Source organism: Patella vulgata, chromosome 3 (genome assembly GCF_932274485.2).
Source record: "Patella vulgata chromosome 3, xgPatVulg1.2, whole genome shotgun sequence".
In the NCBI taxonomy this organism is placed as follows: Eukaryota; Metazoa; Mollusca; class Gastropoda; family Patellidae; genus Patella; species Patella vulgata.
The window spans coordinates 21,987,417-22,114,592 of record NC_065881.2 but is presented as its reverse complement, the minus strand read 5'-3'; the positions used below and the strand labels follow the sequence as shown (position 1 = coordinate 22,114,592).

Below are 127,176 nucleotides of genomic sequence, written 5' to 3'. Positions count from 1 at the left end.
TTTAGAAATTCAACTAGTTTGCAAGGAATTAAACATTCCACAAATGAGATAAGCGACTTTAAGAGTGTACTAAAATGACAAATTACTTACTCCAACAATTTGATGAAAAAATTTACACTATTATACTGCACTTTAATCAAATACATGTATCCATTCAGAAAACATTTGCTTTTGTAGATCACTTGTTTGTTTAGAACTGTCTGTTTCACTGTGTAGGCTGAAATATATTTGCTAGATTTTCATAAATATAAAGCTTCTTGTTTTTATTTTCTACTGAAAACACAAATGAATTTATATCATCTCCTTCAGCAAATAGACATTAGAGTTATCTACATTATGTTTTAAGTTTGTGAATAATAGAATGGGTTGATTACCCATCCTATACACAAATAAATCATACAGCTCAAAAACGCAAACTTGTCAGGAAAGTATTTTAACTTCTTGTAAACAAAGAGACTAACATTTGTTCAGTTTTTGGTTAAATGCAAAATGCATTCAATAAGAATTTTGCTGGCCTGGAAAGTATTGTTTCTTTTCTTGGGTTTCCAACTGCTAACTGTTCCTATATGTTTTTCTGTTATCCCATCAGAACCAACATGAACAATTGTCTTGTCAGGCATTACAGTACACAACAATAGGACATTGTATACAGTACATGGTTTACTAGAATGTTACATGGTATAGTAGAATGTTACATGGTATAGTAGAATGTTACATGGCACAGAAGAATGTTACATGGTTTAGTGGAATGGTACATGGTATAGCAGAATGTTATATGGCACAGTAGAATGTTACATGGTACAGTAGAATGTTACAATGTTTATTTCAATGCTACGTTTTACAGTGGAATGCTACAATTTACAGTGGAATGCTACATTTTACGGTAGAATGTTACATGGTACAAAATAGAATGTAACATGGTATAGTAGTGGCGTATAGTAGAATGTTACATTGTACAGTAAAATGTACATTGTACATTAAAATGTTACATTGTACAGTAGAATGTTACATGGTACAGTAAAGTGTTACAGAGTCAAATGTTACATATTCAGTGGATCATTAAACGATTTAGATAAATGTTTCATGATATAGAATGCTACACACAAAATGTTACATACAAAATTACAACAAAGATAATGCTGTGTTACAAAATGCAGTAAATTATTACATGGTGTGGTAGTATTCATTTGAGAAAGGAATAAAATTTCACTGCAACTAGTCAGACATTAAGCATGTCCAATAAATAACGTAATTTTTACAAAAAAAGTATTCATTTAGTTCAGTTGTCTATAAAATATGAAATTACATTCTTAGCTAAATAAGCCACTTACTTCAGTCAATAACCCCTCATTTCCCTCATCCAAATAACAAACGTTTTACCGATGGCTATACAGCTATTCTTGTAATGCCTACTCTAGCTTCAAAGAATAGTTTATTAAAACTGATTCAGACCTCTGACGCATCACAAAACTAGATAAATTACATTAAAACCGTTTTAAACTGATTATTCTACGTACATAAATCAAGATTTCAAACGTTTTAAAACAATATTTTAACATAAATGTCAGTGTTATGTAAGGTCAATTTTTTCGCGCCTTTATTTAAGAAATAAAATATAAACTTACTCGATCTCAGATCTTGATCAAAATAATCATGGCAACTTAAAACTTACGATAAATCGATATAAAACAACAGCTGTAGGTTACGCTTCGACATTCTGAGTAATACGTGAAGTATTGTCATTTTCAACCAGCTGTCGATCTGTCCTGAATGAATGCAATGTATATGTCATAAAATATACAGCAAGTCTACGATTTATGGATTGAAACACGTGCAAATTGTTATGATCGTCCAGTCCTCTGGAAGATATGAACGCACAAATAAGAGTCTGGATATTTATCAATTGTTGAATTGATTAGGCTATAACGGCTTGTTTCATTTGATAAATTGGTTCAGTGAGTAAGGTGTTGGCGGAAAATGTTCCATGTGATCTTCTGGCTTATTTCTACAAAAATTGTCAGTTTTGCAGGGCAGAGGGCTTGGCAAGGAACAGTGTCTAGTCGTTCGGATGGGACGTACATTCCCCGAACCCTCGACAGGATGCTATTCGACGAAGAGTTGTCGGAAACACCGCTGCCTGGGCAGTATATCACAATAGCACACTGTGTGGCTAATGTTCATTTTCAAGAACCCGACTGGGGCAGAAAACTTGGATGTTAAACCGCATTTCATTTCATTTGATAAATTGCTAATCGGCTCTTTTGAAGACGTGCTTCACAGTTAAAGGGAAATAACTCCATTGAGCTGTTTAACCAGTGTCTTGTCCGTTCTCCGGGTTCATGTTATTAAAATTTATAGGTTATTGTTTTAAATTATTTTTTAAAAATTAGACTAACGTGAAATGATAAATGCATCGAAAGTGAAGAACTAATGTTTAGCAGTTGCTAATTATAAAATTTGAAATGGCGTATTTCAAGAGCACATGATAATAAATCACAATTTCTTGTATATTTTTTTAAAATTATATAAAAACTGAAAAATTATGAAGATTTTTTTTTTTACTTATATATAAGACAATGTTTATGATTCAGTTCTGAAACCGTTATATTGAGTTGACGGTGCATCAACATGGCCACCGCACATATGATTAAATTAGCATCCCTGATTCAACTCCATATTCTCTCTCTTAATCGGTTCAGTTATCAATTGGGTTATTAAAAATATCAGTTAACCAACAAACCCACATCAACAACGATTAAATAAATTTTATTTTGTCTAAATTTATCTCATCTCATAACTTTCTATCATGTGCTTGATTAAAGACAACAGTCTAAACGACGAAACTTGGGTAGGGGAGGCCCTTTCGCACCTTAAAAAGAGGCATTATCACTCGCATGATGTACTAAATTTTTAACAAAGTACTACAGTCCAGAACTTGATTGATATCATATCGGAAATAACCATAAACTTTCCTAACTACCGAAAATCAAAGCAGTGATCTACTTATAAAGTGAAGTATTTCGCATTAACTTTCGTGGCTCGTTGGCTCAGCGAGTAAGGCGCTGGCTCACTAACCAGGAGGTCCGGTGTGTGTTGGCCGCAAAAGTACCCCCGAATTTTCCATTGTGGTTTTCCCTTTCAAGTGGTGCTAAAGGAGGGTTCGGTAAGGAATGGTGTCTAGTTCGGGTGTGAAAAAAATCCTAAGTCCTGAGTACACGTTGACGTGCACGTATAATAAAAGAAATGAAATGGAGTTTAACGTCCTACTGTTCTGCATACGCCATACAGTGTGCTATGAGGGAAATTTTGCCCGGACAGCGGCCCTACGGCCTATTCTTATATCAAATTCCAATTGTCAATGGATCTTTTACGTGCATGCCAATGTGTACAAGGGACCTCGGTTTGTCGTCCTTTCCGAAGACTAGGCAGCTGTCCTTGTCAGGCCCTCTGTCCTGCATCACTGACAAGTGGCGAACCACGCCGTCTGGATGAACTTTCTCGGCAAATGCAGGGATCGAACACCCGACCTCCAGGCGAGGTGCACGCATAAGAATTTGATGAAGAGTATGACACACTCATGGCAGTTTACATGAAATCTCGGGATCGATTTAGGTGTTGTCCATAATAATTTCTCGGTATTTTCCAGTCTTGATTCAATGGTGCAGGACGAAGGGTCAGATAAAGAAAAACGTGGAGTCGTCAGGATGGAACGGAAAAACCGAGAGGCCCGTGTATGCCATTGGCAGTAAGATGAAATTTCTATCAGGACTGGTTTAAAATGCGGTCTGACTGGGCTGCTTGCAGCAAGGGACTCCAATATTAGTTCTAAATTAGTTCTAAAAGAAAATGTTGTACCATAAATAAATATGTTTTAAGTTACGATAGAGTTTAGCAAAAAGGATATTAGATTTTTGCAGCTACGGTAAGGCAAAGGGGGCATGCGCCAGAATATGCCCCTTAATCCGCCCCTGGATTTCATGATAGTGGAAACTGAAATAAGTAAAGACCGCGGTCAATGTCAAAACTTCCGACACGGGGAAAACCTACGAGGTTGGGCAAACGACTTACAAAACCAAGCAACTTGACTCAGTGACAGACATACCTCTCTTCATTGGCCAGGTTGGTGCAGATGTATAGGTTCTCCATTTCATTTCGGTCTAATAACTTGAAAATCGCCATAAAAAAAAATAATAATAATTGCATAATGTTTCGTAACTGACAGAGCGTTTATATATAGAGATGACTCGCTAGACAAACTTGCCTCCGATTTGTATACAATCTGCACAATGAAACTGTATATCTAAGGTCAAAACTTATCCTTTCAGTTACCGTCCAAACGTCTTTAATGACCACTACCCTGCTAGCCAGAAGATGTTGTGGAAGCTCTGTAGAGATAGGACAGACAGGGTTTATAAACAGAGTTATGTTTTGTAATGGGCTTAAACTTCATGATTAGAAGATTACTACATCAAATTCCATTAACAAAAATACCAGAATTGTATATTTCATGTAAATCTGTGGTATGTTCTTGTTCATAGAAAAATAAAGAATTTTGATATCCCTACTCGGAATATATCCTTCTATAGCTTATGAACCATATATATTTGTATAGTAAGGTCATACAGATTCTTCTCTTAAGTTGTCTCGCCACGCAAAATGTCACATCGTCCTAGATTGTTCGGTAAAATTTGTTAACTGAAAACCACAAACAGAAGCTTTGTTTTATGAAATTCGATAATTTCAATACCTCTGTGTATTCTGTATCATTAGCCTATTCATTTTAAAGAGGAAATTTACAAGACCAGAAGTCAAATAAGCATCTACGACCACACTCAATCTTAAACTAACAATCCTTAAAACGTGCCTATTTTTTCAAAACAAATTCTTTTACTGGTAATTAAATGGTTATAAGTGGGTCTATATATTTTTGATGTTAAAATGCTGATGGATTTTATAGCCTAAAATGAAATGAAATGGTATCGAATGAAATGAAATGGTATCGAATTCCAACAGCAGGGGATCTTTTACGTGCACGCAAATGTGTACACGGGACCTCCGTTTTTCGTCCTATCTTAACGACTATACGTTGTCCCTTCCTAGGCCCACTGCCCTGCACCACTGATGAAATTTCTCGACCAATGCAGGGATCGAACACGAGACTTCCAGGTTAGCGAGCCAACGTCTTCACACGCTTAGCCACCATGGCTCCAAGCCTATAGTGTAGTTTCCCTTTTCATACTTTTAAGCGTTACTCATTTCTAAATTTGATTTATTTTACGACAGGGCTGATATTGAGTATTGATAAAACTGTCCACTTAGCTTATCTTTCAGTAATTATAGACTTGCGTCATAATAATATTCTATTTACAGATTGTGTCCTGAAGTGAAAACATGCGTGTCTGCCTCTTTAATAATTGATGAAAGAAATTAATATTATTTTAAAACTTATAACAGCTAAGAATTACTAAAATCAAAACGTGGCTTGTAATACCGATGGAATGAAAAATAACGTTTTGCACAGTGTACGTGCATTGTGTAAGTTGTGTAAACGTGAGATACATGGAATGTTGGTATGCACTGTTACGTAAGCCCGGCAATTAGTCTACAAAATAATTTTTCAATAGATGTTTTAAATTTCAAAGTTATTCGGCGTGATAAATATAACCTCTTCATATATTTATCATTGTTTCCACGTCACTGAGACCGTTACACAACCGTTGTATGAAATGAACTGTACGGTAAGCATGATCTTGCATTTTTACACGTGACGTTTCTCGTGTTTGATAATAAAACCCATTTCCCCTATTATGGAATTACACAAAAAATAGACTCGTCCTAGTAGGAAGTGAAACGTCATGTAATTCGTGCGTATCCAGACGTTTCACTTCAACGACGATTGATTGCAACCGCCTGGATGATGTGGGCTTGTGGAAGCATGGCGGTGTTCCGTGAATAAGGAACGTGCTAACATAGTGTGTTTGTGGTTTAATTATTACTCTTTTTGACACTTATTTTGACTTTGTATTTGCAATGTGCGATGTCGGGATGGAAGATGAAGATCTCTATGAAAGCTTGCCGGAAACTTCAACTATGTCGACACACATGATGGCCGGAGCCGCAGCGGGTGTGATGGAACACTGTGTCATGTACCCAGTTGACTGTGTGAAGGTATAAAACTCTAAACTAAAAGTAGGCCTTGGCTGGTTCTAAATCGATTCCTGCCAAACACCTTTCAAACGAAGGTGTGTCAATCACTGGATGTTGCATTATGATTATATAGCATTAAAAAAAATTGAAATTGAATAAAATTCTATTCATTTATTGAAAATTTATAAGCGGACGAAGTAAACTCTTTTTTAGCCTCCTCAAAAGTGTGGTAGAACTTTTTTTTTTTTTAGCGGCTCTTCACATATTGTGACACAGTTTCTGACCTCCAAAGTTTATGTGTATATATATATATAACATACTGGTTTTATTATAGGCCTACTCATGTACTTGATATGTCCATATTTAATGTACCTGTACTTGATAATATGTCCATATTAAATGTTTAATTCTTAATAGAAATAGAATAGTTTAGTTATGGACCGCGGAACCATTTATATTTTTTTTTGTCAAGAATGGTTTCCAGATGTAAATTGACATGACATATTGAATGATAGTGCCGATACAGAAACCACACTGCCACTAAATTGATTACATTTTCATGGTTTTAACTGTCTGTCAATTAATATAACATTTTGATACGTATCCAGTACCACTGTGTATGTCTATCATAAAGTCATTTATGTCCTGGAGTAGCAATGTTAATATTAACTTATAAAACATACATCCTATGGCCTGTCTTTGTATCCAGTTGAAAGATACACGGTACTATATTATGGTCATCTACAGACTTAATGAATCTTACAAACCTCCACATTTCTTAGATGCTATGGTTGTAAGCTCTGATTCTTAGATTAGTTAGCAAGATCCAAATAAATGTTTCTGTACAATATGCGACATTACCAAGAGATAAACAATGGGCATTATTCGAGAATATTGCAAGTACAAATTATGAAACCAAATACACTTTTAGGAGATATGCTTATTATTATTTTCATTGTAATTTAGAACATTTTGTCACTAAATTCGACAATTCACTTTTAAACTTTCAAGGAATGTGTGCATATGTTTTGAAAAAAAAAATTGATTTACATATGTATTGAAAAACAATGATAAACCTATTTCAAGTGCTTTTAGTTACTAGCATAAATCAATATAGTGTAGAAGCTTAACTTTTTACTTTTTGTTTAAAAACATGTTTAAGAATTTAATCAAATAGTTTTAATATCGTTAGTAAAGTTCACCATGTCCAAATTTTCAGAGTCATTGTTACTGGGAGCCTCAACCTTGGAGTATTTCTTGATTTCAATTGTCAAAATGTCAAGTGTAAGAAGAAACACCCCGTAGCTAGTGGATGGAGTTCCAGGGAACAACTGTTTTGTCTGGTTCCTGGGCTTTAATTCTATGACCTACATATTACACATACCGGTATCTGAAGTTTATTTCATTATGCTGTCCTGTCCTGTATTCTCAAGTCCACGCTACATTTGTGTGTACCCGATCGGTACATGGACAGATATGCATACCTGTCAAATTGCTCTCCAAATTCATTAATTAGCAATAAAGGCTCTATTACCAATCCAATTGATATGTCATTTCTATTAATACATCTAGCAATGTGGAGGGGTCAGTAATCACAAGAAACAGTGGTGCATTTAGATAGTATAACTTTCTAAAAACAAACATCCACATTTGGTGCACATTTTGTTTTAAGATTGCATAACATGTTTTTTTTAACAGTGTGAAATCGGCAGATTATTGGGTGGTGTGATTTATATAATACATGTTGCCTTACATGTACTTCTATAACCATTCTATCAGTCTGAAATGTTAACCAAAATAATAGCTTTGTCTAGAACAAGAAAAAGCGGACATTTTTTCAAGTGTTGAAATTTATTTATACAATTTCTTTCATAAAACAAAATTGAACATTCTCAAGGAATTAATATTATTTCTGACAATAGAAACTTATTTATAGTCAGTAGGGTACATGTGCACATAACAAGAGGGAAACCTGCATACATTACTGCTGGTGGCCTTGATCCAGAAACCTGCTGTAAATGACAAAAAACAGGGTTTCTGTTATCCTTCTTTTGCAAAATCACATTTTTCAAAACCTAATATTGTTCTTTGTCAGGCAGACACTATAAATTAGCTCCAACCTAAACATATGAACAGATTATGTGTACAGGTTACAACCCAGTTAATCATGTTTAGTAAGGTACCTTACTCCTTATCATGTACTCAATATGGGATAGAAGCACTTTATTATCTAATCAAGTGTCCACAAGGGACATAATACAGATCATGCAAAAGAGAGATTGACAGACCAATAATGTTTAAAGGAGCTAAATCGCTAATATTTGGGACCTAGAAATTGATCCAAGTGGGTCGCAACATATATAATAATGTTATCTGATTGTATATAAACTGATTTACATGTACATTCAATTGTTTCCGTTTTGACTCTAATTTCAAATCAGTTATGTCCAGTGAAATACGGCATGAGTCTCAACCGAATAGCAATTTCTAGCGTCTGGTTATTCCAGGCTATTGTGCATGCTCTCCAGATGAGATAGGGCGTCACCGTTTGACATGAGTTGTGGAATATGCCTAGCCTCGTTCTTTCTGGTCACTTGTTACAAATGACGCTGAAACGCACTATGGTACACGATTTGTATTCCAATGGTAAAATGTTTATTTTTTCTTAAAGATTGGATATCGGAAGCCTACCTTTTCCTGTTAAGATCACAACATCAATGTTAGATACTTAATACTTTAATGATATGCATGTATTATATAACAATGTGCACAATAACATGATATGTAATGTGACAAACCTTATGATCTATAGAGCACAATTAAGACCATTGGACCACCCAACCCATGTTCCATTTTGTAGACACATATACCATGTTCTATATTACACAATTTTTAATAGGGACCTAATACTATTGTACACACTTTTAAAGAAATAGCGTATTATAAAGAACATGGGTAATATATTCACTTCAAGTTTTAATACACTAGTCCAATGTTATTGGGTTTCAACATGAACATTGTTTAAAGTAGCTAAGTCTCTAACTCAATATCATCCAAAGTCTTACAGGTTGAAAATAAGAATTATTTTTCAATTCAAATCAACATTGATGTTGTGATCTTACCAGGAAAAGGCAGGCTTCTGATATCCAATATTTAAGACAAAATGAACATTTTACCATTGGTACACGAATCCTGTACCGTAGTGCGTTTTAGCGTCATTTGCAACAAGTGAAAGTGACCAGAAAGAACGAGGCTAGACATATTCAACTGGAGAGCCTGCTCAATAGACTGGAATAACCAGACGCTAGAAATTGCTATAGGGTTGAGACACATGCCGTATTTCGCTGGATACAACTGATTTGAAATTAAGAGTAAAAACAGAAACAATTGAATGTAAATCAGTTTATGTACAATCAGATTACATTATTATATGCGTTGCGACCCATTTGGGTCAATTTCTAGATCCCAGATATTAGCGATTGGGCTCCTTTAAAGTTTCTATGCCCGAAAGTACCACTCTCAAAACATTTAAAGATACATTATGTAAGATTTAGATAAAGAGCTGGCCGTTCTTGCTATAATAGCTCAAAAATAGATTTGCAAAATATATACATGTATATTTTGAAAATTTCATTCAAATTAGTTTGTTCTGAGCCACAGTGGCTTAGTGGGTGAGATGGTGGCTAGCTAACCTTGAGGTCCTGTGTTTGATCCCTGCGTTGGCCGCGGGAGTTCATCAGGTATTTTCGGCGTTGTTCCCCCCTTGTCACAGTGGTGCAGGACAGAGGGCCTGGCAAGGAAAAATGAATAGTCGTTCGGATGCAGCGAAAAACCAAGGTCCTGTGTACACATTGGAGTGCACGTAAAAGATCCCTTGGCAGTTGGAATTTTATTTAAGAGTAGGCCGTAGTGCGACTATCCGGGCAAAAATTCCCTGTATGGCGTATGCCCGTCTTCTTTAGCCCAGTCGGAGTAGAACAGTATGATGTTAAACACCATCATTTCATTTATTCTGAGTGAAGATTGTGACCATCATACTGGTTGTTTTCGAAGCTTAGCCCGGCTTCATCATTTTTAGTTCAAATCATTAAATGGCTGAACAGTTCTAATCTACTTAAAATCAGTCCTATCTGATGACATTAAGACTTGATTATGGTTTTGTCATATCTAATTAATAGTTTAACTCTTGCATAATGCCTTTTTAACTTAAACATTTTGACATTGTCAAACTGGCATCCAAGTATTTGTGTGGTGTGGTGTGGTGCTCCACTTACTAATGTCAAATCTTCCATTAAAATCTTTATATTTTCTAATTCAGACAGTCATTTGTCATTAGTTTAATTGTTTTATTTTGCCATTCATTAGTATGGAAACATTATTTGATGAAACTTGTCTTGTTTATTTTTGTGACTAAACACAGTAAATATCTATACATGCCAAAATCTGACTTGTAGCCTTGCCAAGTGAAATTGTCACAACCCTGTTGAGAAAAAAATCCCAGTAATTACTAACTTTCATGTTCATCATGTACGCAAGATATTCAGATTGTTAATATTAACTTGTTTTTTATTTACCAGAATATTTCACGGTATATGCATACATTCTGTGACAGTTTTTGCCTAGATGTTTCACGGTATATATGTGGCCAGGGCTCATGCTGTCGGTGAATTCCGTTTACTGTGACATCATACGGCATGTAAAATATACAAGCATGCCTGATCAGATATTTTTATTTCAAATTATATTATCACCAATGGTCGGAAACGTAAGTACAAGTGGAAAAGCGACGATTCTCGAGTGAGAAGATGGTTCGCCATTTGCTTTGTATTACTGCCGCCAAAATGCTCTGAAGTGAACGACGAACAGAATTGTAAGCATTTCTTACAAATACAATTGAAATTTATATCATTCTATTGTACACTCAAAACATAAATTTATCGAAACAAAGCTATCCTTGGGTGAGATGTGACTGTAAATACTGAAAATATATTGTGCAATACAGTTTGCAAATAGACTTAAATCACGAAAAAAAATATTTGATCTTAGTAATTCATCTCAAAACTTGGCTAATGTATTATGTAAAGACAGATTTTTTCAGTCGTATATTGTAATTATGTGTAATTGTTTTATGATAGACCTACATGGGAAATAGAATTGTTATATGTTGTCTTTTTTTATCATACATTTTTGGCAGATAAAATATTCCAGTTGGCAGAAAGAAAAAAAATGAATATTTTTGTATATAAAAATTGTCATCCTTTTTGACAGAAAAAATTGAAAGCAGTGTGAGCCCTGTATGTGGTAGTTGTGAACGTGTGAAGAGAACTGGAATTTTGTATAGTGGGCACTACATCCCTGCTTACTTGGTTTATTTCCAATATTCAACCTTGTTATGCCAGTGTTACCAACAGCTGTTCTTGGGACGTCTGAATGCAAACAACTAAATCTTGCTGTAAGAAAACTGGACGCTTGTATTGTGAACACTAGAACGTCACAGCCGGGAAACCGGTCTTTCGAAAACATCATTTACCAGTATATCTCAAATTTTAATATTTTGATATAGATGGATCCCCATTTTGCTAATGCAATCAACCCATCAAATTAAATCAGACATTTTGATTTTTTTCATCTACATGTATATGAAAGAAGCTGTTGTTTTGAGGTGTGTTTTTATCTCTATAGTTCACTAGTTGCTCTTTATTATTTATTTATTGTATATCCTGTTTCGCATCTCCACCATATGAATTACAAATAACAATTTTGCTTTTTACTCTAAAAGTACAAATCATATATCCAGTATTCAGATGATATCTGTGTTCTTTGGTGCAGTATTTTACATAAATATTATTATATGCTGTCTGATTTCAATTGTTAAAGTCGAACATTCCAAAATTGCTATGTGTTATTCATGTATAGCACAGAAACAGTATTGGAAAAAGGAAAAGGATATCATAAAAAAATATAATGCCTTTAATCATAGTTTAATCAGCCAATCATAAAGAACAACTTGTTAAACGTGTCATAACAGGATTCAAATTATTTAAGGATGTATATATTGGGATCATTTTTATATAGGTCTAATGTTTAAATCATCATAAGCCTCAATATTTTGATATTTGAAATTTTATATTTGTAATATTGGCAGTAAATATCTGAATGAAAAGACAAATGTTGATTTGAACAGAGAGCCTATGTATTATAAAACAATCACCTTTTAGCTGTGTGTTCTTCCACCTATTGTAAAATATGATTTTATGTGGCAAGTCATAAGTGCTGTTAAAGAACTAAAATTGTTTATTTAGTTGTTATCTGTTGTCCACTGTTAATCTTTCCTAATATTTAAATACAATAGTTGACAAGTTACAAGATTTGAATTATATGAATAATGCTTCCTTTCCACTAATATTTGGGGAGTATGGTGATGGTTTAATTGTGTGTATAAACAGTTTATAGTTTATGAATTATATGAATAATGCTTCCTTTCCACTGATATTTGGGAAGTAGTATGGTGATGGTTTAATTGTGTGTATAAACAGTTTATAGTTTATGAATTTTTTGTTAACCCCATCCTTTCAAAGAAAGCTGCAGGAGGGCAGGGGATTATTAAATTTGGTCTGTCTTTCCATATGTGACAGTTTTTGGTACACAGTAACTCTGCTTCTGTTTGAGAAAGAATGTTCAAACTTGTTTTATATGTTCATCAAGTGAAAATCTTGACTGAGTTGTGAGCAATTTGTTGATATTTTTAAACATGATAATTCTGCTTGATTCTCATCTAATAAATGTCATCTATGGACTGCGACAGAGGATATTAACCTCACTGTTAGCTTTTTACTTCACAGTAATTTATGCCTTTGACCTTCTTTTTGCATGTTTATTTGTAATGATATACAAATATGTATATTCAGTCAAATTACATAAAAATTTAAATGGGTGGTTGTATATTCTGCATATACCGGTATGTTCAAGTTTCAGAATTTGAAGATTGAAAAAAAAATGACATAAAGCTGTTATAGTTTTGCTGAAAAAAAAAAAAAAAAATAATTGATTGAAAGGTTTTGACAAATGTTTGTATTAGAAATAGGTTATTACTGCTATGCCTTACTGTTGATGTTTTGTCAATAGTACTAATAGTTTACAGTTAAATCTTTCATATAGAAAGTTCTAGTAAAATAACATAGCTATATTATTATGACCTTGTCTGATATAGTGTGTACACAATTATTATATAAATCTCCTCTGACCAGTATTAAAGAGGCTTGACTAGCACATTGTTATAACAGTTGAGCCCTGCAGCATTAAATTACAATTCAAATCCTGGGGCCTGTTTCACGAAATTTTAACTAAGATAAAATCCAAATTTTAGTCATTTGATTGGATATTATTAGATTGATTTTAGTGCTTAGCCAATCAAAATTGAAGTATCTACTAAAATTTGGATTTTATCTTTAGTTAAAATTTCGTGAAACAGGGCCCTGAGCTCCCAGATCTCTGAATTCCCCCCAAAATGTCCCCAAAAAATATACCAGAAGTGTTATCCATATTATCTTCACCAGAAATAAAGGCTTATTTGATAAAATTAGTGCCTGGTGGATGATTTCGATAGGTGCTTTATTGATTATTTTTTTTAGGAAGAATGGTGATAGAAGTTTTTGACAGTTTGTCAAATTAGATGAAGAGTATGTGGAAATATATAGTTTTTCTTTCAACCAAAAATAATATGTTTGTCCCAAATGTCCAAAGTATTGAGTTGACAAGAATATACACTGGAGTGCACGTAAAATTCAGTGAAGAAGTGACTCTAGAAAACTGTATGTTAGTCTAGAAATGATCAGTGTATTGATGAGACGCTAACTCTGTTGGGGGGTTAGATGACTGAATGGTTAGTGTGTGCACGCTGTATCATAAAATCTGTCATTGAGTATGGTCGTCTGTCCAACCTAGCTGGTTTTCTCCGGCTCCTCCGGTTTCCTCCCACTGCTAAAGACCCCTAAGCGCAAGCGAATTATTGAAATAAAATTAAACCATATGTTAGTCCCGAAATGACCTAGTTTGTGTCGAGTGGACATTAAACCCTCTCTCTCTCTCTCTCTCTCTCAACTCTGTTGCTTTCCTTTATAGATGTATGAACCATGTGATAAATATGAAAGAGAGCTGATAACTCAATCTGTATCATAAAATATTGTGATGCCAGGTGAACGAAATAAAAATGAGCCAGCCAATAGGAGCTTACATAACCAGTCATAAACATGCATTAGTTAAATATATTTCTATATATTTCAGGGAGCCACGGTGGCTCAGTGGGTAGGACGTTGGCTCGCTAATCTTCGGATTTTCAGAAGGCCTGGCAAGGGGCAATGTATACATGTAGTTGTTCAGATGAGACGAAAAACCGAGGTCCCGTGTACACATTGACGTGCACATAAAAGATCCCATGACATTTGGAATTCGATATAAGAGTAGGCCGTAGTGCCGCTGTTCGGGCAAAATTTTCCTCATAGCACACTGTATTATGCCTGTCTTCATTAGTCTAGTTCGGAGCAGAACAGTAGGATGTTGAACCCCATTTCATTTCATTTCTATATATTTCAGACAAGAATGCAGAGTCTTGTTCCTAATCCAAAGGCAGATTATCGTAGTTTATATGACGCCCTACATCAAATAGTCCGACATGAAGGAATGAAGAACACACTAAGGGGAATTAACTCTGTTGTATCTGGTGCTGGTCCAGCGCATGCCATGTATTTTGCATGTTATGAAAAATTAAAAAAGACTTTTTCTAGTAATAAACACAGTAACCATCTAGCTCATGGTAAGTCTCTCCAAAATTTTACGTTATTTGTACATTTTTGGCCATAAATGGTAAATATGTTTCTTTTTGCATTACCCCTTTTAACAGGGAGTCAACCATTTTTAGTCTATGTGCCTCAAGAAACATTATAATTTAACATTATTCAACAAAGAATAATTTAACCAATAAAAAATCCCAAAATAAATCTGTGTATCTGATCTTTCACTAGTAACTTGCCTAATAAGAGAAGATGATAGGTGAGACAAATATTTTGGCTATTATTAAATGTAAATTTTAAAATGTTTGTATGCTATTTGTTTAAATATGTTTTTATTTTAGGTGCTGCTGGATGTGTAGCTACTGTTTTACATGATTTAGTTATGAATCCAGCAGATGGTAAGTTTAATTTTATGACAACTTAAAGGAGCTAAATCGCTAACATTTGGGACCTAGAAATTCACAAAAGTGGGTCGCAACGCATATAATATTGTAATATGAATGTATATAAACTGATTTACATTTAATGGTTTCCGTTTTTACTCCAATTTCAAATCAGTTATGTTCGGCGAAATAAGTCAGCAATCTCAATCGAGTGCAAATTTCTAGCGTCTAGTTATTCTAGTCTACATAACTCCATTTGATTTGGTGCAATGTGTCTAGCCTCGTCCCTCGAGTCTCTCAATACAACTGGGGCTGAAGCGCATTATGGTACACGATTCGTGTACCAATGTTAAAAAAATTATTTTATCTTAAATATCGGATATCAGAAGCTCATCTTTTCCCGGTAAGTTTACATCATCAATGTTGATTTAAATTGACCAATAATTCGTGTTTCCTATGTCGAAGATTTTGGAGGATTTTGAGATACGGACTTCGGTCCTTTAAAGGGTAGTGTTACAACAAATAAAATATTTTTAGCCCATTGAATACAATGCTAACCAGGGGTCCTGTATACTAATTTATAGTGAATATAAAAGATCCATTTACAGTTGAAATTCAAGGAGGAGGAGTCGGAAATGTAGCTGTTTTTTTCCTTATTTGTTTACAAAATGAAATGAAATGGGGTTTAACATCCTACTTTTCTGCACCAACTGGGCTAATGAAGACAGGCATGTGCCATAAAGTGTGCATTGAGGGAAATTATTGCCCAGACAGCTGCACGAAATGTAGCTGTTTTTTTTCTTATTTGTTTACAAAATGAAATGAAATGGGGTTTAACATCCTACTTTTCTGCACCAACTGGGCTAATGAAGACAGGCATATGCCATAAAGTGTGCATTGAGGGAAATTATTGCCCAGACAGCTGCACTTACTCTTATTTCGAATTCCAACTGTCAAGGGTTCTTTTACATGCACGTCAATGTGTACACAGGATCCCAGGGTTTTTTTTTTATGCACTGCAGCCCCTTCTCCCCATAAATACAGGTTCTGCTTAATGTGCTTAGTAGGAAACCTGATAATACATTTTATTTATTTGAGCATTCATATAGCTGAAAAAAATTCCATTCTATTATGTACGGTACATAAAACATCATGCAGTGTCATAGCCAAAGTTTGTGCTGCCCTTACAAAAAAAAAAATACAATGCACATCAAACATACTTAAATATACATTATAGGAGATTTGATAATGAGTTGGCAGATCTCACGATAATAGTTAAAAACTATATAATGTAAAGGCAATTTGCTGAAAATTTCATTCAAATTGATCCACTATGAACCGAGAACTAAGCGATTGAAATTTCCGCCTAGCATCGATCATCATTACTAAAGTGAAGGAAAGTTATGCAGTAAATCGGCTCATAATCCACTAAAGATCGCAGACTACTGACTAGCAATGCCATCTAGAGTTGATTATGGTCTGGATAGGTTAATTAATATCTAATTAATAATTTAGATAACATTTCAGGCCTAAAGAAAGACCTGCAATAGACAGATTTAGCTCTTGCATAATGTATGTTTAAACAAAAAGCAAAAATATTCTCACCCTGTCCCCACAGAAAACAACTTTTTTCTGTGCACTAGACAAAAAGTGCTGCCTCCCAAAATGTGGCACCAATTCAACTTACCATAGCTATGTACTACTGATTTCAAGTCATGAAAATCTCATTTTGTTATCCTACTGAATAAATATTGTGGTTTTTGTGTAATTTCTGTTCATCTCTTTTAGCGCTCAACTCACACAATGAATCAATAATCACTACATTTTACTTTCATGTATAGAGAAATTATAAGCTTTATTTATTGGGGTTTACAATGATGATCAGGGTATGGTTATAGCACAAAAAGAGATAAAACCATATACCACATTAAAACAGTACAATATATACTGGCTAATTATAAATATAGTGAAATCCTGCTTAATGACCGCTTCAGTAATAAATATTTTAAAAGAATTACAAGCTGGGTCTTGTTTCACGAAATTTTAACTAAAGATAAAATCCAAATTTTAGTAGATACTTCAATTTTGATTGGCTAAGCACTAAAATCAATCCCAATATTATCCAATCAAATTACTAAAATTTGGATTTTATCTTAGTTAAAATTTTGTGAAACAGGCCACTGGTTTATAATCCCAGGCACATATAAGACAAGAGAGCATAGTCTTTGCATGGACTAGGAGCAAAACCAGCTTAATAGATTTGATAGTCATGGTGAGAGGCTATAGTTAATTACTCCCGTGTTTATCCTGTTTGAAACCAAAAATTTCCTTAAAAAGTAATAACATGTTAAGCTCAAACTGGTTCATTTGCCTCACCTTTACATTCAGACGACAAAGTTAATCTACAGCGCTATATGTACCTTAATGATTTTCAGCATTTCTAAACCAGCTTAGCTTAAACAAGTGAACCAGACACATCCAATCAGGACATTGTTAGATTGTGGGCATCTGTTATAGTTCATACCATTGTACGTCATTCAAGAAAAAGCTGTATGACCATTGCCGTTCAATATCCAGTTTTGAATTCATGTAAAATTAGGCCATACCCTCTTTATGCATAGGTGTTAGTAGCTCAGTGTATAATATTTAGAAGTAGTTATTTAAATTTGTATATTTCTGTTCATTGTATTTCAAGATTGATAATGAATTCTACTTTTTTCTTTTCATATTGTGTGTGATTATAATAGTTGTGAAACAAAGAATGCAGATGTTTGGTAGTCCATATAAAACTTGTTTAGACTGTGCTAGAACTACGGTAAAACAGGAGGGAATAGGTGCTTTCTACCGGAGTTTTACAACACAACTGACCATGAATATCCCGTTTCAGTGTGTTCATTTTATGATTTATGAGTTTACACAAGACATTTTAAATAAAGAAAGACGATACGATCCATCAAGTCATGTGATATCGGGAGGCTTGGCTGGAGCGGTGGCGGCAACAGTAACCATGCCATTAGACGTGTGTAAGACATTATTAAACACACAAGAGCAGTGTGCAAGGACGAGAGTGCCGTATATTAATGGTATGGCTTCAGCTTTTCGGACTGTGTACGAATTTCAGGGTTTTACAGGCTATTTCCGAGGACTTCAGGCCCGTGTAATCTATCAGATACCCTCCACAGCTATTTCCTGGTCGGTGTACGAGTTCTTTAAATATATTATTACCAAGAGAAAGACTGATGATGATCGCTACCTGTCAGTGAATAATTTACCTGTGCATGTGTCTGCTTCACCTAAATGAGTGGATTAATCATGGATTCTGTTCTATTACAATTTGCTGTAACAGTAAGTAATAAATAATGTCATGGAAAAATATATACACCAGAGATAAAGTTGGCATTTTTTTAAAAAGTCCCACTGAAAAGAAGAATCCTATTTATTTCCAACAATTTTTGATATTAACCTCCAAAGTTATCCTCCTTTGTTACACTATCTTGTTAGCAGCTTAGTGGCATCAATTACAATGGCATGGATGGCTTGGGTTCTGGTGAACACATGTTCCATTGCCTGGCAACGTATGTTTCTAACAACTGAACTGAAATCTTAAAATCTGTGTGAAATGGTGGGCAGGGTCTTCAGACAGGAGGGAAGAGGCTTTTTGAAGCTGCCGATTGTCATTTGCATTTTTATACGCCCACATTGAAATTTGGTTGTATATTGTTGTTGCCCCCGTCCGTCCGTCCGTCCTTAATATTCGAATGACTTTAAATTTATACACAGTGTTTAAGGTCATGAGACGAAGAAGCCTATTGATTTCCAACAATTTCTGAAAATTACTGCCAGGGGTATGGCCTTGATCACTTTGAAATATCTTGTTGATGCTCATTAGGCTAAAGTTAATATCTGATTGACTTTAAATTTATACACATTGATTTTCAACTATTTCTGATAATTACTGCCAGAGTTATGGCCCTTGACCTCTTTGAAAAATCGTGTAGAAGCTCTAGAGTTTAAAGTTAATAACTGATTGACTTTAAATTTATACACAGTGTTTAAGGTCATGAAATGAAGAAGCCTGTCAATTTTCAACAATTTCCAATGATTATGGAAATAGATATTAAATGTTTTGTATGCTAAATGTTAGAATAGGGCAGAACTAGAAGCCAAATGGGTTGTTATTTGTAATCAGATTTTAGTGTGTTGTAAATGTTTTCATTTCTGACAAAAAACAAAAAAATATGCGACAACCCTTGTTGACTCCCCAGACAACTTAGCTGCTGTGGGCATACGTTTCGTTGCCAGACAACCTATCTTTTGGTCAATGTGTATTTTTTCAAAGCTTAATCCACGCTAAAATATCAACGATATATATACCCAAGCTTGGGACTTAATCAGATTAAAAGAAGGCCCAGCAAAACATTTTATTTAACATTAATAGGTGTTGTTGGCTTGCATTTTAATGTATATTGTCTGCAGAGGATGTTGAATGTTGCGATATTGTCAATTCATCATATCAGACCAATATTCTTCTTAGAGATCCAACTTTTACAATATTGTAGTCTTCATAAGCATTCAAAGTAACTCGATAAACTCTGATATATGTATATGTGTGCTGTATCGTAAATATCTCCTCTTGAAAATTGAGGTTCTGATCTGCTTTGTTTTAACTTAGTAAGCTTGTGCCTATTCTCTATGTGGATTAGTTTTCTTGCACATTTAAAGAGGCACTGCAGATGTGCATCATTTGATTAATAAAGTAAAGAATTATCGATAATCGCATTGTGTAGCAAGAATGTTTAACATTTCACATAGTCTGGTATTTTATATTCTGGTGTATATATTTTAAGTGTGTTTGCTGCAAGACATACATGTACAGTACCAATGTACATGATTTTCTGCTTGTGCTTCCATTTTGAATTATTGTGGGGAAAGATTGGGAAAAAGGATCCACATTTTCTTAATTAAAAGTCAACTATTTCTTTTTTCGGAAGAAAATTACACAAATGGTCTTTGCAGATGCCCACCCGTGTAGAATGTGGCCCCATTACATGGTTGAAGTAGCAGCCAATTTTTTAAGATTCAGTGTCCATTATAATTCATGGTGACCTTATAAATTCAATGCTGTTACAACAGTGATCAATAAATTTGTTTGAATTGCCTTCATTTTTGGGACAGAAAGATTTACTGTCACAAGATAGACTAGAAGTGTTCAAAAACGTATAGATATATAAACTGTTTAACAGATAAATCTATATATACATGTATATATATATATACAGTGTAAATTCTGATACACATCTGTTGCTTTCACCGTGATAATGTGCATATACATGTATAGCAGTTGTGATCTACATTATAATTTAATCAGTTGGAAATTCTCAGATAAAGATTGCAGTATCGATCTAAACAGATAAATATTATATTACAGTATTATTGTATATTCTGTAGTATTGATCAAATTTATAAAAAGATTAAATAGCAAAACCATCAGGATCCCGTTTCACAAAACACATGTAAGATTAATATATGTACATGTACATATAAATCAAACTTTTTGTCCCTGGCCTTTCGAAGGAAGCAAGGGACTATTAAAATGGGTTCTTCCGTCTGTCTGTCTGTCCGTCACACGTTTTGGGACACAATAACTCTTTCTAATTGAGTTAAAATGTTCAAACTTGGTGTAGGTGTTTATTAGGTCAATGCCTTGATGGAGTTCGAAGATGATCATTTTCTGCTTAGGGTAAACAGAGATAAGCAATTTGATTGGTTTATGCTTTTGGACACGATAACTTTAGTTCTAATTTAGTTCTAATACCTTAAGTAAGTTTGATAATGAACCTTTTCTGCTCAGGGAAAGCAGAGCGATAAGCAGTTTGATTGGTCAAGACTTTCGAACAAGATAACTCTCATTCTATTTCAGTAATTGAGTTAGAATGTTCACACTTAAGTTCTAATTAAGTGAGAGTGAGGACACTTGGTGTATAGCTTTATTCCATCAATACCTTGACTAAGTTCGATAATTAACATTTTCTGCTGAGGGTAAGCAAAGCAATAAGCAATTTGATTGCTTTGATGGAGTTCGATGATGAACATTGTCTGCTTACGGTAAGCAGAGATAAGCAATCTGATTGGTTGATGCTTTGGGGCATGATAACTTTGGTTATAAAGAAGTGAGAGCGATGAAACTCTGAATATTGATTCATTATATTATTACCTTGACTAAGTTCGATGGTGAGAATTTTCTGCTTAGGCTAAGGAGGACGATTAGCAATTTGATTGGTCAAGACTTTGGAACATAACAACTCTACTTTTAATTGAGGTAGAATGTTTAAACTTGATGTAGATGTTCATTAGGTGAATGTCTTGACTGAGTTCAATGATTAACATTTCCCGCTAAAGCTAAGCAGATGCTTTGGGACAAGATAATCTTGATTCTATCTGATAGAGAATGATGAAACTTAGTGTATAGTTGATAATCAGTTTAATTGCTTGATACTTTTGAAAAAAATAAATGTGCGATTAATTAATATGTGTTGGCTTGTTACTCTACCTTTATGAGGGTGGTTGGGTGGACGAATGGTTAATACGTGCGCGTTTGATCATGAGATCTGTCATTGAGTCAAGTGGCGTGGTTTCGATTCCCCACTTGTACGTGACAAGGAGTAGGCTTGCCTGTCCAACCTCATGGGTTTTCTTCGGGTCCTTCCACTACCCAAGACCTCTACATGCAGCGAATTATTGAAATAAAATAAAAACAAAAACATGTGTATTAGTCCGAAAATGACCTAGTATGTGTCAAGTGAACATTAAAGCCCATTTTCCTCTCTCTCTCTGTCTCTCTAGGACATTATTTTCACAACATGGTCCGAGTATCTATTTATCAAGGCCCTAAAGAACTAAAATTTAAATTGATTTGGCCTTATATATAATAGATTACCATTTAATTATTGAGATTTTTATGTGTATTGATACAATTATATATAATTTATTACACTTTATTTATTGAGACTTTTTCTAGAAACTACATTACATCTGCCTACCTGCTTGCTTTGGATTTGGATTGCTGGATTTCTGGATTTATTTGCCTGGTGTTATTAAACAAGTGCTGGTTGGAAGTCGCAGAACTTTTTATTTATCTAAGAGAAGATGGACACTTTTGAAGACTGTGTTCCTGTTTATTATTTTTTATCATTTTCTGAATAAAACCATGATGTTGGAGAGATATATTTTGTTCCTGTTATCTCTGGTAGAACTATTGAAGAAACTTAAATGCCAAGAAATTTCTTACACCTCAAAAGGAAGATTACATAATTATGACTTTGAATGGAAATCCAGTTTGAAATAGTGTGTTTTTGTTTGCTGCGGTGGTTTATCTGCTTAATGACAACTTGTAAAAGCCAAGCTCCATACATCTTAGGATGCTCACAATGCTCTCTTTCAAATCCCATGTATCTGGACTTGTATATAAAGCCCCACAAAATTGTTAGCTAAATATCTGAACTTCCCTCGATTTTCGTTTAGTTGGGATTAACATTTTGAAAAGTATCTTTATAGAAATATTTTATCTGTCCGGAAATTGATTTCAGAAACTGAGAATACTGCAAGTTCTGAATATAGTTAGAATTTTTGAAATGGTTTATTTTTGTTATATCATTCCTAATAAAGATACTCATAAGAACATGAAAGTTAGGAGATTAATCTGTTCATGTACAATGTATGATAAATAAAATTTTATTGTTTGTTCTCTACAAAAACTAAAGATATTTGTACATTTGTGATGAATTGAAGCAACCATTAGAATTGTCCTATTACATGGAAGTGATCTTAAATAGATGTCGGACAAAAAAAATTATCAAAGAAAATTATATATACCAGTTCAATAAGTAAATATACTTCTCTTTCCTGTCTCATTTTTTGAAAGCAAATAGGATGTTAAGACAGTAATTAAATATACATGAAGTTGTATGGAAATAGTCACAACAACCACAAAAATTTAGAGATTGACACTTCACTGAACAAAGATGCCAATCCTACTTTCAATTTTTCTTAATTCCATTTGAGTTTTAGGAAATCCATCACTATATTTCAATCATGAGGAAATGAATTATGTGTCAAAAGTTGAAACATTTACACTTTTCAGATCTGAAAAATATTAAATTGTGAATATATTATTTCTGTTAGCAAAAACAAAAATAACAAAAAGAAAATTACCTAAATGATGTACTGTAAATCAAACAAATGTTATTGTGTTAAATTAATACTGATTAATGTCTTTTATAGTACATCAAGAAATTAATACTGAAGGCCTTTTATGATGCAATAATAAATCAATACTGATGGCCTTCTATGATGCAAAAAGAAATTAACACTGATGGCCTTGTATGATGCAATAAGACATTAATATGATATTTAGGTGTAGGGTTTTCTATAATTTCAAAACTTCATGAGTTCATGTTGAAATATAGTTTACCTTGTGAATTTGTGGATCTTCTCAAGGCAATTAGCTTCAAATTTTGTTACGCTTTGAAATTTAAGAAAAACATTGCTTATATGAAATTATCTATCAGGATTGCAAAGAACTAAAATTCTATTTGTGAATCAATTCAAAATACAAAATTAGTTGTATAAATTTTGATTTTAAATTTTCATAATTTGAACAAATTTGAGGTATTTTATTAATAAAAAAAAACCCCATTAAACAAAATGGTAATATTTAATATATTTCAAACAATAACTTCTTTTTAAGTTCTTACTGAATGTTAGCACTTGTTTTTTGAAGTTGACTTTAATTATATAAACCTATTATAATCATCTTAGGAATACATATTCAATGGGGTGTCAAATTTTATGAATTCATAATAGCTCGTCGTAAACCATTATGAATTTCAATATATTAGATGCCTCTCACCCCCTTCTACCATTATATTATATCTGAATTAATTAACTAATATTATTAATTGCCTTGTAAATTTCCAGTAACTAATTTTATAATCCAATCTTTAAATGTTATCTTTGGTTTAAGTTTCTGGTACCCAAATTTATACAGTTATTTGAGGAGCTAAGGATGTTTGCATGTAGGTTTATAAGCAAACTTTTACTTAAACTTTTGTTAAAACCAATATACAATCAGTGCTTATTTTCATTTTTAAATTTGTTAAACGAATATGTGGTTATTACATGATTATCTATATGGCTGTGAAATGGATTGAGATAATTAATACTGATTATGTAGATGACAGTGCTCAAAGCATTTTGGTAGGTTAATTAATATATCTTTGGAATTTAATACAGAATCCTTCAGAATTTCCACAGAAATTCAAAAATTGTTTATTTATTCTTAATAATCTCAACACTTTAGAAAACAGCTACAGATGTATGTCTCTTATGCTTGTAGAGATTATTTTGGAAAACTCATAAAGTGCATGCAACTGTTGATATTCAAATGTTTGATTTAGTTAAATTTGATCTGTTGGTTATGTGAAATGGTGATCTGTTTTCATTTAAATTAAGTGGAATTATTAGTCAACAAGACCTACTTCTGCTTTATCTGCCAAAATTAAAATTTAGTCAAATAAAGCTTAGCTTACCCCCATCACTGATGGAATGAACACATCAAATCAATACATTTTATTTGGACTGAATTCAAAAAGGCTTTGTTAAGGTATAACTTGATTTTTAATTTTAGTTTTCTTACATAAGGCTCCCAGTTTTATTATTTTAATGCTTTCTAAACATTATTTCTTTTGTGATAAACTTTCCTAACTAAAGTTATAAAGATAACTTGGATCAGACTTATGACATTTCTTCTTGAAAGATAATCAATAAAATTTTACAAACTTGACATTTTCAGGGTACAAATTATTGGAAATCGATTAAGGTTGTTTTTGGTTTTTTTAACCTACCAGATGACTCTGACATATGTACACCACAACTTAGATTACATTTATTTATACATGGTTATGGGTTTTGATTTTAAATGACTTTTTCTTGTAACAGTTTAAAGATATTCCTTTCATTGGATAAGAAAAGACGTAGGGAAATCTTATACTATTTTGGCCGATCGAAATTTGTGCAAGGTAGTCACAGAAATCCGAGACATCCTTGCGTTTCTATCTATTCCACTGAACACGTTTTGAACATAAGTGGTCATATTCAAACAAGAATCTTCTAGACTGATATTTCAATTTATAGTACCAATAATCTCGCTAATATCAATATTCACATCCTTCGATAAACAAAAAACACCCTTGTGAGTCACTTTTTGGTATGTTCGGCTAAAAAGGAAGACCCCCCCCCCCCCCACCCCCACAAATAATCCTGTATGCCTATGTTGATAAGGAATTATAGGTACCGGTATATTCTCACTCTTCAAGAAAAAATACATTCTTAACCAGGAAAACCTTTGTTCTCTTGTACATGTAATATATTAATACAAATTATTTTGGCTTTACTTGGAAATATTCCCTCTTATCTGCGAAAGTAATATTTTTGAATTAATATTGATTTTATGATGTTAGTTAATGTAGTATTTTGAATTTATTTGGTCATTAACTCATGTATGATAGATTCAGATGACTTAAATTTAGATAGCCGGTCCCAGGGTGGTTCTAAAATACATACTCTTACTGGCCAGATAAATTTAAAGGAGCTAAGTCCCTAATATTTGGGACCTAGAAATTGACACAAATGGGTCGCAACGCAAACAATAATGTAATATGAATGTATATAAATTGATTTACATTCAATCGTTTATGGTTTTACTGAATTTCTAATCAGTTAGGTTCAGCGAAATACGCTAGTATTCTCAATCGAATTTCAATCACTGGCATCTAGTTATTCCAGTCTACGCAGATAGTATTTATTGGGCATGCCCTCCAGATAAGAATATAGTGTCACCGTTTGACATGACTTGTGGAATATGCCTAGCCTCGTTATTACAAATAGCACCGAAACGCATTATGGTATACGATTCGTGCACCAATTGTAAAATGTTTATTTTGTCTTAAATATTGGATATCAGAAGGCCATCTTTTCCCGGTAAGATCACAACATCAATGTTGATTTAAACCCACAAATAATTTGTGTTTTCAATGTCGAAGATTTTGGATGATATTGAATTAGAGACTTAGCTACTTTAAACTGTATTATCTACTGAATATTGTTAAGTTACATATAAATTTAGAGACAGAATATGTTTGCCACCAGTTCACTGTTGATGATGGGTAAACAATTAAAAACGATCTTTTTCAATAAGTTTCAGCTACCTCAATAACTGCCATCGTTCAGATAAACAAAAAAAAATTGCACAGATAAAAGTCAATCCAAACCAGTATCCAAATACATTGTGGTTGAATGTTATGAAATTGAGAAGCAGTAAGTAGACTTACCATATGTGAAAATTAGTGGAATTTGGTACCAGGTGTGAAAAAATGGCTAAGCAATGTGACACCCTCTATCAGTGAGTCAAACATATTCTGTCTGATAAAGATTAATTAGTACAATTATTGTTAATTATTATAAAAAATTTAGTTCTTTATTTTGTTTCACTCTAAATCACATTTATTATGATATATTAATCCCCCTACTCCTTCTCAACTTTACCATGTTAAAAACTATGATGTTTTTGTTTTTAAATATAAAATGTTTATTTTGTGTCATCATAAAATTTCAAAAGATGAACTTTTATCTTATATGATGCTTCTGAGCTTGAGTTCTATTTTTTTGGCTAAAGTTCTTGAAAATTGCGATCAAATTATTTTTGTTTGCTGCGTACCTATTGTTACTTTTTTTTATATACCAGAGTTAGTATTATTTTATATACTGTGTAGATAGCTTGTGTTATGTGAATAGACAGACTGTTACATGACGCCCACATTCTGAAGATGATGAAATATTATAAAGAAGCATCGAGATCCTGTAAATTGTCATGTGCTAAGTATGAAGGTTTTCGTTTTGATGAGTCAACTATTCTATGGAGATCCAATCTATTTTCAGTTTAGTTTAATGGAGTTTGTGCAAAGATACATGCTTCAAGAAAACAAGATGGAGATTCAAATAATTCATGGAAGTGCTACTCCTGAAGATCGTAGTTCATGAAACAGAACTGAAATTTTTAATAGGTTTATTAATTTATTTATGTGATGCTGCATGTATTATTTTGTATAAATTGTGATGACAGGAACTGCTTGTTCTTCGAAAACCAAATATTATCTTCTGTTGTATTGAATTTTGATCAGTCAAAGGGACATAATCCGATCGATTCTGGGATAACTGCCATGTGATTATTTTTATGGTGTTCATGGATTGAAAATGATGAAATAAATGGTGTTTCTTCTTCCTGAATTATGGAATCAGCAGATTTCCACGACCATCAAAAGATCTATATGTGTAACAATACTTCAAAAGACTCCCCCACCATCTTGAAACACTTTCCCGCTAACCCCGTGAATTATACTCATAAAATATTTCTTGTACAAAATAAGCACTTCTTCCATACTTTTTTTTTTTTAAAGGATCAACCCGGTGAGATTGTAAAATATTCCTGAAGTTTCTGAATCCTGTTAATTCTCATCCCTCAAGTCAGAAGTAAATTTTCCTTTGTAAAATGATCTTTAAATGAACTGCTTGAAAATATATCTTAATGATTAGGAGATAGGTTATATCTGCCCAGCCTGTTCCTTGTTCCTTTTCCGAGAATAAAATAATAGTTGGGTTAATAGCAGCCCGTTCCTCAATACATTAAAATAATAGTCTGGTTAATAGACTGTATTTGATAATTTAGTTGGTCTTTTGAAGTATTGTTAGTTAAAGGATATCTATGAACGAAAAACTGAACACATCTGAGAGGTAGCTGAAAAGTTGTAAGAGAGCTCTAATGTTTTTCGACCAAGTCACTGCTTATCATAAAACTATACATTAAAACGACAAAGTCTGGATCTCGATAGCTGGTATAGAAAAATGGATTTCAATGTTTGTTGAAATATGTCTCGTCAGATGAAGGACATTTATGAGACACTAATTTTATCTTATTTTATTTTTATGTTATTTCTATAAATTTTATGAAAGAAACCTAAATTGGAGTCAATTTTTACTGCCACATCCAAGAGAGAGACTTTTACGTGGCATGACAATAAACAGATAGAAAATGTTAGGATTCATTTTATTTAATACTGTATTGAGAAAGTCAATGGTACTGGTATTTAAAGATATTTTCTTTCAAATGTAATTTTAATAATTCTTATAAGTGATTCTAATTAGTTACAAAACTTAGCTAGTTGCTTACATATTCCTAAACACCAATGAACCTTTCAGTCATTTTGATGGATTTATGAATAATATTCAGAGCTTTGAGAAATAGTGACAGTGCTTAGTTATGCAAAAAGTGAAATCAAATGAAAAATTTAAAAGGATTAAAAATAAATATGAAAGTATGAATACTGGTAAGTTGAATCCAGCTTAACATACATTGATCTATTAGCCAAATATATGTGCTAATTGTATATGCTGGATATATCAATAAAATGATCGACAATACAGATAACCCTCTCTAATATGGACCACTTAGTTCATTTTTATACACAAGGCACAATTAAAAGAAAGAAGAAAAGAGATTTGCTGATTGCCAAACAATTCTGTTTTAAATTACATTGCGCTGTGTCACTAGTCTTCGTTATTATTGGGTTTATATAATGGACAAATTTCCCTATTAGAGAAGGGTATCTGTTGTTAATGAATATATAAAATACGAATGAAATAATTATATATATGTACCATGCTTTCTCTCATTGTTAGTTGTGATACGAAAGAGTAAACAGGTTGAATTATATTAAACTTTTGTTTGTTATATATAGTAAAGCAGTGTGTGAATGACATATAGACACAAATGTTTGTCCCATGTACACTGAGGGAGGGGTTGGGGGTGACCAAGAAGTATATAGCCTTACACTGCTGAAAGTGTTCTGTACTAGATGCCAATTCAAAATGGTATATATACAGTATATCTGTAATGTACTGTAAAACAGAATATTTAAGGTAAGAATTAATATTAGTTTTATTCAATCTTTTGAAAAATGAATCGACCATTTAGTCAATTTGTAATATAAGGTTTTGAAAATTGAAATAAAACAAGGTATACTATTCAAAAAAAGTAGGGGATATTTGATTTTTAAGTGTTATTAAAGTCACCTAATGAAACTGACGAAGAAACAAATGACAAAATGAAATGAAGTTCACATTCATAGATTTATTCCAAATGATCGTTAGACTAAGTAAGGCACAGACTGACCATTATAAGGGTAAAATGATACCCGGGGTCAAACAGCAAAGTTACCACAGCATCACAACCAAGTCAGTAACGGGTAAATCCTCCTCTGTTTGCCAAACAAGCATTGATCCGACGTGGCATACTCCTAATGAGACATCTAAGGTCATTTTGGTCCAGATTGTCCCATTCCTGTTGCAACGCAGCAGCAAGTTCTTGGACATTGGCAGGACGTTGTTGACGTTGACGTAACCTCTGTCCAAGCATGTCCCAGACATGCTCGATGGGGGAGAGGTCGGGACTCAGTGCTGGCCAAGGTAATGTGGTGATGTTCTGTTGTTGGAGGTAACCTGTAACGATCCTGGCCCTGTGACATCTTGCGTTGTCATCCTGGAAGATGAAACGGCGGCCATGACGTCGTGCGAACGGCACAACATGGACTACGTCTGTCCAAAAAATCAACAGTGAACCTTGACTCATCTGAAAACATCACATTGCTCCAGCGTCGATTATCCCAGTGTTGACGATCCCTACACCAACGACGTCTTGCCTGAATGTGATGATCTCTCAAACAAGGGATCACGCGAGGACGTCGGGCGCGAAGGTGACCCCTATGCAGTCGATTCCAAATCGTCTGGCCACTCACTCTCACACCAGTGTCTGTTTGAAGACGAGCGCTGATCTGATTTGCTGTGATGACACGATTTCTCAAGGCCAAGGTACGGATAAATCGATCCTGGGCTTGAGTTGTCGACCTTGGTCGACCTGAGCGTGGTGTGTCCTGTACAGATTGTGTATCACGGTATCTGGACCATAGCCTGCTTATGACAGACTGAGAAACATTCATTGTCCGCGCCACAACCGCCTGTGTTGTGCCGATCTGTAGCATGCCAAGGGCACGTAACCTTTCATTTTGGGTAAGCCGACGCATTTCAAAATTTGTTTTCTGGTCACTAAAACAATTAAACTGATGTTTCCACCCTGGAATTCAATGCCACAATGACTGTAACATTCAAAGTCAGAGTCGTGCAAATCTTGGGTTGGACCCCCATGATGATCCCAAGCATCACCTGCATTCCATGCGGTAGCTATTGGTGCGTTTGGGCGTCACATGTAACTGGAAATGTTTCTTCTGTTAGGTTCTATAGTGACTTTTTTCGTAGTCATTTGCATATTTTAGTATTATGCCCCCAAAATCAAATATCCCCTACTTTTTTTGAATAGTATAATATATTTCTATGGCTCTTGCACTACTCATGGAACAACAGAAACTCGAGAAGACTCATTCATCAACATATTTTGGAAGGCACAAAGATAGACATTCTTTGTCATTAAAATGAACAACCAAATATTAGTAGTTTTACATGCGAGGTAAACAGTATAAGACATCCCAATTATGCTATTTCAAAATCGATTACAAACACCACCACCCTTTGTCAAAACTATCAAAGTTATACGACTGTAAAGTTATAACTCAGTTCTTGAATGAAAACAAATTGCATGGTTTATAAGATGTGCTCTAAAATTGTATCCAAAAACCAAATTAAAATTTACTTGGCCTTTCTACTAAAAATAGGTTAATGTATGTATTACAAAGTTTCACGGGACATCTTGTAACAGTTACCAGATATGCTCTGGAAACAAAATCAAGGAAGGATACATTTCAATCTCTCAATAATATCGTTCTGAGTGGGATAATGTAGTTTTGCACACTGATGCGCAGTGAATATTTGCTTGGCCGCGACAATCACTGATAAGGATGACATTGATGCGGCTTAATTAGCTAGAAATATTAACTTTTTTCCTGCCACAAATTAAATTCTAAAACATTTTTTGTATACATTGGAAAAATAAATAATGGCATTTGACGTATTTGTAGGTAAAATTTATTTCCGATTTAGTGTAAATGGGTATTAAAATGACTAAAATGCAGCATTCTCTCCGAAGCAGTTATGTCTTATGTAAACAATGCACGCGCCATTCAGCCAATGATTCACACCGCGTGCTGTGAGAGCACGTGTTAAGGCAGTCATTTATGACAGAGATATTATACGAGACTCGTAATTCTCTGTGAAACAGATTGGTAGTTTTGCTGACAACTCATTTGGAGATTAAAGGGAGATAATATGAAGGTGTTGTCTCCCCTTAGACCACAAATTAGACTAGACTTAACATTTTTAAAGTGTTTTCCTTGTATCAAAGTATTTAATTACATGTATATACACAATTAGCTCTTTAATGTTATGTACTATAAATTAGTTAGGCTAGTTAAACATCTATCTGTAAAATATTGATGTCTGTGTAACTTGGGGTCATCATCTGACCTTTTGAAAAATGTAAGTAAACTAGCACTTCCTTTAGCATCTTTATTTTCCTCTTCATCATCATCATCTTCCCTGAAATAATCATTTACATGGCTGTTTATCTCACAGAAAAAATATTAAAGCTTTACATTATCAGAACAGTATCTTATATGCTGTAAGAGGAGTCATAATAGCAGAAACTGCTCAAAGAATCTCTTTAATTTGATCAAGCACTTGCATGACAACTAGAGGATGCTCTCAGTCTGGAACATTCTGAAGTTCAGAATCTGAACTGATATAATTTCAATCTAGGATACAGAATTGAGTTCTGTAACTTAGAAGCATACTAAAAATATTAATATTAAAGAGCTAGCCGTTCTTGGTACAATAGTTCAAAAATAGAATTACGATATTTTCAGCTAAGTTACGAGTGTCTGAAGATGCAGAATATATTATCCATTTAATCTTTAATTTTTAAACCTCGCAGGTGTTCTAATTCATTAAATCTCGAACATCTGATAGTCTAGATATAACTGAGAAACTAAAGAAAATACTGTTTAATATAACTGACCATCTGACTTGTACACCCTCTTTCTCTATTATTAATGCTGCTGTTGACCAACTAAATCTCACAAACTGTGTAAAACCAAACACTTTATCTAAACTACTCGACATAAATTTCTTAGTATTTGGATCTGAAAAGAAAATATTACAATAGAACAAGTTTAATTTTCTAGGCTGTTTTCGTGTCATGTATGTGTCAATGTCTTGCTGACCAATTCAGCTGAATTGCCAATTTAAGTATCAAAATCTAAGACAATTTTTGCACTGTTATGATGGTGAATTTATAAACTTGTAGACATATAAAAGAAATTTGTTATCATGTAATTCCTAGTAACAGCATGTATCGAGGCTAGCTCATTTCGGGACTAACACATTTTATTTCAATAATTTGCTTGCACATAGGCATCAGCTCTTTTTAAGTGATTCTTTGAGATCAATAATATTTTTTGTTTGTGTGACACTATTTTTCACCAATACAGAGTCGTGGCCGATAATAAATTTTACAATACAGCCTCACATATTCGTATTCGACAAAGTCAGTTTGTCACCAAACTATTTGACTATAAATGAGCATACCACTTTATATTACTTACCTGAGGGATAACCTGACCCATAAACTAAACCTTCTGTATCAATATCTTCAGCAAATATCCAATTCTTTACTGAATAATCACGTGCAACCTACAACAACATACAGATACAGTAAACTACGCATTGGATTCGTATAAGTCAGATCTTTGCTCAACTCGAATTGATCCTGCACTTTTTTTCTTATTAAATTTCTGTGCGTAAGTTGGATCTTTGCTCAACTCGGATCAAAATGTGCAGTCCATTTGATCTAATTCCGGCAAAGAGCCCCAAAATGCTTTCCCTTATCATTTTGACTCAAATCAGCCTGTTTGACGCGACACAATAATAGAATTTTCCTGGAAAATTCGAAACTCGCTGTCTGCTGTACGAGACACTTTCTTGGAAAATTTAGGCCATTTTTCAAATTTGGCGACAAAATGGAAGTTATCTACTTGCACCAAAAAGGAAATTATCTACTCGCACATACAAACAAAAGCTTGAAATTTGCCTTTGAATCAATTATTATCCGGCTCTTGCAGTTTATTTCTAATCGAGCTAAGATTGAATTTCGGTCTTCAGCTAACTTGGATCTTGGCTTAACTCCCGATGAAATTGGTCATTCCACTTAGATCCGACTTGTGTGAAGTTTACTGTATTAATCTTTTGAAGGCAGTTAGTAACTGGATAGAGCAATAAACTTTTAACACATACTTACGGAAAAACAGCTACTAATTTATTTGGACAACGTTTTCGAAGAGTATTCTGTGTCATAGCTTATTAACATAAAAATAGTTACAAAGGATATGGAATTGGCATTTTTCCAATGACACATGTCAAATTCACTATGTACCTATGTTTACAATTACACATGATATTAATAAAATAAATGACATCGTTTCTTTAACTAAACAGTTTCAAACATATTTATTAATAATTACCTTTGTCTAATGAAATGCCGAATATAAATTTAAATCAGCGTTTGAAATGTGTACTGCATCCCAAAATTGTCTTCTAAATTCTTACCTTAGCACAGATACTGGCACCACTGACTATAGGATAGGTAGCATCAGCCTTTTTAGCTACTGTGATGGAAATATTGGGAAAAAGATCTTTTAATTTATTCTGGTATTTCATTGGATCACCAACAGTATCTACGTATATCTAAAAAATATATAAAGAAATATGACAGAGATACTGGGAAATTAATAAATACATCATTGTTCAAAAGTTTTAAAAGATAACAATCTTGATAGGTATTTTCGATTTTCCACACAGATTGACATGTTCAGCCTTTTTACCACAACCAATCACACAAGATCTTGTTCAACAGCATATTATGGGACTGTTCACAACTAATAAAATGTATGTTGTATAAATGCCCCAGGATAATAACATTCACTATCCACTTACCTCTTGTACATTGACACCTTTTGCTAAAACTTTTTCTATTAATCCAATAGCACAATCATGTGATAACGCATTCAAATTATACTTGATCCTGTCAATAAAATAATCATAAGTCACGTAAAGGAAATCCCATCAAATAATTGACACCTTGTACATCGACACCTTTTGCAAAAACTTTTTCTATTAATCCAATAGCACAATCATGTGATAACGCATTCAATTTATACTTGATCCTGTCAATAAAATAATCATAAGTCACGTAAAGGAAATCCCATCAAATAATTGACACCTTGTACATCGACACCTTTTGCTAAAACTTTTTCTATTAATCCAATAGCACAATCATGTGATAACGCATTCAAAATATACTTGATCCTGTCAATAAAATAATCATAAGTCACATAAAGTAAATCCCATCAAATAATTCAGGGTTTCACTTTATTTAGGGGATTAAAGAGCTTTAGAAAGCATCTACATCAATACCAGTTAGATATCTCTTATGTGTCTTTGAAACCAACAGTGTAAAGATTGGTGTGAAATACAATAAATAGTGCCTTAGAATTGTGCTACAACTGATCACAGTTCAATCTGATTAAAACACAGATCCTATTTTGTTTTGTTTGTTATAGTTCAAAATTTTGTTTTACTTGTCTTCACTACACTAGGATCTGGAAAGGTTGTTATATATCCCGCATTCTGGATGATGTGAGGGATTAGTCAATGAGACAGTCTTTTACAGAGAGTTTGGGTGTGAGGTGCACGGAACTCGGGGTAAACCACTAGAAATGTCAATGCTGATTGATTAATCAATGTCTGATGTCAGAAGGTCAAAAGCCACTCATACGACACCCGACGCGACCTTCCACTACAACTGATCAGATCTTCAGGTCGTGTAGGCCATCGAAAGTATAAAAAAAAAAAACGAAACGAAATATAGATCTGTATTTTAATCAGATTGATCACAGCTTTATCTATATACATGTGTATAAGCTAATTCATTTTCTGTTTCATTGTCTGATAAACATATTGAATTAATGATGCAGGTTACTATATTAGTTCGAATATTGTGTCCTGCAAATAGACCTAATCAAAATGTTGTTTAGTGTGTGGTTTATCTAAGAACTACAAAAAGACCTGCCCAAAGAATATTGTATGGTTTGTGATTTATCTGAGAACTCCTGCAAAAAGAGCCACTAAAAATCTCCTATTCCTTCCATGCATATATATCTTCTGTTAGAATACTGACTATTGCTGAATACCATACACAGATACAAAACACTTTCTTCTTGGCATTTCATTAAAAAAAACAAAAGAGTTAAGTAAATTTCCAAGTTTTGTCAATTGCATGTTGTATGGTTATTTTACCAACCTTCTAAGCATACTATTTGAGATATATGTTGGTGGGAGTATTTCAACCATCCATCCAACTTTATCACTAGCTTTATGAATCTTCTCAAACATACTATCTCTCTGTTCTTCACTTAATGTCTTTGAATCTAAAATACATGAAACTAGCATCAACAATTTGCCATCTACAATCTATTTTATACATGTATATCGTACCTTATATAAGTTATAAATGATCTATCTGAGAAAGGTTGGAAAACTGACACCAATAATTTGTACGTAAAACACAGCAATGGTTTATATGGAATACAATCCCTAGTTTATTAGACATGCGGTGCAACGTTTTGACAAGTCATCTCTTGTATATGTTTCATCAAAAATCGAAAGCAAATTACCAACTAATGGTAAAAAGTACATTAAGATTTTACAAGCTTTCAAGACACATTGAAGTCTTGTTCACGCGAATATATGAAAAGACAGCTATTATCTTTATTATTATCACCTGCTAATCCCATTTCTTTCAATAAATCACCACTTGTTAGAGGACTGTAACATGTTCCATACACCATAGGACCTTTGATAAGTACAGAAATAAAATATTATCATTTCTTTAAATTCATTAGTTTATTTAAAAACATATTATTTTTGTTTATTACAAATTTTATACACATTTACTAAGGGGAGGTAATAACAATTGGTCAAATTATCTCCCCTTAGACCACGTATGGCACACTGCAACCATTTTCTGGAAATAGAAATATGCACTTAATTGCTTATTATTGCCAGAAATAAAACTAGCTGTTTTGTAGCCTATCATCTAACAATAAGGACAAAAACAAGGATAATACTGTGAAATCTAGGAAAATTTTCCTGCTACATGCTGTTTTTCTTTATAAGTGAATCAGTGTTCAAGAGACAAGTTGTCTTATTTTATAATGCTTAGCGTACACACAGGCTTCTTTCCTGTGGGAGGAACATGAACTCTATGTAATACAGCTGCATATAATTTCAAATAAGTTTCTGGTAGAATGTGGTATTTTGGAGTAGTATAACTATTTTTTTTCAAATTATTTCCCCTACTGGTTTAAAGGCAACTGTAAACCTGAAGAGAATTATACCAACCTAAATAATTTGGGAATATTTGACAGACCTCTTGACATTTTAGACTTTCAGTCATCATCTCCAGTTATATTACATGTATAAGCAAGAATGAATGTTTGATGTTCATCGATTTTTGGATGAACAATGGGACTAAACATAATAAATAATCCTTGTATGCTGCAAAGACTAATCATTTAGCTTTTCATCATTACTACACACAACTCCCAGTTTGATCATTTTGTAATTTAATTTCTGTAACCCTTGCCCTAGGTCATTCTGAAGTCACTGCAGACGTACTGACTCTGTAGATTTCTCCAAATAAACATGGCCAATGTTTCTGACTATCTCCTGGCCGTCATTTGCCATAAAAAGTTATCAGAGTGAACAAGTTTAATATTAATACCTGTGTGCCATCTCCAGATCTCACTGACAGCCACATTTCAAGAATCATTTGATTTCGCACCCATAATGATTAAAATATTATACACACAACACTTTCTTTCCTTTTTTCAACTTCATTGAAAATTATTGCAGATTCATTGCAGTAATTATAGTGGTGTGCAGCTATTTGACGGTATTGGATTATCATTTAATGATATTGGATAATCATTTCCTAATACTTGGTAGTATAATATGTAATATTGGGTAGCACTGTGGTGGGTGAACTCAGAACTGGGATACTGAGTCTGAGACATTGCCAATCATTTTTGAAAGACAATTTCAGTGATTTAGCTCATTGTTATTTATTGAAGCAATCAATCACAAATTATGCTATTTATTTTCTTTTTTTTGTCACATTATTATTAAATATATTCAAACATATCTTAAATACTCTCATGGTCCGAATGAGCTAGGTATTTATCAGCCAGTCCGAATGGAATGAATACATGGAAATTACCTAAAACTGGACCCCTTCCCGCTTCATCGATTCCCAGCCAGCATGGCTTTGACTTTGTACATTCTGGTGCTTCTGATTCTAAAATACATTTTTTTGTCCGATCTGCCTCAAATTTACTTTGATCCATGTTGATTTTATTTATATTTGGCCTATATGTTGATCAACAAATTGTGATATCGTTTCCCGCGGAAAAGAACAGGTGCACTAAAGAACTGTGGAAGGGGGACAACTCCATTTGCAAGATGGCGGCCCCCATCAAAATAATAAAAATAATATTTGTTTATGGACATTTTTGTCAATTTCTGCACATTTGCTTAGGTCAAGTTGAGCTTAATGACCAATTACTAGAAAAACGTAAAGAGGGAATGTGGTTAGTTGAGTTCTATGCTCCTTGGTGTGGACATTGTAAGAAATTGGAACCAATTTATCATCAGGTTTATTTGTCTTTGCGAAATTCTGGAATTATAGTTGGTAAAATAGACAGTACACGTTATTCAAGTGTAGCATCAGAATTTGATGTTCGAGGATTTCCTACAATAAAATTTATTAATGGAGAAAAAGTTTACACACACAGGGGAGATCGATCAAAGGAAGACATCATAGATTTTGCAACAAAAGCAAAAGGTCCAAGTGTTCGAAAGATAACAAGCAGTGGCAGATTTTCTGAAGCTAAGACAAAGCATGCTTCATCAGTTTTCTTTATGTTTGTCGGAGACGATGATGCCAATAATGACTTATTTAAAAAATACAGTTCTTTAGCTGAAAAAAACATAATAGATGGCTACTTTTATTCTGGATCCATGAATGCCTTACCTTCTAATATCAAGGCAACAGTCAACCCAACAGTTCTTGTATTTAAAGACAATTCTGAATTTGAGTTCAAGGAATCAAATCCAGGAGTGGTAACTTATGAAGAACTTGAAAAATGGTTTAATCAAGAGCGATTCCCTGCATTTCCAAAAGTTATGGGAGGTGGCTTGAATGAAATGGCCAATTCTGGGAAATATTTGGTTTTAACAATAATAAACTCTGAAGATAAATCATTACATGACCAGTGTGAAAAGTTGAAAAATGTTGTCAGGGAAGTTGCAAGAAATAAAAGAGAAAAATTTCACAATTCATTCCAATTTCTCTGGATGCCGGATGAAGAAACAGCAAATAGTATAACAATGTCATTTTTAGTGGTACCCACAGTAGTTGTACTGGAAACATCATCCCATCTATTTTACTTATGGGATAAAAATAGTACACAACTCACAGTTAGTTCCCTTGAAAAGTTTTTAGATGAAATCGTGGAGGAAAAAATAATAGCGTATGGGGGTTCAGGCTATTTACAGAAATTAAAGAGAATAGGATTTGATTTTGTGACAACAGTTTTAAGTATATGGCAGGCATCTAGATGGTTATTTTTGCTCATGTTTGGATTACCCACTGTAATCATAAGTATAGTTTGTTACAGTTTATGCTGCATGGAAACTTTAGATGACGGAGCAACTTCTGAAGATGATGAAGAATATGATGAGGATATGATCGAACCAAATGAATATGTGGAGGATGATAGCCCAAGACCAGTTGCCCATGAGAAAAGTGAATAAATGATTGATCGGAGTAAATGATGTGAATTTTCAGAAGTGGTGAACTTTTTATATTCCAGTTCCTTATTTATAAACTATTCAAATTAACACTGTCTCTTGACCAAAAGTGCGTGTTACTGTGTTGTATCTCTTTCTAATTTTATTTTGATGTTCTTTTTGATGTACTGTTTAATATATACGAAGTTCAAAATTGTTATATATGATATTTGACAAAATAAGCAGTCCCCTGCTGGTTTCTCATGGAACTCCCCCATGCTGCTCATAATAATTTGTTTGCCTGATTTTTCTGGTAGGTCCCTTGTAAAGGTAAAGTTTACTGTATGTGTGATGTAATAGGAAAGTAATATCCACATCATTTTGTTAATTCATATTTGAATCACTCCCTGCAATTTGGGTGCAGCAAAATGCAATTTAAAAAAAGCCCTTTGGATTTTGTTTTGTTTGATTTCACTGTATTCAGCATCTTCCTTTTGAACAATATTTTAAGCTCCTGGGTGCTTAATACATTAAATATGTAGATAAGATTAAATATATTGTTTGGTTAAACAAGCATTATGCAAGCGCTAAATCTGCCTATTGCAGGTCTTTCTTTAGGCCTGGAATGTTTTCTAAAGTATTAATTAGACATTAATTAACTGATCCAGGCCTTAATCAACTCTCGATGGCATCAGATTTCTCCGACATTAAATAGATTCAGCGATACTTTGATTTAATCAAATATGGAGGACCGAGACTTAGCTTCGATCAACCAGTACGGTGGTTGAAATTATTGCACACGTCTGTCAAACCTTCAAAGGCTAATATCTTCGCTTGCAATAGAGTAATTTGAATGAAATTTTCAAATTATTCATTTTACATCATCTACTTTCGAACTATCATAGCAAGAATGGCTAGTTCTTTATCTAGATCTTATATAATGTATCTTTAAGCAAGGCATTAAATATATTTTTTGGTTAAGCTTTAGCATTTCATTTTATAAACCATTTATAATTGACATAATTTTTAAAAATAGTCCATACAAATTTCTACGCATTAATCAATATAAAGTTGACACCTTTTGTCCCAATACCTCAGTCTAGGGATTCATTTACCCCTATAATTACCCATGTCATTGTAATTTTTTAATATTATATTTTTATTAATTTGTTATAATTGTTGTTATATATTTCTGAATGGTGTGAATGTCATTAAATTTTTATGCTTATTACTAGTTCTATATGAGGTAAGACTAAGAGGAATACCTTGACTAAGCTTATAGATGTCCAAGAATATTTAAGTCATCACATACTGATTATACTGTGTACTATTATATTTTTATTCTCTGTGAGTTGTAGGTAAAATATTTGTATTCCACTACACTGTGGGATGTATATTAGATTTGTTAATTTACACCTTTAAATATTGTATATCACAGGGTGTGGTTTATGTGTGTAACATGTTTATTGGAGTACAGATAGTGCACATAAGAATATGGGTGCATACTGACCCTGATTGTTAAAAAGATAAGGAACTTGTATTTACATTATTAACTAACTTGTCATCCATACCCCTTGTGCAGATTAGCCTATAAGTCAAGGTAATTTAGCCTTTTGTGAGGGAATATTTGTGATTGTAGGAAAATGGCTTGTCAGGACTTGGTTCCCTGAATTCAGTAGATATATACAGGACTCAATTCCATAGAATTTAATTACTAGTAAGTTGTTGTATCAGTTTGTATCATTAGTTAATCAATTATTATCAACTTTTAATAAGTTAATATTATCAATAGTTGTGGTATGATGATTAATGCACAAATAGTAGATCATTCCTATAACATTTTTCACATTAATTAGTTTAGCCCATCTTCAAGGTAATAATTGACAAAAAAACTAACTAGTGTTTTTGCCATCTAGGCCGACCCTTGCATTAAATGTTCTTCAAAAAAAAATTTGATATTTAAGTGGTTTATTTTCTATATTCATGTATGTCTTATTTTGTGTTTTGTAGAGTTGTTAGGCTTTATTGCCTACTAGATGAAATATTATAATTCCATTTCTTGGTGATGAATGTTTAAAGATATGAATACCAGTACATAATATAATATAGATCCGACTTTAGATATTTTTTATGAAACATCCAAATTGTAGATTTTCTCACCCATTTTTGCAATGCAGTTTTTGAACAAAATAATCACTTTAATTTTTTGTATGAAAGTATTGTGTGCTATATTATATTTCGAAAAAAGTTTACTGGTATTGTAATTTTTTTGCTATAAAAAATTTCTGATCTATCTTTTATTAATTTAGCATGAAATGCCCCGTGTCTCTCAAGACACGATCATCTATTCTGAATATCCACCATTGTAGTCCCCATGTGAATATGTCTATACCACAGCAAATTTGTGGAAATCTTTATGGACAAGCTCAAATCCACGAGACGGTGTTAATCAAGTGTGATTAAGACGGCTGTCACAACTTACATACGTTGATAATTACATTTGGGGGCGGCCTCTTTCATCTTTGTGCAATGCGTCGTAAAACATCATAACATGATGAAATGGTCTTCCGAACATACAGCTTATATATCTGATGTTCTTGTAATGGTGCCACTATGTCATAATTGTCGAATTTCCGGTGAAAATAGTGGGGTTTGTTTTCTTCACGAATGATGGAAGAAATAAATCAAATTTTCTTCACAAATCATGCACAATACAAGATCGACAACAAGGGTTCCAATCCCTGCAGACATGAAATCAATGGACAAAAATGTATCGTATATTATTTGATGAGTAGGCCTAGGTACGGAATTTCAGAGGTTATATTCACTTGATTGGGCAGGCATAAGAGATCAAATGGCAAATAATTTTTACGATGATTTTGACATTTTTTTTCTTTAAAAAAAGTATTCAAACAAATAATTAAGATCGGCCAAATGAGATAACCAGAATTCTTTCTGTTCAATCCTTTTATAAAACATCGTTATGATGCTGACAATTAGCAATCAACCAGAAAATTTCATTTCCTTTTCTAGCTACAGCTTTTCCTGTTTATTCGGAACATTTTATAAGGAATCCTATTAACCACGTACAAGAAACATTCATAAGTCATGTAGCAGAGCACACAATAACCTTCGTTCAAAAACTATATGGGAATTTATACTGCAAATAAATTTTATGCGTAACTGGAACAAATATTTCTGTTGGTGGTAGCCCAATATTAGCCGGTCCGTATGTTTTTTGTTTTTTTTTTAATTTCATACGTTAACGGTGTAAAGTAATTAACGAGGATATTGCGATCGGATTTATATAGAAAATAGCTATTTGAACACACATGCAGGTTTCATTTAGAAAGGTAAAACTATATTTTATGATTCAGTGTCGTTTTCATGTAGAATTTATGGGGGCAGCATAATCTTTACGGTGCTTAGGGCATCTAAAGGTATTTAATCTGACCCTGCTTGTTCAAAACAAACAATGAAACAGAGAACCTTTGGGGACAGAAAGTGCAATATTCCCGTGATACAACCGAGGGAATAAAGACACATGAAAAACAGATAAAACGTCAATATTTTCTTTCACTTTTCAACTTTATTCGACAAAACGACCGCTCCATTAGCGACTCCCTTTGAAGTGTGGGACACGTCACCTTTGATTATAACTGTTATTCTAACTGATCTACCAGGGATGTAGCCGAAATTACAATAAGTTCCGCTTTATCCCACTAATTGACAACATTAGGAACAGGCGGGATATTACCAATGGTTTTATAACGGTAAATTGGCTTTGAGATGGTACGACCCTTTCCGTGAACTTAAAGGGACAGTTCGTTCATGAGAGGTAGTAGGGGATTAATTTTCGTCACCTCCCATGGTTCAAGCAAAACCTGCCTGAGTACGAAATTTGAGTGTATGCAAGACTAGAGCACACAAATATAGTTGAATATAGTCAAGGAAATGCCGTTAGTTGGTCAGACATGCAGCCTTTTAACGCCTATATATTAAAAAAATTTCTCAGTTCACCCGATTCACACACACTTTAACGAGAAATTAGTTCGGCAACTACAAAATACTTTTCGATCTACAAGTGTTTGAATAGAATTTTGCACAGAAAATAAGTAGACGTCTCGTTTACATTTATTTTCTCGATGACAATGATAATTTGTCTCTTTACGGATCAAATGCAAAATTCGTGTTTATATAGGCTAAAATAAATTTCTAGGCGGAATGTCTTAAACTTTGTGAAGAGTCATAATTGTTAATTAAACTTAATTAAAGTAATAATAAAAGACTGTAAAACGGATTGCATTAAAACCTATTATCATGATGTCGGAGTGAGATAATGTATTGTGCCGCTCCTTTTAGTTTTACAGTTGTAGTTGTACGGATGAAAAGATCGTCTCCAGAATATGTTTTGGGGATTAATCGGACTTAAATATTTCCAAATAGGCAATTTTCTTCTACCAAATACTGATTCAAATTCATAGCTTTAAAATGAGGGGGGATGCACTAAAATTAATGGAGGATTAAAGGGGAGAAGACGCACTCAAACTAATGGGGAAAACCAAAAAAAAAAAAAAAAATCACATACATAAAATTAAAAGGGGGCTTTAAAAATGTTCAACTATTAAGTAACTCCTTACTGCATGTAACAAAACTAACAAAGTAAAATACAAACAAGAAAGATGGTATAAATAATTTATTTGTTTATAATTATTATATTCATATGAAATTCCATTATTCACAAATGGAAATAAATTCGATTTTTAAAGACAAAATAACGCTGCGTGCCTTTTTATATGTACAGCAGTAATTCAATATGTAAAGAAAATTCCTTTACTACAACGAAAAAAATAGTTTGTCAATGAATCTAAGAATAATATTTTGTTTAGGGATATAAAAACATTTTAAATGGCGGTTATGTTTAAATCGCTTTCTGTGAGGTCGGTAACTCTTGAATAACTATTGCCAATCACAGTGACTGGGATACAACCTTTACAAGTTTGCCTTTGTAAGCTTTATGTCAATAGAAATGTGTGAAAAGGAATTTGCAGTCTAGATTTGTCAAGTTAGGGTCAGCGAATATAGAAGGCCTTCAACCAAATCCTCCATCGCCTTTCCTGGCCACCAAGGCTGCATTGTTTGTCTATGGCCACAACTGACCAATCGCATTGATCTTAGCCCAGATTGACCCCATGACGTCACGAGGTTAGGAAGAAAATCAAGATGGCTCTCGCAAAGAAAAATTGAAACATCCCTTACGGTAATGTGGTTGATTTGAGACTGTTATCGGATACACACGATTGACCAAGCGAAGAATACTTACGTTAAACTATTTGAATGAATTAGTAGTGCTAGTTTTATGTGAAGAACAACGTGCTTTTGTGGAGATATAGCACGGGAAATCGACTACAAAGCGATAGAAAAAAAGGAACTTCTGCAAAATTTGTCAGTGAGTCTGGCTTCACTGTGTGTATGGTACGCTATCAGCTCGAATTAGCACTTGAAGTGGAAACATTCACGCCGAATTTTAGAGTCGTCTCAAGTGCATTTGTGTTTATGATTTATTTTTAAAAATTTGGAGTATGAAATTTATATCCAGGAAAGAACTGAACTGAACAAGTTGTGTTTAGGCGATTTCTGAGTTCATTTCTTTGGCATTTCTGACACAAACTTGACAAACCTCATTCAATTGTTATTTTTTGAGACCGGTGTTTATGTTTACAACATTATATCCTACACTGATGTAAATGAAAGTATTTGTTTTATGATATATTACTTAAGTGTTTGTCGAGAAGCATATGACAAAAATTGTGTTAAAATCAACGATTAATTGGGATTGAGCACTGAGGACATACATAGACCAACACCAGATTCACATTGGTCCAATTTTTGCCAATGTCAGTAGAATTATGATCTTGAAGAAATGTGCCAGGATATTTTATTTATTTATAAATCTGTGAAGTTGAAAAGGCCATGGAGTAGCAGTAAAAGAAATGTAAAAACTAAGGCATCATGTTGCCCTATCGTTTTATTCTAACTTCCATTGTCCTAGCGATCCTGTTCGAAATATCAGAATCATGTGTGCCAAACTGTATTTGTACGATGCTTGGCTCAAAAGGGAAACAGAAAAAGGGACGAAAGGTGGATTGCTCGAAACCAGCAGCCCCATTCAAATCCCTAAGTCACATCAACTTTCCATTGGATACTGTTTTCTTGTAAGTATAACACACACTTAAAAGTGGTGTATGAAATGAATAGAATTTTATATATTCAGATTTTATGATTACATCTGTTTAATTCATACATGTAGACATCTCTTATTTTTTTATGGGAGATAGAAAAGATAAAGCATTTCATAGAATATTTAGAATTTGTCATACATACATGTAGGTAACAATGAATGTTATGGTTGGTGATTGCCTGTCCACTATTTCCAACTCTCTAATAGTAGTATAATAACTGATATTTGATGTTTATCATCTTGCTGTTAGTTGAGTGTCATCATGTGTAAAGTTGTGATTGTATTCATCTTGATCAACAAAATGAGTCTTAAAATATTACGCAAGTGATGAGATCAAAACATTTTACTCTATATTCTTGCAATAGTCTAGCATCTCAAAGCACAACCTCTTTAAATATGTGCCAAGACCTCTCTAAATATAAGAAAGTGTGAAAGAAATAAAAAGGAGATACAAAAACATCATAGGAACTTCTCATGTTGCGTACCTGTTTATTAAATGATGGTATTCTTAAATGGAATAGTGTATCTAATAGAGCACATGGTTCACTTAATCATCACAGTATATAAACTCTCATGTGTCCAATTAGCCTTATAGTAAATACACTGTGTGGGTTTATGTACATTATTGTAAGTGAAAAGAACTAAGGGTTCTACTTCGTTATTTTACCAATTAGGACTCTATCAGTTCTAAATGAGTACATGTATATGGCTTGATGAAGACATCTTATTATACACTTTACACATCAAACGAATAACACTGAAAAGATAAATATAGGCCTACAAATTAATTAGCCCAACTGAGGAATGATTAATATGAATTGCCTTCAAAATAGAAAACAATGAAAAGAAGAACGCACACCTGGATTCATTGATGAAATGCATGTTATAAATGAACATTATGGGTAAGGGCATAGGCGTACGGGGAAATTTTTGGCGGGGGGGCGGTGGTGGTTGGTGCCCAAAAAATGTAGTTAGGTTCTTAGTATGTTACATAATAATAATAAATTCGCTGTTAAATTGGACACATTCAAGAACGCAATATTTTTTTATACAACTTTTACAAAGTACAATTGTGTGCCCAAATTTTCCCAGCATTTGGTGCCCAAAATGGGGGGCCCCCAGCTGGTACGCCTATGGGTTAGGGTTGATCTGAAAGCTATTTTATGTTTTTACATGTAATACAACCAGCACACAATACAGCGTAGTAAATTTTCTTTATAATACCAGCACACCTAACAGTTAAGTTTTCATTAAAATTACCATATAATGTATAAATATATACTAACAAAAAATGTATAAACTAATTGCTTAATTAAATACACATTTACATGTAGGTTGTATATCCAGAGAGTACACTTACTTCAAATACATTGATAATACACATCTGCAATATGATATACTATAATATATAAACCTGACTAGCTGAATAGTGCATACTGATGATGGCTGTATTGTTTATAATTTAACCAGAGTGAACAAAATATACCCTGTGATATAGTACAGAAGACATTATTACTTATACTACTAATTACGTTTTTGGGGGGTCATTTATATTTTGAAAGACAGGATTATTGAGTGGATTGGTACAGTAGTAGTAGTAGTAGTTCTTGGTGTTTAACGTCTGCTTCCACATAAGTGATATCGCAGACAAGACATAGGAGAGCCGAATTTAGCTGATTCCTGTTTTTAGAATATGATTTTGCAATCTTTCCATTTGGCATTAGGCCATGGATTTGGTTTAGTGGGAAGTTCTTCCCTTTATTTAATATAAAACATATCGTTTGATGGATGATTTCGTCTGCTTCTGGATTGGTAGATGTCATCGTTTGGGGTTAGTGTTTAGGTGCCAGGCCCGTCTTGTCGTGGCCTCCCCTTACTCCACGATCCCACTCTTTGGGCTTGGTGTTAGTTTTTATTTGCAGAATAGTGTTTAGGTGCCGAGTTCGTCTGATCGTAACTCCCCCTTACTCCACTATCCTGCTAGTTTGGTAGATGTCATCTTTGAGGGGTTTGTGTTTAGGTGCCAGGCCCGTCTTATCGTGACCTCCCCTTACTCCACTATCCCACTCTGTAGGTTTGGTGTCTGTTTTTGGCGGAATAGTGTTTAGATGCCGAGTCCGTCTGGTCGTGACTCCCCCTTACTCCACTATCCTGCCAGTGTGGTATAAATCCCCTATGTAGTTTAGTGTTTAGATGCCGAGCCCGTCTAGCCGTGACCCCCTCTTACTTCACTATTCTACTTAGTCCAACTGTGTCCATTAGGGCGTGGATTTGTTCGAAGATTTGCAGTTTCAAATCTGGTCGCGGGAAGAGTAGATTCTTAGTGTTGAATGGTATGTTGTTAGTCTCCATTGTTCTCACTAGGTCCATTCTCTCCTCCTTGTATACCTCGCAGTCTACCAGGACATGGTTGGTGGTACATTCTTCTCCGCATTCACAGATGATGACTTGGTGTTTGTAGTCTCGCAGCCGCTCTTTCACCCTTAGCTTCGATATAAGTCTACATATATCTCTTCTAGGGTGATTGAGTGTTGTCTTTGTATAGATCTTGTCATCCAGCCGGAATCTGTATGTGTCAAGTTCAACGAGATTTAATTCCCAGATTGAATTGACCTGTCTTTTGACCATACTGTAGATTTCCGTGGTGCTGTAGTCTATGGTGCGGAGTGGTGCTGTGTCCTTGAGACCTTCATTGGCTAGTCGATCTGCCTGCTCGTTTCCTCTAATGTTGACATGTGATGGAATCCACACGAGTTCTAATTTGCTTCCCTTCTCTAAAACCCTCTGGTACAGCTGCCTGATTTCCAAAATGACTTCTGGTCTTGAGTCCGAGTTGTCATTTTGGATTGAAATCAGACTGCTCAGAGAGTCGCTTGGAATGACGAACTTACTAGTCTTTTGATGGGAAATCCATGATATAGCGTCACGAATGGCCACAAGTTCTGCAGTGTACACCGAACAGTTATTGGGCAGTTTCCTGCTTATTCCCTGTTCCCCGTTTGGCAGGTATATTCCAAACGAGCTGGTGCCCCTTTCAGGATTGCGTGAGCCATCCGTGTACACATGTTCCCAGTCATCAGACGGCCAGTTGTCTTCCAGGTGTTCTAGAGAAAAAGCACGTGCTGCAGTGGGGTTGTTTTTCTTGTCGGTTTTCTGTAGTAGATCTAGATTAACCGGCGGTATAGGGAGCGTCCAAGGGGCGATCGCTGGGGGGTCGTGTTCATTTATCACGAGCTCCCCCAGTCGCAGTTCCTTGATTGTTTCCCTGATACCCTGGCCGAAGCTTTTCTTTCTAGGATCTCTCACATATCTTGTTTTTTGTAGACTGACAAAGGTTGGGGATCTTTCGCCCAGTTGCGAGATCTTAGCCCAGTACCTTGTCGCTAGTTCTTTTCTTCTCAGGGATAGGGGCAACTCCCCGACTTCCTGCAGTAGTGCCTCTCTCCCAGTCCCTTGCCCTACGCCAGTCGCAATACACAGAGCTTTGTATTGGATGGTGTCAAGCTTCCTTAAGAGTAATGGCGCGCAGTTCATGAAGGCCAGAGAGCCGTAGTCTAATACAGATCGTATTAGAGCACGATACACCATCATTAGTGTTACTCTGTTGGACCCCCAAGTACTGCCCGTTATTTTTCTCATTAAGTTTAGGATTTTGGTGCATCTATCTACAGTCTCGTCGATGTGCGGTTTCCAGGTCAGCCTTCGGTCTAAGATTACGCCAAGGAACTTGGTTTGGTCTTTAAACTCGATGGTTTTCCCGTTCATAGACAGAGTCATTCTGCTTATCCCTCTATCCCTGCTTACAAGCATGCCGACTGTTTTCTTCTCCGAGACCTTGAATCCCCAATCGTTTGCCCATGCCATGAATTTATCTAAGGCCTTCTGCATGTTCTTTTGTAGTTCACAGAAGTTCCTTCCTTTCCTCCATATGGTACTGTCATCAGCAAATTTAGCTAACTCAGTTTTGGCGTCGAGGTAGGAAGATTTCTGTATGTCGTTGATCATGATATTGAAGAGAGTGGGACTGATAACCGACCCCTGAGGCGTGCCATTTTCTAATGTTTGCTCGGCACTCAGGAATCTGCCAACATTCACCTGTATCCTTCTATCGCTCAGAAAGCTTTTGATCCACCGAAACATTATGCCCGTTATACCAATACGTCCTAACTTGAATAGCAGCCCGTCTAGCCAGACTAAATCGAAAGCCTTAGTTAAATCTACGAACACGACACATAACAGGTTCCCAGAGAGGAGTGCCTGCGACATGACTTGCTGCAGTCTTACCAAGTGGTCCATTGTTGAACGCCCTTTCCTGAACCCGCTTTGATTTTCGTCGATCAGTCGGTTGCTTTCCAGATAGAACTGTAGTCGTATGTTAACCATTGTTTCCAAGGTTTTGCACAGTGTGGATGTCAAACTTACTGGTCGATAGGACTCTGCCTTTGTTTTCTCTTTACCTGGTTTTGGAAGAGGGATGACGTTGGCTTTCCGCCATTCTTTAGGTACCTCTCCTGCCAGCCAGGATGTGTTGAAGAAGTTTAGTAGTATCCTTTTGGCATTTCTAGGCAGATGTTTGAGCATTGAGTATTTTACTTTGTCCTCGCCAGCCGCACTATCCTTCTTGAGGGAAAGAGCCTTATTTAACTCCTCCTCAGAGAAGGGTAGATTGATTGGTTTAGCCCCTTCATTAGGTTCAATTTCTAATGAAGGGTGCTGTGAGTAAAAGATTTCCTTTCTCTTCAGGAACTCTGGTGATTGGTTTTCGTCCCTGCTTGCGTCAGCGAAGGCTTTTGCAAGTAGATCTGCCTTTTCATTGCCGTTGGTAGCGTACTCATCTCCATTCTTTAGGTTTGGTATGTTGAATGATCTGCGCTTCCCGTTCATGGCGTTTAGCTTCTTCCAGACGGCACCTGTTTGCGTGTTTTGATTCAACGCATTACAGAATGTCATCCAGTGCCCACTTTGTGCCTTCCGGATGGTGTCTCTAGCAGCGTATTTCAACTTCAGGTAGTTTTGGTGGTTGACTTCATTGTAGTGACGTTTCCGTAGGCGTAGTGCCTTCTTTCTATCGTTAACCGCCTTCTGACATTCTGGTGACCACCAAGGTTTTCTAATCCTTGATTGCCCTCCAGAAGTCTTGGGAATGGAGTCGTCTGCGGCACCTATAATAGCACTCGTGATGTTGGCTGCGTACACGTCGATGTTGGCATCGATGATGTCTTCTTCTTTCCACCCAAGGCAGCCTACACGGAAGTTAGCCCAATCAGCTTCTTTTATTTTCCAATTGGGTTTCCCGTTAAAGACTTCCCTGGTTGTTTCACATTGGATGTAGAGTTCTATCAGTAGATGGTCGCTGCCAAGTGTTTCATCTTCGTGTACTTGCCAGTCGCAGCGGTTTGCCATACCAAGCGTACAGAGCGTGAGATCCAGGTGTGAAGGTGGGGCATTTCCTCCAACAAAAGTAGGGCTCTCGTCGTTTAGTACGCATAGGTCGTTCCCTTCGATTATTGAGCACAGGCTAGTCCCCCGACAGTCATTCCTCGGTGACCCCCACAGAGCGTGTTTTGCGTTGAAATCCCCGCAAAACACCGATTCGCCCTGTGGAAGCTGGTCGAGAAGTGACTGGAAGTCTACTGATTTTATCGTGACTATTGGGGGTGCATAGACATTCACTATTGTCAATTTTTTATTATTGCTCAATGTGATGGCTATGCCCATTGCTTCTAGAGGGCCCGCTACGTCCAGCGTAACAGAAGTATAATTTAAGTTATCACTGACGTAGATGGCAAGTCCGCCGCCACGAGTCATGCTGCCCGGTCTGTCCCTTCTCTGACAAGTGTATCCGGGTAGGTAGATGTCTTTCTTAGTTGGTAGTAGCTTGGTTTCCTGGAGACATATTACATCTTTGGGGTTGTGGGTGATGTATTTTCTCAGCTCAGCACATCTGGGGGCCAGTCCGTTAACGTTAAGTTGAAGAACCTTTACCTGGCCCGCCATGATGACTGTCCGTACAGTGGCCTTGTGTATGTATTTAAAATGCAACCATATATAGGTAACAGTTGAAATTATAATTGACTATCATTACATGTACATGTATAAGATTTCCCATGGTTTATTACTTTAGTAATGCACATCAAACTATTGGTAAATCAATATCCATATAAACCTTCATGATGATTATGGTGGATTATACATTTCCTGTGGTATATGAGAGGTGTATTATTTACAAATGTGAAATATGTTTGATAATTAATATATACTGTGATATCAGTATTTCAGACATGTTATTACATGTATATGTAGCTATATTGTATGAAATATGGTAAGCTTTGATGCAGTACACCACAATCCATAAATTAACTTGCAGGTCTCTGATTTCCCCCATGCAAGCTACATGTGTATATCAAGTACAGTTTTAGACTAGATAAAAAGCATAGTGCACCATGCTGGTTGAAATATAAAGGAACATTTACATGACAATTAAGATATTTCTTTATGGTAAGAAAAAATTTTAGTAGCCGACCGACATCCAAAAGATAGTGAAAGAAGATGTATTTTGAAGTTTTAAAGAGACACAATATTGTTACATCTACGATTTCATTTTTTATTTCACAAAAATCATGTCACACTCACACTCCATAAATTAATTTTTGAATTTGTATGATTCAATCAGTTAAAAAGTAGATGGGGAAGATGCATTTCTGTACTACAGTGCTCCATCATTGGGAAGATTACATGTAAGCACAGGGTGTTTGACCTCAGTAGGGAACTGGTCTGGTCTGTACGAATTTTGCGTTGTAGGCTTTTATAGCATACCACTTGCAAGCAGACATCACTTTTTGTACGCCCACATTGAATTGTGGTCGGATATTGTCGTCACCCGCGTCGATTGGTCCGTCAGACCGGTCAGCCGGCGTCCACAATTGCTTGGGGATACCTCTAGAGGCAAAAGTTAATATCTGGTTGACTTTTTAAAAATCTATACCATGAGACAACGAATCCTATTGATTTTCAACGATTTCCGATATTTACTGCCAGAGTTATGGCCCTTGACCCTTTGCAATATTTTTAGATTTAAATGTATACACAGTGTTTATGGTTATGAAATGAAAAGCCTGTTGATTTTCAATGATTTTTGATAATTATTGCCAGAGTTATGGCCCTTGATCACTTTAAAATATCTTGTGGTCGCTCTATCCGATTGACATTAGATTTATACACAGTCTTTAAGATCACGAGTCGAAGGCACCTATATATTTTCAAGGATTTCCAATAATTACTGCCAGAGTTGTGGCCTTTGATTACTTAAAAAAAATCTTGCAGATGCTCTAAAGGCTAAAGTGGTCATTCGATTGACTTCAGATTGATACAAATGCTTGAGACAAACAAGTATATTGATTTTCAATGATTTTTGATAACTTGAACTGCCTAATCCATGATATTAATTGTTTTTTATACTAAACATTAGCATGGGATAGAACTAGAAGCCAAACAAATTCTAATGATTTTCTGATAATTACTTAATGAGTTGTTACTCTTAATAAGATTTAAGTGTATTATAAATGTTTCATTACTGACAAAAGAAGAAATATGTCACAACTCTTTTTCATTGCCTGGCAACCTATCTTAAAAGTGTGAATTTTTAGGGTCACTTCTTTTTTGTTAATTTAGGTAAATGCTAGGCGCATTGTACACATCTATGTATTATCCCCTGATCATCATGATGCTGGGGCCATATAATGATATAAATGTAATATGTAAATAAGCTGGAAAAACACAACAAATAAGCTTTATTGTGAACAAATAAAAATCCATTCTTTGGATAAATAAAACCATCCCCATCCCAATTTAGATCCTTCTTTAAAAAAACAAAATAGTTCAAACAAACTATTATGAACAGGCAATTATTATTAAGAAATTTACTAAATATTATTGATTGAATCAAGGTAATTTGTTTGGATTTTTCTAATCCAACTTTACTTTAAAATTTTGATATACATGTACTGACTGTTCGCAAAGATTATACTCGACAACTTATTTCTTGTATTATGAACAGGCAATTATTATTAAGAAATTTACTAAATATTATTGTTTGAATCAAGGTAATTTGTTTGGATTTTTCTAATCCAGCTTTACTTTGAAATATTGATATACTGCTCGCAAAGATTATACTCAACAACTTATTTCTTGTATACTTCAATTTTATGAATCACCTGGGTTTTAAGATATAAAAGTTTGGCAAACGCCCAACCATGTCAAAATTCACCTGAGCTGTAGAATAATGGCACAATATGATAAATTATCTCAGTCGATTTTTTAAAAAAATAAATATTTTTATCATCTGTTTGTTATCTGGATTTTATCAAGAAAAAGTTATGCTACTAATGGGAGTTGAGAGTTTTGTGTGATATGATCATAAATCACAATTGACTAGACCTTAAAGATGCTAAAATGTCTTTGACACTCAAATCAAAATGCATGTTAAGTTATGAATTTGGTTGATTCTGATATGTTACTTAGATTCGTCATGGGGTGAGCCCTATGATTAAATTTTTGTTCTGACAATTTAAGCTTTCATCAGCATATTTGCTGATATTATTTTCTGCTTACTGTGTCGACAGTGGAACACAAAATCAATTTATTACCTTACATCTGTAGATGTGATATTATCATATTTCCAACAAGGACATCCCACAAAACAAGGACATCAACATATAAAAGCTAATAAAATTGACATTTGTAATTTTGACCCAAACCAAATTTTTCTTTGGATTCTTGAATACATGTAATACAATGTACATGAAGAGTATCAGACTTTTGACTGTGTCCAACAATCAGATTAGCCGTATTATATGTACATGTATAGTGAATATCTGGGTTATCTCAGGTAAAGGTATAACTTTAGAAAAAAAAATGGGTGGTACACAGATTCAATAATTAGCCTACTCTTAAATTGGAATCATACATGTACATGTATCTGCATATTTATGAACATGTACATGTACTAATTATTTCAGTATTTTACAATCAAATTAACAAATTTTACTAAGTAGTTAAGACTTGTGATTTTAAAGTACATGATGTATGCAAAAGTACATGTAAGAAAGAAATGTATTATAAAGTTAGGATTTTAAAGTAAAAGTATGGTACATGTAAGAAAGAGATAATTAAATTGTCTAATTTTAAAAAAATGAATGAATTACAATGTGAAATTATGGTACATATGTGGGTTTTGTTTACCAAAGGAAATGGACAATTTAGGAAGTGTCAAATTCTACTTGGTGAAAAAATAAAGTTAGCCCTGGTCTACTTGACTTGAAGTTGACACCAGAAACTGTGTCATTTATGGTACTTGAATGTATTATTTATGGACGTATGATTTATTATAAAAGGCCTTTGACTATGATAGCAAGGTATGAGAAAGAAAAATCTTGGACGACAGTATTTGTCTCTCCTTGTGTCATAGAAAACATAGCACAGCCAGCACAAAGTCACACAATTTTCAGAAAAATGCAAATGACACACAGACACTTTAATGAACATATTCATAGAAACCTTTGTCACTAACAAATAGATTTATTCTTATTTCTGCAAATGAATAAATGCTATTATTTTTGGTAGGCCTATAAGTATACTGAATACTGGTACTCATCAATATCTTAGTTCAGATCTTGTTCAGATAATCTGTCAATCTATTAGTGATAGAAACTGACAGGTGTTGTGCACAAGAGCCGATGTATGTTTACTCTCTCTAGAAGAAGTCAGAACATGAGGCAGATTGATACCCTTTCTTATATTTATTACAAAGTTCACATATATGTAATTAACAATAATAATATTGTATATTTGTTTTCCCATATTCATTTGTTTTACTACGGTACTTCAATGAAATTTGTAAAACTGTTATTTTTTTTTAAGCTTTAGTTCTTGTTATTTTTTTATGTGTTTTCAAGATTTATTTTGCTAGATAAAGAAACATTTGTTCTATTATAGTATCCAATGTTGGTGTTTCTTATGGCCGTTAAAAAACCCAAGTACATTTAAACAGGCATTTGGCAACAAAAACCCAATTCAAATCAACCCAAGAGCTAATATATTTTACCATTTTTAAGAGAAAAAATGCCATTTTTTGTAAATTATGGGTAACAAATTTTTGTCAGTTATTAGAGAACCAGGTCTAGAACACATGGTGTTTTATGTAGGTCGTAAATAAAAAAATGAATGTGTGTGTTTTTTTATTTTGCAGGGGTTTAAATGAGAACGAGATGAATATTTTAAAACAGGGATCATTTAACGAACTATCAAGTCTGGTGAAGCTGTAAGTATCTTTATATAGTGGTGGATGAATTTTTAGGCTATCTGCTTTTAATGAAAGAAGCCTTAATTGTGTTTTGGTGAAGAAAGCCAGAGGCATTTTTTAAGAGAATTTGTTTTGATTTAGTATAAACTACATGTACATGCAGCATTCTTTCAAGATGCGAATTTGAGTATTGATATATAGAAATATTTCAAGGAGATGTAAGTTCCTGATTGATGAATCATTCCAATTGAAACATTTTGCCTGCCAATTTTATAGCATACATTAAGATGCAAAATAAGTACCATACCAAGTATATTATTTACATACATGTATGTACTTATGTTTATACCAATCTTTATATCTGTTAGCCTATCTCATGTTCAGTCTTCAGTCTGAATAACTTTAACGTGATCAGCCTCTGATATGTTATCACATATATCAGTCTGGGCTAGACTCTCTAGAGTCAGAAAAACTAGCCCTTGTTTGGTTTTATGATCTATCAATAGTTCAATCAAGGCAATTTGATTCCTTTCATCATCTAGGGCTTGGCATGAATAAACAGCTACTTACATGTATATAAGAGAGTCAATCTTTTTGTAATTTATTCTGACATTTCTAACCTGGCAATTCCATTCAGAAAAATCTGAAAAAAAGAGAAAGACACTTGAGGCGATTGATAACAAAAAATATATAGAGATTTTGTTACGAAAGGACAATCCAGCTATCTCTTCTTAGTTCAATGTGCTTATGGATCTTTCAGAAAAGTTGTAGATATACTGTATGTAAATATGATTTTTCCAGTCAGAACATTTCAGACTGAATAGGCAATACAGCCTCATGCATTGATCTACAATAAAAGGATACAGTAGCGTAACTAGAGTTTATGTCAGCCAGAGAGATCCATGATTTCTCCCACTAGGATATAAACGTGTACTAGTTGAAGCTCATTACATCTAGAGACAGTTAATTGGAAACTGATGGAGAAAATATATAAATGGTACCATATAATAATACATTGTACCAGTATATAAATGAAATAGTGGTGTGCGATATGAGATGTTTAGGATATTTTTTGTGATATTTGAACAATTATATCACAATATAACTTTATATCATGATTTTTTTTTTCTGAACTTATCTGTTTCTATAAGCAAATAATCAGTTACATGTACTTGATTTCATTGATTACGATACAACTTGGCTTTATTTTATATGCCAAGGTAGGACCATTTTGTCAGAAAAACGCAATGTATGATATATTCATCGAAATGTATAATATACTTGTCAAAATACACATCATACTTTTCACTACCATTATAAAAAATCTCATTACAAATAGCATTTAACTAGGAATGAAAAGAGCATGTATAGTATTGAAAATATTGAAAATAAAGGTCCATAACTATGAATATTTTTTATATCATGTTTTTATCAAAGAGAAACCCTAATATTGCCCAACACTAGACTGGTATACATATGTAAATTATAGATATTTTTATATGAGCAAGACTGTTTTTATTTTGAGAAATTCCAGAAATGTTCATCAAATTACTGGTCAGTTTATTTTCACCTCCTTGACGCTTATTCTTGCTGATGATAGGAAACGCGCTGTCTGAGCTGTAGGGTATAATCAAGTAAAGGATGGACAATCGTCTGATTCAAATGAATAAGTTATTAGAGAAACTGATAAAATCTATTGCTATTAACAAAGAACTATTTGAGATACCTATATAAAGAAAGTTACTCGCGCGTAAAAAGTCCTGCCGTTTAGCACCAGAGAGTAAAGACCCTTTCCCATTGTTATGGAAACATTAGAGATTTGGTTAATATATTTTCTAAAGGTTCTAATATAATAGATATATTTATTTATTTAGGGTATTATATTAAAGGGTTGCGTATTCTGTAACCTTTTTGAAAAAGAATCACACATATTTAACACACATGAAGGTTTTCATAAATGATAGACATCTTTAGGTGTTGGTTGTGAAATTTTTTATCTAGACTGATGTGAAACCTTTACATACATGTACATGTAGCTAGATGATTTTAAGATAACTAGCATTAAACATACATTATGCAAGAGCTAAATCTGCTTATTGCAGGTCTTTCTTTAGGCCTGAAATGTTATCTAAATTATTGATTAGGCATTAATTAACTTTATTTAGTGGATTTGAATACGTTTTGTTGTGGATGAATTAACCGTAAAAATAGATAATCGATATTTTGTTTATTATCGTAACAACGGTAGTAATGATGATCGGGTCTAGGCTAGCCTAAAATTGACTGAAATTTTCAGCATATTCTCGTTTCAATAGCTGTTATAGAGAGAACTGCCTGCTCTTTATTCTTTATCTAATCTTAAAGGATCGAAATCTGTATTCTTTGAAACCTAGAAATGGACACAAATGGGTTGCAACGTGTATAATAATGTAATATGAATGTATATAAACTTATTTACATTTAATCGTTTCTATTTTTACTGTAATTTCAAATCAGTTATGTTTGGCGAAATATGTGAGTCCAAACTGAATGGCAGTCTTTGGCGTCTGGTTATACATGTACCAGTCTACACCAGTAGTATTCTCTTCTGGAATGTGTTTAGCCTCCTTCGTCGAGTCGCTTCATTTACAAATGTTGCTCGAAAGCATTCTAGCTTGCAATTCGTGTGCCAATTTCAAAATTTTCATTGTATCTTTAATATTGGATACCAGAAGCCCACCTTTTCGCGGTGAGATAACAACATCAATGTTGGTTTGAATTGACCAATAAGTCGTGTTTGCTATGTCAAAGTCTGTGGATGATATTGAGTTAAAGATTTGCCTCCTGTAGGAAAATTTGTTTTATAAAGCTGAGTATACATGTATTAAAGTTTCTGTGTAGAATAGATGTGAGGGGCAAATTGATTTTTTTTAATGAGAGAAAAATACATGTAAATAGGGTATAATGTCCACTAGACACAAACTAGGTCATTTCGTAAATAACATGGTACAATTTTTTTCCAATAAATCGTTTGTGTGTAGGGATCTTTGGCAGTGGGAGCGAAACAACACCCGTTGACTTGACAACAGTGCACATATTAGACTACCCGACCACACAATCCCCCTATTTTTAATGACAGTTTAACATGAGTTTCACTGGCAATGTATTATTGACCTTTTATAGGATGTACACTTATGACTGACAATTCTGAAATTCAATAATCTAGAGAAGGATTCTAAATTTTTTCTGTGCCAAGGATCATGTTTTAAGCTAGGCAATTTGTTTCAGACAAGAGTGAATTGCACCATTCCTTTATAGTTGTAATTCTACAGGTTAAAGGTTTAATTGTCCTGATCTTTACTGTGGCATGTTCAATTGACCTTTGACATTATGTGTTTTCCTCTTTGACACTGACCTGTTAGATTAATCCATTAATCTATGCTAATTCTAAATATCAAGGGTCATCACATTCATTTGATCTACGTACCAGTAAATAAAATGGTTGAACACTGATCAGAGTTTAGGGCACCTTTTAGAGGATATAAGATCTTGTAATTAAAATTCATTATCGTAATCATTCAGAATTATGCGCTACACATTGAAGTTCCAAATTCCATATCAGTGCAGCCCTACTATGGTACATGTACTAACCGAGGAGTAAGCTTATAGTTTATTTTTAGCCAAATAGTTTATTAAATAGCCTACACATGTACCTTAATACCAAGCTCTCTATAATTGAAATACTGTAGATACATGAGTTTGTTGTCTGGTTTTCTTATCTAATTCCCTCATGATATTCTCATTTAAAATAAGAAATTGTATTAGAAGTCGAAATGAAGAAAGATAAATTAGTAATATATTGGTATAAGTGTAACTAAAATGAAGCAATATCATTTCTAAACCTAAAAAAAGCTTTCACTTGATAGAAAACATGATGAATCACTTAGAAAATCATTTAAACACTCTAATTATTGTTTTTCATGAATATAAATCTGCCTCATTTCTGTATCCTTTACTCTTCATCATCATCTTCATCATATCATACTATTTATCATCCCCATCATCTATTTTATCATCATCCTTAACTGTCACATTTTATCAGCATTGTCATCCTCTTAATTATCAGCATGGTCCTTGCAAATCTAATTTTCATCCTCCTAATTGTCAATATTATCATCCTTTCCCTATCATCATCATTAGATATCATCATCATCATCAGTAATGATGATATTTATCACTAATAATTGTTATCTTTTATTTATCACCAATAACCACCATCATCCCTTACATTTCTTAATTATCCTTCATCCTTAGCATCGTCAAATTATTTTCATATCCATTATGATCATTGAAAATGTGTCTGGAAGTATTTACATACATATTAAACAATTCGTGCACAAGCTATTAAAGTATTATAATCTGTGATAGCTTAAAGCTAACAAAACCAAATTACCTATCTTATTTCAAGTTTAATCAAAAAAAACTTTCTCATATTCGATATCTAATATGTTCTGTAATAGTTTTATCTGGATGTCACTTTCACTTACAAATAATGACTTGAGGCTGTTTTTTTTATATGTTTAAAAATGGAAATGTTTTTTTGACAAAGGAGAATAATGTAAAAACTATGTAATAAAAGTGATATTTTGATGTGTGACGGTGATAGATATAATAGCTTATATAATTACAAGGAAGAGCCTCAATTAACGAACTTTATTGATTTCCGACACCTTAACTGCTTTCCTAAGAAGATTTTTTTTTTATGTTTTTTTTAACAATTTTACTGCCATGTAAACGACTATGAAATCTATGCTGTGATGGTGTATTGATTTTCAAGGGAGAAAACAACAAACTTCAAAAGGTTTTATTACACCCGATGAATTTACAAGTCTGTCGACTAACATTCAACTTGCACAGACTTAATCGTTGTAAAACCCACAGGGATTTTGATGTGGAAAAATAAAAATGGCTACTTATTGCTCCCATGTTTATGATTGTGGATGTAACTGTACAAAATGAATGAATTTGGTAGGCGGTGTTGAGTTTGATCTTGCGATATTGATATAAATCACACAGTCATGGCTTTTGTTTTCGTAGCATTCTATAGCAAATGCGATGATCAAGAATGACAGTGTGCATTTTGGTTGTAACTTGTCTTAGCAGATCAATTTAGCTGGTTTTGTGATAAAATGTCTCCTCGGAGCATAAATATATCTATCTAGATCAAGTGGGTTTGAATCATTTGGCAACTTTTTTATATGAATCACTATTGTTTTATTGATCAAACCCTTTCGCTTCTATTACCAGTATTATTATTTGCCCATTTATTTTTAGAATTGCTTATCTGTACCTTAATTTATATTCATTCATCCATCCTGCCATTTCTTCTGCCTTAAGTCTTTTTTTCTTTCACTATTATTTTTTTTATTGGTCTGTATTCTTTGTATTTATTCATTAATTGATTTTTCCATCCATTTATATTTATTTTGTATTCATTCATTTATTCATTCTTTCATTCTTAAATCATTGATCAGTATGTAGAGATTTGTCTATAGTATTTATCTACCAATCCATCTATTCTCCCATCAATATTTGGTGTAGAATTGTATCAATTTATTAATCCATCTTTCCATCCATCTATTCGTTTGAAGTAGAAGTCACAAGTATGTGTACTTCTATTTGTAATGTATTTATTCATGATGTTTTATGAAAATAACAAATTGAGGGTTGAGAAGACTAATGAATATAAACTACTGTGTTACAGCTGATTAACTTGTTCTTTCATTCATGAGCCAATTCCTTCTAGGGCTGAATCATATTGTTGACTGAAGTAAAAATAAGACCTGATCACAATAGGTTAATTTGTTTATTGGTAATTTTATTGTTGAAATGCAATGGAAGGTCGCTTTTTTGCATACAGTCTTCTGAAAAATGGAAAACCAAATTGTTACACAGATTGACATTGACATGGTATTCATTCACCCTTACACAGGCATCATTACTTTACCAAGATCTTTGTTAGATACGCTCAAGAAAAGTTTTGATTTGAGAATTGTGTATAAGATCAAAAATATGACAATCCACCACTCTTAAATATATAAGGCTAGTTGAAGAACTTTCTGAACTACATTCACATTTGTAGAAACTAAAATTGGTTTTAAGTCTGAAGGCTCCATACAAATAGACTGGTCAATTCATTCACTAGCCAGTGGTCAAAAGTTACTATGGTTACCCGTTAAATAAATCAAGTAGTTATTTGTTGACCTTCTGGGGTCAAATGATAAACTATGTTCTTATATTCTGTGCTACTGACAGCCCCTGTTTTTATGTCTTATCTGTTGAATGAGTGGGAAATCAATCATTATTTTACTAAGATTGGAGGCAATTTTCATTCTTTGAAAACTGTCTGATATTTTCTTCAATATATATGCTATGAATAACTTCTCAAACTCGGTGAAAATATATTCTTCTGTAATGTAAATGCTTAACTCTCTTGGTGCCATATAGAATCATAATCATATGGTAATCATTTGGATAGAAGTATACGATAAAACTATCATTTTTCAGAATTGATTGATAACCAAACCAGTGATTTTATCTATATTTATTTACTATAAAATTTAAGATGTGGAAATATATTTATGGTCTAAGATACATTCCTTTTTGGATGATTTAAGCTAATGTCGCCAATGATTGATCTGCATTTAAACTACATGTAATTTCATCTAAGTTTATCAGTCTGTATTTTAAATATGCACGACTACTTTAATACACTTAAAGATGCATTATGTAAGATTTAGATAAAGAACTGACAGTTCTCACTTTAATAGTTAAAAAATAGATAATGAAAAGGGAATATATTGAAAATTTCAGTCAAATTACTTCATTCTGATTCTGAGCGAAGTTATGGCCACTTGGAGAAATGAAATGAAATGGGGTTTAACGTCCTACTGTTCTGCTCCTATGCTGGGCTAATGAAGACGGGCATACGCCATACAGTGTGCTATGAGGGAAATTTTGCCTGGGCAGCGGCACTATCGCCTACTCTTATATTGAATTCCAACTGCCAAGGGATCTTTTACGTGAATTCCAATGTATACACGGGACCTCGGTTTTTCGTATCATCCGAAGGACTAGAGAGCTGTCCTTGTCAGGCCCTCCGTCCTGCATCACTGACAAGGGGGAACCACGCCGGAAAATCTGGATGAACTTTCTCGGCGAGTGCAGGGATCGAACACCCGACCTCCAGGCTAGCGAGCAAGCGTCTTACCCACTTAGCCACGTGATCCCCACCACTTGGAGAACAGTGTAGTCTCGATTGTCATTGCTGCCATTGTTACAGTAATAAACAAAGTCTTGAATATCCACTTTTAAATTAAATTATTAACTGAAAATCCTGTTTAAGTCTGAAAATCAAAACATCCTGTGGTCTAAAGAGTTGGTTATGGTCTTGGCATGTGAATAACTCTTTAATTATAATGATTTATCTGAGGCCAAATGAAAGATCTGCATTATTAGGCAGATTTAGCTATAATGCATCTTTAAAAATGTTGTGGTTATCAATCTGAACAACAATCTAATTTAAATATAGATCTATATTGCGTTTCGTTTTTTATACTTTCGATGGCCTACACTACATGTAGATCTAACAAGTTATAGTGGGAGTTCACGTTTATGATGTCAGGTACCAAGCAAGCGACATTTGACCTGATTACGTCAGTCATTTCATTAACCAATTAGCGACTGCCATTTATTTTTTATCTACTTTTGCTTTGTTTTGTTTTCTATTGCCACTAATGTCTACCCACAGTTCGGCGCGAAAAAAGGTGATTGGCTGACCCCTCATTTCAAGCAGAACACAAGTTAAATAACAACACTTCCAGATCCAAGTGTAGTAAAGACAAGTAAAATCGAAATTTTGAACTATAAAAACGAAATGAAATTGGATCTGTGTTTTAATCAGATTGTCTGAACAAGACTCCTGCAAACAAGCAAATTACTGAAATTATTTCTCTCTCTCTCCAATGTGAGAATGAACCTGTCCTCAAAAAGGAAAGGGTATAGGCCTTTATATATAGGGTTGTCTTTTGTCACGGGTAGGCAGGATTACATATCAGTGGGTATAGAGTGAAAGAGAAACCAAAGTCTAATGAACATTAAAGATATTTTGGCAATTTGAATTCAAAGAAGAGTAGTTCAAAATGTTTTCAGGGCACAGGGTATATATGTTGTTGATATCTTAACTTCTACTAAGAGTATTAAAAACTTTGATAGGGATGTAAAAATTAGATAAAACAGAAATGTAAGAAGCTTTTTTTAACATCTTTGAACTCTGGAAATCTACTGTTTTAGTCTATGATAATAAATTAATGTAAGACAAACATCAATAGATTTTAAACATCTTAGATGTGGTATTATCAGGTGGAAGAAAAGATATCTAAAACGTTACAAATTCTTTTTAAACACCCACATTTTTAATTTGGAATATGTCTGGAATTGATCAACATGTCTTAAAAAGGAAACCAATCTAAATTTAGCATTCTTTTTGTGTTGTGAAAATGATAATTGCTAGTTAAAGGGATAGTAAGCCGTTAATAACATTTATCTGGTTTCACATCCCTTTCAGTAATGAATTAAATCAAAAATTGTTTTTGGCCAAGGACTAAATAAATAAAACTAATCGCCCTTGAATGTCTTAGGTTGAAATATGGGATGAGAAAAAAAAATTACAAGGATAAATAAAAGACCTCCAATTGTAACTAAAAACAAACACATCTTATGGATCAGCGTTTTAGCAAGTTCCTGCAACTTTTAACCTCTGTCTATTAATCTTTTGACATCATGTTTGTTTCCAAGACAGTTTTAGCTATACACATGCTTTGTTGGTTTCGTTTTGATTTCTGGGCACTGGCGTAACTGTACAACCACAGGACCATACATGTATATAATTGCTGATTTTTGTTACATCTTGTCTTGAAGAACTACATGTATTATTTATCAATATGTTTATTTATGTAAGTAATATCCAGGTAATATACAGCACAGGTGTATTTCTGGTGTCAATTACATCATATTTTATGTATATCATATTATTAATGACATCGTGTATCGGTTTATATCTGTAAATAAATTCTGTTGGTTATTGAAACAAGCACAGGTGCAGTGCTAATAACAACACTCTTCTGGTGTTGGTGCTCTATCAGAGGTTTTACATCAAAATTCTCTCAATACTTGAAATATTTTGTTTACCTCAGATCAGCAAGATGTTTTTTCAAAATATTATTCCCCTTTGTTAAACATACATTATGCTAGAGCTAAATCTTCCTATTGCACTAATTGCAGGTCTTTCTTTAAGCCTTAAGTGTTATATAAACTATTAATTAGATATTTATTAACATGACAAGAGTATACACAAGTCATGATTCCATCAGATAGATCCAACTTTAAGTAGACTAGAACAGTTCAGCCATATACTGATGTTGAAGCGAGGCTAAGCTTTGAACAACCAGTGCGGTGGTTACAATTAGTGCACACATCTTGTCAAACATTCCTTTTCCTTGCTCAGAATAAAGTTATATGAATGAAATTTTCAATATGTTCATTTTGCATTATCTATTTTTGAACTATTATAGCAAGAACAGCCAGCTCTTTATCTAATCTTACATAATGTACCTTTAAGTAATTTTGTTAGAACTTTAAGCCAGTTTATGGACTGAAAAATGTTGATCCGATCTTTTTGAAATATATATTGGTTGTTTATCTGAATGAAAGGAAGAAACCTGTCGATCTTCAACAATATTCAGTTATAACTTCCAGTGTTATTCCTGGGGATCACAGTGGGTAAGACGCTGGCTCGCAAGCTTGGAGATTGTGTGTTCGATCCCTGCATTATCCGAGAAAGTGCATCCAGAGTTTCCGGCATGGTTCACCTTGTCAGTGATGCAGGACAGGGGGCCTGACCTGTCTAGTCCTTCGGATGATACGAAAAACCGAGGTCCCGTGTATAAATTGGAATGCACGTTAAAGATCCCCTGGCAGTTGGAATTCGATATAAGAGTTGCCTGGGCAAAATTTCCCTCATAGCACACTGTATGGCGTATGCGTATGTCTTCATTAGCCCAGTATAGGAGCAGAACAGTAAGACGTTAAACCCCATTTCATTTCATTTCATTTCATTTCATACTAGTGATTACACCCGCTTCATTTTGGCATGATGTTCGTGCTTTAATAATGATCCTAGTATATGGGTTCTTCTACTTCAACAGCTTTCTTTAAATCTACATTTATCAACTGATTGCCTATGCATTAAATGTACTATTCTGAAAGACTGGTAAAGGTAATTTAGTTAGCCTGGAGCAACCAGACACTTCTAATTTTACTCTCATTAATACCAGTCAGAACTGAACTGAAAGGTAGCTTTGAAGTTGTGTAGATGTAACTACGTTAAGAGACTGGATACCTTTTAATTATGTTTGTAAGTCTTGGAATAAAGATGCCGTCTTTTCTTCAGTCAGAGTGGAATAAGATATAGTTGGTGGCCATTTTGGTACGTCATCAAGCATAGATCAAGAATAACCTTGTCTGATTATAATCAATTACATCTGTAGAAAATGGGTAATGATGCCTTCTTTTGCTCGGCTTAAGTATGGCTTATTGCCATGTTAGTACTTGGAGTAATCGAAGCAAGAGTGAATTACTTTTTATAGTATACACCCACATTTGAAGCCGCTGATCTGCTTTTGAGGGATTTTAAATCCCTTGCAAACTACAGTATGGTAAAAGTTGAATCTCTAAAAAGGAATGTCAGTCCAAAATGTAGAAATATTGAATAAATTAATTGTATGGTGCCCTCAATACAGTGGTTCTAGAAATATTGCATCTGAGATAGATCCTAACTAGTCTGCAATGGTGAACACATGCTATATTATTACCATTTATGATATATAGAAAATATCAAAAATGTGATAAAATTAACGAATGCAAGGCATTTGGTCCTTTCATATACAAACAATTAACTAATTGATAATACCATAATACCGGTGTTGCTCATTTGTATGTAAAACAGTCACTGATTAGCTGATTTATATACAGGAATCGTTTGATTGGCCGATTAATGTATTCTATTGTAGCAGCAGGTATTGGGTATTTGTTATATTTTAAGGTTTGTTTGATGGTCAAAGGTTCATTATTAACATATAAATTACATTTGGTTTTCTTTAGTGACTTGCCATGTTTTCAGGTCTCGGACGTAATGAATGAATCTGGATGCAGAAATTTCTGAAACTGGTTAATTGATGAATTGCCAGTTGAATAAATAAATTAATTAACAAATCAAAAGGAACTGTTGATTGATGAGTAGACGAATTAGCAACTAAGAGGCTGAATTATAACAAAGCCAAAATGAATTCCAGTGTCAGTTTATACTACTGGGCAACCTTCTGTTTAGGAGGGGGGAGGGGGGAAACTATTCCAAAACCTGATAAGGTAGCGTTTTGCCCTTTTGTAGGTAGTCAATATTTATATCATTACGAAATGAAATGAAATGAAATGGGATTTAACGTCCTACTGTTCTCCATACACCATACAGTGTGCTATGAGGGAAATTTTGCCCCGACAGCGGCACTACGTCCTACTGTTATATTGAATACCAACTTCAAGGGATCATTTACATGCACGCTAATGTGTACATGGGACCTCGGTTTTTCATCCCATCCGAACATCTAGACAGCTGTCCTTGTCAGTTCCTTCGTCCTGCATCACTGATATGGTGGAACCACGCAGGAAAATCTGGTTGAACTTTCTCGGCCAATGCAGGGATTGAACACCCGACTCCCAGACTAGCGAGCCAGCGCCTTACCCACTTAGCCACCTTATACCATTACAATGAGCCAAAATTGTAATGATACACAAAGATAGTTTTCTTACAAATATCTTACATTCTATGGAGAAATTAGAAAAGAGCGGAAACCTAAAAATCTTCATGATTTTCAATGATGCAAAATTCATACTCTATTGTTTTGTTTCCAGTTCTATTGGTTTGCATTTTCAATGCTTTTCAAATAATCTAAGCATAATTGTGAGAAAGCTGCATGTACTGTATGTTTCCGTGTATAAATGCAGTCTTCTTGGTCACTGTTGATCAAAGCTACTTTTAAGATTCATTAAAAATGGAACAAACTGAGAATACTAACAGCAAAATACAAAAAGAATTCAACATAATTGTTTCCCTACATGTATAAAATGCTAACTGAAATTTTGTTTTATTACTGGAATTTATACTGAATAAAGTTACTGATGTCCTAAATAATTGCCTCCCTGCTAGTTCTAGTAAGCCTATATTTTTTTCTGTGAATGAGATGCTGTAAGATGTCTGAGTAATGCATGAAAATCATTCATCAATCTGGAATCTGGAGAGCTTGTTGAGTGTATTAGAGAGTAAGTTGTCAATAATTTTGTCAAGTTTGTGTCAGCTACTACGATTTTCTTCATAACGTGACAAATAGTTCTGCTTGAATTGTATAAATTGTATTATGCTAGTGGTAGCATGTGCAACTCGAAATTCTCATTGGCAAAAGTTGTTTTTTGAAGAAAAATTAGAGAGACCACACTTTTGAAAGTGTGAAAATATCAGCAGAAGTGAGTCATAATTTTCTCGTCTTTAGATTAGTTCAACCACAAGACAAGAATGTTAACAAACACCAAACAGACAAAATTTATTATTAAATTTACGATTCATTAGATGAAATCGTAAAAGTATGTAGCCACAAATATTGGATTAATTGTCAGAAGGGGTTTTGTATGTTCTAACGCTAAATGAATTAAATACGAAAGATCTGACTTGAGTGTAATCCAAATTTATTTCCTTCATTTTCTAGATGAGTTTTAAAGCCTCAGGAATCCATTTGTTAAAGCTCACAGCTTCGTGATGTAGCCTTGTTTTATTGGTCTATGACCAAACGGCTTGAATTATTGGATTTTAAATTGAAAATTTTCATTTATAGTTGTTGGCATGTACCACTGACGACAAATTAAACAGTTTCTTTTTTGTCTTGTTAGTTACTACGATGAATTTGAATGTATTTCTTTTCACCAGTTAAATCAGGGTTTATCTCTCTAGCTTATTTAGGAGTAGATTGATGGGATTTATGATAATTACATTTGGATGTCAAAAAAGCCCACTGTGGCTACCTTTGTAATAAACCTGATTTGTTTCTTGTCATCCTTGTCGACTGGTTTCATAATTTGTGATTTATGAAATGTTTTTAAGCTTAAATTTTAGTGAATGATAGAATGTTTATGTTCTCCTAGATTCAACTTGTACAATTTGTCATGAAAATGATGTACTTTCTTTTAATATTATTATTATTCAATGGATTTAGAATGAAAGGTAATCTAACCCAAGTGGTTATCATTATCCATTAATTTAAATCCCAGTAATCTCCCTTTATAAACCATGATTGATTTTCCATTCGATCTAGTTAAGATTTGAAGTATTTGACATTGAGAAGCTCTTCAGAAAAAGAAAGTAGCAAAGTAGATTTGGTACGTAGCGAGACGTATCTCCTAATCTCTTGGATATAGTTTTACTAGCCACTATTAACCAGTTGACATTTACAAATAGACACTGTTATCCAGAATAAATATCAATTTGGAATCTTCTGGCTTCATATAGCACAAACCATTAGAAAGTACCTTGTTTCTTTCCTTCCTGTGATACAAAGTTGAAATCTAAAAACCTTCTTTAGTTTTCCAGCGGGAAGTTCTAGACATTGACATTTATCACAAAAATCTTGAAATATGTTTTTGCTGTTTTTCTAACAATAAACAAAAGGTCATGATATTTTCAGGAGAAATATGTTATTACCGCTTTTTAAGTACAAGAGCTCATTAAGTTGCGAAAAAAAGTGCACTTCACCTCATTGGTTTTCTCAGGGTCCTCTGGTTTCCTTCTCCTGCTGCTAAAGACACCTACATGCAAGGAAATTGTTGATATAAAACTGAACCATATATTATTAGTCCCAAAATGACCTAGGGATTTATTTTACACTCATCTGGACTACCAGATATTGAGCTTCATCAGCATAATTAGGGTTAGGGAGGGTACTGGGGTGTAAACATTTGAAGAAATGTTCTGAAAATCTTCCGATAATATATAGCATACAATACATAAACCTGTGCATGCCATAAAGATTCCTAGAGAAAAAGACAGTAGAGCTGCACTTCCAAAATTCTACTCAGTCAGTGCAACATATATGGCAATAAATATTAGATACTACCGCATATTATTATACCTCTGAGAACTGTGTATAACTGAAAATGGATATTTTGCCAGCAGTTTATAGCAAGTGTTAGTATAAAAATCTAGTGCTGTATATTAGATGATGATCAATGAGTTATATTGTCATATTGATTATATTCTACTGACCTGTTTCCACACCCACAACTTTATAACATTATTTAATAGCGGTATTTATCAAATATTCAGTCTAAGTGTAATGACTGCACGAACTGCACAGTGGATGTCACAGAAACTACCATGGCATTCTAATTGTGGCCAAGAAAAATCCATGGTAAACACAGGGGACAAAACATGGACATTGTAAGGCCAAGTAATTAAAGTTTTCTTTTAGATCGAAGATGCAAATATATGTATCACAAACTCTTTCTTAGTACTGTCATTGTCATTATTATATTTAACTTCTGACACTGACATATAAATACACTGTCATAAACTTGTCAAAGGTGCTGGCAGCTAGTCGAGAGAAAGCTAGAGATTTCTTATTTAGTGCAGTCATTAGGACAACCTTGTTTTAATGACAATTAGTAATTGAACTGGAATATACAGGCCACATTTCTATGGAATACAATTACTGCTTATTACTGAGCGACGATTTGACAAGGGTTCTCTAGTCATCATTACATCGCTCAGTATTAAGCAGTAATTGTATTCCATAGAATTGTGACTTGTATATTAAGACAACCTATCATCAAAAGATGATTCAACAATGAATATTTCTTTGCATAGCATTTCCTTATTGTTCATGTTCTCTATTGATCGTGACAATCATGAGTAGGATTCACTGCTGGAATAGATTTCGCATATTACATATTGAGCTTCCACCACACACCGCCCCGTTCAAAATTTGTATTTCTGTCCTTGTATCATCATTTGAAACATGTTATGTTTGAACTGATTTACAATAGATTTATAACTTTATTTTTTAGGGGAAATCTCTCATTTATTTTAGTGATCGTAATTTTTTAATATGTTTCACAGATATATCTTTCCTTTCCCAATTTTGCGACAAAATTCAAAAGGGATACCATATTTAAAACTTGCTCTTTGGTAGAAGTTGACAAATGATGTTAGGACCAGCATGGATGACTCTACTGCTGGTGGGTTTATTACTTTCTATACATGTATTTCAGCTTATGTTTCATATTATTTAAACCCAACCTTTATCAACATTATCTTAAGAAATTTGGGATTTGTTCCTTTAAATTAGGACTCGAGGCAGAAACATTAAATAAAACCAAGGAATCAATGTGTAAAAGACATTGGACAAAAATGCCAAAATTAAAGTGTAATGCTAGGATTAGTTTTATAAGTATTAAAAATGTCAGGATTACTGGTCTGGTCTGTTTTTATATCCAACCTGTCAATGTGCCACTCCGTATTTCACTCTTATTTGATATGTCCCTACCAGTAGAAAAGAGAATAGGTGATTAAAGGGAGATAGAAACATGCTCTAAGCTTCTCATTGATAAAGTGAGATTTCAAAAAAATAAATTTATTGGAATAGGATGAAGATGATTTTATGCTTTATTAATTCATGATGAAGTCTGGAAAGAATGAGCTAGTAACTGGCATTTTGAACTTTTTGTTGGATATTAATAATATCAATAAAACACAGACAAAAAGACAAATAAGTGCCAGGCACCAGAGGGTTTGTGGCTAACAAAGCCTGAATTTTATTTTTGTCTGACAATGTCTGTGACAGATGCCTTATTATTTCTAGACATGTTAATGACAGTTTTGTTTAAAGTCTATTCTCTCCATGTTCTTCCAATAAACAAATAGTACTTCGCTGGCAGATATACAAAGGATCATCTAAATAAGTAAATATACATGATATGTACACTGTTTAGTGAAACAGAGTTTAGATCATCTAATTTATATCATGGACTAATTGATCTTTAAGTTTATTAACAGGTTAATAAACTAATGGAGGAAAAATTGTCACTGCATCTTTAATGTAACAGTGGCCAATTTTATGTCAATCAAATCCTCTCGGGCAGCCAGTAAATGTCACTCTGGAGATTGTTTTGTCAGCCAAAAAGATTAGTTTATTGAGGTTTTTTATATCCTTAAAAGGTCCAGTGTTAAAATATTGAAATTAAATCCTCAAAAAATCTTTATTATGACATTTTTGGGATGAAGATGAAATTTCTCCTCCATCTTTTATTGTTTTTGGTTCACGGTCGAGGTTGTGGTAAGAAAGAAAAGTATCGAGGGAATTCTCAGAATTGATATTATAAAGTGAAAGTTAAAAAATTAGTTTTCTCAAGAACAAAAAAGGAAACCAGTAGAAATTGGAAAATACTTGAATTTGTGGATTCGTCTTGGTTAAGAAAATATCATCCCAAGAGAATTGAGAAAATTTTAGTTATTGATTTAAACAAGTATGTTGAATTACATTAAATTTCAATATAGAAAAAGAAATATTGTTGACATTTAATTTGATACCATGGTAACCAATCTTGTAGAAATAAAATTAGAGAAACTAAAATGCGATTTTATTAAGTAAGAAAATGTCAAGAGATGAAGGCGATTGTATTATTGAAAATATTTTATTCTCTATTCCCTTTGGGCTGTGGATGTAAGGACTCTATCAAAACTATTCAAAAATGCTAACAATTCTCTGGCTATTTCAATCATCCTTGATGAAGTCTTGTCTGTTTTCAGTGGAATTGTTATAATCCCAGGGCAGGTTTTTAAAGAGTCTTGATGCTGACACTGTTGTCTAGATTTTTATTCTGTGTCAGTACTTGATAACAACTTCAAGTTACAGTACACCGAGCAGTCATTTGTTTAGAATTGTTTAGAAGAAAATCGAGTACCAGTGGGGATAGTGTATTAATTATAAGATTAAAGTAGTTATCCCAGATATATTTTTTTAGTTAATAAACCCACAGTGGTTTATGTTGAGATATATATATATATATATTTTAGTGAATACTGAAGAAACTATGATCACTTTATAGATCTTCGTCTGTTTTATTAAAAAATTGATTTTGGTTTTATATGATTTGACTGTACCATTACAAATCTTCAATAGACATTTTGACTTTCAGTTTATGAGTAATGCAATTCATACGCTTGTGAAAACTAAGTACATGTAGGTCTGAGGCTCTGTGTTAATTTTTAAATAAATACAAACAATCAGCTGTTAACTTTTCATGTAGGGTTGGTGTCATCTGTTCTCACAGAATAATACATCAAAGGACACAAGATAAGAATGGCACAAAATTGTCAACTTTATACATGTAGGGAGGGTCACACAATGGAAGATTGATACTAATTAAAGATGCATGACCCGATTGAGAAGGTTTGCCAATCATTAACATTTTTAGCTGAAAATTTCAGGCCAGGTAAATAGGCCTGGTCTTTACAGTTTGGTTTATTTAAACCCATTTTTGTCAATATAATATAAACTTCTCTGTGAAATCTGGACTTACACCTTTAAGTTTAGTATAAAGAATTGAATAGAGACGTTACTGGTTAAAGGAGTTAAATTCAGCGAGGTTTATGCTTTTCTGTAACACTTGACTGCCAACTCTGTCTTGCCTTTCGTACACGAAGAAGTAAGCAATTATTATTCTTATAGATAGTTACAAACACAGGAGGAGTAGTTCTTTACAATTCTGTTGATAAGTCGCTGTTCTTGATCGTCTTAATGGCAACTAAACATCTTATTAAGAGGCCTTAGTACTGGCTTGTCATTGTTAAAGTGTGCTTATTGAATATAATAGCCTTTTCCACAGTCACATATTTCGCCCACATTTTCAGTATAAATAAACCAATGGTACTGGCTTCTAAAATTGAATTCTAAAGAAATGACATGTCAAGTATTAGACCAGTATGCTTAATCCATTACCAGGCAGCAAATTTCATTTAATGAGGAGTTCACACACTTTTATTGTACTTTTGTATTCACCTTTAATTTTAAAATTACTGATAATGTTAATGCAAACTGTGTGGTATTATAAATTTGCACTGCCATGCTTTTTAATTTTGAAATTTTTATTTAAAAAAAAAAAAATCTGGTGGTTGTTTGATCTTAACCAGCTGTGGCAGTGTTAAACATGAAAATAATTATGATATCAAAATTTGCCATAGAATCAAAAACACATTTCAAATTTACATGTTCTTTAATCTGTTGTAAACCCAATCACCTTGGTTACACAGACAGGAAGTTCTAAAGAATAAGGCAGCCATCTTGGACTCATTTTCTTAAGTTTCCATGGTAACCTTTTATTGTCTGAACAGCTGGTCTTTAACAGGGAAATGAATTTAGTTCTACCATCTTTAACTTAATAAGAAAAATTGGTTAGGCTCAGACTGTACTTGTATTGCATGTAGATCTCGCAGTTTTCTACTAACATCAAATCTCATCAAGGAGAGTTGTAAAATACAGAAAATTTTTATGATTTAATAAGAGATTTACTGCTTTTAGTGTAATAAAAAGGGTTGGTTAGATTCCTAGCGGTGTATTAACTGATGGCACGTAGGTTGTATTAGTACTACTACCATCATATAAAGTTGTAAATGATTATAGTATGATAAACTAAATTCAGGTATTTATGGATAAGATAAAATATTTCTGCTTGAGATATAATCTTAATAATTTAATACTTCTTATTCCTTAATGTAGATAATTCCCTACAATGATATGTGACTTTGTAAAATTTAATATGCTTAAATATTCAGATAGAATGGCAGATATAGACTTTTTAGGCCATACACAACAAAAAATTGTTTTGGTCCAAAATTTATTTGATTATTATCTACAACCAATCGGTCATAAATTAAAATATGGTCATCTAAAAAGTTCACATTACTTTTTGAATTCTATTGATCAAACATCGCATTAAAATCTTTTTTCTCAGTAATCATATGTTGATATCTAAACATGACTCATTTCTAACCATGAACATTGAGGCCAAGATGGTATCTAACCTGCTTCTTTCATTTTAAACTTCTAAATTACTATATCATAAGGTCTGTCATTGAGTCAACAGGCGTGGTTTTGATTCCCCAGTTGTACCTGATGAGGAGTAGAGTTGCCTGTCCAACCGCATATGGGTTTCAGGCCTTCACGTGAATAAATTCCTGGAGAGTCAAAAAAAGCTCTCCTGAAATTGGGAAAAGGGGAAATCGCTCTCCTGAGAAAGCTCTCCCGAATCTCTTGAGGAGAGCTTTGTTAGCATTTGTGATAAAGTCCATAGATTTTAATCCATTTCGAAACCAAACGGCCAGAATTGGGTCAAATAAGGTCCCGGTAAGAAACAGAGTAATTCGAAGCTCCCGTTAACTTTAATATCTGACTTCAACAAGTTCAAGTCGGTAATATTCCTGAATAGACTACTGTCTTCGTTTATTTGATTGATAAACGGATATCATCAGTCGATCGAAATTAGGATTTTTCTACTAAGGCCAAAATAAGCTGATACGACACCATGACATTTCTTCATATTTAAAACACAAATTAATGTTTTGTCTATCACGTTACTTACAATGTTTTTATTCATTCGTTGATGAAAGACAAGCGACACAATGACCACGTGACTCCCATGATTGAAATTGCATTATATAAGATAAAATTCCGCACGACTATGCCATGGCCTTAAATAAAAAGGGCAATATTTTTAAGAATAAATCCCTGTCAGCATGTGTAAAAAATAAAATTAAATAAAACTAAAACACTACTTAAAACTAAATCTTGCAATGCTGGTTTATTGACCTAATTCCAACCAATGCATGTCACGTGTTATCGGGAATCTGAAAGCATTGAAGATCTTGACGGAAATATATATTACTAATATCTGTTTCTTGGGATATCCGGTCTTCTTTTGGGGATTATTCAATGGATATTTAAATTTAACTAACAACGGGTCGGTGAAACCATAAAATGCATTATCCAATTATTATGTTCATATCTACCTAGAATTCGTACGGATCGAGAGTCGAAGGCGACAAGCAAGTAGATTGTCGATATGATATTGACAGTATTTTTCGTTACCAGTATACTGAGTATATTTTTCCTGATTATTTTCTTTGAGGGGAGTCAAATTAGACATTGAGGAGAGCTATAAAAAGCGCACCTCGACTGACATCCAGGCGCATCCAGGAGAGCGAGAGCGATCGCGCTCCTTTTACGTGAAGGCCTGGGGTTTTCTCGGGGTCCTCCGGTTTCCTCCAACTGCTAAAGACCCCTACGCGCAAGTGAATTATTGAAATAAAATTATACCATATGTTAGTCCCAAAATGACCTAGTTTGTGTCAAGTGGACGTTAAACCCCATTTCTAAAAACAAAAAGAAAGAAAAATTGCATCAAGTAGTAATTGTCTTCTAGCAACAGGTACCTATCTCTATCTCTACATCTAATATCTTTTCTCAATACAGGTAGATACATGTACATAGATTACCAACAGTTCAGTGAAACACTTCAATCTGTTTTCAGTGCACATTTATTTGAGTGAATAAATCTGAGTTAGATGAATTGTGTTTGTGTTTTTAGTGGGTTAACATCAATAAAGTATATAAATGTTTGTATAGTTAGATGAAGGATGTTAGAACCCGTAAACCTACCACTTTCTTCTTATATTATATATATAAATACATCTAATGGCCATCTTGCTCCCTGTAAACCACTTTGTTTAAATACTTATCAGTTAATTTCAAGTAGAAAAACTGGCTGCTTTGTCACTTCAGACATAGATAGTTACTTTTCATCTTTGTATGTGTGCAGCCTTTAACTTGATTTTACATGTAGGTAAAATAAAAATGAGAATTTGTTTTTGTATTTACTTGTTGTCTATAAAGATGAATGATGGAGATTAGTATTCTGTCCTTTGGTTGGGAAGTAAACTGTGGTCATACATGTACAAATGGCAACTCATTGAATGATAAAGGTCCTCCAAGCAGCTGGAATTTGGTTGCTGCCTTGGCAATGTTCTCCATCACTGTATTTGTAAACATATAGAGAAAAATAATATTTAGTGTTAAAATTTACTTCAAAAATGTGAAAGATTGTGACATTATTAAATCTATTTCTATTGAATATTAGACAATGTCATGGGGTAACCCTTAAAAACTGGTAAACTATTTCCCTTGTTGTGGTAGTTTTGTTTTAGTTTTCATTTCTTCTCAGTGATCTTAATGTTGATATATAGGAGTGGAATGAATGTGAAAAATTGTTGTCAGAATATTATCAAACAATCAATTATATACTACTATATTATGTTATTCAAGAAATGAATTCTTTTGTTACTATTGTAACAAATATATTGCTTTAATTGTTATTCTCTCTCTTGTCTTAACTATGATTATAAATTCTCTCTTAGTTATAAATATAAATCTTTCACACTATATAGGAAATACAGACCTTGACATCATTATAAATACATTCAGAGATTCCAATATAGATCAAAACTACTGCTAACCATTCTAAATACCCCATAAACAAGCAAAACTGTAAATCTTACAATATGGAATTTGAAATTAGAGTAAGGTAGCGTTGGAAAACATAAAAGTACTGAGTTTAGTGTAAAAATCTTGGTTCTAGATTTGAAAATCTTTCTGTTGAATGTGACAGGGATGAAGATAATTACATTTCCATCAAAATATCTGAAAACAAAGTTATGTCAGCTTATTCTTTGGGTGCCAATTCTGCTTTTGTCATTACATTCAAGAAGAACAAGTTTGAACTATTTTCTGACCTGCTGTAGAGTATTTCTAGTACTGGTATTGTTTTGTAAACCAGGTGATAAAGACATTGGATCTGATAAACAGACAGATGGTAAGGTAATCCCAGTTACTATTTATAGCAGGAATTCCCTCTTCACATCAGTTGTACTGAGATCAAAGGGAGATAACTGAAACGTGATCTGCCACTTTTTATGACAGGAACATAGTGAAAAAATGTGACTTATCTTCAAGAAATATACTATGTAATTAGGTGATAATTAAGTATATACATGTACATCATGTAGCACTAAATGTAGGGTAAAAAACGAATCTTATGTACAATATTTTTTTTTTTGTGATGCTGCACATCAATGTTATTCCCTTTGACAATAAGGATATAATTAGGTTGCCATTTATTTAACGATATATATAAAATGTTGAAGATTTGATTGTTTTGGAATAATAAATGATGAGATAGATATGTTTAGAATAGCAGCCCCAGTTCAATTTAAAGGAATTGGGTTGCCTAGTGCCTTGCATTGATCTTACCCCTACGGTTTAGTTTGAATCTTAAATGCTGTTTACATTACAAATATTAAGCGTGCCAGGAACGGTGTCGAGAACAGAACGTTAGATTTTTTTTGTAGGGTTAAAGTGTCAAACATAATCGTGCCATATTGAGAACCATGCCAATCTTGACCAATGGGCTTGGCACCATCCACAGTATTGGAACAGTTAATTTTCGCAGTGTGAACACTATCCGGTCTCAGAACGGTTCTCTGTACAGATTTCTGTGCATGTGTTAATATTAACTTAAACACATTCCCGTGACTGAAATTAACTTCTCTGTGAACGGTGAAATTTCTTGCATTTTATTGCGGCCTGGAACAGGTTTCGAGTACAGTATGCTTATCGTGGCCAAGTGTCAAAAATGTCAAAAAGTCCTGCTGCCATTACAAGTGATAAGTAATGAAGACATTTGGAGATATTGAAATAGAAGAAATTAAACCAGTAGTGCATAAGTGTTATAAATCTCTTTAATTTCCACTATTTTATCGGTAGTGAAGATAGAGAAATATTACTTTTAATTTGTGCCAGCTGATTATTCTGTTCATGAAGGTGGAATAAGTCAATTATATATAAATATTACTACATGATGATAAAAACACAGGCTTTAAATTCTATCCGGGTAATAAAAGTCAATGATTGATGCGAGAGGAATATGATATTTATGGTTCTGTATGCTAGAAATATTTCCATGAATATAAGATAAGATTTTATTAGACCTAATCATCCATAGAAAGACTTTTTTTGACCTAGATGAAAGGAATGTACATTTTGGTAAATGAATATTATCTTAAAGGATGTATAGCTATAATTAGGTATTATCCATAACATTTGGAATTAAAAAAACAAATTAGGATTCAATGGTGGTTCGTTTCATTCAATATTATTGTTGTTATCTTACTATGAAAATATGAGCTCCTGACAAAAAAAAGAGAAAAACTTTTTGAGTGGACTAACCGAACAGAACCGATTAGAAATTACAATAAAATATTTTAAAATTGAATGTAAATCACTTTAGAATTTAGACCCATTTTCATCTGTTTTAAGGTTTAAAAAAATAGAGCTATATGCCCTTTAATTATTGGAAATATTTTAAGACATCACATTCTTCTTTCTTGTATGGGGAACAAGTTCAATAAAAGTGTGTTTTGTCCTGACTTAGATGATAAAAGTATTTATGACTGGGTCTTAATTTAGAGCTGATATAGAAATAGAATGAAACCATGTAATATTACTAACTAGCTACATTATAGTGAAGGTGAAATTCATTTCCTGTTCATTAGTTTACCAAATTGGCCAACATTGAACAAAGGGCGTGAAAATTACGCAAAATCTTAACATAAATGGCAATGCATTATTTTGGTATGACTACAATCATGATCATTTAGTTGGTCTGACTGAACAGCGTGCTTTTATCTAAACAGAAGTAAAATTATGTATTATTATACGGTTGTGTTTTATTATGGTAAAATGGTGACATTTTCTGCTGAAGAAATATCTCCATAGGTCATTAGGACTAGGAGTCAGATACGAAAAAATCATATCCTTTTCCATAACGCTCTTGAGAATTGAATTGAACTCCTATCCATTAGAACAGATTTTAGAAACTCTATGATGAATTGTCCTTTTAGGTAATGGAGGATGAACATAATTTGAGGAGAGTTACGGTATAGGCAGCATGTCCTATTACAATAGGAAATGTAATCTTTTGAAATTCGCCCTCACACAGTTTCACACTAATACACTGGTGTTTGCTGGTGTTTCCATCAGAACAGGCTTACTGTAAATACTGTATGCATGCTGGGGTCATTGAGGGTGAAAAAGTAATTTGATCTAACCAATCAGGAAACTGGATACATCCTCTGAATCAAACACAAATAGCACAGTGGTTTACAACAATTAGTCATTTTTTAACCCCATGAAACCAAAAATTGATTTATCAAGAGACTGGAGAATAAAAATTTTTGCTTGATTAATTTCTACCAATTTTAAATGATGTCATTCCCTTTGATATATATGTACAATTTCATTTTTTGTTTTATTTTTAATTGATTTGATTTCTTTTGAAATGTCATTGATTAATTTCAGAAAACAACAAAATGCTAATAATAGCTATCAACAATATTTTTTCCATATTTTGCAATTAACAAAAAAAAAAATGATGCTATGGCATTTTGTTGTACTTTAGTAATGAATTTAATTTTAAAGAGACATTATCACTTTTACCAAGGAAGTAAATGTCTTGGGTTTAAAATTTAACTAATTATCGAATCACTAAGCATTGCCTTATTCAGAATGTCACATTTTTCTCTCGCCTTTGAAATATGTCTGAAGTGTAAATGTTCACTTGAAGCATTAGTATCTTAGAAAGAGATGCCTGTAGTAAATTGTCAAATCTAAGAAAACATCCAATTTGTTCATACAACTGATGATTATTTGACATTTTACCCAGAATAATTGGCTGCCTTTTCAAATTTTCCAGTAAGTGGGTAATTCATGTTGCAGTGAAAACTTAGGCAAAAATTTTGAATATCAAATTATTTATACTTATCTTATAGTATCATTTCATATTTTTCAGAAATGTAAGCAGTAACCATATTTCCATACTAGAACCAGGGGCATTTCAAGGTCTTTCAAATCTAAAAAAATTGTAAGTATATGTTTTGTTCTTGTTAAAAATGCATTGTAAGATTTAGATAAAGAGCTAGTCGTTCTTGCTATAATAGTTCAAAAATAGATAACGCAAAATGAACATATTGAAAGTTTCATTCAGATTACTTTATTCTGATTGAAGTTATCACTGTTTGAAGTTCTGAGTGAAATTATCACTGTTTGAAGTTTTGACAAAATGGGGCATAAATGGTTTATGATCATAGAAGTGGTACTTGTTAATCGAGACTAAGCCTCAATCCGCCATTTTAAATTATGTTCATGTTTCAATCCGCTGAAATCTACGCCACCTTTTCTAGTCTAGAGAGTTGATTATAGGCTTGTGATGTGAATAAATGTCTAAATTATAATAGTTTATGTAACATTTGAAGCCAAAATAAAGACCTGCAACAGGCAGATTTAGCTCTTGCATTGTACACGATGCATCAATGATAAGTAAAGACAGTTGACCTGTTGCTTTGATTTGAGTAACGGAACTGGTAATGATAAAGAATTGTGTCAGTTCAAATATATTTTTATACAATGACATAATGTATTCTCCTGAACAATATTGTCTTTTTATTCTTTCAATATATCAATATTAACAGCAACACAGTCTTTATATTAAATATTGTTACATTCAACTTTCCCACCCTTTCATCGTCATTTTGGCAGCATCTTGGCCTGAAGGAATAGACTTGCAGGATGAAAAATTATGCCTTCAAGAATTTACTTTTTGTCTGGTAATATTCTGAAGACATGAATGGCAGGAACTTGCAGGTGCCAACTTGCTGAATTTGATTGTTTATGGAATTTGTGTTAGATTATTCATGTTACAGTTCTACTATCTCCCACCACACTCCCATTCACAAAGGAATTTTTGTCTGGAGATATTCAGTAGACACAAATCACAAGAATGAAGATTCTGACTAACAATTCAGACAATGATTCCTTCATGGAATGATCTGGGATTATTGTGATATTTCTTTTATTTCTCTTCTGTTGACTGAGAGATGTCCTCCTCTTTCATCCCCAAAACACAATAAACAATCCAGCAGAAGTAGACACTAATATTTTTGAAGACGCCGAACCGTACGTTTCTGATTTTAAAAAAGAAAAAAACGGGCTATAAATTTGTATAAATCAGTGGATTAAGTAACATATTTTCTACCTTAAATAAATGTTGTATAGGATTTCATTATTTCAATTTGAATGTGCAAAGAAAATTCATGTAGGACAAATAGCTTCAGATTCCACTGCATTGACTAAATCTCTTTCTTATGAAAAGAAATATACAGACACATGAAAAAATATTGCCAAATTTTATAACCCTTTTTGAGATAAATAGCTTTGTTAAATTATTTCCCAATTTTCTTCCTACATTTCAACTTATTGAAATTAGAAAAATACAGACTGTCACATTGATTATATGACAATCTTATATAATTTCCTTCATAAAGAAAATGTTCAGTTACACCTTTGACCACAAGCAATAGGTTTATGTCGTGTTTGCGATAAACTAATTTCCAGTTTACCCTTAAAAGATGTATGGATATGTCAGTATTAATGGGACAGGCTATTGATAATATAGAATTAGAAGTGTATGTCCGCAACTAAATTGATGAGATTAAAAAGTGTATACATGTATGTATCCACATTGAGACAGATATATGTATTCTTTTATACCTGATACATATCTCATTTAGCTGCGATATTTATTATCCGAGAAGAGATTTCAGAAAAAAATGGTTTCTAGTCTCTGATTGTGACGAAAACTGTGTTTCTTCATGTAAATGACTTGAGTTTAGATTTCATTCCATGTCCTGTCCTCAAAAATGAAGTATAGTGGAGATGTTAAACCCCTTTCATTTCATTCAATATTTATCATTGCAAAATAAATAAAATAGCTTGCTATGTAACATGATTGTTTAAATTGTATTAATGTCCTGACTTACATGTGGTTATATATTGTAAGAGTGGGAATGCCATGTATCGGTTCTAGAATGAGACACTTTATATAAAGAGATGTGTATTGTTCTAGATTGACTGCCAAATGATTCAGAAATGACTGCATTGTTTAGTCGCTGAATTCTGTTTGAAAACAGAGAAGTAATGAAGGTGGTAGATTACAGTACAAACATAGAAGAATAGTTATCTTTCAATTGCTTTAAACCCTTGAGTGATGAAATAACATTTGTTGACCGTGTGTGTTCTCTAAGACCCCGACACTCCCCATGTTTAACATTCACAGAAAAATGTTCAGGAGATTTATTTTGGTTCTCAAGAAATTAAATATTTATGTCATCTGGCTTGCATTGAATTACATTTTGGTGTTTGATATTTAAACTATGTCCTTCAAATCCTATGCAGATGGGTGGACATCTTAACCACTTGAGTAGCTTGAAACGAAAACCTGGAAAGTAGACAAAAATGTCAACTTTGAGCAGGCATAATAGTTTGATAAATCTTCATATAACTTGAGGTTTATATTAGACGATGAATCAAGGATGCTGCACATGTTATTATCACAGTTCAGATTATTGTCTGAGATGAAGTTGGTGTCGACTGTCTAGAACATGCATCTCATATTAAACAGTACATGTACTGTCTGTCTAGCAAAGATCAAGGACACAGTTCAAGCAGTGTTGGCTCCATACACCATTTTTGGCCTAAGAGGTACAAACCATAAAGGATGTGCCTTCTCTTGCCAGAACACCTTATACCATTTGCTTGCAAAGAGAGGACCTGTTGCACTTGGTACAAAGTTCATGTAGATAGCAGCTGTGGATTAACTTTGACATTTGTCTGTATTTTATTATGCAGTTTTTCTACATTGACTATTAGTTTTTAAGAAACATCCCAGTACATGACAAAAACATTTGGTGAAAATATAACTTGGCAAAGGGAATACTTGATGCAATGCAATAGGTTATGTAATCTCTCGAATATTGTATTTGTCTGTTTAATATCAAGTAAGTATGACATCTTTTACCTGAGATTAAAGGTGTGGTATAAGTGATAAGTCTGTGAACAGGTAAAGGTGTATTGTATCATGTTTAGAGTAAGAACATGGCTGGTGATAAGGTACCAGATGGTGTATGTTGTAATGATAGCTACAGCTGTATTGTATCTTATAACTAAGACTAAACATCTAACATAACAGTATATAACTTTATCTTCTATATAACTTACATGTCTGAGCTTCCTCTAATTGGCTACTTTCAATCTGTTTGTTTACAAAAAATAAAGATTTACCTGTCACAATAAGCAAAAAGGTAAAAGGTAAAAAAAGAAAAGGGAAGTATTCCATGTAATTAGTGAATGTAATCAGTAAGGCCTGTACAGAGTGTTTCTTACATTTCCTAAAACACTCTAAATTAAAGGTCTGCAAGTCCGCAATTCTCAATATATATATATGTGGTTTACAAGTTTAGTGTGGCAACACCTATCTTTCCCAGAACTCTAGGTGTACAAGTGTACTAGCTGGTGATGACTGTCATCTTTGCCAAACACTAGATCCACATGTTTACCATGATACCTCTTGCACATTCATTCCAAAACAAAAGGTTTGCATCCTGCTTGGCACATCTTGTCAAACAACTGCTGGGTACCTCTTATCATTCATAAAAGTCTACTGTCTGATTGGTACCTCTTATTATTCCCATAACAATGTCTACAGTCTGCTTGCTACCTCTTTTCATTCCCATAACACTAAGCTCAGAGTTAAGCTCAAAATAAAGTCCGGTCAGTGCTTGTAAAATTCCTCGAAATCGAGACATTCTGCATGTTACCTCTTATCATGCCCATAACACCAAGTCTGCAGCCTACTTATCTTTTACCATTACGTAACACTATGTCTACAGTCTGTTTGCTACCTCTTATCAATCCCATAACACTAACTTTACAGTCTGATTGCTATATCTCTTATCAATCCCATAACACTAAGTCTACAGTCTGATTGCTATCTCTTATCAATCCCATAACACTAACTCTACAGTCAGATTGCTATCTCTCTTATCAATCCTGTAACACTATGTCTACAATCTGTTTGCTGCCTCTCTCTTATCATTCTCATAACACTAACTGTACAGTCTGATTGCTATCTCTTATCAATCCCATAACACTATGTCTACAGTCTGATTGCTATCTCTTATCAATCCCATAACACTAAGTCTACAGTCTGATTGATATCTCTCTTATCATTCCCATGACAATAAATCTACAGTCTGCGTGTTACCTCTAATCATTCCCATAATACTAAATCTACAGTCTGTGTGCTACCTCTCATCATTCCCGTAACACTTAAGTCTACAGTATGCTTTGTAGTTGCTACTGCTTATCATTCCCATAACACTAAACCCAGAGTTAAGCTCAAAATAAAGTCTTGTCAATGTTTAAAAACAGTTTGTAAGATTCCTAGAAATCGAGACATGGTGGGTACTTTTAGTATTACTATTGTATGATCTTACTTAAAAGTTTTTCAAGTACTTAAGGGTTCATTTATTAAAAGACGAAATTGTACCTCTATAAAGAATGATGGGGCCCTTCAAGATTTATGAACTATGTGGAAAATGTCCAAGAGGAGTGAAGTATAATGAAGATGAGATAGCTAAACTTAGATTAAAATCACACAATAAGAATAAAATAACACTAAGATTTCTGGTTCTGCTTAACTAAATAACTTGAAAGATGAAAGCTCTGGTAATTTGAATATTAAAGCAGCTCTCTGTTCTTTTGATATAAAGATGATGCTAATCTCATCTCAACTGTCCCTTGATGTTTGAGCTGATGTGTTATCAGAGCACCCTGTTCATTTAAAATGCATGAAATGAGAATACAAGGCAAAACAAGCTTATGTTTGTCCCATCATATTATATCTGGAATTTGTAAAAGTTATAAAACCGGAACAGGGTTTACCAAGTACGATAAATGTGATTTTATTAAAAAAAAAAAATAAAAAAAATGATGAAACAAATTTGATATTCTCTAAAAAAATGAATTTTTCCACTAATTTGACATCCAAATCTTACAAAATTTCTTTGTTTAATCCATGGAATCATTTTTCTGAAATTGATGAATTGCTTCAGTTGTATCTATAGTACAACTACAAGTAAAAATATGTTGCTATAACCATCTACATTTCCGTCATAAACTGAGAAGTGGTATCAGATATTCTAGAAAGTAAGCATATGCTATCTCATCACTACTTATAGCTAAATGATTGATGGTTTGTACCATGATTATTATTCAAGTCCCTTTTGGATTTTCTCCGGGTTATCCGGTTTCCTCCCACTGCTAAAGACCCTTATGCGCAAGCGAATTATGGAAATAAAAATGAACCATATGTTAGTCCAGAAATGACCTAGTTTGTGTGGAGTGGTGTGAAATCCCATCTCTCTCTCTCTCTCTCTCTCTCTCTCTCTCTTATTCATCTATTGCATATGTTTACAGTAAGTGAAGAAAATATTTTTGATGTATGGAGGAATTTATAACTGAGTTTATGCACTGACTGTGTAATACATTTCAAAATGTTATCATGTGCCCACATAAAAAGAATTCATAACTTTTTTTTTTTTTAACTTAAACTTAAAAAAACCCAAAAAGCTTTATTCTTTGATAATGTTTTTGAGTGAAAATAAATACATAATTATTACCTTGGAATGTTAAATAATGTTACAAGTGTCAAGGGTTATTGCACTATTCTCACACTAAATTATGAGCAGTGTTTAGTTAGTGCAAAAGGTTCTATACTGTTTTATTTTTGTACATAAAAATAACATTTTGGAAGATAATAAATAGTAATGAAATAAAGTTATTGCACAGAACCAAAGTTTAGTGCAGAATTGATATTTTCTCAACAGATTTCCCTTACTACCAGTATACTACCCGTATATGGAATTGTCCCAGAATTCTGACTACATGGACATGCTCAGCAGCTCTAGTCCTTACATACAGTATCTTTATGAGTCCTATATCTATTTAATAATTATATTTTTCAGAGATCTTTCCAACAACAAGATCGGAACGATCAACAGTTCCATGTTTACAGGATTACCAAAGTTAGAGAAACTGTAAGTTCACTGTTTATTATTTTAATTTATTTCAGATATTGTATAACATTAAATTTCAACTGCAAAGATATACAATTTAAACTAGAGAAAGACTACTAATAGAAACACTATTTATCACTTTATTAAATAATATCAATAGATCAAGAGTTTCGAGACCCATGTCAGTTAATTTGTACATAATTTCAAACAATATAAAGAGAGGAAATTTTTTTCCAATTCATGTTGATACATTAACAGAATAATAAAAAGAAAACTGTACAATTTGCATGATCTTAAAAACAAATTTTATAATACATCTTTCTTTTTTTATAGAGAATTTTGATTAAAATTACACTCAGTACACTGAGGATGTTCAGTTATAATTTAAAATTATTCTGATCATGAGTGTCATAATAAAATCTAGGTTAAATCTCTCTTCTGCTTAAAGAGGCGAACACATTAATATTAATAAAGTATGGGATTGGATAATTTCCACTAACCTAAATTTAAAACTAGGATTTTATTAGTTTTGTAAAATGACAATGTGTGTTCGTTCAAAATTTTACATGATTAGATTAGGCGAAACATATTGTTAATTGTTTTAGTAAAAAATGAACCGAAACATATTTAACAAATGTGTTGTTAATTTTTGGAAATAAAAATTTAATCATATAAAGCCTGCCCCATCTAATTGAAATAACACATCCGTTCTACCCAAGTCAGTATTTTACTTTCATCAAAATCATACAGGAATATACCATAATGGACAGTGCAGTCCAACTGCTATACAAAATATAGAATGTGGTAGCAAACCCCTTTATTATGATGTAACAGAAAAAGTTGAACCTGAATATCTAGATGAATAAAATGATTAACTACATAATATGCCAATGTATGTAAGATATGTTACTTTTAAACCTGAGGTTCTAATTAAGTAAAACATTGATTATAGGATTTAAATTACCACGTAAATATAAATTTGTTTTGTGAAACAATAAATGGCTTTTTAATGTAACAACAAATTTCGGGAGAAATCTTTCTTTATGCCATTATGGCTGACACTTATGGAAATTTAAGTTATCACGCAATACATCCAGGGAAGATAAAAATATTAATATTATATTATGCAAACTGTTTGACAAATTGCTTTTTAATCAAGAATATGTTGAGTCAATTGTCCCCAAATCCCCAAGATAATCTTGAAAACAATCTAAATTAAATGCTTTCATTTATTGTTTGTCTCAAGAAAGAGAATGTCTAAATGGATCTTTAAAAGACTGATAGAATTGTTATCTGAGGTGAACTTTCCTAATGGAAAAAAAAAGAAAAAATTCTTTGTGTGTAACTTTTAGATGAAATCTTTTTTAAAATGAGTAAAACACGAGAAGTATCATATATTTTTACAGATAATTATTTCCATTCATTGAATTAACTAAGTCATAGAAATTTGGATGATTTCCAATTTGATTATACCTTACAGTACTAGAGGAGTTTGAAGTTAAACCCTAATCTTGTTTTTCTAAATGTTTTTGGAGCTTTTAATCATAATCCTAAATGATGTATTTTTGGAATTTTTCTCTGGGATTCTTGTTATGATATAAAAGCAATGTGTTTGGCAGTTTTTCTTCACTTAATTTACAGTTAACAAAATTGTATTTGTTAAAAGATTTATCTTGAAATAAACAAAGAAAAAATGAGTTAGAAAACCGGACTGAATCTTATTATGGAGTGATTCATAGTCAAGGGATTAAGACTGATGAGCCATTTGCAATCGATAATTTAATTGGCCAAATGTAAACTGTGCATTTGCAACATGTAATTCAATTGGGCCAAGTGCAAACTGAATAATTGTAAGGGAGAATTTAATTGGCTTATTGTAGATTGATCAATCAGTTTGAAAGATTTACGAGATTAAATTAAAATTGGTGAAACGTGGCATGTGTCATTTATCATCCCCTGGATTTCAAAATTCATGAAATTTGTTTTTAATGATGTAAATATTTTCTTTCATCTGGTGTTTTATTTGGATACGGTATTAATTTCAAGTCTGTTTGCTCAGGTTAAGATTTAATCATGATTAAAAGTCAGAAGAGTTACACATGTATGTCTTAGAAAAAAGTAGAACTTTTAACAATCAATACACTTTGTAAGATAGACCACCTCCCATTCTGTATTTAAAATGTTGTCTTCTGTAACTTACAGGTTACGTTCCATTATTGTGTAGGTTTTTTCGATTTTTCTTTAGTTGTTGTGTAAGGTACAGTCCTCCTGCTCTTGGAAACAATGTACATATCTATATGAAAACATCATCAGAAAATATGTACATTTATAGATGTGCACAAATTCAAGGCACCATAATACACTGTAAAGAGTTAGGTTTTTATTTTGAACTTGAGATTTTCTGGAATGGAATGTTCCATGACAACAAATTATACAAAACAGGCACTATGTGAACAAACGATCTGTATCCAGCTGATTTATGTTTTAGAACGGAGTACAAGTCCTAATTGTAGAAGTTATTTTAGATAAGGAGGCTCTTTTCTATGTAAACACTAGGAGGTATATTCTTAATTTGATTACTTTTTTAATAACGAAATTGGTAGTGCAATTAGCTGTTGGAATTCATAGAAGAGTGGACAGGAAGTCACTACCTGGGTAAAATTGTCCCCCTCACAAATTACTCAATATATGTTTATCGAAAAAAGATATAGGTAAAGTGTTAAAGAGATTTTAAAGCTCCATATAACAAACTTTAAAGGATAAAATCTAATTCTGATTGGCAGGCTTCATTGTTAGTTGATTTACAATCTAAATATTATTTGTGTGCAGATTAGGGTTATCTGTCGGAAAAAAACCCCTTACATAGCCATAGAATGCAATGCATATCATTGCTCTAGGAATATTGTTTGCTCTTCGTATTAAAGAATCGAATACTAGAATTTTTAAAACTGAAGCTTTCATAGAATTCATCTATCAATGTCACACATGATTGTTTACATAGATTATGCATTTTATCTGCATTATATCTCGCATCTTATGTAATTGATTAATTAAACAACAGTTGAATAGATTTTTATAAACTAATATTTACTTATTTATTTACAGATCGTTAGCTGACAACAGAATCAACACCATACCTGAAGGAACGTTTAACGATTTAACGTCTTTACGAAGAGTGTGAGTATTATTGACATTACATGTTCACAACAATAGATTATTATCATGTCAGCATCATTATCAATATAATCATACACTGACAACAATCTGACACGCATTTACAGCTTTTACTAAAAATATTTTTAATTTAATAATTGTTGAGTGTTCATTGTAAATTGTTTGATTAAATGTGACAATCATTATATGGATTTATGCTGCTCAAATAAAAAATTTATGAACGTTCGAAAATAAATGGATTAAAATTATATCATGGATATAAAACTGCCGATGAGAAATTTCTTTGTATGCCAGATTTTATTAAAGGAATAATTCCTTTACAAAAGCATGAATAATGAATGCAAAAAAATATGCTTCATATGCAAGCATATTTAAAGATTCAAACATAAGTCAGTAATTAATTAATTGCATTGCTTTTTATATGCCCACATTGAAATGTGGACGTATATTGCCGTCGCCCCCGTCCGTCCGTCTGTCGGTCCGTCCGTCCGTCCGTCCATCGTCCACAATTTCTTGTGAACGCTCTAACGCCAAAAGTTATCATCCAATTGTTTTAAAATTGATATATGTTGTTTACATTAGTGAGATGAAGAAGCCTATTTAATTTTAACAATTTCCGTTTATTATGTCTAGAGTTATGGCCCTTGTTTCACTTTGTTGAACCTTGTGAACGCTCTAACGCCAAAAATTATCATCCGATCTTTCTGAAATTTATATGCATTATTTAGATTACTGAAACGAAGAAGCCTATTGAATTTCAACAATTTCTGTTTATTACGTCTAGAGTTATGGCCCTTGTTTCACTTTATTGAACCTTGTGAACGCTCTAACTCCCAAAGTTATCGTCCAATCTTTCTGAAATTTACATGCATTATTTAAACTGGTGAAACGAAGAAGCGTATTGAATTTCAGCAATTTCCGTTTATTATGTCTAGAGTTATGGCCCTTGTTTCACTTTATTGAACCTTGTGAACGCTCCAATGTCAAAAGTTATCATCCGATCTTTCTGAAATTTATATGCATTATTTAGGTTAGTGAAGCGAAGAAGCCTATTGAATTTCAGCAATTTCAATTTATTACGTCTAGAGTTTTGGTCCTTGTTTCACTTTATTGATCCTTGTGAACGCTACAACGCCAAAAGTTATCATTCGATCTTTGTTAAATTTATATGCATTATTTAGATTAGTGAAACGGAGAAGCCTATTGAATTTCAGCCATTTCAGTTTATTACGTCTAGAGTTATGGCCCTTGTTTCACTTTATTGATCCTTGTGAATGCTCTAACGCAAAAAGTTATCACCCGATCTTTGTGAAATTTATATGCATGATTTAAATTAGCGAAACAAAAAAGCTTATTGAATTTCAGCAATTTACATTAATTACTTCTAGAGTTATTGTCCTTGTTTCACTTTGTTTAACCTTGATAATGCTCGATGATGATAGTTATCATCAGATATGTATGAAATTTATATGCATCATTTAAATTTGTGAAACAGGTCTATTGAATATCAGCAATTTCCGTCAATAATTTCTAGAGTTATGGTGATTGTGAACGTTTGAATGACAAAAGTGATCATGTGATCTTTATGAAATTTATATGCATTATTTAAATTAGTAAAACGAAAAAGCCTGTCAAATTTCAACAATTTCTGTAGATTACTTCCAGAGTTGAGACCCTTTTTTCAGTTTGTAGAACCTTGTAAACCCTCAAACGACAAAATTTATAATCTGATCTGTATGGAACTGTCTTGTAAAGACCCCCAATTACGTACAAAGGAATAAATATGCGACAACCCTTGACGACCGCTGGGACGATTTAGCTGCTGTGGGGGTATGTTTTGTTGCCTGGCAACCTATCTTTACAATAAATTAATAAAGAAAAAGAATATAGTGCACAAAGCGAGCTGAAATAAAATAAGAAAACAAGAAAAAATATAGTGCACGATAAAATAAAGAAAAATAGTGTACAAATTGAACTAATAAAACAAGAAAATACTATACAATTTAAAACAAACTAATGATAGAAACATAAAAAGTCTGCACCAAGTCAACTAATCCAATAAAGTTTTACATTTATCGTACTTGCTAATTTTTTTTTTTTTAGTGACTTTGGATCAGATTTTCTACGATGTGATTGTCATTTACGATGGATGGTAAAATGGTCTAAAAGTAAACAAGTGCGAATCCCATCATCAACAGTTTGTGCCTTGCCAAAAGCAATGAAAGGAAGAATATTTAGTAAATTAAAAAAAGTGGATCTTCACTGTGGTAAGTAAATTCTATTTCTAATGATTAATACATGACTAATAATGAATTGAAAATATCTGGCAGTAATGACATAAAGGAAGTAATGGGGTTTAACATGTATTCAATTAGGTAATTTTAGTACATCTTGATTTTGTTTTAATGCATAGGCTTAAACTATTATTAATTAACAAGCAGGCCATTGCTCTCAATTAGGTTTTACTATATGGATTTCCTCTGAACTTAAAAAGAAGCCAAACCAAAGCTGTTTTATACTTTCTCATTAAAATACAAAATTACACTTGCAATACAATTTTAGTGATAAGTCCCCAAATGCCTGTATAGCTACATGTATGTCTTCTGTATACTTGCATAAGTTATAGTGGTAAGACTAAGTGTGCATCGATATTACCCAGTTACTTGTGTACAATTCAACAGTGGAATTTTTTAAATAAGTGACCTCATTAAACAAATCTAGCGATTACTTTTTATGCAAACTATTTTGAAGTCTGGATGCATCATTTTAGAGGCGGGTTGGATGGCTGAATGGTTAGCGTGCGCACGCTGTATCATAAAGTCTGTCATTGAGTCGACTGGCGTGGTTTCGAATCCCCGGTTGTACGTGACAAGGAGTAGGGTCGCCTGTCCAACCTCATGGGTTTTCCCCGGGTCCTCCGGTTTCCTCCCACTGCTAAAGACCCCTACGCGCAAGCGAATTAATGAAATAAAATTAACCATATGTTAGTCCCGAAATGACCTAGTTTGTGTCGAGTGGACGTTAAACCCCATTTCTCTCTCTCTCTCTCTTGCATCATTTTAGTGCTATAGGAATCACTTGCAAACTACAATGTTTATTGTGAAAGTTGAATCTCAACAAATAGGAATATCAATCAAAAATGGTTCAATTCAGTATTTACAAAGTTATGATCAATTGAAATTTGATTGATCTGTGCTGCTTACTATAACAAGTCGTAGCCTCCACATTTTATTGGATAGTGCAGAAATCTGTTTGGCATAAACCGAGAGAAATTTGATGTTTTAACAAAAATTCAAAAGACGCATCAAGCTTTTGATTATACTTTTATTTCCGAGTTCACTGCAGTTATGACTTATATGACAAAAAGTACCACTTACAATAGAATTATGTAATTGATAATATTGTCAATTATTTCTTTTACAGATCATGATTTACAGCTTCCATATTTTGAAATTACTCCAAGTCACAGTCAGGTTGTATTTGAAGGAGATAAACTTCCATTTGAGTGTAGTGCTTCCGTTCTTCATAGTAGAACTAACATCACATGGTTGCGAGGAACGATTCCTGTCACATCCAATAAAACGGCTGGAATTTTCGTGCATACCCAGTATACTCCAGACAAAACCAGGATAACTCACTCTTTGGCCATCAAAAATCTGGACAAATCGCACAGTGGACAGTGGTATTGTCAGGTGTCAACGCCTCAAGGAAAAGTTTCCCAAGGAGTAAATATTAGTGTCATATCTAATCAGGCTGTGTATTGTCCAGAGGTCATCAAGGTTACAAACAAGGGGAACTACTCTTGGGAGAAAACTGTTGCTGGTATCGAGGTCAGTCAGCCATGTAAATCACCAAAAACAAAGTTAGCGAAATATCAGTGTAATAGATTTGGATATTGGGAAGATTTGGACGTATCCCAGTGTTCGTATATGAGTGAAATGACCAGACAACTAGAAAGATTAGCCTCAGTAAGTTCAATATAAAGAATTATTTTATGGCAGAAATAATTTAAATTCATCAGTACTACAATTTGCAAATGTTTGTTTATAACTTGAACGCCTCAAATGTATGATGCCTAATTCAATCCAATTGTTTTCAACAATGAGTTAAGATTTCATCTAATATTACTAGAAATTTCTTATCCGATTGTTAACATTTACAATAAGTCCTCACTATAGTGTGCGTCGCTATAACATTGGTGTATGTACAGTGTTATTGTGAAGCAAAGACACTGTATATTCAAATTAATTACATAATGGTTTTTGTGATGGATAAATCTGAAAGGTCATTAACCTGATGTTCTTACTTCTAAAATTGGTTGAAACTACAACTTTTACTGATTTATATAAGACATTTTTCTTGTTTTGGTATAGCGTATCCGCTAAATAAAATACTGGTTGAATCAAATTTACATAAGATTATATATAACCCAAATCATTGAAAAAAGAATAGAATTTTATGAGTTAATTGAATCAACATTTATATTCAGATGTATTTGTTTTTTGTTATTTATTGGTAAAAATGATTTATGTAAATATTGTTGAAAAAAGAATATGAAAAATTTATTCATGGATCTATCTATGTAATTATTTTTTTTTTTTTTTTCTAGGTTGATTTTAATACTACTGATATCTATGATTACTTAGCCGATCTTGAGAAAATCTTCACAATTCCCAAACCTAGAATTTTTGGGGTAATGGATGTTGTCTTCCTGGCAAGAATAGTAGAAAAACTACAAGATCATTTATCTGTCAGTTCAGAGGTAAATTTAATAATAAAAAAAAAATATACACACAATGTTCTTAAAGTTTTGATAAAATATAATAAATATTCAGACATTCTAATCAGGATTTTCTAGCCTCGTTTCCCCTTCTCAGTGGTACAGAATGTATGGCCTGGCAGAAAGAAATAATCTAGTCGTTCAGATTGGATGAAAAACCCATGTCCACTCGTTGTCGTGCATGTGATAGAACTCTTGGAAGTTGATAAAGAGTAGGCAGAAATGCCGTTGTCTGGGCAAAATTTGCCTCATTGCCCACTTCGTGATGTATGCCAGTTAGTGCTGGCATGATATATCGATGTATCACAATTCACATTCTCATAATTCGTGGAAAGCTCAATCGATGTATTGCGACTCTTTTTATATGATTTTTTGTCGCTTCAGTAAGTAAGCTGTCACTCTTAATTATCCACATCACACATTATCCATAGGTACTTAAACACTCTTAAATTCTTTTGGTACTTCAATATGATATCATCGTGATAAAAATTATCGCGAGTTTTATTTTTTCGACATCGACAGGACTAAAAATATCTATTATTCATTTATCCTGTTGTTTTCTTGGTAAATATTGACCTGGTTTATGAATCATGATACGAATTGTATCGTAGCACCTGAATCACAGTACGTCTCATATTGTGACTCTAGTGGCAATATCTAGCACTAGTACATGTATGCCTGTTTTTTTTAGCTTGTATTTCATATCATAAAATTTAAATTCGTATATATTGGTATTTGTTTTTTTATAGATATCTCAGATTATAGTGAGTAAAGTGAGTAGTATCAGTTCATTAGAAACTTCTGTTTTACGTAGTGCTCAATTACAAGAACAAGCTTCTACCAGGTAATTTATCATTTTATATCTAGATAATTCCTAAATATAAAATCTCTACGACACGGTCCTATACGTTCACTCCAGAGCATTTGCTTCAAAAGATTGAGAGCTTGTGACTTCTTGACTTATTTTGTTAAGTTCAGCTGATTTGGAAGAAATTTTGCTCAAAGATATGACTATTTTTTTTCTAGCATTATCTCCTTTCCATTAATATATTTTACTCATTAAAACTATGAATTTAACTGTATTTTTTGAGTCTGAAAGTGAAATTCCCTGCAAATATTACTCAAACCACAGAGCTCTACTTCATTCAGTTGATCTTGTTGTACACATTGAAAGATTTAAGACAAATTGGAATATAGGGGACATTAATCAGTAGTTGCCATGATTCATGGGAAAGGTTTTCTTGGGCTATCAAATTTTAAAGATTTAAAGAATGAGTTCTTGAAATATTCCTTTCTCAGTGTATGGTCTCTGCTTTATTTATCTTTGTCAGTGTATAATTCCTGCTTTTATTTATCTTTGTCAGTGTATAATCCCTGCTTTTATTTATCTTTGTCAGTGTATAATCCCTGCTTTTATTTATCTTTTCAGGTTTGTTCGTGTTCTACAGAATATTTCTAATATGGTGGAGATTGAACCACCAAATAAGGAATGGTCCAAATATTCACGGAACATTGCCATCATGGTGTTACAGGAACCACGAGCAAATCCATCGCGTATACAATGTAGTCTGCGAAAGTTAAGAAACATCAAAAAACGTAAAAATAACACCAACAATCCATTTGCATGCAGTCGTCTTAGTAATGATACAGAAATTCCTCTTAAACCAGAGAAGGTGAGATAACTTTGTGTTAAAATGATTGATAGTACAAAATAAACTTGATGTACTATATCACAGTTTTCTTCTAGATACACTGTCCACATCATCCTTCCTTATGTGGAAGTGTATGTATAGTACAGCCACTTCACAAACATATATAATACCAAGAAGAGTGAGGTCATTGTGTGTCATTTTACAGGTGGATTTGACCACAAAACCAGGTTTGACATTAGAATTGTCATTCTTTAAAAAAATAAATTGTTGAATAAAATAACAAACAGAAATTTAGAAGACAAACCTGCAGATAAGGCACAGATATTACAAGTAAAAAAGAATAAAGTGAATTAGAGGTTAAATTCTAGAGTCAGATATTTGAAATATGTTTTATTCTCCTTTCTTTTAGAATTCCAAGCTGTCTGTCATACTACCTCCAACTTTATTTAACGATGCTGGTCTGTATTATGAAGAATCACCAAAAATACAAATCATTGTTTATCGTGATGGTTCTCTCTTCCCATCAACTACTTCTCTACGCGGTGATCCAGTGTTTGGTGACAAGAATTGGTCAGTGGCATCAAATGTGGTAACTGTTTCTGTTGGTAAGTTATATCAAATTTAACAGCACACTCAGATTTTACAGTTAATAATCATTTAATATTTTATTAGCTTGCATAATTCATTTTTGCTCCAAAACTTTTTCATTTGTTTGTTTAATAATTACAATGTTTGTATTTTAATTTAATTTAAACAGAATAATAAATTGATATTGCTACCTTATAAACTGATATAAATGTAAAACATGTCATTGATCAGTCGTAGGTATAATTTCACAGTACATTTTACCCAAATTGAACACCAGACTTTGTATTTTTACGCATTGGCCAAGAAAGATCCTCAGAATTTTCTAGTCTGATTTCCTTTGTCAATGGTGCAGGACACACAGGGCCTGGCAAGGAAATTTATTGTTTGAATGTGACAAAAACAAGGTTCTTTCATTTTCTTGAAAGTTGGAGTTAATTTGCTAGAGGCAAAATCTATGGACAGGTGATATGATTTCTTGTATTAATTTATGGTTCCTGATTTATTTGTTGTTTCCATGTGTTTATTTTTATTTCAGGTCATCCTGTATTAAATTTATCTGAACCAGCTATTCTGTATTTTGAAGTTGCTCGTACTAGAAAACCTCTGGCAGCAGCTTACTGGGATTTTGATGCTAATGGTAAGAATTAATAGTTCATATTTACCAAAATCTGTCAAGAATATTAAGATTTACTATTATTTCCAGTGTTTCCTACTATCTGTAAAGTTAATATGAAAAATTCTTAAATGAGTTAATGCATGATTAGCCTTATTTAACTATTTAATGATACTGGGGATATTATGACAGTTTATTATCTTCAGCATATAGTGGTTTAATTTGTCTATTCTGTAAACAAATGCAAAGCTCTCTAAGGCGCTTCTATCTGTGGTCGCCAGTTAGTATTTATTATGATGTTGACCATCATTTATACTATTTATTTTATCAGGTGGATTAGGTGATTGGAGAAGTGATGGATGTGATATTATTTCTACAGTAGGAAATCTAACAACTGTATATTGTTATCATCTAGCTACTTTTACTTTACTACAGGTAAATTACACTACTTTCACTTTACTATAGGTATATCATTCTACTTTTAATTTATGTTTGGAAATTCATTTGGAATTTGTTGTAGTCCTATGTGATCCTTTTTAAAAAAAATTACCATGAGCTGTTTGAATTAAGAGGTGTTACACTCTTTGAATGTGATTGTTTGATGGCATATTTTGATTGTATTTTGGATATAATTTTTCTAGGCCAATATTTGATTGTTTTTGTATGACCATCACCTCTGTTTTCCATTGCTAATCTTCCTCGTTAACAAAACAGAGGCTACAATAATCCATATATGTTTTTGTCCTCCACCTTTAGAAGAAAGCAGGGGACTATGTTTTAATAATTGTGATAAATGTTTTACAGGATGATACTGAATATATTATTAGAGAATCATTTGTAATGGAACCTGTTATTTATGTAGGAAGTTGTCTGTGTATGTTATGTATGATGGTTGTCATTATAACTTACATCACATGTTTTAGGTAAGATTATAACTTACATCACATGTTTTATGTTAGATTATCACTTGTTTTAGGTAAGATTATAACTTACATCACATGTTTTAGGTTAGATTATAACTTACATCACATGTTTTAGGTAAGATTATAACTTATATCAGATGTTTTATAACATACATCACTTGTTTTAGGTAAGATTATAACTTACATCACATGTTTTAGGTTAGATTATAACTTACATCACATGTTTTAGGTAAGATTATAACTTACATCACGTTTTATAACATATATCACATGTTTTATAACATATATCACATGTTTTATAACATATATCACATGTTTTAGGGAAGATTATAACTTACATCACATGATTTATGTAAGATTATAACTTACATCACATGTTTTATGTTAGATTATCACTTGTTTTATGTAAGATTATAACTTACATCACATGTTTTAGTTAAGATTATAACTTATATCACATGTTTTAGGTAATGCTATTTTGCAATAAATCAAAATAGCTATACATGCTTGTAAAATATAAATTACAAAATTGTTACCACGTAGATAATGTGTCTTCTCTTGACAGCAATTGTCGTAAACTGAAATATTTTTATGCTTAAAATACATAAATAGCATATAACTTGATGGAGGAAATATTAAGCAGTTTTCCATCATAATGTACAAACATGTATAGCATATTGCCCAGGTTCTTATACTGCTGAAATTTGATAACCCTAAATGAACTTTCAGAAAATAAAATAATTGATGAACTTGTTATATTTTTCAGAGTAATCTATATACCAAAGAAGTTAAAACACTCTGTTATAAATATATGTATTAGTGTACATCTATTAATCGTGGCCTTTACCCTGGGTATAAATCGTACTGATCTAGAATTAGCATGTCAAATAGCTGGTATATGTATACATTATCTAACATTATGTGCAGTCTTCTGGATAACCATTACTTCCAAGTAAGTCACTGTCTTTTATACTACTTATAAAAAATAAATTCTTTGTCATCAGTGAACCCAACTTTTCACATCGATCATATGATGATAAATCTCAGTGCTTTAGATTAAAACAGTTCTTTACCTACATTTTTATACTTATAATGTGCTTTGATTTAACTCAAACATTAATAGACTGAATTCATCTCAGTTGTCGTTGAGTTGACAGTACACATTTCAGTGCTTTAAATTAAAACAGTTTCCCCACCTAATTTACAGCGCTTATTGTATGATGTGACTCGAGTCAAACATTGAACAACCCATTGAGGGTTTCGAGCAGTTTTGATGAAAATAAATTTGTCCACATGAATTCATGTCGGTCGTCGGTAGTAGTCTATTCAGTAGACATTTTTTTTTTTTTTTTTTTTCAAGCTTCCAATGTAGCACCTCTTATCTTTTTGATATATGCATTTACAAAATAATAAAGTCCTAAAAAATTATATTTTTTGACTTTCATTTATATGTATATTAACTATATTTTACAGCAATATGTATAAAAAGTTTACCAAAGCTGAAAAACCACCTGAACCACCCCCGGAACTGATCAACATGCCCCTCCCCCCGAAACCTATTTTACGATTTTATTTCTTGGGGTGGGGTGTGCCTATTATAATATGTGGAATTACGGCAGCAGTTAATTTTAATCATTATTTAGGAATTGATTAGTAAGTTATACTTTTATCTTTATATTGTACATATGACTAATTATTAACACTGTCTAATAGAGACTACATTTTTGGGACAATATATAATTTTTCACAGCTGAATAAATGTTAAACTTGTACTCATTAATTATTTAAAATCAAATTAAGATCAAATCAAGATTAATGATAAGTAATATCCAGGCTTGAAGGCAGGTTGGATGGCCGAATGGTTAGCACGTTTGCGCTGTATCATAAGGCCTATCATTGAGTCAACTGGCGTGGTTTCGAATACCAGGTTGTACGTGACAAGGAGTAGGGTTTTCTCCGGGTCCTCCGGTTTCCTGCCACTGCTAAAGACCCCTATGCGCAAGCGAATTATTGAAATAAAATTAAACCATATGTTAGTCCCGAAATGGCCTAGTTTGTGTTAAACCCCATCTCTCTCTCTCTCTCTCTCTCTCTCTCCCTCTCCCCAGGCTTGAATGCAATTTGATTTAAAAAAACAACAAAACATCCACATGATTTTACCCAATGCATAGGTGGCAATGGATTATTCGTCTGCAGAGGATGGAGAATGATGCAAAATTTTCAATTCATAACATCTTGATAACTACTGTAACAATTGTTTAACAGATTTTCCTATTAGAGACTCGACTTTCACAATATTGCACTCTGCTAGAGATTTATAATCCCTCAAATTACACTCAGCAACTTGAAATATTTTCTCAGATATGATGTTGAAAACCTTTTAATTGCTATTTTTTCTTATTCTTTTTTTTTTCCAGTTGTTTTTTGGCGTGGGAGCCGAGTCTTGGTGCATTTTATGGGCCTATAACTTTATTGGTTGTGTTAAATCTTATATTTTTTCTACGCATATCGTGTGTTATTCGTGGAGCTAATGGAAACGCGAGTGAACAAGAAGACTGTACAGAAGAACTGCATGTTAATGAAATAGAACTAGTTCCGAGTCAAGCGGACACAAATTTAGAAGTGCAGACACTGACACCGCGTCGTCAGAGAATTGAAAGAGAGCGTGTTAAGGATGATGATGATGATGAAGAAGACGATAACGAGTCTACTCTAAGTGTGATGGACCAAGAACGTCGACCAATCACACAGCTTCGTGCTATTGTTGCCATGTTGTTTTTGTATATATTAGCGTGGGTGTGCGGTGCCATCGCTGTCGCTAAACCGTTTAAATCTATCATACCTTATCAAGAACTTATATTTAGTTATTTATACGGAGCAACTAGTACAGCTCTCGGTGTATTTATGGTGGTGTACTTCTGCTTATCGCGACAAGACTCTCGATTGAGTTGGAAGAGATTCTTCGGTTGTACTTCTCCTGAATTATACTCAATGCCCGTAAATACGGAGCCTCCAGCATCAACACCCCCTCAGGTTAATGGCAACATTATCAAATCATCAAGTAACATGAATTTATCGACTCATTCTCAAAAATCCACCAACATCGAAAAAGCTAACAGTATGAAGCAAAACCAAAATACACAAAGTAAACAATCGAATATAAATCTAGTCCCACAAACAAATTCTTCAGTCACTGAAGTCTCCATAAACAGTGGTTCCGAAAACTTGCCCAGTTTTTACAACCCGCGGCAAAATGGAGCCGCTAAAAAATTCTGGGATAAAAATAAACACAAGCAAGGTAAAGTGATGAATAAAGACGCTAATCGCGATATTAATTGTAGTAGTATTTCTGACGAGTTGAGTCGTCATTACAGCCAAGGCAGCGACGCTAATACACATCTTAGTATTGAGATTCAAATACAACAGGCTAACGGTGGTGTTTATGGACAAAATATGACCCCCAACTTTCAACAACCCAACAGGATGACCCCTAATCATTTTAAGAGAGGTCAGCAAGTGTATCATGATAGGAATCACATGACACCAACAGGGGTCGTGGGGTCAGAGCATGGAACGGCTAGTCCCGTTAGTTTCATCTCATCACACATTCTACCTCAACATCAACGCTCTAACAGTTCTTGTTCTGTGGGGTCACGACCCAGCGCATTTATCCCGGTTCAGCCCCGTAATAACACACTACCGAGACCCGGAAGAGGGGAAACACCTGATGGACCCACAAGTCCAAACACAAACAATAATAATTATATGAATCGTGAAGGTTCTGTGCCACGATTGCGGGATTTTGATGGTCAGAGTCAAGTCAGTGGATCCGGTCATCAAGATCCAAGAAAATCACCACTTCCACCTAACATGGGACCCAATTTACCAACCCCACCTCCACAATATCAAAACAAATCAAAGAGTCCAGTTCATCAAAATAATGATATCAAACGGGGACGTCAAAGCCCCTACACAGTTCGGACAAGTCCCTACAACTACAGACATAGCCCAAATCATCGACCAATGTCTGGGGAGTACAGTTCTGATGCCAGTAGTCGAAGAAGTCGAGGAAGGCATCCTTATTTCCGAGAAGCTCCTATAGGATCCTATAATCCTGTTGCAGGGGGAAGACAGAGTCCAGCCATGTCAGATTCAACACAATCTCAACATGGTAGAACCGTAGATCCCCGTTATCTGTCTCCAGATTCAGATAATCAAAATAAAGAACAACCAGCACAGCGACCACCAGAAACGGATCATCACTCAGATCCAACTCATCGTAAACGCCATCGCTCATCTCGAGAACGTCGACAATCAAATAAATTACAGGGCATGAGAAAACAGAAATCATTAGGCTGGGATAATGAGTTCAAAGGTCGACCAGCTAAGCAGTATTCATACGCTTACGTGAATCATAATTATCGGGACCGTGTGTTAAGGAAACTGATTAAACAGGCTAGTGAAAGTGACGATTTAGCTAAAAAGGCTTTCTGGCTTCCGCGATCTTTGAGTGAATATGACCGTCTGTGTCAGTCTGGTTTCTGTAAGAGTAACATGGTAGAAGACTCGTCAACAAGTTCAGATGAGGAACACAGTGTTTACGATATTTGGGTACCGCAAGAAAATGGCAAAGACAAATTCTCAAAAAAAGAAACCAGTGTTTAAATTATTACAAACCTGCTCTAGCATAGTTTATTGATTTTTGTATCATAAGTAATGGTATTTTTTACATTTTGTACAAAGAAACAGAAGTGACATTTATTGTTTTCCATATAAGCTTTGAGAGCACTATGTGTGTGTGTGTTTTACGAGGCTTTTTAAACAAAAGAGCTACAATATGGGGACAACCATTGTGTATATAGAAGTATTTGTACATGATTATTGTGGATAAACTGAATTTATTGTATGCTTTATTTTAATATTGAAAAGACATGAAGCTATTTGGCATTCAATTTTTTTTATATTAATGTTGTGTCTTGTTTAACAGAAAATATCTGCTTTACTATTTTATTTTAGCCAAAAAAAAAAATGATAAACTTTTATGGCATTGGTGCAATATTTTAATTCTTTTTTTCATTTTTAGAATGATTATAAGGGCAACTAGACTACTAGAGACCATTACTATATAAGAATAAGTTTATTCATCTATGGAGAATAATTCAATGAACATTGAATAATTTTTCGACACATACCGTTATGCTCTAGTGACATAAGTTCTCATCTGATATCAAATTCCAACTTCCATTAAAGATTTCTGGCATTATGGCACTTGCTCAATAAATGCTTAAATAGTCGATGTTCGTGGAAAAAAAACTGAGAAATAAATAAGATGGAGGCATGAATAAGGTATAAAGTAGAAGTAGTTTAAACTTTAGGTGGCCAATTTTAAGGATTCTTTTGGACCAATATGCTTTTTGGTAAGACTTCCAGTATTTTTAAGTTTATGTGGTATACATATCCACATCTGTTTAATCTGTAATACAGAGCCTTTAGAGTAGTTAAAACATATTATAATCATAGATGGCTATATAAAAAGTTTGAATATAGTACAGGGATTTAACAGTGTTCTAGTGAAGCCTTAATGTTTTACAACTATAGTTGGATCACGATGCCAAAAATAGATTCTTTGATATATAAGCTTATCTAGTCATTTAGGACTGTCAACAACGATACAGCCTTGTTTTCTACCACCATATAGTTGTACTAGTCGTTTAAATTTAAGTATTTAAAAAAAATCTCCCATAGAATTGTTTTTCTTTCTTACATTGAGTCTTCTATTAGACATCTATAAATTGGCAATAAATTAAGAACTACTTTATTTCATTTTTAGAGACGGTCTAAGTACTATTATTTCCAAATTTTCCCACTTAGAGAAGGTCTAAGTAGTAATCTTGAAACTTTAAACTAACTGGTCAGTCTTCAGATATTTAAATAGAAATTGCCCAAAAAATATTATTAATAAATTGGCTTATATGTTATTGGAATGTAAAATTTTATGAGATTTAAAAGGATATGTAAAACTATTTTGTATAATGGATCTTAATGAATATGATCACTTGGTAACATTACTTCTGTGTATTTTGTAAATGAGCAATCTGTTTAACCATATTATCTATTTATAATATATTATAGTATTTTTATCATAAAATGGCTATTTTAATGAAAATTTATACAATATGTATGATATTTACTTTGTAACAATTTGACCAACTACCTGATGTCATTTCACAAAGAATATGTCAATCTCTAGTCTGTGTCAATTTTAGGAAACCACAAGCAGAAGGATAAATTCAATCATTTTATATTTTGTTTCCCCGTAGGGTTAATTAAGTGATCTAGTGCTACTGGAAAACTTACTTTTTACTAAAAATATATTTATGACATGTAAAATAAATAAAGTTAATGTGATCAATAAACTTACAAAAAATAAAATAAGAAATCCTGTAAGTTGTTAATAACATGCATGTCACAGCTAGTTATCAGCACATGTAAGTTATTATGTTGTATTTTATTATATAGCTATTACCTTAGCTCAATAACCAATATAGTTTTTCTTGTATTTTGGATATAGGGATATAGTCTTTATTCCAGATGTCCAGTGTTCATCAATATCTATTTAAATGAAAAACTATTTCAAAGTTAGAGGAGTTGGGTGGCTGAATGGTCAGCGTGTGCGTGTTGTATCATAAGGTCTGTGATTGAGTCAATTGGCGTGGTTTCGATTCCCCGGTTGTATGGGACAAGGACTAGGGTCGCCTGTCTAACCTCATGGGTTTTTTCCGGTTCCTCCCACTGCTAAAGACCCCTACACGCAAGTGAATTATTGAAATAAAATTGAACCATGTTAGTCCCGAAATGACCTAGTTTGTGTTGAGTGGAGGTTAAACCCATTTCTCTCTCGCTCAAAGTCAATATCTGATTGACTTTAAATTTATACACAGCGCTTAAGGTCAGGAGACAACCAATCCTGTTGATTTTCAATGATTTTTATACGTCCACATTCATAATGTGAACGTATTATGCCGTCGCCCCTGTCTGTGTGTGTGTGTGTGTGTATGTATGTATGTGTGTGTGTGTGTGTGTGTGTGTGTGTGTGTCTGTGGTTCGCCTACAGGGCGCAATTCTTCATGGATTTTCTTCAAACTTGGTATACTTATTCCTTATACCCCAAGGAAGATCCCTATTGTTTTTGGTGCATGCCCGACCCCCCGGGGCAGAGCCACGCCCATTTCTAGTATTTGTTTGTTTGTCGTCTACAGGCCACATTTCTTAACTAATAATCTTGAAACTTTGCATACACATTCTTTGTACCCTAAGGAACATCCCTATCGTTTGGGGTGCATGCCCAACCCCCAGGGGCAGAGCCACGCCCATTTTCTTTTCGTGTGTCTTTGTGTCGCCTACAGGGCGCAATTCTTACTGGATTTTCTTCAAACTTGGTATACTTATTCCTTATACCCCAAGGAAGATCCCTATTGTTTTTGGTGCATGCCCGACCCCCAGGGGCAGAGCCACGCCCATTTTTTGTATTTCTTTGTTTGTCATCTACAGGCCCCATTTCTTAACGTATCATATTGAAACTTTGCATACTTATTCTTTGTACCCTAAGGAACATCCCTATCGTTTGGGGTGCATGCCCAACCCCCAGGGACAGAGCCACGCCCGTTTTCTTTTTGTGTGGCTGTGTGTCGCCTACAGGCCACAATTTTTAAGTCATCACCTTGAATCTTTACATACTTGTTCCTTATACCCTAAGGATGATCCCTATTGTTTTTTGTGCATTCCCGATCCCCAGGGGCAGAGCCACGCCCATTTCTTGTATTTGTTTGTTTGTCGTCTACAGGCCGCATTTCTTAACGCATCATATTGAAACTTTGCATACTTTTTCTTTATACCCTAAGGAACACCCCTATCGTTTGGGGCGCATGCCGAACCCCCAGGGCCAGAGCCACGCCCATTTTCTCTCTGTGTGTCTGTGTGTCGCCTACAGGCCACAATTCTTAATCGATCGTCTTGAAAAAATTTCATATGAATTCCTTATACCCTAAGGATGATCCCTATTGTTCTTGGTGCATGCCCGACCCCCAGTGGCAGAGCCACGCCCATTTCTTGTATTCATTGTTTGTTATCTACAGACCGCATTTCGTAACGTATCACCTTGAAACTTTGCATGCTTACTCCTTCTATCCTAAGGAACATCCCTATTGTTTGTGGTGAATGCCCAGCCCCCAGGGACAGAGCCACACCCATTTTCTTTTTGTGAGTCTGTATGTCATTTACAGCCTGCAATGCTTAATCGATCATCTTGAAAACTTTTTTATACTTATACGTTATACCCCAAGGCTGACCTCTATTTTTTTGGTGATTGCCCAACCCCCAGGGGCAGAGCCACACCCATTTTTTTCTTTGTGTCTCTGTGAGTTGCATACAGGCCACGATTCCTAATGGATTGTCTTTGAACTTGGGATATGTTTTCCTTATAGCCTAAGGACGACAACTGCATGTCACACCCCCAGGGGCAGAGTCACGCCCAATTTTTATGTTTATCGTTTACAGGCCCGAATTCTGGATGGATCAACTTGGTATTTGGCATATGTATTCCTTATAGCCTAAGGGCATCAACTATTGATTTTGGTGAATGCCCCAACGCCCAGGGGCAGAGCAACGTCCAGGGGCAGAGCAACGCCCAATTTTTGCCTTTAACGCCCAAAGGCCACAATTCTGAAAGGATTATTTTGGAACTTGGTGTACTTATTCCTTATACCCTAAGGACGGCAACTATTGATGTTGCCATTTCAATAACAGAATGGTACCTGTTTATATTGTTTCCATATCCAACCCCCATGGGCAGAGCCACGCCCAGTTTTTGTATTTATCGTCTACAGACTGCAATTCTGAATGGATCATCTTGGAACTTTGCATATTTATTCCTTATACCATAAAGACAGCAACAATTTATTTTGATACTTGCCCCGACCTCTTGGGGCAGTGTCACACCCACTTTATTGTTAGTATTTTGTCTGTAAATTTGGCAAAACAAACCCGACGCCTAGCCTTCTTTGCCTCTGATCATATTACAGCCATTTCATTTTCATTCTCTTCATTTTAAAAAGTACCATATCAATCAAAGCTGGAATGTGGACGTATATTGCAGCGTTAGCAATGCTCTTGTTTATAGTTACTGCCATAGTTATGGCCCTTGATCACTTGTAGGCGCTCTAATATCTGATTGACTTTAAATTTATACACAGTATTCAAGACGAAGAATCCTATTGATTTCTAATTATTATTTCCGAAGTTATAGCTCTTGATATTAAATGTTTTGTATACTAAACGTATAGGGCAGAACTAGAAGCCAAACAAATTCTAACGATTTCTGATAATTACTTAATGGGTTGTTACTCGTAATCAGATTTTGTAAATGTTTTCATTTCTGACAAAAGAAAAGATATGCGACAACCCTTGTTGACTCCCCGAACCACTTAGCTGTTGTAATCATATGTTAAGTTTCCTGGCAACATTACTAATTTCAAAACAACAGTAAGAAAATTACAGTCAGTTAATTTAAGACATGCTGTCTTTCCACTCCCTCTCTGCTTGTGGTCTTTTAAATCTCAATTTGTTTTATGAACATTAAAAACGGCCTCAATAATGAAAAGTTACATACATGCATGTAGAACTTATGAGAATTAGACATAAGTTAAATTTTACATGTTCTTTGTGAAAATAGTCCTTCTTTAAAATTTAATGATACTTATGAAAACAAAATCATGTAAATAGACGTTTAAATATCTACATTGTATATAATAATAAGTCTAATGTGAATATTGTAATGTATATATATATTATTTACCTAATTATAGAAATAGACAACTACTGTCAGGTTTAACGTGTACATGCGATTTTAATTTATTAGTTTATAAGCAAACTCGTTTCTCAAGTTTTTGTAAAGATTTGTTTTATATAAGTACAAATTTTTTGTAAAATATATATTATTTTTTTTAGTAAGGTATATTTTTTTTGTAATTTTTGTACCATTTGCATGAGTTAATTTTCTATGATATATATATATCTTTGTTGCCTGTTTAGGTCAGCCTCTGTTTTTTTTGTTAGAATTTTTTTTTTCACGAAGATAAGTTATTACCTTCTAAACTTGAAATTTTATGACAATATGTATACAATAAATGAATGCATTTTTAAATTTTGTTTTTTTATGTCAAAAATTATTTATTCCTATCACTGACTAAAATAATAATTACATTTTTGACGACCGCTGACTGATTGGATGGTGTGTGATTTGCCCTATAGACATAAATAATACAAGTTTTCATATTCTAAACACAATATCTACTCCCCGAATTAAACCCTTTGCAAGCTATTATTTGTGTTTTAACAGAGCATGCAAGCCAATAAAAGCCTACAATACAAATAACCCAGGGTTCCCGCGGCTCCGTCAACCATTTTTTCAAGGATAAATATACGTCAAATTCAAGGATTTTCAAGGCCATTTTTTAGCCTAAAGTTACAATTTTTCATCTTAAAAATAACCAAAACATTACCAACTATCGTTATAATCTCATATTTAAAAGGAATTGAAGACATTTGAAACAAAATTAAGGATCTCAACTGAAATTCAAGGATATTTTCCTATTTCCGCGAAATTCAAGGATATTCAAGACCTTGAAAATGAAATTTTAAATTTAAGGATATTCAAGGATTTTCAAGGACCGCGGGAACCCTGTAACCTCGGTAATGATATTAAACATCCTACTTTCCTGTACCAACTTGGGCTAATGACGGGCATACGTCATGCGAGAGAGAGAGAAATGGGGTTTAACGTCCACTCGACACAAACCAGGTCATTTCGGGACAAACACATGGTTCAATTTTAATTCAATCATTCGCTTGCGCGTAGGGGTCTTTAGCAGTGGGAGGAAACCGGAGGACCCGGAGAAAAGCCACGAGGTTGGACAGGCGACCCTACTCCTTGTCACGTACAACCAGGGAATCGAAACCCCGCCAGTTGACTCAATGACAGACCGTATGATACAGCGCGCGCGTGCTAACCATTTGGCCATCCAACCCCCCCATACGCCATGCTGTGTGCTACAAGGAAAATTTTGCTTGGACAGCGACATTTCTGCCTACTGGTACTCTTCATCAAATTCTTTCAAGGGTTCTTTTACATGCTAGCCAACATGTACATGGAACCAAAGTTTTCAGTCCCGTCCAAACATTTAGATCACTTATAGGCTACCAGAAAGCTCTCTTTTTATACCAGGTCAGGTTGGATGGCCGAATGGTTAGTGCATGCACACTGTATCATAAGTATACAGGTCACAATTCTATGGAATACAATTACTGCTTTTTACTGAGCGACGTTTCGACTAGGCTTCTCTAGTTATTATCAAGCTATGATAGAATTGTATACTCTAGTTCAATTACTAAATGCCATTGAAACAGTTTATCAGACTGTATCATAAGGTCTGACATTGAGTCAACTGGCGTGGTTTCGATTCCCCGGTTGTACGTGACAAGGATTAGGGTTGCCTGTCCAACCTTGTGGGTTTTCTCCGGGTCCTTCCACTGCTAAAGACCCCTATATGCAAGCAAAGTATTGAAATAAAATTGAACCATCTGTCAGTCCCAAAATGACCTAGTTTGTGTCAAGTGGACGTTAAACCCCATTTCTCTCTCTCCCATCCAAACCAAATGACTAGACACCGTTCCTTTCCAGACCCCAGATCCTACACCACTTGTCAAGGGAAAACCATGCTGGAAAACCGAGAATAACTAGCACCACCAACACTCGGTTAAAAAAAACTAAGAATAAAACAAAAAGACCAATAATGGTGTTTGATGTTGGGTCATTTCGGACTAAGACAGGCGTTCCTACTTGTACTAGCATATGATAGAAACGCCCACCAATTTATTCAATGGTGGACCTTATCATCTAAAGAGGCCACATTAAGTCACCTGTGATATATAAAGTGACATTTTAAACAAACCAAGTCAAGATTAATCAAGACTATTATATTCCCCATCGCCAAAAATCTGATATGTGTCAATTCTGGAGTGGTATTATGACTTAATGGGGTTTCTCACGGTACTGGGGTTGCCTGGTGTCCTCCCACTGTAAAAGATCCATCATAGCTGCACCCAAGAGCATTAACGTAGAATTGCCATGTTAGTCTCATTATATTGGATGTTCGGAGGTTTGGGTGGCCGAATGGTTTACGTATGCACATTGGATCAGAAGGTCCTTCATTGAGTCAAGTGGTGTGGGTTCAATTCCCCGCTTACTTGTACGTGACAAGGAGTAGGATTGCTTCTCCAACCTCATGGGTTTTCTCCGTGTCCTTCAGTTTTCTCCCGCTGCGAAAGACCCCTTAGTGCAAACAAATTACTGAAATAATTGAACCATATGTTAGTCTCAATATGACCTAGTTTGTGTTAAATCCCATTTCTGTCTCTGTCTCACACATTTGATGTTAAACATCATGGTATTTAAAGAACAATGTTTAAATTCAAATATTTCTTTCGTTTATTTAAATATATATATACACAAAATAATATATCACAACAATTAATCAGCAGGTATACTTATCACAGTTACGCCATTTATAAATAAAATAACTAAAAAACAAACATTTAACTATAAAGGATTACGTGTAGATAGACAGAGTTCGGAAAATTTAAAAAATCTCTTACAGGGGGCTCAATTTTGAGTTGAGAGAAGACTGGTGAATCGTGATATTATTCCTTGCTTGGAAAACCTGTTGGATTGGTAGATACTTGATTGACATCTTTAAAGGGATTGAGTGAATTAAATTCCAGAACAGGACTAGATAAAACAGATTACAGCCAAATGAAATTTTACAAACTATATACTTGAGGCCCTTTTAATCATAAACAGAGTCTAAAATTAAGTATACATGCAATTTTCCTGTCAAAATGTAAAGAAACAACCCTTTTCAGTTGATGTGAAATGCTTGCCATATAAATTGGAAAAAAGAAAATTGGCCTATGTTTAAATTGAAGTGAATAGCATGATAAATGCAATTACCACACTATTGGGAATTTTATGGTTATCTGAACTTTAAGTACAAAAGGCGTTAATTTGGAAATTGCAAGCAAATCACATAAAAGTTCGGACCATTTTTGCATTTCTTAAAATAATTATCAGAGCTTATAGATTTTTGCAGATATTTTTTTGACAACTTGGCGAGCAAACTTGAAATTCTAACCAGTCATTACACAGTAATGCTAGATTTTTGTGGTCTGTTAATTTTAATAACGGTTTCAAATCAACCGGAATTCAAATAAATTTATTTAAATGATATTTTTGGAAACAACTTTTTCTGACTACAAATTTTCTTTCTGAGGTTTAATTGGTTGGTTTGCACTTAAACCCTCGTCAATCTCTCTTAAATTGTCAATCATAGACGAATATCTCGCATTCAATGTTAACAAACTTTTTCTGGCTTCTGCATTTATTCTCTCCCTTTCACGCAAAGTTTCTCTACTCATTAGAGTGCGTCTGTCTGAAGATTTACCCATACTCCTCTCTCCATAGGATGGCGTAACTGGAGATCTGTAATCCGTGGAATCGATTCTAATACCAACAGGTTGTTCTCCCTTTGCATCTTTGCTTGCTACATCACTCAACAGTGATTCACCATCACCTGCATCTTTGCTTGCTACATCACTCAACAGTGATTCACCATCACCATCATCTCGTCTAACTTCATTTTCTCTGGTTGGTTGTCTTGACTTATCCTCAGAAGTGAAATACGACCTTGTATCGTCTGTTTCTGACTTTGTATCAAATTGAGAATTTAAATCAAAATCAGATTTTAGATCTGTATCAGTTTTAAATTCAACTCCATCGCTTTCTTCAGGTATTCGATCCATATGTGACCTATTGGATAGTGCAGATGTCAAAGGTCTTTGACTTTCTGATTCTGATTCTTCATCATCATTTTCTGATGACTGACTTGAAGGTCTTGTACCTGGGGTTGAGGGTGCATTTATGATTGGAGATTGATAATCTGCATCAGGGCGTGACAAAATGATCTCTACCTCCCTGTTTGGTGTCAATGTTTCATTTCTGGATTTAGAGTTGGCAGATGAACCACTGCTACTCTGACTTCGTCCTTTAATTTTTTGTAAAACTTCATCTCTAATGTTTTCTCTCTCCTAAAAAATACAGAATACAAATTATTTTTACTATTCCTAGATAAATGTTGGTATATAGAGGGGAGAGGAATTGGATTTAACGTCCACTCGACACAAACTAGGTCATTTCGGGACTAACATATGGTTCAATTTTATTTCAACAATTTGCTTGCACGTAGGGGTCTTTAGCAGTTGGAGGAAACCGGATGACCTGGAGAAAACCCACAAGGTTGGACAGGCGACCCTACTCCTTGTCACATACAAACTGGGAAATCAAAACCACGCCAGTTGACTCAATGACAAACCTTATGATACAGGGCACGTGCTAACCATTCGGCCATCCAACCCAGTATAAAAAGAAAGCTTTCTGGTAGCCTATAAGTGATCTAAATGTTTAAATAAGGTTCAAGCAATGAAAACTGGCACAAAAATATCTTAGTAGAGTTAGAAGACTAAATCTTTTGACTGCAAGGTCGACTGTTTTACTAGTTCATTTCAGGACTAATATATGGTACAGTTGTTTTATTTATAATAATTCGCACACAAGTCAAATCTTTAGAAATGAGAGGACATTGGTGAACCCAGAAAAAACCCACGCTTTCATCACTCAATTAGAATCAAAGTTATCATGTTCCAAAGTATTAGTAGAACAAATTGCTTATCTCTACTAGACTCAAGCAGAAAATTCTCATGATCGAACTCTTGTCAAGACATTCACATTCACCATATCAACATCTACACCAGTTGAACATTCTACCTGAATTACAATCAGAGTTATTGTGTCCCAAAAGGTGTGACAGGATGACAGACGGACAAACACATTTCAATAGTCTTCTGCTTTCTCTGAAAGGCTGGGGACAAAAAACTCTTTTAATGATACTGATACCTTTCTTTCTTGTAAAGTACATTTACTGTCCATTCTATGATCTAAATCAGACTTGGTGTTCATCCGTAGATATTTGTTAGATCGATAGAAAAATCGCTGTATTATTGGTGAGAAAAGAAAAGGTGCAGAAAAGTGATATTAAATCTAAAGATTAGTGAGATTTATGAAAAACAAATAAATTATAATATTAAAACAGGTTTAATACATATTAAAGAAGAACTATCACTTTGGCTTTGGCATTAAATTGGGTCTATTTTAAATTTTGTTGTATACAAAATCTGACACAGATCTATTGATCCAGGCAGCTGACAGTCAAATTTATGTGTCAACAAATTTGGTAGGCACATGATTTTCAATAGTTAGGTAAGCCAAAGGTTATTCTGAATAAGATGTATAAAATTCATTCCATTTATTTTCATGGTGGAAGTGATAATTCCTCTTTAAAATATTAAATGTATATCTAAATTAGAATAAGATACATGTATATCTAAATTAGAATAAGATACATGTATATCTAAATTAGAATAAGATACATGTATATATCTAAATTAGATAAAGGATACATGTATATATCTACTGGTATATTAAAATAAGACACATGATATATCTAAATTAGATTATGATACATGTATATCTAAAGAAACGTGAATGGTGTTATGCTAGTAAAATTAGTGCATGGGTTATGGAAAATAATAAAATTTAACCGGGTATAACAATAATTATATTTATAGGGGAGACATAGTGCTAAAGTTAACTGACAGTAATACTTTTAATTTTTCTTTCCCACAAAGCTAAGTCATAATTTTTTTTGAATGAGATGCATTACCTAATCAAAACAACATTAAGTAAGATTTCAGGCATCAGCACCAAATCAATTAATTACACAAAGGTATACATTGTTACAATATACATTCAAATACCATTAATATAAAACTGCAAGTACTTGTTAAAAAGATGATGATGAACGTTTGTGGAGAAGAAATGACAGTTTTCTAATGTTAAAATAAATATCTCTTGGGGAAAGTTTTGTAAAACAAGAAATTGATGTGAGTATTAATTTGACAACCAGTTTTATACTTTTTTTTATAAAATGACTAGTTGAATTTGGAGTCCACTTAATATTATTCAGATAATTACATCAAAATTTGGGATAAAAGTTCAAGATTACGATTGATTCTTATCACTTCTGGTATTTTATAAGGAGGATATTGCTAATTTCACCATACTTTATTATGATGTTAGGTACAGATAAGGATATGAAAGTCAATGAAATTGTCAACAGTTCTTAATTTTACCATACTTGATTAGGTTATAGTACTCATAGATCTGGGTATAAAATTAAACATACATTGTGCAAGAGCTAAATCTGCCAATTGCAGGTCTTTCTTTAGGCCTAAAATGTTATCTAAATTATTAATTAGACATTAATTAACTTATCCTGACCATAATCAACTCTCGATGTCAACGATAGCCTGCGATATTTATTGGATTATGATCCGATTTGGTGCTCAACTTTCATTCATGATTAAATCAAAAAATGGATAATCGAGACTATGTTTTTTAGAAAAGATGATCGAGGCTAGGCCGAAATTTCAATTTTCAGCAAATTACCTTTACATTATCTAGTTTTTAACTATTATAGTGAGAACTGCCAGCTCTTTATCTAATCTCCCATAATGTATCTTTCTTTAATACAGTTAACACATCAATTTCTTGCTATTTTACAGTGTATATGTGGTGCTATTAATAAATATAAATTCTAAAGTTTTTATATCTTACAATTACTTCTTCTTGAGCTTTATAAATCATTCTTGACAAGGTTTTCTGTTTTTCTTCATTTTTCTCGTTTGTAAGAATCTGAGTGGCGATGATGCTCTGATCACATAGTTTCCGTACTTCATTTTTGATCTGTGCCACTGTATCAATATCTTCATTACTACTGTATCCAAGTTGTTTTAATGTTGAACTCATTTCTCTGAAAATATAAATTAATAGATATTTTAATTTTCATCTTAAAGTAGCTAAGTCTCTAACTCAATATCATCCAAAATCTTCGACACTGAAAACACGAATTATTTGTCGGTTTAAATCAACATTGATGTTGTGATCTTGCCTTCTGATATCCAATATTTAAAGACAAAATAAACATTTTACAATTGGTACACGATTCGTGTAGCATAATGCGTTTCAGCGCTATTTGTAATAAGGGACTTGAAAAACGAGGCTAGGCATATTCCACAAGTCATGTCAAACGGTGACATCATATTCTTATCTGGAGAGCATGGCCATTAAATACTATTGGCGTAGACTGGAATAACCAAACGCTAGAGATTGAAATTCGATTGAGAATACTGGCGTATTTCGCCGAACCTAACTGATTAGAAATTACGGTAAAAACAGAAACAATTGAATGTAAATCAATTTATATACATTCATATTACATTATTGTATGCGTTGCGACCCATTTGTGCCAATTTCTTGGTCCCAAATATTAGCGACTTAGCTCCTTCAAAGGTACTTCAATTGTAAGTGTGCAATGTTCTAAATTGACAGAATTGCAATTAAGTGACATGAAATTCAGTCTTGTTCTAGTTCTGATAACTGAGGTGGTGTGAGTAGAATCGTTAAGTAATTAAACCCATCGAGCATGTTTCAGATGGCGTGGTTTGGTTGAGATATTTTCTTATTCAGTCGGTACATGCTTGGTAGCCTGAAATCACTTTCACTAGTATACGGTCCATAAAATTTCACAGCTAGTTTCAGCGTCACCTTTAAAAAGTGTGAACGGCGGATGTCAAAAAAAAAAGGGTAACGTCACACTTTCAGAGATCAAAGACCTTGCAGTGGTTTGAGGTGCTAGAGGGAGAAGTAATATCAGGCAGTCAAAGTTCTAAAAGTGACTTACTCTCTAACAACAGAACTTCCTTCAACTAACAATCTTTCCTGAAGTATTTCTATAAAATCATCTTCCTTGTAACCCAGTAGAGTTAAGGAATGACACGCTTCAGCTCGGACACCAGCTTCTTCTTCAAATCGTAATGCCCACAATAAACTATCTATTATCTTCTGACTAGATATACCTATTTTACCTAGAGCTGTAAAATTAAATAAATTTTATTAATATTATGATACTGGGTATAATAAAGCTAATAAAAAAAGACAATTTTCCTAAAAATAAAATAGAAGTATTTGATTATGTCTACATTTAGTTTTTATGCAAACAAATTTGGAGAGTTTTCATGGGCTGATACCTCTAGCTGCTCATTTTGATCTCATATAAATTCTTCATTACTACTGCTAATAAATAAAAACTGAACTCTTAATTTTTGCTATAAAAATCGTCCTGAAATGTTTGAAGATCAAGGGGGAGATAACAAGAGAACAACATTTAATTCTATAAATAAGTAAGCTTATGGTGAAATTAAATTTCATCTTTATTGAAATACAAACTTGGATTATTCATACCTTGAATAGCTAAGGCTTTGACTTTCCATGTAGTGTCAAAGGTCGCCAGATATAGTAGTTTATTTAGAATTTGTTCATCTTTTATTAATAGATTACCACAAGTTATACAAACTTCCATTCTAACAGAAACATAGGCATTATCAAAACAATCTAATATAGCTGGTAATAGTTTAGTTGTCATTATACCTGAAATATAAAATATGTTAAACTCTAAAACATTCCATTAAACGAATAACGTGGCAGATAAAATGTCAAATACTAAATGATTAGTAACCTTTACTTTTATAAGTGCAAAAATTATTCACATATGTCAATTATAACCAATGTTATTCTGATTTGAACTTTACAAGTTCCTATTAAAATCAGCTAATAAAATCAACATAAAAACAACAGACAAAACTCCCATTGTGGGTAATCCAGTTTATAACTACCGATTTCAAAGTTTGTGAATTTCTGTATAACCTAAACACATTTTGAAAGGTTTAATATAAATAGTTTCTGGTTTATTTACCATATATTTCATTCATTTAAACTTAAAGGAGTTAAATTTGTTTGCTATAGGTTAAACCAAGCCAACAGTGAGGCTTAATATGCCTCCCCCCACCGAAATCCCCAAAATAAACAGATCTGACTCATATTAATTAACTGCACATTTATCTTTTTCAAAAGTATTCAGTAATCAAAGCAAAAGATGTTCACGATCAAAATCAGTCAAGGTTTTGAAGTACCTGGCCGTGAAACTATACACTAAGTTTCATCATTCTCCATCAGTTAGTATCAAATTAGTATCTTGTCCCAAAGCATCGTTCAATGAAATTGCTTAGCTCTGCTTAGCTTTGGCAGGAAATATTAATCATTGAACTCAGTTCGTCTAATGAACATCTATTCCGCAATTAAAAGCAGAGTTGTTATGTTCCAAAGTCTTGACCAATCAATTGCTTATCTCTACTTAGCCTTTAGAAAGCAGAAAATTCTCATCATCAATCTTAGTTAATGTATTAATGATATAGTTTCATCGCTCTCACCCATTTAGAACCAAAGTTATCGTATTCCAAAGTCTCAACCAATCAAATTGCTTATCTCTGCTTAGCCTTAGTGGAAAATGCGCATGATCAAACTCTGTCAAGGCATTGACCTACCATGTTTGAACATTCTATCTCAATTAGAAGGAACATTATTGTGTCTCAAAGAGTGTGATGGATGGATGGATGGACAGATCTGTTTTAATAGTCCCCTGCTTTCTTCGAAAGGTGGGGGACAATAAAGTGCTAACTGCTAAGTCAGGATGATCTGACACAATATTTTTATGATTGATATTTATAGTAATAGACATGATCAAGGTGGTCAACAAGCCATCATGGCTTAAAGTAAGTTAAAGGTAGACCGAAAAAAGCTATAAAAGCCATAAAAGATATAAATCATTTTGTTTTATTTTTGGATTACTGTGTTGACAGTAGAAAACACAACTGATTAAATCTTAACTGGCTTTATTTAATAATCTAAAATTTTCAACGAAGTTAGGTCGGCATTCCACAAAACAAATCAACATATAAAATCTAGTTAATAAATAGACAATTTTATTTTTAATCCAGACCAATATGGTCTAGTCCTATTAAAGCTTACCAAGATGTCCAACTCTACTAATGGCTTCTAATTTTAATCTTTCATCATCACCCATTATTTTATCTTTCAGATCATCATGAACATCACGTCCATGACCTGTTTTACCAAGTGTCTGGGCAGCGGCTTTCCGTACTTCAACGTGCCAATCTTTCCACATCAAGTAAGAAAGTTTATTTGTTATATCCTAGGGGTAACAAAAATAATTATATACATATTTACTTTTATAAGTAACAAATAAATATAATTATATACATATTTAATGATATATACTTCTATCTATAAGTAACAAGTATAATATACACATTTCATTATATATACTTCTATAAGTAACAAATACAATTATATACACATATAATCCTTGAGTGCCATTTAGCGATTGAGCACATTAAAAACACAACACAATTTATATGTAAAACAATCACGTTTATACACATATAGCACAACGTTTCGACAAGATAAACTAGTGATTGTTTTACATACTAATTGTGTTGTATTTTTTTTATTATATACACATTTAATTATATATACTTCTATAAGTAACAAATATATTATATAATATATATTTACTTAATTTTTTTAGACAGGAGTACTAATTAGTTTCTTACCTTATTTATAGTACCATCTAATGTTGGAAATATTTTACAGGCTATAAAACGATGTCTCCAACTACTACTATTTAACTGTTCTCCTACCAATGAATGGATCAGAGTCTACAGAAAAGAAACAGTGGACAATAGTCATTGCTGTTTTAAAAAGTTATTGCAGTGTACAACAAATAAGTCATTGCTGTGTAAAAAAAAAAGAATAAAAAGAAGAGCAGTTCTGTTTTTTTTTAAAAAAAGAAGCCATTTCTGTGTTACAAATAAAGTCAATTCTGTGTTACAAAAATAGTCATTTCTGTGTTAGTCATTTCTGTGTTACAAAAACAGTCATTTTTGTGTTACAAAAAAAAGTCATTTCTGTGTACAAAAAAAGTCATTGCTGTTTAAAAGTCAATGCTATTAAGCTTTTTGCCATGAATTAATTTGATCACCACATCATACAAAATATTTATTTGGGGTATTCATTTGTTATTTTACAGTATGTTAGAGATATCAAGCATTTTGTTAAAATGATCTTCAAAGTTTTACATAACTTACCGTGCTTGCGCTCATCTTGGCCAACAGCTGAATTGCCTGTTCATGCTTGATTGAATCTTCTGTTGCCAATAACTGTCGGATTACTTCCCCTGCTACGTCCGAATCGCAAACACCAAAATGAGCCAGACATTGTGCGGCTGCCCATCGGTCAGCCATACTTTCACTAAACAACAGTCCTCGTATAATTTGTTCAGCCTAAAAAAAACAAATCATTAAGATCTGTCAAAGATTTACATAATCACATGAAGCAAAATGGCCAAGAGATCTAGTATCATTACCAAGTATGATTTCTTTATAAATGTACAAATTTGTACTTGTTATTAATGAAAGAATGTGCACTCTTATCCTAAATAAGTTATACTTTGCTCTTTGCATTTTCAACATTTTAAAAATTTCAGCATTAATTTCTTACTAGGTGATTTTGAGATTTGATATTTTGTTTATTTCTTGCCAATCTGATTAAAATACAGATCTATATTTTGTTTCGTTTATTTATACTTTCGATGGCCTACACTACATGAAGATCTGACCAGTTGTACTGGAAGGTTGCGTCAGAAGGCTTTTGTCCCTATGACGTCAGACATTGATTAATCAATCAGAGTTGACCTTTCTAGTGGTTTACCCACAGTTCCGTGCATGGCACTCCAAGAAGTCGCCGTAACACCTGTTATATAACAACTCTTCCAGATCCTAGTGTAGCGCATGCATTACGTACATCACCTGACCATCAACTTTACTTCAGTAACGGAACCATGGTGGCTTGGTAAACATAGCACTAGCTCACAAACCAGGATATAAACCCAGTGTTGGCTGGTCTCCACTTGTCAGCAGTCCACTCAACAGAAACTAGGTTATTTCAGGACTAACATATGCTCAGATGGTGTAGAATAGTTGGGCTTTAGATCAAATTTTATTTCTTTTCGTATATATTCAAGTTACCTTATCTGTCGGTTTATCAAGAGAGAACAATGTTACAGCTGCTGCTTTTTTAACTTGATCATGTTTATCATCTAACAAACAATCTAACGCCTCAAATAAAAACACAGGTAAATTATTGATGGCATTATTCTGTTGTTCCTGATATTCTAGATGCAAGCTGCCTTCTTTTGGTGGTTTGTATTCTGCTGCCTTGCCAATAGTTGCTATGGCTTTAAGCCGAACATGAGGTTGAATATCGGCCATATCTTGCAGAAGATCTTCAGGACTGCTATCAATAAACTGTCCAGTTAGTTGCCATTTATTTCGCCATTCATCAACTGAAAAAGTCAATCTCAGAATTATCAAAAGGAACGGTGCAGACATTGTAGAAGAAAAACACCATAATTATTATAAAATCTGGTGCAGGACTGAGGACTAGTGCTGGGTATTGCCACGCACGATACTATACGTATTGTGATTCAGGAACAACAATACAATTCGTATCACGATTCATTACCAGGTCAATATTTACCAAGAAAACAAGCGGATAAATGAATAATTGATATTTTACGTAGATATAAATCTGTTTTATAGTACGATATTAATGTGGATCAAAATAAGGACCAAAACAATTTAAGAGTGTTTAAGTATCTATGGATAATGTGTGATGTGGATAATTAAGCGTTACAGATTACTAACTGAAGCGACAAAACAACATAAAAATCAACCAGACATCTTCTGCTCTTAACAAATTTGGAGACACTGACTAGCATTTATCACATAATAGAGTAGTTGGATTGTATTTAATTCCTCTCACTGAGCAGTTTTCTACTTACTGATTTGAGCAAGTGCTGGATTTTGTTTTGTAACTTTTTTAATAACAGCATCTGATGGTACTACTTCTACTGGTTCACTGCCTGCTGGTAGACATTTTAACTTCTTTGTTGCTTCCTTAAACATTCATAAATTTATAACTTTAAAATACCTGGTGTTTACATTTACCCTTTTTCACAGAGACAAAATCACTAATCTTCAACTTGTTTCTCTCTATTTCCCTAAGTTTTATAAATTGGTCTCGGTGCCGATTTCTGCAGAAACCGAACCCAGTATCACCTTTCGAATTAAGAAATAAATAATAAACACTTTACTGAATTTAAAATGAAATGACAAAGTGTAAAAAATTAAAGTATCAATGACATTGGCAAAAGAACTTGTGGATCAAAGAAAACATATTCAGATGACCTAATTCTACTAACAGTATGGAGGTAAATATTGTTGCTTGTAGTTGTATAGAAATACCCAGAGAATATTCCCCGTTTTATAACCATTAGTTATTGAAGCAACAGGTATGAAATATTTTGTAATACTTGTTAAAAATATAAGGATACATGTAGGTTATTAAAAAATATTAGTTTACAATCTGATTAAAATACAGATCTATATTTCGTTTCATTTTTTTTTCTACTTTCTATGGCCTACACTACATGAAGATCTGACCGGTTGTAGTGGAAGGTTGTGTCCGGGGTCCTACAAGCGGCTTTTCACCCTATGACATCAGTGTTGATGCTTCTAATAGTTTACCCGCAGCTGCATGTATTGCAAACCAAGAACTCGCCGTAACAGACCGTTTCATTGGCTAATCCCTCACTTCAAACAGAACGCAGGTTATATAACAACTTTTCGAGATCCTAGTGTCGTGAACTATAAAAAACAGAACGAAAACAGGATCTGTGTTCTAATCAGATTGATTAGTTTATTACTTCCCTTAGATTATCACTTCGATGCATCAATTAGCACTATAGAAATACCTTGCAAACTACAATATTGTGAAAGTTGAATGTCTAATAGGAATATCAGTTTACAAATGATTCAATGCCCTTTTCAGTATCTACAAAGTTACGATAAATTGAAATTTCATCGATCTATGCTGCTCAAGTGTAACAAGACACTGTTATCTATTATTGTTTGTGGAGAAACTTGAAAGGCCTAATTTAAATCAGATCAAATCCAAGCTGGGAGATTATCTAGCGTTTTCTTAATTAAATGTTAAATAATCAATTGGAGTACATATTTAGCATGTATTAAAAGGCGTTAATGCCCAAAAAAGATGAATTTTCTTGGAAATTCTGTAAATTCATGCTAAAAAGAGACCGGTGTGTACGATGCCATAATTTATTCAAGAACTGATCTAGATCAGGGGAACCTTCGTTTGCTATAAATACTTTTCATCTTTCCGCTTGTACCTCCATTATTACACAACAACCGGTCAGACTGTTCTGTGTCCTCTGGGTTATTTTACACATGGAACAAGTACATGTATGCAAAGTCTTAATGAGAATGGTGTTGAAAAGTTGTCTGAATGTTTTAGACTGATTTAACTTTTTATTGACAGCATAGAGCAAGTTCACAGGATTACCTCAATAAGTTTTTTGATTTCATCAAATAGTTTTAGTTTTAGTTTTAGAAAACTTACATCAAGTGGTTCAGGTAAAGCTTTCCATCTTCTAGCTCCTTTAGTTGGACGCTGATATCTTGGAGAATCATCAGTACCAACTTTACCTTCCTCAGTGTCAGCAGGATACCATGTCTCTGATGATCCTGGATATTCTTTCTGTAATTGTTTTTCATATTTATTCTGACTGGACATTACAATCTTCACTTCCTCATTTTCACCTTGATATAACTGTTCGGTTCCTGAAAAAACAAAAGATATCATAAAGATATGACTCAGATCATCAGAGCCATGCTGGCTCAGTGGGTAGGCGCTGGCTCGCTAAACTGGGGGTTGAAATAGGATTTTATGAACATTTGAAGAATAGCATAGTCTTGAATTTCATTGCTACAGTCGTTACGATAATAAACAAAGTCTTGATTATCCATTCTTAAATTAAATCATTAAATGGCGATAATTTTTCAATCTGTTCAAAATTGTCTAGAGAGTTGATTGTATGTCATGTGTATGAATGTCTAATTAATAATTTATATAATATTTTGAGGCCAAAAGAAAGATCTGCAATAGGCAGATTTAGCTCTTACATAATGCATTTTTAAAGGAGCAAGTACCTGGATAAGTTTACCATAAAAGGGGAAAAACATGCATTGTCATCTGTATTGATTTTGGCTAAAGTTTTACAACAAAGACTGACTACAGCCACATATACCAACCTGTCAACCATTCTCTTTCAAACATATTATCTGTCTCTATTAATGTATCACCAGCTTTAGGGTTGAACGAATCTCGTAGAGTTGGGGGAGGAGGGATTTCATATTTCTTTACTTGAATATCTCGAGCTGTGGTGTTAATAGCACCTGAAACATACAAAAATCATTTCAATCTACACTTTAATTTGTTTTAAAATATCATTTGTGTCATCTTTTTCTATACTGTTTTACTATATTGTATAAAAATGATCATCTTAACTATGTTTCATATAAATTATCTGTTTCCTGATGAATACATAAGAACTAAGTCAAAATATTATAGAATGAATAAACAAAGAAATATTGATTGAATCCACAACTATTGGTTCTTATAACTAATTTATTGTTATATTAATTTTAATAAATTTTTACCCATTTCTTCCTTTTTTATCTTTTTTCTTTGTTTACGAAAACCAACCGGTTGACGATAAAAAGGGGCTTCATTATCATCAGAATATGGATCTCTGGCTTTTCGTTCCTGGTCGGTTTTAAAAACTTTCTCCAATAAACTAAAAATAAAAAAATTTTCAGGATTATAGAGGCCTTCATCATATAGTTTAAAACATAGAAACGAAAATAAACTCATTTTGTTCCTGGTCTGTTTTAAAAACTTTCTCCAATAATCCAAGAATAAAAAAAAATCAGGATTTTTAGGCCTACATCATATACATGTAGTTTAAAACATAGAAACAAAAATAAACTCATTTTGTTCCTGGTCTGTTTTAAAAACATTATCCAATAAACTAAAAATAAAAAAAATCAGGATTTTATAGGCCTACATCATGTAGTTCAGTGATTCTCAACAGTGTGCCACGGCACACAGGTGTGCCACAAAATCTTGCTGAGTGTGCTGCGAAATTTTGAACAGCAAACTAAGAAAATGCGAAAAAACATGTGATCCCAATAGAGTATTCACTGGTGTCTACTGGTATGTTTATTGCTGTGTTTTTCTTATCTAGTTTGACTCATGGTATGTGTCTATGAATTGCCATGCTTTTATTTTGCAAAATTCAAACATTTTACACATATATATCTAGCCAGGTGTGCCGCTATTTTTTCATATGTTCCAAGGTGTGCCGTAAGCCGTTAGTAAAAAAGGTTGAGAACTACTGATATAGTTTAACACATAGAAACGAAAATAAACACATGAATAATGAGGAGCATATCTTCATTACTATATTCTTTTGTATTGTTTTTATAAACTTAACTTTATTAGCTTTTTAACCACAAGGAATTACTGCTGTTTTTTTTTTACACAATTTTTAGAATATGTGACAAAATAAAATACACTTACACAGCTTCTTCTTTCTTCCACTTCTTTTTAGGTTGTTTTTTACTTTGTTTATTTTTAACTTGAAATTCTGTTTCGCTGCCGTCATCACGGATTAAATCAGTGTGTTCTGGTTTACCATACCACTCTTCTAATAATTTACTCAAATCTTCACGCCCTTCCTTGCAGGTCATTTTTTGATGGACGATCCAATTGGCTGTCATCGGACTGATTACAGACATTAAATACGCTCCCCAATCATGTTTCTTTTCTTTAGACGATTCCAATTCAACTGCTTGAGCACTCTCAGTTTCGTTTTTCACGTTGGTGTCAGTTTTGGGTTTTGTTTCTGCCTTTTTCTTTGTTAACGGTTTTTGGCCATCAATTTCAGTCATAAAAAATGCTTGTTCTTCTGATTCTTCAGTTCCTACCTCCCCTCCTTCAGAACTTAAGCTTGAAGTTTCTCTTTCAATCTTTCCCCTCAAGACAGCGTCTTCGTGCATCTTTAATGCTTTATGCATGACTTTTTTCTTCAATGGTTTCAGCGTCTTTTGCTTACCAGGAATACAAGGCATGTGTCTCCTATCAGTACCACTGGCATTGTGACGTCCAACGATTAAATTTCTTTTGGGTGGAATTGGAATAAGTTGACTGGCGTCTATTGCTTCCCAGAAATATTTATCATCATATGGTAACATGTGAAAACAACGATCGCGAACAACATCTTCCGAAAAAGCCAAATCTCCACTTATTTGGTTGATGTATGTTTTTTCAAGTGGGTAGTGGTTTTTCTCAGAGATATCAAAACTAATAGCTCTCTGTATACTCAAACTTGAACTCTGATCTATTTTGGATCTGGAGATCATAAAATCAGAATCTTCTGAGCCTATTTGTGGCATTTTTACTCGTGCTGCACACGGAAAATGAAGTGGGGCCTTAACACTCTCAGCCATTTTGACTCGATCTGATTTTTCTACCAGACTAAATTCTAGTACCGGTAAGTAGTATTCAAAAGTTAACAGTTATCAGCAGTGATTTTTTTTTTCTGGTTGATGACTTTTTTCATTTTTTCTTGACCATCTTATTTTACCTAGCCACCTAAAAGTATTATACATATTCATTATTCATAGGAAATACATTTTTTAGCAAAAGTTTACAAACAATAATTAATCACTGTTATCAAAGATGTATTATGTAAGACCTAGAAAAAGGCCTGACAGTTCTTGCTAAAAAAATAGGTAATGAAAAATGAACTGAAAATTTCAGTCAAATTACTTCATTCTGAGCGAAGTTATTGCTGTTTGGAGAATAGTGGAGTCACGCTTGTCATTGTTACCATTTTTACGATAGTAAACAATGTCTTGATTATCCATTTTTTAATTAAATTATTAAACGACGATCTTGTTTCAATCTATAAAAAATCGTGAGCATACGATAGTCTAGAGTTGATTGTGGTCTTGTTGATAAATTTACAGAACATTTGAGGCCAAAAGCAAGACCTGACATAGATAGATTTAGCTCTTACATAATGGATCTTTAATATCATCATTACAATAACTTCAGTTTAAAGTTTTAAACAAACATATTTATTGCATTTAAAAGAGATCGAAGTGGTGTGTGGTACTTCTTACACTTAAATTTAAAGAAGAATTATCACTTTTAGTTTGGT

The 127,176-nt window shown here is 33.5% G+C and overlaps 5 protein-coding genes and 1 long non-coding RNA gene across 10 annotated transcripts; 4 read left to right on the top strand and 2 right to left on the bottom strand.

The window, feature by feature from the left end:
* The first annotated feature begins 5,878 nt into the window (after positions 1-5,878).
* LOC126817031 (mitoferrin-2) lies at positions 5,879-24,372 on the top strand. Of its 2 annotated transcripts, none has more exons than XM_050543846.2 (5): positions 5,879-6,168; positions 14,740-14,959; positions 15,278-15,334; positions 18,067-18,664; positions 22,338-24,372. In XM_050543846.2, exons 1-4 carry the CDS (start codon positions 6,031-6,033, stop codon positions 18,618-18,620), a joined length of 969 nt encoding a protein of 322 aa, XP_050399803.1. In that variant the 5' UTR covers positions 5,879-6,030; the 3' UTR covers positions 18,621-18,664; positions 22,338-24,372. The 2 variants fall into 2 exon arrangements, with proteins under 2 accessions (XP_050399803.1, XP_050399802.1); XM_050543845.2 differs by having other exon boundaries at positions 22,327-24,372.
* Positions 24,373-31,747: 7,375 nt separating this feature from the next.
* Positions 31,748-37,987, bottom strand: LOC126817032 (ribonuclease H2 subunit A). Its single transcript, XM_050543847.2, has 8 exons — positions 37,770-37,987; positions 36,273-36,344; positions 35,793-35,919; positions 34,427-34,514; positions 34,040-34,177; positions 33,040-33,127; positions 32,454-32,577; positions 31,748-31,975 (listed from the first exon to the last, which is right to left on the bottom strand). The coding sequence occupies exons 1-8, from the start codon at positions 37,894-37,896 to the stop codon at positions 31,828-31,830; spliced, it is 912 nt and encodes a 303-aa protein (XP_050399804.1). The 5' UTR covers positions 37,897-37,987; the 3' UTR covers positions 31,748-31,827.
* LOC126817030 (protein disulfide-isomerase TMX3) lies at positions 37,970-41,626 on the top strand. Its single transcript, XM_050543844.2, has one exon. The coding sequence runs from the start codon at positions 38,012-38,014 to the stop codon at positions 39,362-39,364; it is 1,353 nt and encodes a 450-aa protein (XP_050399801.1). The 5' UTR covers positions 37,970-38,011; the 3' UTR covers positions 39,365-41,626.
* Positions 41,627-44,500: 2,874 nt separating this feature from the next.
* Positions 44,501-109,079, top strand: LOC126816691 (adhesion G protein-coupled receptor A3). 2 transcript variants are annotated; one of them, XM_050543421.2, is made up of 17 exons: positions 44,501-45,555; positions 55,828-55,899; positions 80,977-81,048; positions 87,047-87,118; positions 90,203-90,274; positions 92,375-92,538; positions 93,695-94,239; positions 94,881-95,033; positions 95,801-95,895; positions 96,481-96,724; positions 97,113-97,308; positions 97,827-97,928; positions 98,236-98,339; positions 98,709-98,827; positions 99,594-99,779; positions 100,301-100,480; positions 101,245-109,079. In XM_050543421.2, the coding sequence occupies exons 1-17, from the start codon at positions 45,353-45,355 to the stop codon at positions 103,490-103,492; spliced, it is 4,827 nt and encodes a 1,608-aa protein (XP_050399378.1). In that variant the 5' UTR covers positions 44,501-45,352; the 3' UTR covers positions 103,493-109,079. The 2 variants fall into 2 exon arrangements, with proteins under 2 accessions (XP_050399378.1, XP_050399379.1); XM_050543422.2 differs by lacking the exon at positions 44,501-45,555 and adding an exon at positions 52,031-52,079.
* A 2,278-nt stretch (positions 109,080-111,357) lies between these two features.
* Positions 111,358-126,599, bottom strand: LOC126816692 (HEAT repeat-containing protein 4). Of its 3 annotated transcripts, XM_056099436.1 has the most exons (15): positions 125,532-126,599; positions 124,610-124,746; positions 124,202-124,345; positions 123,510-123,730; positions 121,873-121,987; positions 121,058-121,374; positions 120,119-120,313; positions 119,585-119,689; positions 118,980-119,163; positions 117,357-117,542; positions 116,797-116,986; positions 115,671-115,866; positions 113,892-113,987; positions 112,558-113,026; positions 111,358-112,512 (listed from the first exon to the last, which is right to left on the bottom strand). In XM_056099436.1, the coding sequence occupies exons 1-15, from the start codon at positions 126,458-126,460 to the stop codon at positions 112,193-112,195; spliced, it is 3,804 nt and encodes a 1,267-aa protein (XP_055955411.1). In that variant the 5' UTR covers positions 126,461-126,599; the 3' UTR covers positions 111,358-112,192. The 3 variants fall into 3 exon arrangements, with proteins under 3 accessions (XP_055955411.1, XP_055955410.1, XP_050399380.1); XM_056099435.1 differs by having other exon boundaries at positions 111,358-113,026; XM_050543423.2 differs by lacking the exon at positions 113,892-113,987 and having other exon boundaries at positions 111,358-113,026.
* LOC126816695 (uncharacterized) lies at positions 114,848-119,842 on the top strand. The gene is made up of 3 exons (XR_007678509.2): positions 114,848-114,937; positions 119,050-119,139; positions 119,625-119,842. It is a non-coding gene; the product is annotated as an uncharacterized LOC126816695 (long non-coding RNA).
* Positions 126,600-127,176: the final 577 nt, after the last annotated feature.

Bases quoted from the DNA above. Each gene is read 5' to 3' on its own strand.
- LOC126817030 (XM_050543844.2), top strand. From the start codon at position 38,012: ATGGCGGCCCCCATCAAAATAATAAAAATAATATTTGTTTATGGACAT.
- LOC126816691 (XM_050543421.2), top strand. From the start codon at position 45,353: ATGTTGCCCTATCGTTTTATTCTAACTTCCATTGTCCTAGCGATCCTG. The intron at 94,240-94,880 runs GTAAGTTCAATA...TTTTTTTTCTAG, and splicing joins AACTAGAAAGATTAGCCTCA to GTTGATTTTAATACTACTGA. The intron at 97,929-98,235 runs GTAAGAATTAAT...TTATTTTATCAG, and splicing joins CTGGGATTTTGATGCTAATG to GTGGATTAGGTGATTGGAGA.
- LOC126817032 (XM_050543847.2), bottom strand. From the start codon at position 37,896: ATGGATCAAAGTAAATTTGAGGCAGATCGGACAAAAAAATGTATTTTA. The intron at 35,920-36,272 runs GTGATAATAATA...CATGTATTTTAG, and splicing joins GAAAGAAATGGGATTAGCAG to ATTCAAAGACATTAAGTGAA. The intron at 34,178-34,426 runs GTAAGTGGATAG...TATATTTTTTAG, and splicing joins AAGGTGTCAATGTACAAGAG to ATATACGTAGATACTGTTGG.
- LOC126816692 (XM_056099435.1), bottom strand. From the start codon at position 126,460: ATGGCTGAGAGTGTTAAGGCCCCACTTCATTTTCCGTGTGCAGCACGA. The intron at 117,543-118,979 runs GTAAGCTTTAAT...TTTATATTTCAG, and splicing joins TAGTAGAGTTGGACATCTTG to GTATAATGACAACTAAACTA. The intron at 115,867-116,796 runs GTAAGTCACTTT...TTATATTTTCAG, and splicing joins GGAAGTTCTGTTGTTAGAGA to AGAAATGAGTTCAACATTAA.
- LOC126817031 (XM_050543846.2), top strand. From the start codon at position 6,031: ATGTGCGATGTCGGGATGGAAGATGAAGATCTCTATGAAAGCTTGCCG. The intron at 6,169-14,739 runs GTATAAAACTCT...TATATATTTCAG, and splicing joins ACCCAGTTGACTGTGTGAAG to ACAAGAATGCAGAGTCTTGT. The intron at 15,335-18,066 runs GTAAGTTTAATT...TGATTATAATAG, and splicing joins AGTTATGAATCCAGCAGATG to TTGTGAAACAAAGAATGCAG.